Below are 144179 nucleotides of genomic sequence, written 5' to 3'. Positions count from 1 at the left end.
CTAGCAGTTCGAAAGCACATCAAAGTGCAAGTAGATAAATAGGGACCGCTCCGGCGGGAAGGTAAACGGCATTTCCATGCGCTGCTCTGGTTCGCCAGAAGCAGCTTTGTCATGCTGGCTACATGACCCGGGAGCTGTCTGCGGACAAACGCTAGCTCCCTCGGCCTATAGTGCGATATGAGCGCCGCAACCCCAGAGTCAGACACGACTGGACCTGATGGTCAGGGGCCCCTTTACCTTTAAATATGCATAGGCAAACTAAGCATGTCTAAGATTGCAGTTATACACATCTATATATAAAATGTAGAAGCTTTGTCAGAGATCAAAGTGGCCTCCTCCAGTGGGGATTTTACAAGTGAAGTTCTGAAGTTGGGTCAACCTGTGTTCAAAGTGCTTCATGTACTTTATTTCAGTAATCCTTCCAGCAGTTCTACAAGGTCACTATTGATATACTCATATTGCAGACTGGGGGAAGGGGTGAGGAAATAATGGTTTGATTGTTTACAATACTGCACCAGCTGTTTCCCATTCCAGTTAAATATATTTTTGCCTTCTTAATAACGTGGTATCCTTTGACTGTGCAACAGCAAGTTGTTGTTTAAGAGCAACTGTCTGCCTCCTCCAATTTCATCATTTAGAAGCAAGACAATGAATCAATTAAGACTTCAATCTTAAGCAAATTTATGAGTATGTCCCATTTAACTGAGATACTTCTGAGAAAACATACATTATTTTCTGCCTTGTTAACATTATAAATGCACTTACCTGGGAAAAAGAACCAATGAAGTCTGTAGGCATACATTGGACTGGTATGTATAAATGCTGCTGTGCAGCCAATCATTTGTATGTATACTCAGATATAAATCCTGATGTGTTCAGTGTGGACTTACTTTTGAGTAGATGTGCAGAGGGTTCTGATGATGCAGATTATAGTCCAGGAAAGCTTATGCCACAATAAATTTATTATTGTTAAACACACCAGGAAGAGTCCTGTACAGGCTCTGTACATGATGCACAGATATGAAAGGTTCCAGGTTCAACCCCGCCCATCTTCAAGTAGGGCTGAAGAGCTGCTGCCAGTCAGTGTATAGTCAACCCCAAGACAGGAGACTAAACTAATGAGGAAGACATTTCTGATGGTAAAGAGCTGTTTGAAAGTGGAACAGTCTCCCTCGGGAGGTGGTGGACTATCCTTCCTTGCAAGGTTTTTAAGGAGAGGTTGGATGGCCATCTGCCATGTATGATCTAGTAGAGATTCCTGCATTGAAGGGGGGGATTTGGCTAATTATCCCTTGTAGTCCCTTCCAATGCTACGCAGACCCTCCAAGGATACCTATTTTCCAGGAACAGTCCCAGATTTACAGCAGCCACCTCTGTTTCTTATTTGATACCGGAATGTCCCGCTTTTTCTTAGGATGTCCCTATTTTCATCAGAGAAATGTTGGAGGGTATGGAGTTTTGAGAGCCCCGAGCCAAGGAGTAACTATACAGCCTTTAGGAGACATCTGAAGGGAGCCCTTTATAGGGAAGTTTTTATTATGTTTTTATTTATGCTGGAAGCTGCCCAGACTGACTCCCTGCCGCTTCCCCATGTTAACAGTACAATCCCCAATGGCCAGGCATAGGCAACTCCGGCCCTGCAGATGTTTGGGACTACAATTCCAATAATAATAATAACAATATATTATTTGTACCCCGCCCATCCGGCTGGCTTCCCCAGCCACTCTGGGCATCTTCCCTAGCTAACAAGGTCAGGGATGATGGGAAATGCAGCCCCAAACATCTGGAGGGCCAGAGTTTGCCTGTTGTTGTTGTTGTTGTTTAGTCGTTTAGTCGTGTCCGACTCTTCGTGACCCCATGGACCATAGCACGCCAGGCACTCCTGTCTTGCACTGCCTCCCGCAGTTTGGTCAAACTCATGTTCGTAGCTTCGAGAACACTGTCCAACCATCTTGTCCTCTGACGTCCCCTTCTCCTAGTGCCCTCAATCTTTCCCAACATCAGGGTCTTTTCCAAGGATTCTTCTCTTCTCATGAGGTGGCCAAAGTATTGGAGCCTCAGCTTCACGATCTGTCCTTCCAGGGAGCACTCAGGGCTGATTTCCTTAAGAATGGATAGGTTTGATCTTCTTGCAGTCCATGGGACTCTCAGGAGTCTCCTCCAGCACCAGAATTCAAAAGCATCAATTCTTCGGCGATCAGCCTTCTTTATGGTCCAGCTCTCACTTCCATACATCACTACTGGGAAAACCATAGCTTTAACTATACGGACCTTTGTCGGCAAGGTGATGTCTCTGCTTTTTAAGATGCTGTCTAGGTTTGTCATTGCTTTCCTCCCAAGAAGCAGGCGTCTTTTAATTTCGTGACTGCTGTCACCATCTGCAGTGATCAAGGAGCCCAAGAAGGTAAAATCTCTCACTGCCTCCATTTCTTCCCCTTCTATTTGCCAGGAGGTGATGGGACCAGTGGCCATGATCTTGGTTTTTTTGATGTTGAGCTTCAGACCATATTTTGCGCTCTCCTCTTTCACCCTCATTAAAAGGTTCTTTAATTCCTCCTCACTTTCTGCCATCAAGGTTGTGTCATCTGCATATCTGAGGTTGTTGATATTTGCCTATGTCTGCCCAATGGCGTTTAGGGAAACTCAGCAAGATGCATAAATAGTAAAATATAATAATAATAATAATAATAATAATAATAATAATAATAATAATAATAGTAACTCAGAAGTGAGTCCAGCTAAACTTAACGGTGGTTCCCCTCTGGTAAACTCAAATGGAGGACAACGGGGCGAGGGGATGGAAGGAGCGAATCAGACGAATCGTACACAGAACCGAGGCGGCTGATATTAACAGCGCTTCTCCCGACGCCGCTCAGGCTTCCTCCCCTCAGCGTGCAGAAGGCCCACTAGCGCCACGCCGTCGGGGCCTGGCCAAAACGCCCGCCTCTCGTAGGGGGCGGAGCCCCTTCAGGCCCGCCTCGCTTCCTTTGTGTTCGCGGCTTCCACACAGCAGCGGCAGTCGGCGGGGCTCGGAGCTGCGCTGTTTGCACGGCGGCTTCTACCTCGCCACCACCCGCCAGCTTTTGCCGGGCGCCTTCGGTTCTTCCGTGGCTGGAGCGCCGCCGCCGCCGCCGCCGCCAACATGTCGCTGGGATCCGGACCGGAGGCGGGTTTCTCCAGCGAGGAGCTGCTGACCCTGCGCTTCCCTCTGCACCGCGCCTGCCGCGACGGGGACCTGCCGGCTTTGTGCTCCCTCTTGCAGAGCGCGCCCCGAGAGAACCTGGCAGCCGAGGACTCCTTCTACGGGTGGACGCCCATCCACTGGGCCGCGCATTTTGGAAAGGTATGGCGGGGAAGAAACACAGAGAGAGAGAGACCAGAGACAGGGGGACCGTTTCCTCAGGCGGCGCCAGGCCGTCGCGCGCGCGGGGCTGGAGTTCTACGGCTCGAGCTGCTGGCGAGGAGCAACGGCCGGTGGGCGCGCGCCGGCGCCATCTTAGAGCGCTTCTCCCGCCTTGTTCGCACCGGAGGGCGGGGAAGAGGAGGCGGTTGCCGCCATTCCGCCCGCGCGCGTGTCTTTGTTTAAGAATAATAAAATTATAATAAATTTAAACAAAAATCCTCGCATGCCGTTAACTTCCTCTCGGGGTGGTATTGCAGAGGAATAAGAAGGTGCCTTGGAAACGTTGGGAAGGGGGGAGTGGCGCGCGGCACTTGCTCGCGTTCAGTCAGCGCAGGCGAGGCGGCGCCGTTAGCCGGCCTGTGTGGGTTCCTCCCCCTTTTTTATTTTTAAATAATGAGCCGAGAGCGATGAATTAGCAGATCCCGGCGGCGAGCAGCATTAGCCCCGTTACTCGGCGACCTCTGAGCGGCCTCGCACAAACTTCGTAGGCGGCAGCCTCGGCAGTGTGAAGCGTTATCCCCGGCCTTTTGCCTCAGCCGGCGCTTTGCGAAACTGGCTCTCCAGCCGTATATTTAACTTTGGGGGGGGGGGGGTCCGTAGGATCGTGGAGTTGGAAGAGAACCCCCCCCCCAAACACGGTCATCTAGTCCAACCCCCTCCCTGCAATGCAGGAGCCTCAGCTGTGGCTTCGAATACAGTACTTATTATTTATTGAATGTATATACCGCCCTACACTCGGAGGTGGGCGGTTCACAGAACAAAATCAAAATATAAAACCACAACATACATATAGTCAAAATAAAAATAACAAACCAATAACCCCGCCCCCCCAAACCCCCACATTTTAAAAGAGAATATGAAGCATTGAGAGATTTAGTAAGGCATGAACTCTCTAAGAACAACACTCTTAAGCCCATTGCTACATAATGGACTTCACCTTATCTTGCTGTCAAGGGGACACATTCCCATCGGCATTGTAAGTTACTAATGAAAACCTACAACGGCTCAGGAGTATTCCTGTTTAGGATGGTCTCTCTGTGAATCTTGCATCTTCACATTTGGTTGCTTCAGCCACTTTCCTCCCATCTTGATTCCGATAATGTAAGTAAGCCAGGAAAGCATAAAAGTATTTGTGGTTCTTTGATTATTGATATACAACTTCCGGTTTTTATTGTCGCAAGTCTTCCCTTGATGCTGCTGTACTACAGTTCCCATCATTTCTAACCTTGGCCTTGCTGGCTGAAGCTGATAGGAGTTGGAATCCAGCATCATCTGAAGGGCCACAGGTGGTTCCCCACCTATATGTCATACTTGTCCAGTATTTATTTGTGCATGGTCTTTGGCTGCTATGCAGAGCTGTGGTGTTTGCCCTACTACAACAGAGTAGTAGTGGCAACCTTCTTTCCATATTCTTCCCCTTTCCATCAAATGTTGGGTTGCAAATTCCTCCCCTGTTGAATCAAATTCAGAAGAGGAGAGGGCTCCTGCGTCTTGGGATAATTGTGTAGAAGAGATCTCAGCAAGTTCTACATAACTATTAAAGGAGCACTGCCATCATCCACATCTGGCCACCTGAATTCTGAATCACAGTTGACCTCCTTCCTCTCTTAGCTACCCTGTTTCTCCTATTTTAAGACGTAGTCATAAAATAAGCCATAGCAGGATTTTTAAGCATTCAATAATATAATAATAATAATAATAATAATAATAATAATAATAATAATTTATTATTTATACCCCGCCCATCTGGCCGGGTTCCCCCAGCCACTCTGGGTGGCTCCATATAAGCCATACCCCGAAAATAAGACATAGTGATAGGCACAGCAGCAATGCCGGCCACGGCAGGAGGAGGAGGAAAAATATAAGACATCCCCTGAAAATAAGCCATAGTGTGTTTTGTTGAGGAAAAATAAATATAAGACGGTGTCTTATTTTCGGAGAAACACAGTAGAGAAAACAGAACTACACCCACTGCTAGATTCCACTTCTGCCTGCTTTCCATTGGTTATCCTTTGTGCTACACATGGGATTGGGTAGATGTGTTCTTGAGTTCATTGTAAAAACCTAATCTCACCTTTCCGCTTTGGTTTGCCACTTGTTATTAAAAACTCTGTCAGCCACCTGTTTGTGATGTTCAAGCTCTTGAACACCTACGCAGTTTGCTCTGACACTGATGTATTTGTTATAGCATCAAAGTTGTTCAGTCCTAGAAGAAAGGGAGTGTTCTGACTGCAACCAGTCCTCTGCCTATGTTTGGCAACAATAAATCTTACAGAGAAATGATCCTCTGATAGTGGACGAAGATTAAAGTAATCAGGACTCTTTGATATGTTGTACACTGGTTTTCTTAGCAGTATCAGCTTTTTCTATGGTTCTGATACATTTTTCTGTAGATCCCTACTGTTAGTAGAATTTAGTTGGATGCAACCAGAAGAATAGGCAATGGTTAAAAATAAAATTCCTTTGTGAGTGTAAGCAAGTACAAACAACTTTATAAACTGACACAGCATGCCAAGTTCCTGCTCCTAAATTATTGCAGCTTCTGTTTCCTTTCTCCCACTCTTGTAATGTTTCTTTTTCCTCATCTCTCATTTTGTCATCCTCTAGTGTTTGCCAAGAAGATGAAACCCTAGGATATTATTAGGCGCCAGGCAAAAACATTCATCTTCTCCTAGGCCATATTGAAATAATGTATGGTCTTTTAAACTGGGGTGGGGGAGAGAGAGAGAGAGAGAGTTTTTGTTTGTTGCTGTTATATATTTTTGTGTTTTTGTATTGTAAACTGCCCTATCATCCTCAGATAAGGATGGTATAAGAAGTAATAGCAAATAAATAAATAAGAGGAAATAAACAGTATGTGGTGCTTTTAGCCTAATTACTCCCTGTGTAAGACATTTCTTTGTGATCTTATTTGGAAACATGTTAACAGCACTAACTGGCAACAATTATCAGTTTGTGTTCCAAAGCAAAGTATGTGTTTACTAAATTACTTTCTCCCAAAGTAGGGTGGGTGAAAATAGATTTTAATAGGGCTTATTATAATACTGCAATTGAAACCCCTTCTGCACCAGGCAGGGATGGGTTGGACTGGGTAGTGGAGTCCCTCAGCCAGGCCTTCCAGCCTCTGCCTGTGAAGTGACACTGCCATCATTCTAGTGGCATGGAGTTCCCATTTCTGCCTGCAGAACACGAAGGCAGGTGGAAGTGCCACCAGTGGAATATCCAATATCTGTTGGATCTGAAGCCAGCCCCCACTACCATCACATTATAGCATGGGTCAGCAAATTAAGGCCCAGGGGCCGGATCCGGCCTACGGACAGTCTGGGAATCGCCGTGGGAATTCTGATCATTCGGACTGTGCCATCCCCCCCACACACACCGTGGCAGTGCCTCCTCCCTCCCTCCTCCTGGCTTCTCCCCGCCCTGCCTAGAGGAAGAAGGGGGTTGGCCTTTGTTGAGCCGCGATTGGCTGAGCGCCACTTTAGGGCCAGCCTTTTCACGTCACTCATCGTCCCAGCCCCTGCCGCTCGCAAGGCACAGGTAAGCAGCCACCAGGGCTCGTCTGGTGCTGTGGAGAAGGGAGGGGAGAGTCAGTGGGGGATATAGTCAGGCCCCCTGCAAGGTCTGAGGGACAGTGGACCGGCCCCCTGCCGAAAAAGTTTGCTGACTCCTGCATTATAGCATTGAGCCCAATGCAGGCCCAATTGCTGTGTCAGCTGTAGGCTATCGGGAGGTGCAGTGGCATTTTGTTGCAGGTTCTACTTCTAAATACTGTATATTTATATATATATAAATGAAAACTAGTGGCCATGTCTGTTAGTATCCACATTTCACTGAAACCGCTTGACCGATTGTGTACCGGTATATTTTGTACCAGAGACTCAGTGGCGGAGCTTCATGCTCCGTCACCGGGGACGGAGAGCAAGCGGGGGCAGTGCTGGCACACGTTCTGGGGGAGTGGCGTGTGTTCGGGGGTGAAGCGCCCAGCGCGGGCGGTGGTCAGCTGCAATGGCGCCCTCGGGATCGCGCTGCCCGGGACGGGGCGCCCCCATCGCCCCTCCCTTCCTAGAATTGGCCAGCTCAAATTATTGTTTAGAATGTCTTTTATTACCCCATAACACACCTGATGTCATATGTGGTGTTGGATGAGGGGTAGGTGCAAATGTGGCTCCCAGTGCACAAGTGAGAGACTTAAAGTGTGTTCCTGATTGGCAGTGACAGCAAGGCTCCCTTGCCAAAGTGTAGCCACCTCATTGGCAGTGAGAGCAACCCAGCTGGAATCAGCTGTGCTATTGAGTCTCTCACCTAAGCACATACCAGCTGGCAGATGCTCACTTCTAGCTTCCTGGAATCTGCTGCACTGCTAACTTCCACATGATGAATTCAATAATACAGCCAAGTGGAGCTGGAACTGAGCACTGCCAGTTGGTAGGTGCTCAGTTCAAGTTCAATTTTTCTGCAGAAGTCAGCTGCAGATAGCCCTGCTCAGCTCTTTGAAGTGCTGCCATCACCTGATGATGTGCTGTTCAGTGTGTCGCCCCCCCCCCAAAAAAAACCCTGTCACATTTGGCCCACAAGGGGTATGGGGAATAAGGATCTGTCTTACCAGACAGATCTAGCTCCCCACCCCTGGCCCTAGGGGAATTTCAACAGCATTAAAACTAACATACAAATCATAATCAAACACACAAACAATATATGGTAAATTTCATAAATATGTACAATAGTCTGATTTCACATGCAAAGTTATAGTAAGTTATATATTTTGTTATGTTCTTGTAATGACAAACCATGGCTTATTTTTATATCTGAGAAGCTTTATGGTGAACAGGAATTGGCCACAGATTCTTTTAACTGTTTGTGTGATATCAGGTTAATACAATGAGCTGTTTATATGACACAAGGTTAATAAAGTGATGTGTATAATTAAACGTGCTTTTTCTGTTCTTTGTTTCTTTCTAAAGCTGGACTGTTTAATGCAGTTAGTGAGAGCGGGAGCTACTGTTAATGCCTGTACAACGCGTTTTGCCCAAACACCAGCCCATATTGCTGCTTTTGGAGGACATCCTCAGTGCCTCATCTGGTTAATTCAATCAGGAGCCAACATAAACAAACAGGTATCGATTTGGGGGGTTTTCTCTAATCTTATGCTGTAATTGTCAAACTACTGTACACTCATAAGATTTTCTGGTTTGTGACTCATGTTATTTGAATATATCCTTGAGAGTGGTACAGTGGAACCTTGGTTTATGAACACCTTGGTTTATGAATTTTTGGTTTACGAACGCTGCGAACCCATCTGGAACAAATTAATTCACTTTCCATTACTTTCAATGGGAAAGTTTGCTTCAGTTTATGAACAGACTTCCGGAACCAATTACACCCATGCTTCGGGTTAAGTACGCTTCAGGTTGAGTACTCTGCGGACCCGTCTGGAACGGATTAATCCACTTTCCATTATTTTCAATGGGAAAATTCGCTTCAGTTTATGAACGCTTCAGTTTAAGTACTCCGCGGACCGTCTGGAACAGATTAATCCACTTTCCATTACTTTCAGTGGGAAAGTTCGCTTCAGTTTATGAACAGACTTCCGGAACCAATTACACTCATAAACCGAGGTACCACTGTATTTCAGTATTCTGGATAGGCTGTCTCTGTAGATTTGCTCCTGCTTGAATGACCTTTTCAGAAGGTGATGCTGGGGATCATTGCGGCACTGGCCCATGGTTGTCATTTCCTGTGCCATTCAGTACCGGCATCAAATGGTTAGGACATGTTATCTGGTGAGGGCTGAGGTTTCATCAATCTGCAGATGACACCAAGCTATACACACCCTTTTACATCATATCCATGTGACACAGTGGTGTTGTAAACTACTATAGTCCATGGTTATGGACTGGATGAGGGCTGAAATGGAGACTCCGTTTAGACAAGATAACAATATTGTGAATGGGCAATATTCACATGATCTTCAACTTGTTTCGGATGGGGTTTCACTTCCTCTAAAGCAGTGATGGCCAAACTTGGCCCTCCAGCTGTTTTGGGATACAACTCCCACCATCCCACCCAGTGGTCAGGGATGATGGGAATTGTAGTCCCAAAACAGCTGGTGGGCCAAGTTTGGCCATCACTGCTCTAAAGGATCAGGTTTGTAGCTTGGGGGTGCTCCAGCTTCCTCACTTTTGAGGTACAAGGTATAGGTGACCCCAGTGAGTTGAAGTGTTTTTTATCCTCTTCATTTGACGTGCCAACTGTGGTGCTGTCAAGACAAGAGATAGATGGAAATTTTAGCTTGTCCAAAATAAGTGGTCAGAAGTTGATGCTTCAAGACACCTGGAACTCTTTGAGCAGTAGTTTTATTTATTGTTTCAAATATATACTGCTTTTCAGGTATAAAAAATAGTCACCATAGGCTGTATCAGCTGTGGTATGATGATACGTAGCTGGAAGTCTACATGACTCATGTTCTACCTGCCTCTGGTCAAATATTTGCACATCTGTCCTATAGTACAGTCCAAGTTGCTTTGCTAATCTGTCATTACCCATTTTTTGTCTTCGGTCCAAGAATTCTTATTTTAGCCTATACATATTTGGTATTAATCTGCTATATATTTTCCCCCAGGATTATGTTGGTGAAACTCCTATTCACAAAGCAGCCCGGTCTGGTAGTATGGAGTCCATAAGTGCCCTTGTGGCTCACGGAGCTCAAATAGAGTAAGTAAGGTTTGGAGATATTTTGAGTAGTTGTGTGTCTAGTTAACTAACATAGAGCAGTAAACTCAGGTATTAACTGAGAAAAGCAGAACAACAGGCAACTAATCGAGATGATTTCAATTAGACATGTTGAATTATGCTAAGTATTGTACCTTTAACATGTCTTGTAACTTTATACATTTTACAGTGCAATCCTATACACATTTACTCAGAAGTAAGTTCCACTGTGTTCAGTGGCCTTTTACTCCCATGCAGGTGTGCATAGCATTGCAGCCAAAAATGAAATCAATGTCTGTCATCTATGAAAGAGTGCATTTTTAAGTTAACACTATTAATTGCACTTTGTAGAATAAGCTATTAAGTATTTAAGAGTCTATAGCTATATTTAAAAATGACAGACCAATTAGTTATTTGTTAGAATAGAATTTTAGGTACTGTATGCACATTAGTAGGATTGGTAGTGTTTCGTAGTAAGTTCTGTTCTTGCACTTTTAACTTTTTCTTTAAAGGTACTGTGTTCTTCAAAACATTCAGAAAATCTCACAAACAATGGCAACATACCGCATGGACAAATTGGATGCACTATTCCCTAGAACTGTTGAGTATAAGCTGTATGGCTTATAATATAAATGACATTAGCTTTTTCTCTTACAGCTAGTTTTAGTATTTAAATAGTACTTTGTATCTTAATCTGAAGTATAAACTTTCCTTTGAGTTTAGTGCAATAAAAGTTCACTGCTTGTTTAACCCTTTGGTTTCCATTTAATAAATCGGCTAATACTGAAACTCAGTAGAGAGATACCTTAAATCCTCTTACACATTTTATAAAGTTATTCAACACAATGGTCTTGCTCAAAAAGTGTATATATCTCATAGGTCTTCCATTGAATTATTCTAATAAAATCTTTAGACCTGTCCAAAATCTTTGGTCTTACCTGAAACTTGGTAAGTTTTCTCTCCCCACCCCCCCACCCTGTGTATACCCTTTATAAAGACATGAAATATTATACTGAAGTTTTCAAATGCGGATGCCTGAATAGAGCCACATCTCAATTGGAGGACAAAATTTTATCTTAAATAGCAAACCTGACAATAAAAAAATGGAAATATCAGAAAGATATAGAACTTGCTGTGCAAGATAAGTTGTTTGAAGTAATGATTGGGGAAAGTAAAATAAGACTTTGTGTCCTATATAAAGCAAAATTATTGTATTTTGTAAGAACTGTGTTTCAGAATATAGTTGCTGTTAAATAGTTATATTTGCTGTACTTTCAGACATTACATATCAAGCAGAGCACTTACTAGCACTCATTGTTCATGCCAACTTAATACGTTTAGCTTTTCTCTGGCTTTTTCCTGTTAGTTTCTCCATTAGGCCCACAATCTTGACCCCATAGAATTATAGAATTGTAGAGGTGGAAGGTACCCCAAGGGTCACCTAGTCCAACCCTCTGCAATGCAGGAATTTCAACACTCGGTCCCCAGTCATCAAATCATCAGTGATTTGTGATAAAGTGCAATAGGCAAGTAACTTTTGAGTATGCACAAAGTGTCTGTTCTTACCAATGATTGATTTAAAAAGTAGATTTCTAACACAAGCTTAGTTTCCCTTCTTCCTTTCTGTGCTATTTTAGTTTCGGAACACGATAAATCCTCAACAGATAAGTCATCAGACTCAACTGCTGTAAGGTTACTCAGATTAATTTTAAAAAATTATTCCAGGCTCCATAATTCTATCCCCTTTTGTCACAAAATAGATGTTAATTTTGTCTGGGTTTTGACCATTAGAAAACCCTTAATACAAAGCACCTTGAGTTTCCTACATGCTGGGTTATATATGTATACACCTGCTCATCTCAGGGAACAGTTCTTTAGAACAATGGTGTTTGGTAACAACCAGTTTTGTGTTAGGCAAGCATGGAAACAGATGGAATTAAATTGTTTCAATAATGTGATATCTGAAAGTACTAAAACTTCCAAATATGCAAAGCAACCATTTTTTAATCAAACATTTATTTCATGCCTACTGTCATAATAATAAATTTACTGATCTACCCGCGAACATTTCAATTTGCTTTTGTTGTTGCAGTAGTAATGCAAACTATTTGTATAGTATCATAAATATGCCAGGCATTACGTAACCAAGGCATATAGGGGGCTATACATAGGCGGGTGGTTGGAAAACTGATGAGCACTACTAGAACGATATGAGAGTTTCAGTTCTCGGTTCTAGTTTTCAGATCTTGATGTTGAAAATAAAGATGTTCTCATTAGTTACTGCAAGGTAATTGGCAATATAGGTATCCGCTTTGAAAACTGAAGTTTAAGAGGTGGTCACATTGCACAGGATAATAAGTGAGTTTTTTAAAAATATAAATATAACACTTTAAATGTGTTAAGATTTAATCTCCATACTTTTCTGTCTTGCCTAACTTTGTTCTGATCACAAATATTCAGTAATGCTATTGAAAATAGCTTTTGCAATGTGTAAATCGTATTATGATACTGTATATCAGTAGAATCCCTCCACTGAATTTGACCTTGGTTTTCTCTGGAGCTTAGTTTTAACCATATCTAAAATATTGACATTTTAAGAAAAGATTGGACAAAATGCATTTCTAGTATTTTCATATAACTTAGTTTGCATAGGCAGATATATTAATCTGTCATTTTGGAAACATGGATTAAAAAAATAGAATACAGTAATGCACATCCACCCTTAGGTGTGAAATGAACACATACCCAAGGCTTCATTGTGTTTTTCATAGTGAGAAATCTTGTAATGTTAAATTCACATTACAGTAACATTTCATCATTGAAATACTGTTTTAAAGCATGAATATTTTGCTTGCTTTAGCATTTTTATGTTTTACTAATAACATTTTTGCCAGTTTAATTGGGAATGGAAAGCTCTTAGTCTGAAATTTTTAATCAATTCCTATTTTTTAAAAAATAAAAACCGCCTAGCAATTCTGAAATAAGGGGATTAAAATAAGAAAGTGTTGCTTTCCATAATGCTGAAGTTAGATCCCTTGAGTTGTGTATATTTAATAGACAGCAATGTTAAATGTACCCCAGTGGAAAATATTTTGATGTGTTTGTTGGATTTTACCTTCTCATTTTAGCTGGAGCATATTCTGTGCACTCTATACCCAACAGATATAAACATGGTTGCTCCTTTAACTTTGGTTCAGTGTGCAGGGACACGAGAAGAAGGGACGCAGGTGGTCCTAATGTCCTCATATCAGTAAAAGGTTTGAGGTGTAACTTTTTAATGTGGATACATAATAGTGACTTGATTTGAGAACTGCATAATGACAAATATTTGTGCATTTTACATATTTAATCTTGTACCAGCACATGTACAATTTTGGTGCCATGTTTTCTTTTGCCTTTCTAGTGTAACATTCAGTGAAAGTCAATAAAAATAGTTTTTTAAATCTACATTTTTATAAGATAGCTGAAGTATGTATCTAGGTAAATGAGTGTGTGTAGTATTAAACAGAAGAACTCTTATCACTTTCCTGCAGTCTCTGTCAAGGTTCTTACATCTTGTATTTCTTCTAGAAATGAAAGATGGTATATAAATTCTTTTAGTTATAACTACAATATATCTTCTGTTCATCACATCTTCAAGTACTTCAAGGTAATTGAATGATTGCTTCATCTATATAGACTACTTCAGAGCTGCAACAGTTCAGTTGAGCTGGATTATAAATTTCTGATGAAGGACTATTGGAATTACAAGTTTTCCTTTGTGAACAGCTCTTTAGGTTTTAGCACAAAGATGCTAGAGATGAGACAGGATGAATTGGCTCGACTCTTGGGTATCCCAGGGAGGAAGAAGAAGCACCCTAACCTGCGTGCATATATATATGACAACAGGTTCCCATAGTCTCACAGGGGAATCCAAAGGGGTCTCGCAGAACAGGAATCCAAGGGGAGAGTACCCCAACCCACAATTTCTACCTAATGCCAAAGCACACCTGTACTCATGAAAAGCAACCAACTTGCATCTATATATAAAACCTGCAGATACGTAATTGTAACAGTATAAATTGTGTTATACAAATAAGATTTAAGATTTTTTTTTCTACACAGAATTCTAGAGTCATGAATGTAGTACCTTTCATTGAAAAGTTCATGTGTTCACAACTAGTTGGAGTGGGCTTTGCCAACCACAAGATTGAGTCCAAGACTAAATAGGAATCGCTGTGGTCTGCAAAATACTGCTGGCTCATTACAGTTCTTTTGCTATAAAGCTGACTAACAAGTTTCATTTATATAGAGCTATTAAATAGAAGGCAGAAATGTGCACTATTTTTCCATTACAAGTGAAGATTTAGGACCATAAATAGATTCAGGGTCCCCAAAAGAGGAGAGGTAATGGAATATGTTTGCACAAGGTAGACATACCCAAAATAATTTTTGGGCATTCTGTTCTACTAGCTTACCTGATTTGCTTCTATGACCTTAGCAGGATTAAACCAGCTTCAATTTACATCTTTTTAATCTACATTTATAAACTGAACTCAGTTTTTGTGACAAATTCAAGAAACATTGTTAGGCCTAGTGTTAGCAAAGTAATTAGCACAAAAGTTACACTTCCCCTTTTTGGTGGATGTGAATTACATCAGCTGTCAGGAGTGAGCCCGAAACAAGGTCTACTCAGAGGAGCCATGCCTAATGAGCACAGCAGCTCTTCTCAGTAGGTGAAGCAGTTGTGCCCCCCCCTTCCCAAACTGTCTAAGGCTCCTCTACCAGGTCCATCCCAAACAATCTGAGACTGCGGGCACACTCTTTTCTTCTTCATACCTTTCCTGATCTTGGGAGACCGGGGGAAGGGCTGGCACAGCAGGAGGGAGAGGCACTCTGGCTTCTTCACCAGCCCAACTCATCTATGGTTCTTGGCTTCCCTCCTCCCCTGCTTCTGATTCTGAGCTTCTCTGCAACAAACTTTCTCTGGTCACTAAACCCTGTTAGCTTTTCAGCTTCTGACACCACCACCTCCCAGTCTTCTCCCTCTGAACACTCATCATCATCCCACCACCAATCCCTGGACTTAAGTCTTCTTCACTTGGGGGTTCCCTAGCTGGTGCATTCCACCATTCCTCTGTGTTCACCCATAGAATCCATGATTTCAATTCTCTTCCTCAATGTATCAGCTTTTGTATTGGTTTGTAGGGAAGATAAGCATATGCAGCCAGTTTTCATCATTCTGCTTATCAGAGGCTGGTTCTGTAAGCACCCACAATATATATTTTCTTGGGGCTTCTGTGGAATCCAAGCCATTCTTTATTTTCCCAATTATATCTTCACTTTACATATGATTTTATGAAGTCTCAAGGTTGTCTTCTGTCTCTACATGCAAAGCACGAATACACTATACCTGCAAGTTGTAATAATATTTTGGTAGGAAGATTAGAAATGTTTGTAATTTTTCCTCTTGTTTGGTATGTAAAAGTAGACGTGAGCAGTGTTGTTACTTAACCTCCAGTTCCATAGACAACATTTAATGCAGAAAGGCAGTGTCTTATTAATTTTTTTTTCAAAGTACACATTCCAGCGCAGTGTAAAAGGCAACCTGTTAAATTTTTGCCTGGATATTAGGGTTTTTTTTAATAGAAATTGCATTTTAGCTACTACAGAGCCTAGGGCTTGCCGATCAGAAGGTCGCCGGTTCAAATCCCCATGAGGGGGTGAGCTCCCATTGCTTGGTCCCTGCTCCTGCCAACCTAGCAGTTCGAAAGCACGTCAAACTGCAAGTAGATAAATAGGTACCTCTCCGGCGGGAAGGTAAACGGCGTTTCTGTGTGCTGCTCTGGTTTGCCAGAAGTGGCTTTGTCATGCTGGCCACATGACCTGGAAGCTGTACACCGGCTCCCTCAGCCAATAAAGCGAGATGAGCGCCGCAACCCCAGAGTCGTCCATGACTGGACCCTAATGGTCAGGGGTACCTTTACCTTTACCTAACTTGGTTATTTAAAGCTTGCTAGCTAGTAAGAGAAGGATAGCTCTTGGATCCAAAATGCACAGTAGCTTTTAAAAAGAGTAAATGCAACATTCAGGGTCATCTTCCGTATTTTCATTTCAGACTATTTGTAAATGACGTTTTACAAATCCAGAATGCTTCAAAATAATTCCAAATTAAGGGGACTGGATTGAACAGCATCTTGCTTTACATAATGTAAGGCTTCTTGTTTCTGTAGTCACTTTGTCAAGATTTAACAGTGCTTGTGTTTTGGCTATGTTTGATATTGCCACCTGAAAAAACTATTGATTTGTCTCATTTAATACACTCCTTGGATGTTTCTTCATCATATCGAAGTACTGTAAGTACTTGTAAAATCCCACAAGAAAGGGTAACACTTAGGTTACACAGAAAGTGCAAACTTGCAAAATATTAAATTATAGCTGATTCAGGGTAACATACCAGTGGGCCAAAAGGCCATCTTTTTTACTTTGTGGGAACCTGAGCATGTCAATTCTTGTCAGCTCCGTGATTTCCGTTATATTATAGGAGAGTGGCAGACTAAAAGAATTGGGAATCTCTTTCCCCTTTTGTACAGGAGTAGTTAAAAACACATATACAACGGGTTCAGGAATATTGGAATTGGAGGAAAATACATTTATTAGGACTAGTCAATGTTACTTTACACAGCTTTGTGCTCCCTTTCTCACTGAATGTTTTTTTAAAGTGGGGAAATGCCTTTCTTAAGAAAACAGTTTAAAATTCTGCCTGCAGTCTTATTTCAGCTTTATGGCGACAGTGTAGGAAACTTCTGAAGGCTCTTAGACTACGATATGTTAGAAGAAGGAAGCAGGGAGAATATAGTGGTGAGCAGTTCACCATATCTGCGTATTCGATATCAAAACTTGAAGATCTTTGTAAAGCAAAGTACGGAAGCAAAGAAGAAATATAATAATCCTCATGCTGACAAAATGTAGATAAGTTTTTTAATGTGAAATGAAAGCATGGCACCATAATTATGTATGTATGCAGTACATTTCTGCAGCAACTCTTTAGTGAAGTTTTCCCCAATTGGTCTCATGTTATCCGTTCGCCACAATTTCAAGATCATTTTGTTGTACTTTCTATTTTTGGATGCCAAAGGGTTAAAACTTTCAGTTTAGCTTCTTTATCTTATTATTATTATTATTTATTTAATGCTTTAACGGTCTTAGGCTGGGGTCTGAGGAGCCTGTGGAAAAAAAAAACTTGTTCACTTCTGCAGTGCTGTAGCAAGAGTTTTATTCTTTAATCCCATGTATTAGCTACCTTTTTTGTGTAGGCATAGTTGGTAATTCTCTTTACATGCAATTTACCAAAATTTAAAGTAACGGAAGCCATGAATTGACAATTTGTTTCTAGTACATATCATGTTTACATTTCAGAGAACTGACAGAATTACAATGGGCTTCAGGATGAAAATCCGTGCTTGAGAGTCCGTGCTTGAGTCAGGCGCACTGTCTCATTGTTAAGGTGGTCACATGATGATGGCTTAATAATTATGTGCTACTGCACTTTATGTATGTTAATATAACTTTTAATCTTAATGTTGCCTGCAAATATGTGATCCCTTATGATGTAAGTTTCCTGTTTTATGCACCATTGCCCGTTTTTTTTTAAATCAAAGAGAAGATTCTGAAACTATAAAAACTACACATGTCAATGTTTTACAGCTACGTAATTCGAATTGAATTGATTTTTTCAAGTAATCCTAGAAAGGGGGAGCATTCCATATAGAAACTGCTGAAACTGCCACAGGTGCTTCTCCGAAAACCTTACAGTTGTGGCATTGAATGTTCAGTATCGCTTCCTTTCTGCACACAAGGCATACTGTTGAGGTATTTGTTGCGGTGATTGGTTTTAATGCTAATCTAGGAATTCAGATATAGCATATATAGATTTGCATGCTTTTGCTTACCCTAATTACAGTTTTATATATAAAAAAATGCAAACTAACAATATATTAAGTTTGACTATTTTTAAATGGGCATATTACATTAAGAATTGAGGTTTTATTTTCTTAAGATTGTCTCATGGCATTAATGAAGAAACATTTTAAGCTACAGATAAAGTGGCAATCACCTCAACTTAGGGTTTTTTAAATTTAGACCTTTTTAACCCCCCTTTTTAGAGTTTTAAGTAGACCTATGTTTTGTTCAAAGTATGTGACATTATAAGTGGATGATACATTCAGGATGCGAGCGGTATTCAACTCCCCTTTCCCTCCCCTCCACCCAATCGGCCAGATGCAAAATTGCAAGGAAGAAAAGACTAGGGGCAAGTTTCCTTTTGTCAACTCAGAAAATTAACTCAGTAGACCCCCTATCACATTTGTATGTTTATAAGCCTCCTAGGGATACTTTTTGGAAATTTGAATCATCCCTCAATTATTGTAATTAGCAAGGTGATTAAAAAATTTAGGTTGATGCTCTTAAGTGTTTGCTCTCTGTATTCCCCCCCCCATTAAATCAGTTCATCCTGTTGGAATTATCTTGAAAAATCGATTATCTGACCACATGTATAGGATGGACTACCCTTTTCCTTAGGTCACATTATTGAAAAGAAGCAGTAGTTATATATATCTGACAGAGAGCAATCTCCTGGCACTTTAGATTCCTGCAGTGAAAGTTAACTTTGCATTTAGGATAAGGTTGAAATTCCTATTGTAGTCAATGAATATCTACTTGATGACTGATCAATTGGAGTCTGATATGCCCATGAATCTTTATGGCAAGATTGCAATATATTTATACTAAAAGATTGTATGCTGCATCACTGCCATCCTTTAATAGTTGGTTTATAATATTACAACAGTCTCAAATGAATCATGGCCCTAGAATGGATGTCATGGTGACATAGCTAAATGGAAACTCAAAACAAGAAGAGTGAAATCCACAGATGAGAAGACTCCTTGTCAAGACTAATCAGTAGTAATGAAGATTCTGGAAGCAGCACATTGCCCAAGAGGAAAATGGATGAGACAAAGGGGGAGAAATCTACTATGAATGTTACCCTTAGTACTACAAACAAAGGTATACATGTACATCACTGTTAAAGGTCAGAAGATAAAGAATTTAACTCAGATGAAGTTTAATCATGTATGATATAAATGTACATTCAGATACTTCACGCCAAAAGCATTTGGATTACTAATTTTGTTCACACTGACCCTTTGCATTTGGAAGGACACAGTTCTTGCCCCTCCCCCCCACCTCTGAACTTTAGTATTGCTGTTTTTATCTCAGTAAACTCTGAAATATGTCCTATGCAGCCCTAGATTAAAGAGATCTTCTATTCCCACCATCTAAGATTATAGGTTACAGGTCTGGTGGTGGTGTTTTTTGTTTTTGTTTTTTTAAAGCATATAACCATCTCTGATTGCAGCAGCAGCAACGGAAGTTAACATCAGCAGGACAAGTCTTAACTTCTGTGCTTGTTTGCAATCTAACTTGTCACTCTTTGTATATTGTCTTTGCAGACTTGCACTATTTCATGAGGGGTAGAAGGGCCATCTAGGTGCAACATTTCAATAGGGCTTGATTTCTGTTTTTCTGACTTCAATTCTATTTCACGAATTATTCTTGATGAATAAAACCTTTGTGCTCTTGCTCAAGTATCTTCCTTTCCGGTTTAAAGCTCAAATTAGTTCCAGAGTTATGTATTACTACCAGTTACGATTTGTTTCACGTAAAAAAACATATTGAGGGAAGCTAACCAGGTGTATCATAGCATTGAAATGAGGATGATAGCAAAAAGGGAATCATTTTGCAGGACCATTTTTCAAAAATGAACAGGAAGACTCTGGACCTTGACTTTTTTTCTGTAACACAAAGTTATGTATTTTAGTAGGTCTCAAGGCCTGCTACAAGTTAATGAATGATCTAGATTTTTTGCACTAGCAGGCTAATCTGTATACTAGTGATCAAGTTCACAATACAGTGTGGGCGTCTTTGCTTTTTTGTTAAGGGCCAAGATTTTAGATCAAACCAATCACTCTTTTAACATGCAGAATTCCCTTATATTCATATTCCTATTTTCTTTGGGTAGGTTTGAAATAATAAAAACTGCCTTAATTCTTGGTAGAGGGGCAAATAAACTTCTGTGCTATTCTGTTCTTGAATATCCTCTTGCTGATTCTTGCAGCTGCCTTTCTCAGAATTCCCAAATACCAGTACTATTAAGCTTATTGCTTTCATCAGATACCGTACTACTTCCTTAATAGAAAACATGAAAGTCTCTAGGTGTTTATAAGAAAAGGAAGCTTTGAGAAAGTCTTAATTAGATCTCACACATATCCCCCTTTAAATTTAGTGGCTTTGGTGAATAGAAAAATAGAACAGCTTTCTTTTGAAAAACATACGCAATTCTCTTCTTTTTCCTTTGTTCCTGTTATTCCAAGCTTTAGCATGTGCTAGTGCGGGCCCTGGGTTAGCTTTTATTTGCCACTCTGAATGGGTGACATTTTGCTTTATAAAATGTCCTTCACAAAATTGTACACTCCTCTTCTTTTTTTGCAGGGAAATTCCCTAAGGTTGAATCATTAAGATTTAATATCCTTATTAATCTTCTCTCTTAAAAACTATGAGTTTCCACTTTATTGATTCTATCTTCCCGCCATTTATTTGCTTCATATTTGGAGCTTTTAATACAGCTTTAAAAGATGCATGGAGGCTTGGGGACTGAAGTAGAAAGTCAGACCCAAGGCTATGTCTTGTTGCCATTTTGGCAGTTTGCTGCCTCCTGGTTATCCGTAATGTGGTGACAATAATCTAACACTGCCCCTCCATTCACAGTTTTGTGTGTAATAGGTGATTGGGACTCTGAGCCCTCTTTCTTCCACCCAGTGGCCCAAGTAACTCTCAGGCCTAGGAAGGAGTGGAGCTGCCAAGTGCTTTTAGGGGAGGTGTGCCCAAGCAGTTCCATTGGAAGTCAGGACTGGAGAGAGCAAGTGGAGTGAGGAAAGTAGATTCTATTGAACCCTATGCCAACCCTCATCTATGTTCAGATAGCTTGCCCCATTTGTTAAAAAAACTTTTTTGTTATTCAGTCGCACACTAGATTGTTTAGCGTCGAAATACATGCTATATGCTGAATTAACTTCATCTAGCAGATAAGCTACATTCTTACACTGAAATCTTGTTTCATTGGTCCATCTACCTATTCACAGATAATTAGCTACATAGCTAAAAAGAAGCTCATGCATCATTACAATTATTCTTCCAGGACTTCCTAGTGAATATTTCATTGCTAGTCTTTTGTGCTATTTTGTACGTTACTACTTGATTGTCCTTTAGAGTATGTGTGTGACAGACAGAAACTATGTAAATATTTTTATCGTCAAGGCAAATCATGAATTCCTCAACTTAAACTGCATCTGTCTTACCATCTTTCAGTTTTAGAAGTTCAAATAAAACTCTTCTGTTCCCATGATCATGGGCTAAAATAGTGAATAATACATTACTACTTATGATGTCACAAATTTTGAAATAAGCTGTGAGCTTAATAAAAAACACAATAGCAAAATAAAGCAATATATGTGGATATATATGTAAAAGAATTTATTGCACATGCATACCTAGTTTTTATGATTAGAAAGAACGGCGATGTATTTTTGTGGTGTTAGATTTTAGAATGCCATGGACAACTATTCTATAACAATTTTCTTGAGTTTATTTTGTTCAGATAATTCATTTTATCAAATTAATTAGTATAAGACGAATTAAGTCTGAAGTTTGTGTAAGTGTTCAGATACTTCAGACCATAGGCAAGAAATTTTAGCCTTTTCAGACATTTAAATAGGAAGCTTTTACTTTGTGTCACATGATACTTAATTGTACTGCTTCCCAAACTTTGTTTAGAATACAGATATGTACTAAGGGATTAGTTACATAATATACCATTTGATAATTTAAAACCCTTAATGGGAATTTGCAAAATTTTCATCACCTTAGTAGAATCAGCAGCAACCACCAGGTTATATTTATTATGGGGTATAATTCAATATATTTGTATTGTGCAGCTTGAGAAATGCCAGTGGCCTGACAGCAGCAGATCTTGCACATACCCAGGGCTTCCAGGAATGTGCTCAGTTGCTCTTGAACCTCCAGAACTGCCCGCTGAACCATTTCTATAGCAATGGCACTTTAAACGGGGCCCATCAGAATACTAGCCCCAGTCTCTTCGGTAGAGGCATAAGTCGAAAACGATCCTTTGAAGATATGAACAGTGTTGGAATGAAGAAAGCGAGGACTGAAGGTGAGCCATTGGGTTTCTGTCACTGGCTGGAAAGTGGTTTGAATGCAGAGGCCCAATTCAGCCCTAATGGAAAACCAGGGTAGTTCTTTGCGGTCTCTGTGCACTCACACATCTTTTTCAACTACTCAGTACATACTGCTCTTGGCTTAAAAAAAAAGTTTGGAGGTGGCAGCTCTACAGTCACAAGAGATTGCTGTATGAACAATGGAACCTCCTGGTTTCCTCCAGTTCCCCCATTTGCCCTCAAATCTAGTTGGGGAACCTCAAGCAGATGGGGCATATGGGGGAAGGAGAGGAAACAAGCCCCTTTTACCAGTGCAACCCCAGTGTTGCAGCAACAGACACAACCCCAAATCTCCTCTGTCTACAGAAGAACTCTTATTTTCCCGCATCCTTCTCTCCTACCTTAAAAACATAAAACCAAATGCTGTGCATGCCCCATGATACAGTTGCTGTAGACCGCAGTCTCCTGTGCCATGTGGTCCACTGTTGTGTAAAGAAACTTGTATGAACTTGGAACTATTTTCAACCATGCCAATGAAACTGTCTCAAAATGTTCCTGTCCAGTTTACTTTTCCCTTTGAGTTATATGCTATCTACAGTTGTTAAAGATACGGTTTCGTCCAGTAGACTTGCTGAAGTCAGTGGGGTGTTCATTAATTTGAAGGGGCTGGTCTGAGTAGGCCTAGCATTAAATACCACCCATAAAATGTTACTGTAGTTAAATTAAGAAATATTCACCAGTTTAAATCATTTTTTTCCTAAACAGGTCAGAGTTTTGGTGGTCTGATATCTGTGATAAATGGAGGAACTGAAGATGATGCTGACAATATGCATGTTGATAGAGAATTTCCTGCTATATCAGGTGGGAGTGGACAGTTTCCTGTTAACCACAACAGCATTCAAATGGTTGAAGATACCATGCAGAAGAGTGGTTCTGTTGGACCCAAAGAGATTGACATATACACAGTTTCTGCAATGCAGACTCCTTGTCGTTGCAAGAATCAGTATGCATATTATCTCTAACTTAATCTTACTGCACATGTCCCAAAGCCTTAAAACTTATTTGCGTTGCTAAAATACCTTTATAAGATTTTTTAAAAATAGCAAAATTATCAGTTTTGTAGAAGATGTAAGATATGAGGGAAGATGTTGATGACAGATCCAGATAGATGATCCCATGATTGTTCCTGTGTAGAGATCTGCATGCCTTGGGCCTTGATCAGAGGTGATCCTACTTGCTTCTTGGAAGAATATTCAGCATTTGATTAATGCAGCAATTATTTATTGTAATTAAAAAGGTAAAGCTGCACTGCCTTAGTAATCATCTGATCAGTGTATAGGATTGTAAATTTAACTTGGCAAATGCTACTAGTTTTGCTTCGTAGGTAGCCTGAGTGCATTAAAACAATGGGATGGGTCCTGGGGCAAGCATGTTTCATGAGTCCTGCTCATGACAGTACCCTGAAAGTGTCCCACTGAGTGTCGGGGGGCCCTCCTGAATGTGGTGCAGAGGGGAGTGGAATCCCAAAACGTAGTCCCTCTATCTGGTTTTCAGATTTTACTTGGAGGGGCATACCACAGCCTGTCACATTTAGCAGGGTCCCCTATCCCTTGGAACATAGGGGGGGGGGCTATTAAAGCTGCCAGAGTGGACTGAGGGATCCAACCTGATATCTATGTCTTGGTTGTATTGTTAGTATTCAACTAAATTGATAGTCAATGGATGCTTCGGGACTTTAGTTACTATTTGCAACCCATGAAGAATATCCTATTCATACTCCTTTGTTGGAAGTCCAGTCATTAGTCACTCTTCCAATTTCAAGGGCTGCTGGAAATGCATGAAAGTGCATCTCTTCTCCTAAGGGCTTCCTCAGTCACTTCAGTGGAGAAAGCTGCCGAATGCATGCAAAGAGCATACAATGTGCAGAGCTGCTTCAGCTTCCACTGAGATGAATGGAGATGACTGCGCACACTGTTCTCTAAATCGAGTATGTTTTTCATGCTCCACACAGCTTTCTGGATCAGCCCAAATCTGTTAAACCTCAGACTGGTGGTAGTTCTACATTTTAAATGACTTATTGATGCACTTTTGCATGTGTTAACGTGCACATTTGTTCTGGAGAGAATATTTCTCATCTCTGGTGTATAGGAACATAAAGTGGATTGGGTTATAGTCATTGCTGTATAAAATGGAAGGGGGCAGAATCTAATGACCCTTGATACTACTTTTTAAATAGAAAACTAATTGTAACTCTTCACATTGTGTTGTCCCAGTAAATTCAACACAAGTGTTTATATTGTCATTAGAAACATGCCTACATGAACCTTACACAAACTTTAATGAGGCAGTTTTTGTTGAGTAAGGCGGTTAAGTAACAACTTGAGTTGTTTCCATTATAATTGAATTAATGGATGGTGCTCAGTGTTGCGTGAACAGATTTCCCCTTGCTGTCCTCTCCATCCCACAAACTGTTTGAGTGTCCCCCAACTCTAAAGCAAATTTGGATGGCTGCAGGGAAAGGAGAGGAAGGGAAAGTTCATTGTATGAGCATTTCTGCTAGCTGAGTCACAACTGGATAGTGCCCAACGATTTTGCACGGTATCTAATACAGTCCCCCCACATCTGCTGTAGAGAACTGGAGAATCACAAAAAAATCTTCCTCCATTCTGCTAACAGATGGTGCCCTCTTTTAAACTTACTGATACAAAATACTGGTATGCCAAATTATTTCCCCTTTGGGGAATGATTTTTTTGGGGGGGGGGTTAATATTGTTAAAACATGGCATTTTGCCAAAACAAGGCTGAAATTGAGCTATGAGGCAAAAACACCTTCATTTTTTCGTGAACTTCTGCATGTACCCAAAGATCATCCCTCGAATCCATGTAAAATACTGACTTGTCAAACATAGAAATGCCTTTTTTTTTTACATGTAAGGGAATATTTTACCTTGGTGATTTAATTTATTTTTTCCAAATTGATATTTTTATGTCCTGCTGCTTCTAGTCCCATTATATAGAAACTTCTACTTTAAAAAATATATAAATATATATAACTAATGAGATAATAATGTTTACAGAAAACTATTATTTTGCACTAACGAGTAATGAGAAAAGAGACCATTGGCTTGTTGCGAAAAATTTTTAAAACACCAGATCTCTACATTTTGTGGTGGCCATTCATGGCGTTTTTGCAGCTAGATTGTACCGACTCTTGAAATTCCACTCTAAGGAAGAACATAGATTCATTCTGTGTCCAATATTAAATATAAAATTGATATAAAATAAGTTCTGATCTTATGACATGTTGCATAATCATTCTTGCATTTGCATAAGGCTTTTTATATGCCTGCTTTACTGTGTGCTCATCTGAAATTTAATAAAGCAGAGTTAATTAATATTGGCGTAACCTTTAATGCTTTGAAATTCCAGTCTCCTCACACGTTTGGTTTGTATTTCATTGTAGGGAGTTTTATATTCTAGTTAAGAAGTACATCTGACCATTTCTTTCTCCGATTGTCCAAAATATTGCTTGCAGTTTTGTATGACCCCTTTCATAACTGTTAGAAATGCACTTATATACAACCTCTATGCATCTTCACTTAAAAATAAATTCTATTGTCTTCAATGGAGCTTCTTTCAAATAAGTGCATGTGTAGGATTGTGATCTTAACCGATTAACATTTTGAGCATAGTTTACCTGGAGCAGCAGTATGTAAACTTTAATTACACCTTGTACAGAAATTTTGTTTATAAAATGTTTTACCAGACACCTCTGTTTCTAAGGTGTATTAGTAAAAAATAATTGCCTAAAGCATGAGACTACTGGGTTTGGTTTGACCTTAATTTGGAAATCTTTTAATAAAACTTCAGTAAAATGGGAGATAACTTTTATTTTGATCAAGTCAACTTGTGGTGACTGGTCTATTTCTTGATGCAGATATGAATTGCAGTAACTCCATATTGAAAGCATTGACAAATGGACATATCGTCAATGAACATTTGGACTTCACTTCCCCAGCCCAGCTCAATGGAATGAGTGCCAGGCACGAAGAATGCCTAACATTGATAGCATCTAATGCACTAGCCTCTGCTAATAAACATACAGTCAATGTGGGCAATAGTGTTGAGGAACCAGAGAAGGTTGTAAACGGCTCTTCAGAAATGTGTGGCTCTTTGCATCTGAATGGAAGCCCAAGTAGCCTTGTGTCAAGCAGGCCATCATGGGTGGATGATCTCGGAGATACATTGCACTACGGACATTACCATGGTTTTGGGGACACTGCTGAAAGTATTCCTGAACTTAACAGCGTTGTTGAACATTCCAATTCTGTTAAAGTTGCACAGAAATATGATAATACTGTCTTGGGTACAATGTATCTCTATCACGGTTCCTAAAGTTGTCAATACCACATTTTGTGGGTGTCGGAACATATTTTGGAAAAAATACTACTAAGCAATGTAATTTGCCTGGTGGGGGCAGTATAATCTGAAGGATGCAGCAAGTAACAGTTTTTACACATTGTTTAAGAGAATTTGACACTTGATAGCCTTATGCTTCTGGTTTTGCATGCACAGAATCCATTAGTTATACGAATAGGTGCTTTTTCAATGGAATGTTTGGTCTTTTTTATGACGAGTTCTAGTTTTGTACTTTTTTTCCTACGCTTATAAACACTGTACTTTAGAACTTTTGTTTTTCTCTTTAATTAAGCTCTTTTAAAACAAAATTTTGTGGCAAGAATCTCATTTTTGATATTAGGAAAGTAAAAATTCTCTGATTTAAGATATTTCTGTTGAGACTATGGTAAGCAATATCAGTGCCAGCTAAGACTATGCAAGGAGAGGGTGGTGACAGTAAAAGCATTTGACGCAATCTATTTCCGCGCTTCTCAAAAGGAGTGGCTTTTCTTTTAATAAGTTAATAAATGAACTACTAATAAATGCAGTAAGTAGTGGTTGTATAGTTCTTGATACGTTTTGTTTCATAGTTATATTTGGGTTGCTGCTTTTTAAAAAAAATGGGTTAGGTTTTTGTATTATAAAGTTCACAAAACTGTTTCCTAGTATACAACTGAAAGCAGAAATGGGGCACTTTTTGCTTTTGCTTTGCTGCAGATATGCATGCTATTTTACCATAGCTCACAGAATTGCATGATGGCACCTTTTTACTATGTATGTGAATTATTAAAAAAAAACTGTTACTCGTTGAAATGTTGTCTGGTCAATATATTTCAGCTTCATGTTTTGTTACTCGTCTAACATGAATATATTTTCTTTTTTTAAGAGGAAAAACACATTGCTTTAAAATGTTACATATTTCCAGCCTGATGTAGGGGCTGTGTTGTTGTTTTTTAAGCCAAATTCAATGGAAATGCATTGTTTGAAGAGTGAATAGATGTATATGCAGAATATGTAAACGTGCACTGCGAAAGCTTTGTAATATTACTTTTGTGATTTTGGGTAAAATTGATGGATGAAGAAGGTGTTGAACTAAAAGCAAACTCTGTGCTTAACTTGTGTTTGTATTTTTTCGTTTCTAAAGGGACCTTTACAAATTGGAATTTAAAATAAACAAGCAAACTCCATCTTGCATTTTAGTTTAGTGTTTTTGTGCAGCAGTATCTGTCTTACGCCTGTCATTTGGCTGCCAGAGCGTTTCAATATGCAGTGACATTAAGTGAACAGTATACCGTGTTTCTCCGAAAATAAGCCATATCCCGAAAATAAGCCATAGTGATAGGCAGTTTAACCTTGTAGGTTAAACTGTACCATACTTAATTTTAAAAAATTAGACATCCCCTGAAAATAAGCCACTGTGTGTTTTTTTGAGGAAAAATAAATATAAGACGGTGTCTTTGGAGAAACACGGTATTAGAATTTTGCCAGATGTTGCTAGAGGGCATTACTAATACGGGTGTAGCCTCCTATTGGAAGGATGAGGCAGATAGCAGTTTTGGGGTTTTTTTTAGTCCTGGCTAAAACGTAGTTCAACCTCTGATTTTGCTATTTCTCACAATTCAGGAGCACGATGGGTGCATTTATCGAGGGGAGAAAAAGGAAAAACCACAGAAGCCCCCATTATGAGGTGAAATACTATACAGCATAGTAAGGGACAAAACTGAAATAAAACGTAGTCTGACAATGTTAAGGCACACGGGCTTCAATGTGGTTCACTAGCAAAAAGTCATCCTGTATACTTAGGACTTAAAACATGTATAAACATATACACACTCAATCTGAGAATCTATTTGGATAATTAAAGTTTCCCATACTAATTTAATACTGAAATCCCATTAGCATGCCACACCTGTAAGATACTTCTTCTTGCAATAGTTGTACCTGCTCAAATATACAGGCATTACACATTTAGGACATTGTTTCACAGTTATCTGATTCACAGGAGCCTCTGCATATGAAGAGGTGCTCATGCATTGGAATTTCTCTGCAGATAGCCACATGCAAGCTCTTTGCTGTTGCAGAAAGAAATGACAGCAGCAGGGCTAAAAGGTCCTAATTGCCCATCAACATGGCTTGCACATGTGTAGTGCATAAGTTAAAAAAAGATAGTGTGTTCTGTCACTCTTTTTTGGTCCTTCGCATCAGTCTTGAAACAACCTAAATAGCTATCTAGTGTATCGCTAATGGAATGCTGATCGGAATCATTTCATACTGTTTATCCAAGTGTAGATCCTTACATAACCAAAACAGCACCATTCGTGCACGTAGCAAGCCAGAGAGGGGTGCGGGAGGACTAAATGGTTTGCAGTGGGGACCTTGTGTGATCAATGAGCATGGAATCCTGGTTAACTACTAGAGGCGAGGCAGAAAACCGGATAGGTGGAGTAAATGGAATGGAAGACTAGAGGGTATGGCTGGCCCCTAATAACCCTGCACACCTTTTTGTTGGTCCTGGGATGGGCAGGCGGGACTTCCATCTGAGAAGTGGCAAAGAGACTTGCAAAACAGTTTGACCCACCTCTCACTCATGTGACATAATGGTGCCATGTGATTTAACAGTTGGGAAGCCCCAACTACCTGTCAGATTTGGCCCGCAAGGCCGATCCCAATAAGGAACTGGCCTGTGGAGCCAAAAACATTACCAACCCCTGTGATAAAGGTGTTGCATCTAACAGGCATGAGTTGTGCTTTTGTTAAAGCGTGCTTATTTAGAAGTAAGTGTTGTGTCAATTTCAATGGAACATCTCTAGACTGGTATCAACCCACAATTTTCTGAAGAAAAAACTACCTTTGTGCCAAATTTCCTGCTCCCATCTGCGTGAACATATTGAGGAAAGTACTAGAGCATCACACTATAACATAGAAAATTTATTATGATCACCGACCAATGAAAATTAACACGGGGTAATTAAGATTCAATGGGGTACCAGCAGCAGAAGAAAAAATACCTGCTTCCTAATTTCCTATTGATAATTTCCTATTGATAAAAGAAAATCAACTGCTACCTGTTCAATAACATAAGAACCATTATGTTCAATAACATAAGAACCATAAGAACCATTAATCACTCGAACAGTAAGAGACCAGAGTCTTGCGGGTACAGTTGTTAAAGAAGAAAATTCAGCCTTTCTCTGGATTCCTGACTCCATTGCAATATTTAAAAAGCATAGCCCACAGAAACTCCCAATTCCACAGGGACAAGTTCCTTAAGTGGAATTGTGTTAAATTGGACAGGTTGCAAATCTCAAGGCAGAACATTCAAACTAGTGTTACAGTACTGTTATCCTGTATCTGTAGACAGCTAATGTCTGCAAGTATAAAGCTCTAGCAACTCCCATTATTTAGTAAAATTGTGGTGAGCAAGACATGTCGGATTAAATTCACATATGGTGCAAATCTAGGTTTATTTGCCCTGAATACAAAAGAACCAAACCTTTAGATTCTAATTACCCAAAGGAGATGCTCAGCATAATTGTGACCTGCCGCCAGCTGCAAATTCAACAATCATTTCAAGGCATTTTTTTTAAAATAAAAAAACCATAGTCACTTCAAGATACACAGCCGCATTCCACACATAGGACAGTAAACCTAAAGTCTTTGTAATGAAACTCTTGAACCCTTTTCCAGTTGGAAGTTGAAGCTGGTATTCCACGTGGAAATGTCAAAAGTGCCTTCAGCCAAACACTACTTTGTATTAAAGCTTGAATAGCTAATAGAATAGAATGGCCACCCCTAGAGGTGGCTTGTCACCACAGAACGTTAATTATGCTTTGCTCTGGGCTAACAAAGCACTTTTGGAAGTGTGTTTTAGTTGCTTCTTGTATATTTGTTTGGAAAGGCCTGGATTAATTAGAATTGTAGAGTTGGAAGGGACACTGAAATACTATTTTATTAATTTTTTTGCACATTAGACAGCAAATACTTGGCCGATGGTTTCAAATCATGCGATTTTCTTCTGAAGTGTCTGGCTATTGCCAATGTTTTCCTTCTCTCACACTCCTTCATTTGTGCTTTTCATTCCACTGAGCCACACCCTCTCCAGCACCAAACCTTGTAGCTCTTGGTGTGCAGTCTTCAATTGCTTGGGAGAAACCCTGGCGAAGAGGGGACTTAGACGGCTGCGGGGAGGCAGGGATTTTCCATCTTGGCAACTGATCCATGTAGCAAGACCTCCTGGGGGTGAGCTGCTGAACTCATTAGGCCTGACACTCCTGGACAGAAGGTGTTTTTACTAATAAAGAGTTGACTCCAACTTGCATGGTGTGATTAATAATAATAATAATAATAATAATAATAATAATAATAATAATAATAATTTTTTATTTGTACCCCGCCCATCTGGCTGAGTCTCCCCAGCCACTCTGGGCGGCTTCCAGTCGAATATCACAACAATACAGCAATAGCACAATTACAAAAGTCACAAACAATACATAAACCACATCAAAAAATACACAACCGAATAGAAAACAATTTCGACATAAATCAGTATCTAAAACTAAGAATACATCCTTAATACAGTTTAAATAACATAGGTAAAAAATAACAGGAATTTAAACAAAACAAAACAAAATGGAGCCCTCTCTGCCCAGCAGCAGCGGCGGCAACAGTCCTTTATAAAGCCCATCAGGCCCTGGCTGGTAGCAGCAGCAGTTCTTATAGGCCTCAGGCCCCGCCCAGGCCAGGTGGTGAGTGGCAGGACTGGGGCCTTCAGGCGCTGAGCAGGGGTTCTGGCTTCTGACATTTATTACAGCAGGGGTGGGCATCCTGTGGTCATTGCTGATTGGCTGAAACTCTTGTCAGCCCCAGTTTTCAGTAGGCTCTCCCACAGTTTGTTTCCAAAGATCAAAGTGGCAGCTGTGTGCAACCAAATCATACTGGAGAAAGAAAGGTACGTGTGTCAACCCCAATTAAAAATTCCCTGTCCACCAGTTTGTTCTGTGAAGGAACACATACTGCTTGCTCTGTGGTTCTTGCATGTTCACCACAGATGGGGAAAATAACTCTTGTTGAAGAGCTAAAAGAAGAGGTACCCCTGACCATTAGGTCAGTCCCTGACAACTCTGGGGTTGCGTGCTTATCTCGCTCTATAGGCTGAGGGAGCCGGCCTTTGTCCGCAGACAGCTTCTGGGTCATGTGGCCAGCATGACTAAGCTGCTTCTGGCAAACCAGAGCAGTGCACGGAAACGCCGTTTTCCTTCCCGCCGGAGCAGTACCTATCTACTTGCACTTTTTGGCATGCTTTTGAACTGCTAGGTGGGCAGGAGCTGGGACCGAGCAATGGGAACTTACCCCATGCACGGGGATTCGAACCACCGACCTTCTGTTCAGCAAGCCCTAGGCTCTGTGATTTAGACCACAGCGCCACCTGCGTCCCATTGAAGAGGAGGCCATTTTAATTGGGAAAACAGCATAGGAAAGGGTTCTTGCCACCTTCCCTTGGTATTATGGCAGCCGTTGGATTTGGTGATCAAATCAGCTTCTATGGAATGCAAGATGATGTACATAGGGTTCCCAGGAAATACTGCATCTGTGTATTGACTGGACCTCGACTTGCTTAGCTGAAGCAGTGTTTTCCTTGGGCTGTTTCTAAAAAAAGAATTCAGAGATCCTAGTCATATATCTGATGTCCCATGTGACAGCTACTTTGGCCTAAAGTCTCTCAATTCTCAGCTGGCAGTACACAACCCGAGTGTTCACAAAGACAATAAGTGTGTGCTTATTCATAATTGTTCTTTGTTATAAGTTAATGCTGTTATGCTGCATATTAGCTATCTATCATCTATCTATCTATCTATCTATCTATCTATCTATCTATCTATCTATCTATCTATCTATCTATCTACTATCATCTATTTATCCAAACTATCAAGTACTTAGCCATCTCATTAATGGCTGCGTTTTAGCCTGTACTTTCATCTTGTGAACCGCCCTGACATCTTCGGATAAAGGGCTGTGTGCAAACATGATAATACGGTAATACTAAATAGATCTCAACCCATCTTGATTGGATGCTCTGTAGCTGGGCTCTCACATCAACTTTCACTCCTTGCGTCTGCTGATCAAATACTTCTTCAAGGTTGATTTAAGTTCCTTGGCAAATCACTAATTTAATTTCACTATTCTTTCTTACACAGTCATACCTCATGTTGTGTCAGCTGCGGGTTGCATTTTTCCAGGTTACGAACGTGGCGGACCCGGAAGTGTTTACTTCTGGGTTTCGCCGCGCATGCATGCGCAGAAGCGTTCTGTGCTTCACGCATGCGCAGAAGCGCTCTATTGCGCTTTCGCTCATGCACAAAAGCACCACTCGGGTTGCGGACTTTTCGGTGTGCGAACGGCACCCCGCAATGGATCGGGTCCGCAACCTGAGGTTCCACTGTAATGGCTTCTATCTTCTCCTGGTAAAATTGTCTGATTGCTGTTAGCTCTGTTTACTTTATCTTGGCATGTGCTCCAGATCAGTTTTTCACTGCAGTGAGACTTCTGCCTAAGTTGGCTACTCCTCACTTCTCTGAAAGATGAAGCACGCTGGAGTAGTCACTATCTGGATAGATAGGGTGTGTGTGTGAGAGAGAGAGAGAATATGAGAGAGCACATTCAGTGTAATATCAACTTTATTTACAAATACACAGAGGTACCTAATGGAAGCAGAACTACAGCAAAACTCCTAATACGGCATCAGTTTCCCAAAGCAACAGTCTAGAAAGATCTGCACACATGCCACATGTACACGGGCTGCTTCCACCCTAGCTAAATTTAGAGCTCAGAATTATCAAAACTTTGCTTCTGTTCAATTTCAAAACTGGGACCAAAGTTCCTCTGCCCCCTTCCCACTGGCAAAAGAGTGTCACAGGCCAAGGGTGTGTGTGTGACATTTCCATCAAGGGCCATTCAAGGTGAGAGGCCCAATTACATTAATCAAGACAGTCAGATTCCTGCCACTATGTTTCCTTTATTACATTCTTTGTGTTCTTATCAGGCTTACCAATTTGTAGATAGGAGCCTTCAGAGCTATTGTTCTTGCCTTCAGCGTTTCTGATGGCTTAAATTCCTTCACGTAGAGGAAGTTGACCTATGAGCTAGTGTAGCCACATGGTCCAGCTTCAGCACAGATGAACATATTTCAGTTGCCAAGAACTATAGCCTGTCAATATGGTTGTGTTTAACAACTTCTACGTGGCTGGGATAGGGTGCCTCTTCATAGAGTTTGCAAACTAGGCATTCAAATGCTATCGTTCAAAGCCCAGAAAATGAAAACTCTAGTGAGAAGTTTGCATAAGCAACCTTAAAATTTAATCTATTGCAAAAGATGGTGAAATGAAGAAAGTATTATAACTCCCAATGTAATTTCAAGGGTTGATTTGCTGTAGTCATGCAACCAAAACAGCTGTTCCTAACTCTGCACCCCCGCCTAGTGGAAATAAAAGGGAAACCATGCTCCATCCAGTTTTCATCCTAATTCCGGTACTATAGTATATTTTAGCAGTGTTTTTCAAAGCTTTTTCTCTGGGCCACACAGAATAAAAATTCGCTTGTGGCACACTGAATATTTTATTGGTACATTGTAAAACACAACTAGGATTGTCCTCCGTATCACTTGATGCTCTTGCTCTCATTTTGAAAAGATATCTATTCTGCAAACAAACAAACAAACATTTTGATACTATACTACACTGAAATGTTTACATGTTTCTTTGATTGTCCTTGAATCTTCCTGCCACACCCTTTCAGAACCACTGCTTTAAAGTATTCCCCCATTACCAGAACAAATGTGCCTTAAGCAATGTTATATTTAGCAGGATATTTCTGCTTCTGCTGTTCTAGTGACAGCAATCCTTCATAGTCTTAGAGCAGGCATCCCCAACTTCGGCCCTCCAGATGTTTTGGACTACAATTCCCATCTTCCCCGACCACTGGTCCTGTTAGCTAGGGATCATGGGAATTGTAGGCCAAAACTTCTGGAGATTCCTGTCTTAGAGCCAGGGTAACAGTGCTGCTTTCTGCAACTTTCCCGTGTTATGAAACTACAAATTATTTTTTTAGCATTTTTCTGGTTTTTAATTTTAAGTTCTTTTTGTTTCATTGCAATATGGTGATTTCATTGGATATATATTTGCATTTGTTCTTAATCTGTTACTATCACCTCACTTTGACTTAAGGTTTTGTTCAGTTATCATTCAATCTATTTCTGATGGTTGGTCAAGTAGGCCACATATTTAGATCCTGCACAGCCCCACCCCTGGATCCAGCAACGGGATCTGTAGAGGAGATACCACAGCATTTCCGGCCTGCAGAATGGCATGCTCAGAGGGCAAGTGAAATCATCTGGCAGGAAAGGCGTACTCTATGGTAAAGTGGCGTCAAGAGAGGCAAGGAGAATTTCCCAGCGGGATACTCTGGTGAAGTGCATCCAGGAAGTCTTTCTGGATTTGCCAATCCCTGTACCAATGTACTACAAACTATGTAGGAGCTTCCAGACTATTGTGATTTTTGTGTGGAATCCAGTCATATCCTAGCCATTTCAGGTTGCACAGTTATAGTGAAATTACGAGTGAAAACAATTGTGACTACAAAGGTGCTTCTCCAAAAGACAGGACTGTTTGCAATAAGGAAAGTTCTGAGGAAATGCACTGGAGCTTGTGGGGTAACACATGCTTGGATGCAAAGAAACCTCTCCACGAAGAAATAAGAATGAAGGCTCATTAAATAGGCATGCCTGATGTCACCTCAAACAAATCTGCTCTGCTCTGGTCAGACCTCACAGTACTCACCTGGAGTACTTTGGCCAGTTCTGGGCACCACAGTTCAAGAAGGATACTGAAAAGCTGGAATGTGTCCAGAGAAGGGCAACCAAAATAGTCAAAGGCCTGGAAATGATGCCTTATGAGGAACGGCTTAAGGAGCTGGTATGTTTAGCCTGGAGAAGAGAAGGTTAAGGGGTGATATGATAGCCATGTTCAAATATATAAAAGGATGTCATATAGAGGAGGGAGAAAGGTTGTTTTCTGCTGCTCTAGAGAAGCGGACACGGAGCAACGGATTCAAACTACAAGAAAGAAGATTCCACCTAAACATTAGGAAGAACTTCCTGACAGTAAGAGCTGTTCGACAGTGGAACTTGCTGCCAAGGAGTGTGGTGGAGTCTCCTTCTTTGGAGGTCTTTAAGCGGAGGCTTGACAGCCATCTGTCAGGAATGCTTTGATGGTGTTTCCTGCTTGGCAGGGGGTTGGACTAGATGGCCCTTGTGGTCTCTTCCAACTCTATGATTCTGTGAAAGCAGGACTAATGCTCAATAAATAGATTGTCTGAAAGCACCTGTTGTGTATAGACCACCAAGAAAGAACACAGAATGTGTGATACTGGGCAAAGTTCTCTGAGATGCCCAGCTTTAATTTGAAGACACCCAGATTTCTAGCCCTTAAAACTCTGCACACAGTTATAGGTTTATAGCCAGTTTGTGGGGAGGAAGCAGAACAAGTTTTGCAGAGGGATGGAAGAACAGAGCTTCAGTACACTGCACCACTCATTACCTCTCCCCGTCACTAGCAAATCCGGAACAAATCTGACAAAATAATAAAAATCACAGAACGAACTGTGCAAAATAAGAGAAACTATGTTTGTCTGTCCAACTTGTTCTGGGACAAAATTGCCACACTTCTGTAGGCTTTTGAGAATAGGTAGGGATTCTTCCATTCTTTAGGTGTGTACATGTTATAGGTTTTGCTGCCTGCTTAAATTGTAATTTTGATGTCTGAAACAGCATTTATATATTTCGCCACCTTCATTTTGTATAATAAACCAAGCTTTCTTTATTCCTTTTGTGTGGGAACTTCTTGTGGGCATAAGGTTAAGGGTAAAACACATATTCATAACGGACACTCTAGCAAAGGATCCTAAACATTAGTGTGTATATTACAATACGTGGGTGCTGAACATGCATGTGAGTTCAAACACGTGTGAGTGGTGCTGTTTAGGCTATACAAGCAATGTCACTCACAGCCCAAGCATAATAAATAGATTGAATGATAACTGAACAAAACCTTAAGTCAAAGTGAGGTGATGGAAACAAAACCTGCTTGGATGCTAGATGAAAGAGGATCCACAATTCCTATTACCTAATTGTATATGCTTCTCAGAGCAAAGGTTTGAAGGGAATCACATACTTTATACAAAACACACTGTATGAAAGAGAGCTTTAATTACAAAGAAGAGGGTTGTCTGCACTTCCAATAAATATATTTGCAACCTGGCGGGAACCGTAACAGAAAAGAGGAGAAATTCGTTGAAGGAAATATTTGAAATTGACTTCTGTGAGAGCTAAAGCTGTGAGAGCACGGGGTCTGTGGGGAATACATTTCCTGGCTGTTTCCTAGAGCTGAGCTTTTGAAGCATCTATATACCAATGAATTTGGAAGGGGAACCAGGGGTATTTCCTTGGCTGGTGTGCCAAGCCTCCCTCTGCCTTTGCAGTGCCTTCTTTTTCAGTTAAAGCTCAGAAATGGTGCATATGGTGAATCCATGCCTGCCGTCTTTCAAGTCTGAGGTTCAAGGCCCACTCTGGTTCTGTTTCTGACACTGTTTTCATATACTGAATGGAACTTTTGGCTTGGTGGGCATCCCTTAGCGCCTCCTCAGTGCCTAGAAACTTTGCTCAGTTTGGAAGTAAAGGGTGGGTCTGCCAGGTTTGGTAACTAAAATAAATAAGCGGCCTCTCAACAAATGAAACATTTGTAAAAGTGTTACGAAGACATTGCACATAGTTTTGCAAATCAAGAAAATCTTAAATAAATAAATGAGCAAGCAACAATTTGCTGCTTTTGAATTGTACCCAAGTTTGCTTGAAGCGGCCCCTTGCCTGTCCCTATCCACTGGCATACAGGCTCATATACTGTACAGTAATGAGCTTTTTTGGCTAGTGCCATTATATAGTTCAATCACTAGGTGGTGCTGGACTTTTTTGTATAGAGGTGGAGTTAGGTGCTTTCCTTGTTCAAGAGAGACAATACATGTAAATGTATTTACTAGCTTTCCTGTTTGTTGTGTTAGCTTCTAAGTTTTCCATGAAGATGCTCCTTGCCAGGAGATGGTCTGTTCCACTCTGTATCCGTTATAAAAACCGGCTCAGGGTGAAAATCACGGTGTGTGTGGCATTTTTAGGCCTCGTTCCCTCATGGACAAACTTTTGGGTGCTTACCAGTGGTGGATGGAGCAAGATGCAAAAGTGGGCAGGGGCTGCAGCTCAGTGGCAGAGCAGGTGTTTTCCACGCAGAGGAGGTCCCAAGTTCAAAATCTGGCCTCTCGAGGGAGGGTTGGGAGAGACTGGCTGAAAGCCTGGAGTGCTGCTGCCGGTCAGAGTAAACAATACTGAAATAGGTGGACCAATGGTTTTGCTTGGTATAAGGCAGCTTCCTATGTTCCTAGGTTTCTACATCAGCGTTTCTCAACCGGTGTTCCGCGGCACACTACTGTGCCGCGAGACGCTGGCTGGTGTGCCGCAACGAGAAGGGCGATTTGCATTGTCACGTCGCTGACCCGCTGGAAAGGAAGCCGGCCGGGTCACGACGCGAGGCGAGCGCCCGCGTCGTGACCCAGCCGGCTTCCTTTCCGGCGGGTAAGTGTTGTTTATTGGCGGCCGCCAGGCACGTGACAATGCAAATCGCCCTTCTCGTCGCCGCACGCCGCGGCAAAATTTAAAGTCGGCATCCAGCCGGAGGCCAGAGAGGGCGCCGCCGCCGCCGCCTGGGGAGGAGGAGGCAGGCGGGGAAGGCTGCGCAGGGCTTCCCTTCGCCGGGCCAGAGCGGCGGCGGCTGCCTGGGGCGGCTGGGAGGGAGGCGGCGGCAGCTGCGCGCCCGTGTCTGCCCGCCTGGGGTCTGTGCGTGCCGTCTAACGTCACCCCGCTCGCTCCACAGGCTCTGCGCCTGGTGGGTCCGCCTGGCTACCGTGCAGCAGTTCTTCAGTGGCATGCTTTACGTCTCCCCTCCAAACTAAACTAAATATAGGGCGGCACAGAGTTGGTGTGCCGCGAGATTTTTTTTAGAGAACAAGTGTGCCGTGGCCCAAAAAAGGGCATGAGTCAGTAAATAGTATTTTAGAAAATATCTGCTTAATTAAATCTTCAATCCTACCTCTCAGTACAGTGGGGTGGGGAGATCATGTTGCACTAATATAGTCCCTCTGGAAGAAATGCATTCCTATGGAGACCCTAGCCCAATTTTTTTTTTAATGACAGTACACTTTTTATTCAAGGTGCATTTCAACAATTTGAGCAACTGCATGCTTGATTTAAGGCTAACACATTGAGAAACATGTGGATATTAAAATGTATTTGATGCCTCGTTTGGCACAAGAAATAGCACTTACAGTATTGTGCAATGACCAATCTGATTTTTTCTTGCACACTGCCAACAAAAGTAAATTACGATAATAATAATAATTATTATTATTATCATACTCGATCATAACTGAAATTATAGCCATCAGAGGAAAATGAAGAAAAAGCAATGCACTTGGCCTCAAAAGAATTTGCATGGAATATAAATGCAACAACAAAGTCACAATGGTTGCAAGTCAACACAAAGAAGTGAGGGCACAACTTAAATTCCGAAGCAGTGTTGAAAAAATCATGCTCGGTTTTAGTTAAATTTCTGTCTGAACCTTGGAGGTGCGAACGGCAGACACAATCAAAACTAGGACATTGGAGTAGGATGAACTTTTGTTCAAATGTCAACATATTTTGGGGGACAGAAGAGGGACAACAGCTAGGCTAGGCTTACACCAGGGTTCAGCAAACATTTTCAGCAGGGGGCCAGTCCACTGTCCCTCAGGCCTTGGGGGGGGGGCGGACTATATTATTTTTTTTGGGGGGGGTGAACGAATTCCTATGCCCCACAAATAACCTAGAGATGCATTTTAAATAAAAGGACACATTCCACTCATGTAAAAACATGCTGATTCCTGGACCGTCCACAGACCTGATTTAGAAGGTGATTGGGCCGGATCCGACCCCTGGGCCTTAGTTTGCCTACCCATGGCTTACATCGTTACAGTTCACATGTCCCCCCCCCTTCTTAATGTTCTTTATTGAGTTTTGCATTGATTAAATATATACACTTTCCATTCGTTCTACAAAATATGTTAACTTATACACAAAGGTAAACCAAAATAAATCAATACTTCTTCGCAAGTGACTTCCCTCCACCTTATTGCGGATTCTTCCTTCTTCCTTATCTTTTTAACTGTTTTCCTTATTTCACTTCTCTTACGTAATATATGTTGTCTATCTGTTATTTACTTTGCAAACTTTAGTCAAAACACATCAAATATTTTGTCTGAGAACAATGGTTCTCCAGCTCATCTTTAAAGCAACCCCACTCTTTTTTAAACCCTGTAGGGAATTAATGTGGGGCAAATGGCAGGTGGCTGGGCTGAGAAGGGGTTCAGCCCCAAGCAGTTTACTAAGAATTTACTAATTCAAGTGCCTTCTATAATATCACATCATGAACAGTTTAATCACCAACAGTTTTCATATCCCTTTAACATTTTTCTGCAGTTTTAAGTTGTTTGCCTTTTATCATTTATGTTTTTCTGCTGCCTTGACATTTCAGTGGGCAATTACTTGCGTCTCTTAAGAGAAATAGAACTTCAAGCATGACAGTGCTTGATAAATTGCTAAGCGCCTATGCCTAACACTCTTAAAGAAAGGCATGACAGTTTTAAAATTAACTTTGAACCAAATTTCTATGCTACCCAATGGAAGTCAGATTGCAAGTCAGATTGTCTGATTTTGTTTATGGAGCCATGCAGTCTGCCTAGAGATTGAATTCTTCCAAGCTTTATGAAGGTTGATCACCAAGGACAAGACTGTGGCCCAGGTGATTGCAAAATCATTTTGAAATGTGTGTAACTTTCTCTCTTTCCCTTTATTTTTATATTTTCAAAGGAGTCACTGGCATTTAATGCCATAGGTGTATCTGTTCAGTAATAGCATGCCCATGTCCCAATCTTTGGAACATGTGTGCTAAGCCTAGTATGGCATTAGTTTCCTCTAGTGATCATTGTGCTTTAGCAGGTAACTTCCCGAGAGAAGTGGAGTGGAGAGACAGGAGGAAAGAGGCATGGGGGTAGGGGCCAACAATAAACTTTCTCTCTTTTTGGTAATATATGAGCCGAGCTTTTGCGTCAGCATCGTGTGGGTAGGTATCTTGATTTTGTTGGCATAGCAAGAAATCAGAGGGCCCAGGGCATGGTTGGTTGCAACTGATTGGTTGCATTGCGTTTTGTTGGGGGCAGGGCCTGCTGCTAGGTTAACTTAACCAAATTGAGTTGATGTTGTCTGCTGGAGGGGTTATTGCATTTGTTCCACAAAAAACAACTACTAGAGAAAGTGGATGAGAAGATATACAGCAGTCTTTAGGCAAGGAGAGTTGCTTAAATCAGAACAGCAATATCTTCCCCAATGAAAAGAAGGAAAGATGGCTGCATATATTTTAATTTCTTATTGGGAGATCCCGCAGACATCTATTTCAAGTGTCTTTTTTACAGCTGTTGTTCTGCTGCTACTAGATCTTTCAACTCAACAGGGACCTCTCCTGAAGTTTCAAGTGGGAAATATATGAGCAGACCCTCAGATCTTTTCCAGTCTGTTAATTTCCCAGAGGTACGAAGTGTCATGTAAAAGTATCAGCTCAGCTCTGCCAGATTTTTGGGGAGCACCCCTTGGCATATAAACCAGCAAGAAGTAACTATGAAGTTCATATATCAGTTTAATTTCCTAGATGATATTTACACAGCAGTAATGTTATTTTAGCACACTATACACCCAAACAGCATTCTGAGATAAGACTTTGTGGACACTGTACACGATAACCCTGGTGAAAACCACTCCAAGCTCCATCACAGTAACATATCTAGAAGGCACAAATCTTGTATCAGTTTCTACTTCCAAAGTCTCAAAACAGGCATTACGGAAACTAGTGTTTAACTTCAGCAGATATGAAACTGAGCTACTGGCTGCAGATTGAAGCTACAATGAGTGGTGACTTAACCCATGACTCTTTAACAGAATAAAAATAAGCCATAAATGGTACAGAGACATGATTTTTTTTTTGTACGAGTTTTAAATATACATAGAATAAACAAAGATACTGATCTTACTCAGTTCCATACCCTGGCTGTAATAGAGCCTTGACATGGTGGTGGCAGTAATACTGCACTTTTTGGCAATTACAGGTTGTTTTGGATGAGGAAAAGGACGGACTGCATTCTGGCCAATACAATTAGGCCAGGAGGGATTGAGAAGAGATGGATAAAGGCGCTGTGAATAGGTAATCAAAGTGGTACTTGTTAGGCATTTGGGAAAGAGAACTGCAGCAGCAGTTTGTGTGCACAACTCCCACAATGAAAAGTGTTGGAGTGGAAATATATACTGACCCTGAAAGGGATCGAATTGTGGCAACCACTAGCACAACCGTCACGCCACTAGTGGGAGCCCTGTCCTTAATGTATTGCAACAGTCAAATCCAACAGGCTGCTTGTGCTGGTGGAAGCATTGTGCCGGGTTAATATACAACATTTTTGCATTGTCACGCCGCTATCACTTGTGCAACAAGATTAGCTTGTGCAATGCCAACTCTCTCACCTTTTGCACGAATGTTGCTTTGGATCTTTACGTACCTGTGTATCACGTACCTGGAATTAATTTCCTAGGTCAGTTTTATATTGAATTCCATCCAGGCTAGTGATCTTCTTTCGGTGATAGCTTGTTTTGGTTTCCACGCTGGTCATGGATGATGTGAAATTCTTTTCTTTCCCAGCCGCCACAGAAATGTAGTGGACAAACCAAGAGGTAGGGACTGATGACTCTGTTCCTCCTCTTGCCGGCCTACTGTGTTTCCATGTTGGCTGCAAAAGAAAGGCAAACCCCATCTTTCGCAACCAGCACAGAAAGCTACCGGTAATGTGCTGGCAAAAGTGATCCATCCCTCCTCTGCCAGCCTGCTTGGTAGAAGGCATTCCCCCTCCCCAAGCCTCTTAGCAGACTTGTTAAAAAATGTTCATGATAATAACTATTCTTGCATACAAGGCTGTTCTAAGCCCTGTCTGTAAATAAAAAGATAAGACAGTCCCTTCCCTGCAGGCTCACAATCGAGCAGACACAACACAAGAAATGGGGAGGAAAACGGAAAGCAAGTGAACAAGCCTATCCAACTTGTTTAATTTATTCCTTAATATCACAGCTGTACAATTTTCATACATACAGAGAGAAATGCATATTGGCTACACCATGTCATGTGGATGCATTTCCAATTATAATACAGTTAAGTGCAACTCCACTTGAAAAATGTACATTTTTACAACTTATACAAAGTAAAGACTGCTACACTATTATCTGTGACAGTATAAAGCTTTGATTTATGTTAAGTTTCATTACTAAACCACTTCCTGGTTAAATACAAAATATACTAAATCATTTTTAAAAAGGCCCTTGTGGTATTTGGCCAGTATATAAAATACGTTGTGTAAAATTTAACCTTTTGCACATTTTTTTAAAAAATAAGCTTGTAACTTGTAAGTTAAACATTTGTTATTGAGTTGCTAGAGTCTGACATGTAACAGGACCCATGCTGTAACTTTTTCTTTGCTATTGCATTGATCGTCACCAGAAGAAATGAGCACCCTGATCCTAAACACATCCCTTAGAAGCAAGTCCCATTGAAAGAAATGGTCCTCAATTCCCAGCAAGTTGTTTAAAATTGGGTGTAAGGCTGCAATCCTAAACCACTTTATTAGGAGTAGTTATGACCGAAAAAAATTGGAACTTATTTCCATGTAAACGGCCATAATCCAACTCAAGAGTTAAGTGCACTTAAACCCAGTGAAATCAATGAGCATAAATATACTACACTCTTATAATGGATTTGATTGATGTGTTTAGGACAAGTCTGCAATGCACTGCTAGTTTATTTAACAGACTATAGAACAATTTTCTGGAAAGAGCAACAGCATTCCCGTTTAAAGGGAAAAAAAGGAATGCTATCCAAAACATGTTTACTATCTACATTTTCATGGGGAGTTTAACCAACTTGTGGAAGTATGTTTTTAATAAAGATGAACCCAGACTTTACGTGCCAACTCCTTATCATCTCACTGTATGTTTGGGCCCAAAGAACCGTTTTGTTGTTGACAGCTGTATCAAAGGAAAAAACAAACATTTCCTCAGTCGCCATCCCTATTACAAGAATGCTTTGATTTGTAACCTCCTTAAAAAATATACATTTTACAATCCTGGCACCTCCACAAAAGGTGAGACAAAGAGAATAAATATTTGTTTTCACTCCGTTAATTATCCTCTGATTTGGAAACTACCTGTTGTAGGCTCTTTCTTTTTTAGATTTCTCCAGTGCTTTGTCCATAGTTTTCTCATTTTCTCCTCTGCATTTGGGACAGTACCACTTGCCCTTTGGTTTATGATTGAGTCCCACACACGAAAAGTGAAACCATTCAATTGGGCACTCATCATTATCACAGCCTATCATTTCTCCATAGGAGACCTGATTACACAGGCAATAGGTTGGCTCATTAGGGTCAATGGGGAGGTCGGCTGGAGAAGCCTCCCTCTCTGCTTTGGCCTTGGAACGCTTCTTTTTATTGGACTTTTTTGCTTTCTTCTCCTTAGGAGTTCCTGAGGTGATATCGTCGTGGTCGTGATTATTAGACGCATTCTCTCGGTTCTCATTATTTCTTTGCCGCCGGGACCGTTTGTTGTTGGGCTTCTCGGCCTGAGTGATTGTCTCGCTCTTTGACTTATCTTGGTTAGTTTTGCCACTGTTTCCAGTAGTGTCATTGGTCTCCTGGCAGGTCTCAAACAGTTCTACGTGGCTGTCAACTTGCCTGGTTCTGTTCTCAACAAGTTCTACCATCTGGCTGACAATCTGAATCTTCTCGTCTCCCAGTTCTTGACTCCGGATCAGGGCTCTCTGTATTAAGTGCAACAGCCTCCTCTTTTGTACTGCATCGGTCTCTCGTTTGAATTTTTCGTAATAATCATCCAGCTCCTTTAGGATCTCTGTGAAGAAAGAATAGGATTATATTATTTCCCAACCTCATGCATAATACAGCAGAAGCACTTGAGCTTTGTCACAGATATGTCATCAATAATAATAATAATAATATAATTATTATAATAATAATTAATAATTAATAATTAATAATAATTAATAATAATAATAATAATTTATTTATACCCCACCCATCTGGCCGGGTTCCCCCAGCCACTCTGGACGGCTTCCAACAAAACAGAAATTCTAAAATACAGAAATCCATCAAACATTAAAATACAGAAATCCATCAAACATTAAAAGCTTCCCTAAACAGGGCTGCCTTGAGATGCCTTCTAAAGGTCTGGTAGTTGTTGTTCTCTTTGACCTCTAGTGGGAGGGCATTCCACAGGGTGGGTGCCACTACCGAGAAGGCCCTCTGCCTGGTTCCCTGTAACTTGGCTTCTCGTAGTGAGGGAACCGCCAGAAGGCCCTCGGAGCTGGACCTCAGTGTCCGGGCAGAACGATGGGGGTGGAGACGCTCCTTCAGGTATACCGGACCGAGGCCGTTTAGGGCTTTAAAGGTCAACACCAACACTTTGAATTGTGCCCGGAAACGTACTGGGAGCCAATGTAGGTCTTTCAGGACCGGTGTTATGTGGTCTCGGCGGCCGCTCCCAGTCACCAGTCTAGCTGCCGGTTTTGGGGTTTTTTTTGGGGGGGGGGAAACACCTAAAACTTTCCACACTTTAAAGTGTGGATTCTAAACACAGGTACTCTGAGGTGAGTTGCATTGAAATATGTCCCATATAGAACAAAATAATGGAACTCCTTTCCTAGGGAGGCTTGCTCCACCCTATGTTTACTATCTTTGGCAGTAGTCTTATAGCAAGACCTTCTGGGGTGAGCAGGGCTAGGATCTAACACAGGCACCCCCAAACTGCGGCCCTCCAGATGTTTTGGCCTACAACTCCCATGATCCCCAGCTAACAGGGCCAGTGGTCGGGGAAGATGGGAATTGTAGTCCAAAACATCTGGAGGGCCGAAGTTTGGGGATGCCTGATCTAACACATCTCTGCCTGAGCAGGGAGGTTCCTGGTGCAGTCCCATTCCCATCCCCTACTCAGCACAGATAGGCCTGCATATCTCTCTAGCTCAGCCTGGGCCCATTAGGTGGGTGTCAAGCTGGTATTAAGTCATCAAAAAGGGGCATTGCTTGGGATAAGACAGGTGGGAGGATTTAGGCTGCACCCTAAGCCCATTCAGCATGCTCACTGTGAATTGGAAGCCCAGCACTAAGTCAGGGGGAAAGTGGCATAGCTCAAGCTCTGTTTAAAGGCTTCTTTCCTCTCTGCTAGGGTTAGGCCAGCTCAACCAATGGTGGACTGGACTGGGGCGAATTTTTTTTTGCCAACCCTTGCTTTACACCCAACTTAACACCAGGTTCTTTGTGTACAGGCTTGCCCTGCCTAGCAAGCAAAAGCTGTGCTTTTCCAGTGGGCTGACAAGACAGTTTGTGGGAATGCTTTGATGACATTCTGCTTGTTTTCTATCTGGAGCTTAACAACTGCATTCTTGCCTCTGTTTTGCTTATGGTGTTTTGTTTTGTGTTTTGTGAGGTGCCTTGGAGAACTCTTTTTCCTTTTTTAAAAAGGTCAATTACCTAAAACACTTAATCAACATTTAAAACGTTTGAATACGCACAGGAATGCACTTTATTTTAAAAGCATGCTGCATACTAAGTAAACAAGCCCTCTTTCTGGGCAAATTGCAAGGTGCAGCTCAACCTCACTGACATCAGCTTGGGTCTTACTCCCAGGTAAGTGCTGGGCACAGGGTTGCAAGCCCAAGTCCACTTTACCCAGTCAGAGAAAAGGGTGGAGTAGAAGTAGATATATAAAATATAAGAGAATTGGTAGTTTAATAGGTTTGAATTCATGTTTACAATGGGCAAAACATAAGTAATGTAATATAGCAGCTCTATATAGTAAGAAAAGAACACCATGGAAGCTTGGGTGGGAAGTCAATGGATATGAGAGATTGGTGGTAAATGTTGTTTAAAAGAATTTGCAAAATCTGAAAAATTAATTAAAAAGCTTGTGGTTAAAAAAATGAATATATAACAACTTCCGTTGCTTCGCATTTTAAAAGACGTGTGCGTAGCAGGTGTCTCGCGTGTACCAAAACACGTAACGTGTGAAAGGAACGAAGCAACAAAAAGGGGGGAAGTTGTTTTTTTACAACAAGAGTGTCGGTTTAGGTTACCTCCCGGTGCCAGAGCGCGCACACGGTGAAAAACCTGAAGAAATAAAATAAAACAAAATTGCTAATGGTAAATGCCGGCGAGCATAAATGCTGGAGGAGCAAAGCAACAGGGCGAAGAGCCGGAAAGGGTTAAAAGAAGTAACTACATGCCCCGCCCCTTCACAAAAAAGGGTCTCCGCGCCCACTGAGCCATTGGATGAGGGTCCTGTTTATCACACCCACCTACCCGGGCCCTCAGCCAACCAGAGAACCCCTGCCGCCCTTGCCCCGCCTCCTCCTTTTCGGGAGTGAGGCCACACCCTCCCCACGGGATGCGTCTTCATGGTCCATTGTTCTTAGAAGGGAAGTGGCCGTGTTAAGAGCCGTTTCTCTCCTCCCACCCCCGCCGCCTTTTTACGGCTTCTTCAGCCGAACGTACGCGAGCAGAAGAATCAGCTCGGCCGGCCAATCACCACCCGGCAACTCCAAGCAGTGCCCGCCTCAGACTGAAGCAAGCCATACGGAGTAAAGATTCAGGTCCAATAGCCCGCCCTCTGCCTTAAGAGCGTCTCCTCCAATCGAAAGGGAAAGCCCCAAGCGAATCTCCACCCGCTTTAAGCCAGCGTTCCAATCAGATGTTTGAAGGCGGAGCGACTGCGACCCTCATATTTCTACATCCACCCGTCAGTCACTATTAGCGTTCGACGCTTCCTGCAACTAGAGGAGCCAATCAGAGACTGAGAAGCGGACGGGGCAGTTCGAACTATTACAACAAACCTCCCACTGCTCTCTCTCTCTCCTTCGCTCCCCCTCCCTCCCTCACCCGGTTTCCACCGTTCGCTTTCGTCAGCGCCACTAGGAGGGGCTTCGTAGAGAATTCAGCGGGACCAATAACCGGGCAACAGGGCGGGGCCACGGCTGTTTCATGAGGGAAGTTCTGGCCAATAATGGAAAAATGGAGGCGGGGCGGGCACAACAGGGTAATGACGGTGAATATAAAAGCCGCTGTGACGGCGCTTCTCACTCTTTCTAGAGCTGAAGCGCGAAGGTGCCTCCCTTTAGCGCAGTACGGAGTGCTTGTAGCTGGTTGAAATGCCCGCCCTTGTCCTTTAAAACAACAGCCCCCCCCCCTCATCCCCTAACCACGCAGCCAAGCCCTCAAGTTTTGATGTTTCCTCACTTTCTTTATCTGGCGCTTCTCCTCTCTCCCTGTTTACGACACATTAAAAACTCGTCCACGAAAGGTCTCGAATGGATACTTGCTGCGTTCTCCCTCCTCACCCCCCACTCGCTTCATAAGCACAGCAATAGCCTGCCAGGTTTCCAACCCCACTTCCTCGCCCCTGGAGAAAAAAGGGGGAGCTGAATGTGTAACGGGCACCCTTGTGTCACCTCTACCACCGGCAACAGTGGCACTCTTTCCACCCCCCCCCCGCATTTTACCTCTCTCAGCTCCAAGTGACAAAGGACCTTTCGAGCCCCCTCAATAACTAAAAAATAAAATAAAAACCCCACCATTTCCCTGGCTGCAGACTTGAGTGCGGGAGAAGACAGCCTCCCCTCCCCTCACCGCCAAAAAAGGGCTAGAAAATACTGTATGAGTTTCAGCACAGGGAGGAAAAGAAAAAGAGAGAGGGAGGGAAGGAAGGAGGGGGGGGTCACTCAGCAAAGCAGTACATCCCCAACCCACACAGTATTTATATAATCTTTTTCTCTTTCCATAGTCTCTCCTTCTCTCCCCCCTCCTCGGCTCCCCGGTTTACAGATACTTGACAGGAGAGGACTGTTTTAAAAGCAAATGCCCATTGAAAAAAAGAAGAAGCGAAGGCAACAAGCCCTGCCCACCCCCCATTCCACTCTCTATCTAATCCTCCCTCCCCTCCCTTACTAGCACCCTCTCTCCTACTACAGCCATTGCGAAGGCTAGAAATTCCTCAATGTTGTAACTGTGATCGCTGCCCCCCTTCTTTTTACCCTCTTTCTTCCAACACCCCCCTACACACACACCGCTGTCCCGCTGTCCCCACAAAACATACTCTCTCAACCCAGAAAAGAGAAACAGCCGCCTCAGTGCCCCATGCGTCCTGATCCTCCAGCCCCTCCTCTGCCCTTTCTGCTGCCGCCGCCTTTTTTGTCAAGCAATTTTTTAAAAAAACCTTAAAAGCAAAGTCCTTGTTTTAATAACAGGAGCCCCAAAGAAGACCTTTTGTTCCGCCCCAAGGAAGGGAAGGGGAGGGAAGCACACACACACACACACACAACCCACCCCTCCATCTATCTCTGCAGAGCAGCCCCCTTCTCCTCCTCGAATCTTTTCGCCCCCCTTTCCTTTTGCCTTCTCACAAAATAAATAAATAAGATTTTCAAAGCTTTGCCATCCGCTTCGGGATGAGACCGGGGAGAGGGGGTGGTGGTGGTGGAGAGAGAGAGAGAGAGATCAACCCTGCAGAAAAGGCAAAATAATAAAAATAACCACCATCTATGTTGCTTCTACGTACTCTCCCGCACACGAACACATAAAGGAGAAAAGCACTTACCTTGATATTTGGCGTCAATTTCCCTCATCAGGGAGACATTTCTCTGCAGATCGAAGGGCAGAGATTCGATGGAGTCCAGGTAATCCTCCACATAGTTCGCTAAATGAAGCTGCTCTCCGTTTGCAGGGTTCAACATTTTCATCCGGCCGAAAATTGTGAGTATAGATATATCTATATCTATCTCTCTCTCCTTCTCCTCCTCCTCTCCTCTCACCCCTAAATGGGCGAGAGTTTTCCTTTCAAACACAGCAGCCCCCAATGGCAGAGTCTCCGTCCTCGCCGCTCCTCTTTTCCGTCCTCCTGTTCCTTCGGATCTCACAAAAAAGGAGAAAAGAACCCACTCCAAAAAGAGGGGGGGAAAAGAAAAAGAGCGAGCGAGCTACATCTGAGTCCTTTTCTTCCCAGAGTAGAAAGGCAGGCAGGCAAGGCAAGGCAGGCGCGCGCACACACACACACACACAGCCCGAGAGTCCCTACAGCCTCAGAGCAGCCGAAGCAGCTGATTGAATGGCTGTCGTTGTCGGTAACTCACCAAGGAGGTGGTACGAACAATCGGAGAGGGATTTGTGTGTGTGTGTGTGTACAAGAGACGGGAGGGGAAAGGAGAGGAAGATTATTATTTTTTTAAAAAGACAAATACGATCTGTTCTGTTCTGCCTACAGATAGGCAGAAGGGGCGGAGAAGCTCCTCTCGGCGAATGCAGCTGCTGCTCCTGTTCCGCCGGTGGGTATGAATGCCGCCTTCTCCCCTACGCGCCGCACTTGATCCAACGTGGAAAACCCAAATACCAGTTTCAAACACTTGGGAAACATTCAGCCCCGCCGCCTAGGGCGCATGCGCACCACTCCCATCTACAGTACCTTGAACACCACCACCATCAACCCCCCCCCGCTCCCTCCCTCCCCGCCGCGACACTAAACAGCGGAGGCGCTCGATGTGCTTCTCTATCTGTATAATCGTTGCATTTCCCTCCCTCGCTACTGGCGGAGAAGGAAGTGAGGAGACACGGGTGGGGGGGTGGAGGAAGCAGCAGCAGGCAGCTCGCTCGCTGCTGAGATGCGCGGATCCTGGGTGTCGTGTGCATGCGAGAGCAAAACAACTCTTCCTCCCCCACCGATGCAGACGTGCCTCACGCATGGAGGGGCCGGGAGTTGGAACTGTGTGCTTGCTTGCGGCTTCCGTGAATGCACACGCATGCCAAAGGATCCACCGCGCCGGCTGCATCGCAGGGTGGCAGCAACTTAAGGCAGCAGCGGAGGCCTTCCGTGTCTTCATTATTTGTTGCTGTTTGACTTAAAGCAAAGCAGGAGAGCGAGTTAGCGAGGGGTGTTCTCCTCCGCTTAAGTGCGCGGGGGTAGGTTAACCCTGGCGCTTTTGCACACATGCTTGGAAACACGCGTGAAACTCCCGAGGATGGCCAGGATTGCTGCGAGCGAGCGAGCCCCGGTTTCTGACAACGAAAGGACCGAGGGAGGCGTGTTGTGTTGTGTGGGGAGGGTGCGCTGTGAAAGGCACGATGCTCTCTACACACATGCACACACACATCCCTTCCCCTTAGTTTGCAGGACTCCCCCCCCCGGCTTAAAACAGGCAGCCTTCCCCCCCCCCTTCCCTCCTTGAAAACTAACAACCGGAGCAACCGCATCGAGAACTATAATCCAAGTTAAAGGCAGCGCCTCTGGCCAATCGCGGCTCAGCCTCGCGCTCCACCCCTCCGCTTCGGCCGCCCAATGGGAGGTCGCGGGTTTATGGTGGTGGAGGAGGTAGGGTGGTCCGGAAGAGAGCGAGCGACGAGCAAGGTAGCGGCGCGTGCGCACACCGTCATCCATGGAACGAGAAAATGGAGGGTGCGAAGCGGGAGGAGGAGGGGTGCAAGGGGACTACATTTCCCAGCAGCCTTTTCTTTCTTTTCTCTCCCGCACCGCAGGCCGCATGCGCATGGGTTGTGGCCATTGCAGTCCTGACATAGGGGTACCCCCACTGCTTTTTAAGGTTGCCTGATCTGAAAATCAAGGCACACTCGGCTGCAGAAAACAAAAGGAGGGGGACGCGTGAGGAACAAGGTTACTTAGTGCCCGGCAGTTATTTGCCGGTGTTAATTCATTTAGATGTATTCCTCACCCACTCCCCGTAGCCTGGGAATGGAAGTAGCTGGTGCAAGCATTCCTAAATAGGCGTGCTGCTGCTGGTTCGAAAGAGGCGTTGCGATTTAGGGCACATGGGTGAAGGGAAGGAGATTTGGGGACTTGGGATCGCTGGAAAAATGTGGCCGGGAGCGGGGGGTGGAATAAAAAAAAGGCCTCTGCAGCTGGAAAGTGGTAGCAAATGCCATACTTCTCAAAAGGTTCCTGCTACCGGCTGCTCTCGCCCGCTATGGATCTCGAACGGAAAAGGCAAAATGTTTTCACAACTGGGTTTGTGTGAGCACTTTCCACAACCCAACCTCACTGGGTTGTCGGCAGGATAAACTTAGGGTTTTAATGCACGCTGTAGCCTGGGATGCTGTATAAAAAATAAACAAGAAAGACGATTTGTTTTTAAAAGCAAAGCAAGAAAGCAAACTTATCGCGATTTCCTGCAAACGGCTTCTCTTAAAAGTATACGGACGATGCGCAGCAGCCGCTGTCTTGGATTTAACATTTTTTTAAGCGCGATATTTCTGAATGGCACTACGGGGATGCCTGCATACTCTGCGCAAGCGGGGTGGCGGCAGCAATGCCCACTTGGGGCGGGGGTGGGGGGGGGAAAGAGTACTAATCCGGCAGGCGAGGAACAGGATCACCAGGGACCATTACGATCCGCAGCAAACTCTTCGCCCACCATAAAGAAGAGTCAGGAAGACGCATCAGCCACCTTCGCTGCTCATTACTTAGCTCAGCTTCTGGAAATAGCATTGCCAAAACCGCGGGGGTGGTGGGAGAGATGCCTTCCTTTAAAAGCATTGGACCTGTATCCATTCCAAACGGCTCGGTATTTCCCTCTCCAAAGCGCGATTAGGGGGTGGGGTAGATTTCCAAAGGAAGCAGCTTCTTTTATTCTATCCTGTCCTTCACACCCCGTTTCCAAGAACAGGGATCTGGATTTGCCCAAATAAGCTCGTTTAAGAGTTTCCCTGATCCGCCGCCACCGCCGCGCCGCTTAAGCCATGATAAAATAGTGGTGGATCTCGCTGGTAGCAGAAGGGGAGGAGCTCTCCCAAAAGACACGGTGCTTTGTTGTCTTCCACGTCTCCACCGGCTAGCAGGAAGGTTCAATTTTCCTTTCTGCATTTTCTGCACCAGGCAACAATGGCTATTACATGTAAGAAGCAAGAAACACCCACACATCAGCCCCCTAAAAAAACCTTGAAGCCCATTGGCTAAGTCATGAAAGACACACTCCTCTCCTCCCCCCCAATCTCTCCCGCCTTTCGCTTCCCGGAATCTGCAGCCTGTAATTTGTTAATTTTTCCTTTACTCTTTCTCTCCCTCCTGCATTTTTAGTTCTGTCTGGTAGAAAGCGAAACAAAGTAGGATTTCCTAAAAACGATGCTCAGTGCTTTACAGTCTTCTGGAACTCAAGAGAAACTATGGCTCCAAATCTAGACACACTTACCTGAGAGTAAGCTCCATTGAACTCAGTGGAGTTTACTTTGAAGTTCCGGTATAGGTTTGCAGGGTTAGTATTTGTATGGTCAGTCTATTGGACAGCACAGTACAGTTTGGGGCAGGAAGATTTTTCTCAACTTGGGTGGCCTCAACCCCCCCCCAACCTAGAAATTAGATCTGTTGATTAGCCCCTTAATTTAGCCTCATTTACTCCAGTTGAACGAAAATAATGCTGTTGACTTAGACAAAACATAAATCAGGTGTTTTTTATTGTGTTCTCTTAAGCTGCTGCATGCATTACAGTAAAGTTAAACGTTATTTTTTGCGCACATAGTTGTGGATGCAATGAAACAGAACACGTTATACAAAGATACAAGCATTGGATCCAGATTAAGGCTGCAAATCTGTACACATTTACCTGGGAGCATATCCCATTGAACTCAAATGTAATTTGATAAATTTTCCTGCAGTCACATCAGTTTTTGGTGGGTAGGTGGGGTGACCTGACTGCAGGAAAATTTATCAGGTTACATTCAGGAATCCTGAAGAAAATGATAGGATACCTGTGGGCCCATTTCCTTGTCTGGTTGTAGAACAGTGGGTGCTTCTTGACTTGGGGTGTGTGTGTGTGTGAGAGAGAGAGAGATTCAAACACATACTGGAAAATTCACCTTGTGCAGAAGACTCTTGTGATGACTTAAATGCACTTTTTAAAGTACATGTGATTTTGGACTACCACTGAATTTAATCGAAGATAAAAATGCTTACCTTCATCTGGATTGTGCCCTTTTAAAAAAAACCTGCATTGCTACTGGGAGATGCTGATTTCAATAGCGTATTGGATGCTGTAGTAGTGTAAAACCCCATCTTGGGGAAGAACACCTACCGGTAGTTGGTGTTACCAAGAACACCTATTTGGGACCCCACTTGTTTGGCACACTGAAGGCAAATACCTGCTGCCAACTCGTCATGGACAAGACCAAGGACAAATGGACTTTCAGAGGCGTGATCCATTTCTGTACTCCAAAGTATGTCACATTGTGTTCTGTGGAGCTTCCTCCCTAGTCTTGAACTGCAGCCTTAATTAGACTCATCTAAATGACTCAACAATTAAAAAAATGAGCGGGTGTAGAGGCCCAAGTGCTGCAAAATGATGTAAATGAGCCATTGGCAAGAATATATTCTGGACTGGCCACCTCAATAAAAGCTATCAACCTTTTCTGTGGATCTTCTCCCTAGGAACAAGTGGACTGGTGCAAAATACCAATAATCAGGAAATGTTTAGGCATTTATAGGAATCCTGGCTAATTTTTCTCCTATAATTACCGGTACTACAAGGCAATACAGTAATAAGTACCGCAGTAATCAAATAACACATTTTCTTTTAAATTTATCCCCCTCCCCAATACCTTGCACTCTGTAAAAAACAACAACAACCTGATTCCAAAAATTAAGATCCTGCTTCCCCTTAATAACTTTGCTATGCGATGCTCATTCAGATTTGAAACTTTGCTCTTTGTAGACGTGGAGCGAGGCTATTGCTAAAACCAACTGCCGCCGTCTCCCGCACTCGGAGCTCTCCGGGTTTTTTTTTACATTTTACGGTGCTGACCAGATCCGTTCCACCGACTTAAAAAAAAAAGGATGTCGCGGGGCGAGGGAGAGGAAGGAAGCCTACGCGCCTAAGGCGCCCTTTCCCAGCAATTCAGTCTCCTCGAAGGACTTCACGCGCGCATTGCGTCGGAAGCTATACTTTTATCTGCTAAGGACGGTCGCGCTATTTCCAAGGTCGGTGGGAACCGGGAGAGAAGGGGATTTGGAAGAAGAGAAGAGGGGAGGGAATGCGAAAGCCATTGCAGCCGAGGCGCTGTTCTACCAGCTCGGCAAGCAAACAAACGCCTCCTCCTTCCCTCCGCTTTCCCCTTCCAGCTTCAGGCAGAGAAGGCTCCTCCTTTTCCTGCTGGGTTTTCTGGCTGTAGCCGCACAGGCGGCGCCGTCTGTTGCTACAGGCGCGGAAGGCTGTGCGCGTCTCCCTTTCCTCTTCCGAGTGGTTCCGGCGTCGCGTAGCGCCGCCCTGGTTACGCCAAGGAGGAGGCCCTCGCCGGGGCGCGCTGTCTCCTCGTTGCATTTCTGCAGCCCGATCATGCTGGCTCTGCAGCTCGTGGCTTTGCTGGCTTGCGCGCAAAGCGGCTGATTTGTAAAGAGGAGCCGGGAAACCAAACCAAAAGCGCCCCCAAAACAGGCTTGGGTGCCGCCGTCGAGGAGCATGTTTCGCGCTTGGTTCCTTCCTTGGCGCGCCAGCGGCGGCGGCTGCTCCTCCTCCTGCTCGCACTGTCTGGGTTTCAGGCGGTATGGGAGACTGGCCCTCCTCCGCCTTTCAGCGGGCGAAGGTGCTTCAGCTGCTGAAGGCAAGCATCTGCTGGGCGTCGCTTCCCGAAGAGCAAGGTGCAGCGGCGGTCCGGAACGCGGGACCAAGTGGATCAAGCCCGCGGGCCGGGACAGCGGCATCCAGGCGTACAACAGCCTGAGCAGAAGGAAAGAGCCTCTCATCCTGCGAAACGCGGATGTGGTGACTTGGTTAGAATACTTAGAAAATTGTGCTCCTATACTTTTTAATTTATTTTCCCCCCCTTGCCGGGACACCTTCATGGCTAGCAATAAAATGGATAGGTGGGATTCCTCTCCGCCCCCCACCCCCAGCAGTGAAGAGGGAAAAGTCTCACCTGTTGAGATGTTGCAGAGTTTGTTAGAAACACAGGTACTAAGCTCCTAGGGGAGCTAGTAATTAGTAATGCAGTACATTTGGGTCTAGCTAAATATTAAAAACCAGCAAGAGTTGTGGCACAATCCTTGGGTGCTTTATGTGGAAGTAAGTTGGATTGAACTTACCATTAGGTGTGCGCAGGATTTATTTGTGGGGTTTTGCTCAGTAATCTTACCCATAGCTATATGTGTCCTGCGCTTTTAAAAAATTGAAACCAGAATTGCACCATGGCATAATGGACACAGATTTTGAGAGAGGTAGGGAAGCAATTTCTCAGAAGATGTGCAAGTAGGGAGAAGGCTGAGACACGGTTGAGAACAGGGACACTGAATAGAACAGGTGTGAGTTCAAAAATGGGGAACTCTAGGTGTTGGGTACCTCTAGGAAACAAGGGACAGAATGACAGAAAGCTTTAGGCAGCTGTAAGGATGCTGGGCAAGGACCAAGCCCAGAAAAATCATATTGTTTGCTTAACAAAGACTTACTTTTTCGGTGTCGGGGAAATTCGTTTCCCCTACTGTGCCTAAAGTGAGCTCCAAGTTCAGAGGTCATGTGCTTCACCCTCCTTATTCAGCTGTGTAAGTGGCTGATTTGAATTTTGAAACTAATCATTATGTAACACCTTCTGGTGTTTTTCTTAGTAGATCTTAATTTTATTCACAGGTATAGCTGTGGACCTACTGTCTATGACCATGCACACCTTGGGCATGCTTGGTAAGCCTTCACATGCTAAAATTTCATTTATTTTTGTCGGAATTAGTTCTGCACCAGCCGGCTTCAATATAGTCTCTTGCTTTGTGTAGATTCTCTTCTTATGAGTACATTAGCATCAAGCTGTTTTCCAGCAGAGAGCAGGAATCCTAGAATTGTAAAGCTGGAAGGGACCTTGAGGAGTTAGCCAAGTGCAAGCTATCAGCATCCTGCAGAATAAGAAGTCTAGTTAAATGCACCCAAGTGAGGCATGGAGGAAAAGATAGGAGAAATGTCAGCTTGGTGTGGAGAAAAATTCACTTCGGAGATCTGAAATATGATGGGTCACTGTGCCTTAACAAGGTGTTAGCCTTTCTGCTTAGACTTCTGAAGCAAAAAACAAAATAAAATCCTAGCTTTAGTATGTCTACTTAACATAAAACCAACCTGTTTCATATCTAGCTGAGGCCCATAATACATGTGCCTTTCCCCCTCTCTTTCAGCTCCTATGTTAAATTTGATATAATTCGAAGAATACTGACAAAAATATTTGGAAAGGATGTCGTCATGGTGATGGGGATTACAGATATAGATGACAAAATAATTAAAAGAGCCAGTGAGGTAAGTGTATATAGTTCAGCTTGCTTTTTGGTTCACAATCCAGTGGATTTTACAAATGTGCTCTATTATACTGTTTGCATTACAGCCGGTCTAGGTAGGCAATGAAATGAAACAGATATTGCGTGGCAGGATCAAAATTTGGGAGATTTGCAGACTCTTTTATCCTTTTGTAGGTGAAAAGTTTTGCTAGGCCTCGGCCAAACGAGAGAGGTTTCTCTCAATTGCAGTTAGGAGATGTGTCCGTTAGCCTGTCCCTCTTTAAGTAAATTTTCATCTCCTACCTTAACCTCTGTTAAGTAATGCAGCTGTGGTAGTGTTAGCTGTGATAAAGGAATGAAGGCACTGGCTAGGAAAGCCTCTGAAGGAGGAAGTGTGTCTTTTGGGATTTCTTTGTGATCCATCTGTGGTTTTGAACACACATTGCCAATTTTGACTGGTGCAACCATTCCTGGAGAGGGATAGCCTTGCTAGAGTAGTTTATGCATGGATAGCCTCACAATTGGACTACTGTGATGTGCTATTTGTGGGGCTGCCCTTGTACCTACCTGGTTTGGAATCTGCAGTGTGCACCAAATGCAGCTACCATAGTGCTTGGTGGGTCACCAAGCTTTACACATGTTACACCTGTGTTGAAAGATGTGCACTGGCTATTAGCTACTGAGCCATGTTCAGAAGGGTTTGGTTGTTGTTATTCAAAGCTTTGGGAACCAGAATATTTTGCAGACTGCTTCCCCTGGTACAGACCAAGTCAATCTTTCAAGATCTTCAAAGGAGAGCCTGCCAGATCTTCTGTGACCACCTGATTGTTAGGTACTTGTTGATAATGCTTACCAAGTGAGTCTTCTTGGTGATAGCACTCATCTTTGGGTTATTTGTGAGGCAGAAACAGCAATTCCTTTGAATGCTTCTTTAAAATTACATTCACCTAAACTTTCCTGGACTTCTTAATGTTTATTTTGTTTTGCACAATGCTTGTTTTTTTCTTTGTGCTCTACAGTTTTGTGTTCTTACCACATTTTTAGGAACTTTTATTGGTGGTGCTGGTGGTGGTTGTCATTTTTTTAATAGCTTTTGTGTAATCCACCTAGAGATTTATATATATGTATAGAGTGTGTGTGGCCAGGGTTTCCACTTAACAAGGACTGGAAATCATTATCACATTTTAAAGCTTCTCTTCCAGTTATCTGTCACAATTCTACCAGGATGTCCCAGTGCCATCAAATCAGGGCCGGCCCTACGGCCAGGCTGGGTGGCGCAGGGCACCAGGGCGCCCGCCCACCCGCCGCGGAGCTGCACGCCCAGCAGCCGCGCTGTGCATTGCGCCCACCCGCCGGCCCGGCCGCGCATCTCCGCCCGGGAAACGGGGCGGGGGCACCGGAGGATCCGTCACGCCAGGGTGCCAAATATACTTAAGACGGCCCTGCATCAAATGCTAACCTACCTAAATGCAGTCAAACCAGTTCTATCCTTGTGATTCAGTGCATTTTTCTGTTTCCTCCTCTGCCCAATTTTCTGTCCTAACATTTGGCATAATATATTGGCATTGAACAGCTCAGTTTTTGTATGCCAAGAATTTCTGAAACATTTAAATGTAGCAACTCGAGTTGTTGACGTACAGTGCCTCTTGTACCATATGGGAGTCCACCAAGCTCTCGTCCATACAGTGTTTAACATTTTTACTTGTCGCTCATAGTTCCTTCTTTCCCACCAGCTCTGAAGGGGAAGATCCAAAGTACTGAAAAATACTTTTTAAAACAAGCAAAAAATAATAATCCCAGGCTGCTTCCCGGGTGATCCCAGATCAGCCTTCTCCAACCCAGTGTTTGTGCTGGCTGGAGTTGATGGGGAGTTGTTGTCCAAAACATGTAGAGAGCACCAGACTGGGAAAGACTGTTCCAAACAATCTGGGATCCTGTGGACAGCATAATGATGTCACATAGACAATAGAATTTTGGTTTTGTGGTGGTTCCCCCTCTGAGTGGACTTTCTGGTGGTGCTAGGGAGCTAAAACCAAGGGAATTCCTTCAAAATGATAAACACTTGATTTTGTAGGCCTCAGCCCCAAACAGTAATCAAAACAAGTGGGTGCGCTGCGGGGCATATCTCTCCATTACCAGTCTAGTTTGGCCCATTTTGAACTGTATCTTCCTTTATCTCAGTGAAATGAGTAATAGTATTAAGTGTTTCAAAAAACGTTGGGTTTTTTTTGTTGTTGTCAGGGCTCCGGAGAGCTGTCACCTGTCATTCCTGTTTGACTATGAATGAGGGTATTTTTAATTCCGTGTTTGAAATTGAAGCAACCTTTGGGTTAAGGATACCCCCCCCCCTCCAAAAAAAGATCAGTTCCCTTCTCCCTTGATATGTAAGATTTTTGTGCTCCTCAGGCATAAGTTAATGTGGCTTATTAGTTTTATCTTGGATTTCTTTTCTCTCCTTCAGTTTGCTATTAACTAACTGATCAAACAAATTTACCTGTGCGTTCCTTTTTTACAGATGGGCATATCACCTGTGTCTCTTGCTCGTTTTTATGAGGAGGACTTCAAGCAAGACTTGGATGCTTTAAAGGTACAGATATTTCCTCTAATATGGAAGACATATTTTATTTGTTGAAAAAGATGCCTGGGCAGTGGTGGACCTCTTCCTTGGTCTGTTGAGCTAATTGCCTATGCATATTTAGGTGTCTCCACAACTTCATTGGTGCTTCCTGTGAAGTTGGTGTTCTTGTTATTCTATTGACCAGGTAACACGTAAACCCGCTGCTGATAGTCCACATTTTTTAATCAAAGCCGATGACTTCTTTTAAATTTTCAGGTTCTACCCCCTACAATATATATGAGAGTGACTGAGAATATTCCTCAGATCATTTCTTTTATACAGCAGATCGTTGCTAGCGGGCACGGTTATGCAACGTCGAAAGGTAAATCTTCTGAACAATGCAATTGCATGTTAATTAGCGTAGAAGACATTTTTTGGTGTCTGTTTTTTTCATGTTGCCTTGAATATGTCTCGTACAGCTGTTAAATAGCAAATGCAGAGTTAATGTAACTATTAACTTCGAGCCGTTGTGGCCTAGTAGTTAAGAGTGGCAGATGAGGACCTGTGAGAGCAGGGTTCAACCCAGCCAGGAAACTCATTGAGTGACCTTGGGCCAGTCCACTTTGGCAGATGATTCCACATGCAGCCTGCTTGGTTTATGTGGTCAGCATAGGGGTACCATCTCCCCATGGTTGCTGGCACTGTGTGGTGGTGTGGTGGGTGCATAAATATAGAGGAATGCGTAGATCAGGGTTTCCCAAACTTGGGTTTCCAGCTGCTTTTGGACCACAACTCCCATCATCCCTAGCTAGCAGGATCATTGGTCAGGGATATGGGGATTGTAGTCGAAAAACGGCTGGAGACCCAAGTTTGGGAAACCCAGGTGTAGATTTCCCCCTTAATCCAAGGGTAGTCCTTCATATATTGTTGCAACTCCCATAGGCTCCAGCCAGCATGACCAACCTTCAGGGATGCTGAGAGAGCTGTGGTCCAACAATTTCTGTAGAGCACTACATTGGCTACCCCTGCCTTAAATCAGTAGGCCTAATCGCTTCCATCTTTGTAATAAGACCAAACTGTTTATTTCCGACAGGTAATGTTTATTTTGATGTCCGTTCTAGGGGAGACAGATACGGAAAGCTAAGGCAGGTTTACCCTGACACCCAAGAGGAACCAGGTAAGTTAACAAAAGCTGTATTGGCTTCTGCATGAATTACAGAGGCTTTGTATGTACTTATGCAAAAAGTATATAATACATAGAAAGGAGGCTAGTAGCCCTGTTTTAACTCGGTTCTGTGTGAGCCAGGGGTGCAAAGCTGTAGCACATGGGCTGCATCTGGCTCCCAAAGGGTCTTTTGTGGGGGGGACCCACCCCCATTTGAAATTTAATTTGTACAGGTTATTTCTAACTGCTCCCATAAGTACATCACTGAGGTGCTCTGGACAACCCCTGCACCCATGTTTGTCCATTTTTTAAAACAAAAACTGACAACTCCCACAGAGATGCCCTCCTAGTGGTGCAGCCATAAAACTTCTAGCACATTTGCAAAGTTGAGCAGGGTCCAGTATGGTTTCAAATTGGATGGAGGACCATGCGTTGAGATTCCTTGCGTTGCAGGGGGTTGAACTCGGCGACCCTCAAGTTCTCTTCAAACTCCTACGATTCTATGATTCTGATTCCCCTCCTGTAAATTTGTGATGTTCCCCTCAGGTGACCCCGCTCCTGAAATATTTGGCCTTTAAAATTGCACTGAAAGTGGCCTAAGGCCTAGTGGCAGGTCTTGAGACACGCTGGTGAGACATATGAAGCTGTCCAGATTACTTACGGAATACAGCAGAGATCTCTTTTACACACTTAACTTGTTCTGAGCATCTTTGTTAATGCGTTGCCCCTTGTTGTTGGCAGTTGACAGCGATAAGCGCAATGTGAAGGATTTTGCTCTTTGGAAGGCAGCCCAACCTCAAGAGACGTGCTGGGATTCTCCCTGGGGAAACGGAAGGCCTGGCTGGCACATTGAGTGTTCAACGATATCAAGGTCAGCCGGTCTGGACTTCTTGGTCTTTGTTTCTTTATGAGCGTGCATTAGAAAGCGATTGATACAGTGCAACCCCCGCCCTGCGTGAATCTCAGAGGGTTTCTGTTGAAAACAGTTTTATTAATGGCAGTTGCAGTCTGGGGGAGAAAACAAACAATGAAATCACATTTTAAGGACAGCTCTTCTGAGTGGAAGGGCTGCAAACTAAAGGCAGTGACACCTGTTGCCTTTGTTGCCCATATCTTGCTCTTGCTTTGATGCGCCATGGCAAGTCAGGAGGGCACACCGATAAGAGAGATGCAATGATCATACAGGGGAGTCAAGCCGGTGATTCCTAAACTGCGGTTTACAGTGTTGTTTTAGGCAGTCTGCAAAGCCCAGAGTAGAAACAGAGAGAAGCTGGCAGACTTTAGGCTTCCTGCAAGCATCTGGTTAGCCCCTGTGAGAGCAGGATTCTGAACTATCCTGAGCTATTGGCCTGATCCAGCAGGTTCTTCTTACTTTGACTTACCTGGCGTTTATGGCGGTGAACGTTGAACAAAATACCAGCTCCTACGTTGTGTGCATCTGTACTTGGAACACACAAGGTGACATCATTTTTAGGTGACAGGTAGGCAAATGTCTTAGGGATCTAGGACAAGTCTTTGTAAACCTGGCAGCGCTTCCCTCTTCTCCACTTCATGCTGTCTGTTCAGTTCAGCTGGATTGAGGGCCCCAAAGCACTTCAACTCAGAAGCCATTTCAAAAAACAGCCTCTAATGTAGTTCATGGAAAACAAGAGACCAGAACAAGTACTGTAGTCCTCAACACGCAAAGTTTTAAGAAGCATTTGGCTAAATTTTTTTTATTGAGAACAAATTGTAAACCCCTTAGTCAATAAAATATCTATAAGCAATATAAAATAATGATCAGTGTCGACGTCGTTGGCCTCAGTCTGCCTTGAGAGACAATGGAGGTAGGTAGTCTTTGACAATCTGGAAGCTGGACTAAGGCTGCAGTTCCTCTGCTGACTCAGTTAAACTCTTTGGGGCTGAGATTAGAGTGTTTAATAAGGGTAAGGCCACTTCCATCTAGAGGTAAATGGCAGTACTGCAGCATTCAAGTAAGTGGCTCAATTTAATGCCATCCCTTTATATGTGTGCAAGGGAGCAGAGAACAGGCACCTCATACTGTATTGAACTCCAAACACTTCGTTAACAGAGCTCAGCTTGCTGGTTAATTTGGCAATAACGAACGGCACCCAGAACTATCGTGCTGCAGTTGCATCTGCTTCTGCCTTATTGAAACGCTTGTGCATAATTGCTGCTGGTTGCAACTGTGGTTGCCTTGTTCAAACATTAGATTTGCTGATGCATACCCAGGGATGCTTGGGGCTTCTTGCATAGGAGGAAAAACTTGCTACACAGACTGTCGCTCTGTTGCTCTTATTCTGCAATAAACACCACCACCAATTGAATCAATCTTAGAATGCTGGAAAAACACACTTTGCAAGGTGCTCCTCTTAAACTGGCTTTGCCTTGTAATGTTTTAAAAAATCTTTCTGCTTGTTTGGAGTGAGATCGGAACAGATTGGTAAAGTGCCATTGTTGATCTACTCCTGTGGATCTCTCTCTCTCTCACTCACTCACTCACACACACACACTTCATTTGGATAATAGAAAACCTATATATAGATCATTCCTTATATGATAAACTTAAGCTGATGCAGTGATTTGAATAAATTCCAGAGTTGGCTCCCAATTCTTCTCTTTACTGATCTGTAACAGGAGAGTATTTCTCTCTCTTTACTCTCCCCCCCCAAACTCCCACTCATTGATTGTTTTTTGTTGTAGTCTTGTGTTTGGAGGACATTTGGATATCCACACTGGTGGAATCGATCTTGCATTTCCTCATCACGAAAACGAAATTGCCCAATGTGAAGTTTATCATCAGTGTGAACAATGGGGAAATTATTTTCTACACTCTGGTAAGTGCTTAAGTAAACCCTTTTTTTTGCTTTTGACACCCTAGCATTCCATTTCATTCAGTTATGCCATTCCAGACAAAATCAAGTTTTTAAAGGTAACATTTAATGAACATAATTACCGCATGTCGTAACTTAATTTTGATGCTCTTTATCTGTTCTTCTGTTACCTCTCAGTGCCTGACAAACACAGTTTGCTTATTGAGACTGCAGAAGTTGCTTGTGTATTGCACTACTCTGCAATATGGGGTGTGTGTAAGTTTATGCTGGGCTTTTCTGAATGAGTCAGCGCAATATTTTGGAGCCTCTCCAAGCCATCTTCCTACTAGGGATCAGCTGTGGCCGCGTAGAAGTGGCCTGTGCAATTGGATTGACTCACAGACCGAGCTCAGTACAAACATGGACTTGGATCCTGTGATCTGTGAATAAGGATATTAATTCCGTTTATTAGTTGCAACATAAGGAGTCTCGAAGCAACTTCCAAAATTTTAAGATCATAAAGCAAATCAGAAGAACAATTTGTGTATGTTACATTTAAAGGCATGGAATAACCCATAGAACAGACCCAATAAAACAGCAGGAGACCTTCAGCAGCAAAGTAATATCAAGAAATAGCAAAATCAACATCAGCCACCAGCTGCCTGGGAAAAGAGAAGTTAACAATGGCACCATGTGGACCTCACTGGGGAGAAGATTCCGCTCTCGGGGGCTGCAGCAAAAGACCCTCTCATTGGTACCCTTGAACCTCCCTCTATAGCCCCATTAATGCCTCTTTGGAGTTGGGGGACCCAAGTGAACAGTGTGGGATAGGACGTGAGCTGTTGGTGGTTGTGGGAACTTAATCCAAAATCTTGAAGAAGCACCTGTATGAATGGAGCTACAATTTCCTCTGCCTGATTTTGGGTCACCTTTTCAGTGCTGCCCCCCCCAAATGCTCTTTCCCACATTGCTCAGGAAAGTTCCCCAACCCTCTGGATAGCCCTTTTGGGAGCTGTGAGTGGTGGGGAGAAGAAAGAGGACAAGTCCTCTTAGGAGGACTTCTTTCCATTCGTGGTTTTCAAGATGGAGCCCATTGTGCCCTCCTGTGTGAAGCTCTCCTTCTAGAAGTGTTCTTCAGCAGCCTTCAGGTGGGGCACATGACATTTGATTTGGCCCTCTGAGGGGAGTGGAGGGGAGAGAGGAACATGTTGTCTTTCGTAAGGGGAATTACATATCCCTATCCTTGTTTATGTGGATGTTACCAGATCAGGGCCCAAGGTGCCTTTGTCCTACCACAAATGTTAGGAAGGAGCATTCTGGGATATTTTCACATCACATCTCTTCTTGGAGTGGGAAAAGTAAGGAGAATAGCTGTGCTCATAAAATGTGCGCATGAATTGACGAGAGTAAGGCAAGCCCTTCTGAAAAAGAGTTGCCTCACGTGTGTCTTTTTATTTGGGAATTTGTCTTAGGCATTGGTTTATTTTAAGCCTCTTGATGCAAGGGCAGATTTAGCTGGTTTTAAATATCTCAGTACTACCTTTTCTCTTAACAGTATGAAACAAATAAATACCCGAATGGTGAAATTTCAACAAGCAGTCAGCCTGGTTCAAACCATTTTTACTCTTTGCAGAGTTGAGTGATTATTTCTGATTAATGGTTTTCCCTGTTCCTATAATACAGTATATACACAGTGGTACCTCGAGTTACAAACACTTCAGGTTACAAACTCCACTAAGCTGGAAGAGTTACCTCGAGTTGAGAACTTTGCCCCAGGATGAGAACGGAAATCGTGTTCCGGCGGCACAGCGGCAGCAAGAGGCCCCATTAGCGAAAGCACGCCTCTAGTTAAGAACAGTTTCAGGTTAAGAACGGACCTCCGGAATGTAACTAGAGGTACCACTGTATATATATTTAGGATGCAACAGCCTACTTAATATTGTAAAACAGAATGCTGAAAGATTCAGAATTTTCCTATTAGAGATATTCACTCCATTATGTTTAAGACTTTGCTCTTAAAAATTACTTTCTTACACATGCATGCTTTGAATGATGTAGAGTGCTATTTCAGTGTTCAGATTACCTGTATCTGATTAATTTACTTATCTTTACCTTTCAGTGGCACTATTGTGAAAGCCGGCATGTTGCATTCATTAACTGATTTCTTCTTCCCATAACTTAATGTGAATTATTCATAGGCAATTATTATTGAGTTTCAGAAAATAACTTGTCAGTGTTCCTTAACAGATTGTAGAGTTTGTGCAAGCTCATTAATGGGACTCTATTCAAGACTGCTCGCCTCTCTTGAAATATTTGTAGAAGGAGCTGATGGAGAAAAGGCACAATCTCTCTCACTTTTATGTGTGTGTGTATGTGTGTGTGTTACAGTACAATGGTGCACAGCAAAATCTAAGAATCATTTCACACAATACATGTTTCTAGCATACTTCTATGTAGAAATTGTGTGAAAGCCGTGTGCAGATTGTCACACACGATGCCTGCACATATGCTGTGGTCATTCGTGACGTCCCACCACATACAGGTCCCCGTGGAGTCATGCTGTGCGGTTGTTGCAAAGTACTGTCCATGGATAGGGTCTCCTTCTGTTTCTGCCTTTTCTCAGAAAAGAATGAGGTAAAATGGTCCTTGGAAGCCATCTTGGGCTCGAAAGTGGCACTTTGCTTAATATTATATTATTGATTTGTTTAAACAGCTTATATACCACTTGGTTACAATAGTCCCTACGTGGTATACAGAAAATACAATGCAGAAAAGGTGAAAATTGGTTAAAACTATTATTAAATCAAGCTTAAGTGAAAATGCCTGCTGGAATAAAAGTCTTCGGTAGGTTTCTTCGGGTAGGCATTTTACCTCAACTGGAAGGAGGTTCCATAAAATTGGGCCCAGTTTTATAAATGCTCCATGCATGGCAAATGAAACTGGAGCCCATTTGCTCCAGTTGGAAAAGGGCCCTGGGATGATTCCTTAAAATTTTAGTTGAAGAATTTCCTGGGGGGTGGGGGATTTTGATCTGTGGTGCTGCAAATTAAAGGGCTAGTTGTGTTTGAGAATATTTTAGTTATTGTAATAGGGAACGAAAAAGAAAATATTGGCCTTTCCTCCTAGGACTGGGTAATAGTAATAGGCTTACTTAGTTGAAATTTACATCCTGTTTGCTTCAATATCTGGAAAACCCTACATTAATATGGAAACTGTTTAAACCTAAAGCAGTTAAAAGGCACAAGACCAAATCAGTTACAGAAATAGCAGCACTGTTTTTATATTTTAAAAATTCTTGTTCCTTTCTATTCCTTAATACAGAACAACAAACTGAGTGAAATAGACTCTGATCTACTGTTTTCTAGCTCCTGCTATTCTGAAAAATAATTTAACCTTGTCTTTGTCTTTATATATATATATATATATATATATATATATATATATATATAAACTGCTCAGAAAATAAAGCAAAGTCATTTTGCTTTTGTCATTCCAGGACACCTGCATGTTAAAGGAAGTGAGAAAATGTCAAAATCACTGAAAAACTACATTACCATTAAGGTATTGTGAACTAGCGCGCGCTTCCATTTACCGGTAACTTAAATCCTCTGGACAGTTGCCACCACCAGAAAAGTGGGTTTTTTTATTTAAAAAAATCAAGCTCCTCTCAGTGGATTTGGCCTGTGCAGGAAGAAGCTTGAATGAGCTTTTAAGATCAGAGGGTGGGATGCAGGAATGCTTGAGGCCTGGCCCAGCTCATATTGGAGATTACCTGTGCCACCCTGTGCCACCATGTCTACTCAGGCACAAGTCCTATAGCATTCAAGAGGACAAATGTATTCAGGATTGCAGGTTCAGTGCAGAAGAGCACTGCTATCTTCTAACTAGGGCTGGGCCATATCTGATTTCCATCATCATCATATATCACCAGCTAAGCATTGTCATATTAGGATTGTGAATTTTGCATAGTGTGTGCGTGTGTGCTCTCTCTCTCTCTCTCTCACACACACACACATTATATTGCTATCAAAAATTATGAAAACAGTATGGCAATATGAAATACAAACCAGCTTTGGACAATATATCAATATATCACCCAGCTCTACTTCTGACTCTGCACTTGCTTTAGCTTCATTGGTTCATGAGAGGGCTCTGTGGTCTAAACCACTAAGCCTCTTGGGCTTGCCAATCAGAAGGTCGGTGGTTCGAATCCTAGTGATGGAGTGAGCTCCCGTTGCTCTGTCCCAGATCCTGCCAACCTAGCAGTTTGAAAGCACGGGAAGGTAAACGGTGTTTCCATGCGCTCTGGTTTCCGTCACGGTGTTCCATTGCACCAGAAGTGGTTTAGTCATGCTGGCCACATGATCTGGAAAGCTGTCTATGGCAGCTCCCTCGGCCTAAAAGCAAGATGAGCACCGCAACCCCATTGTCGCCTTTGACTGGACTTAACTGTCCAGGGGTCCTTTACCTTTACCATTGGTTCATGAATTTATGTCTTAAGCAGAGATGACGCAGGATTAAACAGGTATCAAAGAGAACATGGCTCTGTATATCTATTGTAGTTGTATTGCACTCATCCTCTAAGGAGTCCGTGGGGACCTCCTTGAGGTTATTCTACAGCAGGGTTCAGCAACCTTTTTCATCCGTGGGCCAGCCTACTGTCCCTCAGACCATGTGGGGGGCCGGACTATATTTTGGGGGGGGGGGAAATGAACGAATTCCTATGCCCCACAAATAACCTAGAGATGCATTTTAAATAAAAGCACACATTCTACTCATGTAAAAACACCAGGCAGGCCCCTCAAATAACCCAGAGATGCATTTTAAATAAAAGGACACATTCTACTCATGTAAAAACACGCTGATTCCCGGACCATCCGCGGCCCGGATTGAGAAGGCGATTGGGCCGCATCCGGTCCTCGGGCCTTAGGTTGCCTTGTCCTGTTCTACAGTATCCATGATTCTTCACACCACATCAAAATGTTCGGTTGAACAGGCTTCTTAAAATGTAGTGTTACTTGTTACAGGGTTGGGTGAGGATCATTGGGCTCTAGTTGTTGGACTAGAACATCATTTCTGACCATGGGATTCTGGGCTTGGTGGGAGTTGAGTCTAACAACATTTATATCCAGCTCTTGCTCAGAGGAGGCCATCATTTTCCTTATTTTGTCCTCGCAACAACTTTGAGGTACAGTGTAGCGCCATCCAGTCCAGTTATAGTCTGCAGTGAGTCCAACTGTGTTCAGGATAGCAGCCCAAGCCTGCAAGCTTACCTGGCAGTAAGCCTTATTAAACTTAACAGGCCTGCTGTCAGAGTAAACAAGCGGTAGGAAGTGTTAAGCAGAGGTGGGGAAATGAAAATGCATAGTTAGACTTCAGCTCCTTCAGTCTCAGCCAGCATGGCCCAAAGCTAGCCTCTTGTCCACCATGCTAGCTTTAAAAATGCCTGCATGTGTTGGGAAGAGGACATCGTGATAAATGCTTTGGAACGCAAAGGCGACATTTTGTTTGTGGACTTTTTTTGCATTTCCTTAGCAAATATTGTGACTGGGGGAATCTTTTGGATGGGCTAGTTGGCATAGAAATTGATGGGTAATTTTTCTTCACTCATCTTAAAGAAAACATGAACTCCTGAAGGTGAGTTTCAGTCCACTGACCCAGACTTCCTCTTGTTTAGTCATGAGAAAACTCTCGTGTGGAACATCCCCACTAAAAATCTGCTTTCCTTTTGTCTTCCTTCACATTTAGAAATGAGCAGATTCCAAAGGACTAGTCAGGCGTCGTTTCCCCCTCTTTCTGGGCTCAAGTTGAATAGTGTCTGTCAAGCTGTGCTTGTTCTTTTGAGTCTTCCTTCCTGATACTCTCACCCCGAGTTTAGTTTGTTGCTAACAGTTAACAGTATAATACCCTGTTCTGTGTCCTGCTCAGAAGACAGGACATAAAAATAGTGCTTCTAATACTGAGCGGAGAGAGTATCTGCGTTTCTGTACCTAGGAAGCCAAACTCAGATATTTCACTCAGGCTGTAAAATTATGCAGATACATGCCATGTGTTTAGATACACACACAATATTCCCTTTATTCTGAACCTGCTATTTTGATTTTTTTGCAAAATTTGGGTTACATTTTTAATTTTGTGAAATACTAATGGGTACTAGGAGGAAGTTTAGCAGGCAGTAACTAGGAGGTACATAGCCAGAAGCAAATGACTGTAGTTCATGCAGGTGCCCAAATTCCATCCCTGGACATGGGGCCCATTTGCAGCCACATGTTTCTGTGCATTCTGACATTTCTGCAGTATTGAGAACTAATAACGACATTTCTGCAGCAATGAGAACTAGAAGCTTGTCCCCCCCCCACTTTAAATGAAAACTAGAAGCTTGTCCCCCGTCCGTCCCCCACTTTAAATGAAAACTCAAAATTCCTTGTCAGATTCTGCCGCAATATGTGCTCATGGAAACAGACATCGATATATGCCTTGGTATAATCCTCTTTATGAGGTATATAATATCAGAGGGTCGGGAGCTTTGAGGTGTGTGGAAGGACTTGGGGTTGTGTTTGTTAACAAAGGTCTTCCTGTTGTAAATTGGAAGGTCTGTCCCAAACTTGCAATCTCAGCCCTGTACGCAAAAAAATTAATTCATGTGAGTATTGAAGGCTGAATGGTGATGATGATGATTTCCTTCTATCACACCTTTCCTCAAAGTTGCTCAAAGTGGGATGCCTAGTTCTCTGCCTCCTCCCCATTTTATTCTCACAACCCTGCAAGGTAGGTCAGCCTGAGACACTCTGGTAGGCCTGAGGTCTTCTAAGTCCTAGCCCAACACTCTGACCACTACATGCAATATGGGATTTTGCAGCGAGTCGGATTCTGTCATGGAGACCATTTTCCACGACTAGCAATGTCCTGTATGACCTACTTGTAACTGTTAGTTATAAGGAGAGCTGGAGCTTAATTTGTATTTATTTTTCACTTGTCTTTAGGATTTCCTGAAGAAGTTCTCACCTGATCAGTTTAGGATGTTTTGCTTACGGAGTGGATACAGATCATGTAAGGAAAACTCCTTTGAGTAGAGATGGACTATCCATAAAGTCATAATTAGGTGTATGCTTTGTGTACATATTTGTAAGGCAGATCTTTTGGGTTGGGGATTTTTTTGAGAGTGCTATGATTTTTTGGGTGTGTGTGTGTGTGAGGGTTTTTATTCTTTGTCTGTACTCTTGAACGTCAAATCAATTTTCAGATGTAGCCTTGTGTTGGCTGGTGGTAGGAAGAGTGAGGGGGCAGTTAAATCCATTCGCCCACATGAGCCCCATCAGATTACAGTGGTACCTCGACATACGAATGCTTCGACCTCCGAAGGTTTCGACTTACGAAGTCAACAACCCCGGAAGTCTTTTCGGCGCGTGCACGTTCTGCACCTGCGCAGAAGCGCAAAATCGCGCTTCGCTCATGTGCAAAACGGGCACTTCAACAACCAAAGACCTCGACTTACGAAGAGCGCCGCGGAACGGATCGCCTTCGTAAGTCGAGGCACCACTGAAATAGTTTTTAATAGTAGCATAACCATTGTTCTCTGTTTATATAATAATGCTGATGCTTTGACAATGCAACATAAAGCTGAAATTATTTTCCTAGCTGTTGAATATAGTGATGACAGCATGAATGATGCAAAGAACATTCTTCAGACAATCTGTTCTTTTGTGAGCAGTACACATGCCTACATGAAAGGACAACTTTTGTGTGAAGCCGTTAGAGAAGATCTACTGTGGGAGAGGTGAGTGCGAAGGCCTGTTGTGTTGTGTGTTTTTGGCCTGGTATGTGATAAAATTTTGAGAAGTTACCACTTCAGCTGGCACGCAACAAGTGCCTTTATATGCTTTCCTTATAAACAAGGTAAGAAAATAATCCCTGCAAGTAAAAATAACAAGCAGGTCAGAGAAAGAGGTTTTAACTCATCCTGTTCCCGGCAGAGTATTGTTTTCCCCTCCCGGGTATGTGTGCATCGCAGCAATATTTTGACCCCTTCTATTTTGTAGTTTAGCCTTCCTTGAGTTGTCTTTGCTTTGATTAATTAGCATACCCTGTTCACTATTTTCTTTTAATAGTTTTAAAGAAGGTCCAGGCACAACGCAAGGCTGTCACATATTTTTTCTATTGATTGATTATATGGTCATGAATCAAAATCTATTCAGTCGTATTAGTGAAAAGAGCCATATTCTCTGAACACCAGCTTCTGACGCTTCCGTAATTTCTTTTCCAACAACACATAAATCTTTCCTGTTCCTCAAGAAACAGATTTATAGATCTTCCTTCCCCGAGTTTAATACCGTATATTATCTTCAATAATGCTAATGTCTTCCAAATTTTAATGAATTGGACGCTAGGAATTGTATTTCTACTCCAGCCACTTGCAGTAGCCATGTTTGTGGAGATTAGGAATATCAACCAATCTTCATTCTCAGTTTTGGTGGGATCCAATGATACAGCTGCAGGTATGGGTGTCTTTATAGAGAGGGGGGGAGAAAGAGAGAGAGTTTTCTTTTTTTACATATCAAATTTTTTAAAAAAACAACTTTGAAACATCCAATGACTTCCCTTCTTCTCCTTCCATTGAATTTATTTTAATGCCGCCAGCGTTTTGAGCTGTGTACAATTATTTTCCATATATTCAATAAATATTTTCCACTCTTCTCTAAATATACGTTTTTCTTGCTCTCTTATTCTGTGGGTTAAACCTGCAAGTTCTGCATATTCTAACATATTAAGTTGCCAATCCTCTTTACAAGGGACCTCGCTCACTTTCCATTTCTGGGCCAACAAAACACGGGCCGCTGTTGTTGCATACATAAATAAACTTTTCTGGGACCTGGGAATTTGTGTCTGGGTTATTCCCAACAAAATGGGCTCTGGTTTTTTTGGGGAAGGTAAATTTAAACATCTTTTTTCAGCTCATTATAATTCATTTCCCAAAATTATTTCACCTTTCTGCATGTCCACCACATATGGAAAAATGTTCCTTTCACTTCTTTACATTTCCAACGCAAAGCTGATTCTGCTTTATACATCTTAGCCAACCTACTGGGAGTTAGGTACTATCTAACTACCTTAAACGTACCATATATCTGGTGGTATCGTAACCAATCCATAACATGGCTTCTTAGGTTCTCCATAGGTTTCAGTCTGGGTTCTGCAAAGTCCAGGAATTCCCTGTAGGTTGCCCATTGTCTATCCATATTAACACTCTTAATTGTAATTGCTTCGATGGGTGATTACCGTTAAGGTGTGTTTTTTCTTTCTAGCAGATTTTTATATTTCTCCCAGACTCTATACAAATTCTTCCTGAGAATGTGGTTCATAAAACTCTTACAGATTTTAGCTTCCCCATACTAAAGACATGCATGCCGGCCAAATTCCTGAGAGGAAGAATGAGGCAGCCTGCTGCTGGAGTGCGTTAGAGCCCAGTGACCGCGGCTCGACCGCCAGGATGGCCTGGCTCCTATCGGAACTGAGTGCGCCTGTTGGGAGCTTGCTCTGGTCACTGCTGGACCCCACAACATCCTGGTCATCCACAGGACCTCCTTCAGGGTGCTTATTGCCTCCGAGCTACCCCAAAATTCCCAAAAGCAGCAGCCCGGGTTGCTGTGATAGCGGCGCTGCCTTCCTTCTCCCCTTGCGGCAAACCGGAAGTCCAGGAATGGCTGTCTTAAAACGACTAGAATGTTAGTTTACGTAGAAACCTATACATTCACAAAGATCATCTGGAACTCGCAACACCCACATATTAATGCCAACGTTCTCCACTCTAAGAATGCAGTGAAAACGTAATGATGATTAGCACAAGGGAGTTTGTCCAAGGGGGCTTGCCCAGTCTTTTCACAGAGCATCAGTTACGTGGCAGAATTTTGCCCAGTAAGCCCCTGCCATTGGTTGGTGACAGCTATAGCCATTTGGATTTTTCTTCCCTGTTGATGCACACCTTTGGTAGAGAAATGGCAGATTTCAAGGCCACCACTAGACGTGATGGCTGCCGAAACGTTTTCAGAACCTTTATCTGTCCTAAGCACACATACAGTGTGCCTGGAAGATGGGCTGCAGAGAGGTAACAGGCAGCAGGAAGTCTTGTGATCTCCCATTTGTTTGTCCCTTTTGTTGTAAGAGAAGTATCCGTCCTCCTTTAATAGTGATTTACCAAATGGCACTTGATCCAGCTTGTGTGAAGCACTTTTGCTCCCCATTGGAAAGTTGGAACAGGAACTTAGTGGTCAAATTACTTAACCTGGGATACATCCTGCCAAAAGTGCATTTTAACTAGCCGGTCGGTTTATGTATGGGGCTTTTCTAAAAAAACAACAACACTACTGTTGTCTTAATTTTTTTCCTCCTTCTCCAAGGCTAGCCAACACCAAAGCAGTGGTAAAGTCTGCATGTGCCGATGACTTTGACACCCCCAGGGCTGTCGGTGCAATTATGGACCTCATTCACCATGGCAACAGGCAGCTGAAGGCCATCACTAAGGTAACCCGTTAGGAGATGAAGATCAGAAACCGACCATTGTCTAAACAGTTCTGTACTGACAGGTTGGTTTTATTATATTCCTAGGCGGAACCTATAAGGAAAAATAAAAGACAAATGATTCTCTCCCTCACCCTCTGCCACATCGCAAGACAGGCATTTATACAAACTGCATTTCTAGAATCCGAAACCCCTCTTGCTGTGTTTCAGAGCACCAAAAGTTTTATTTCCTTCTTGCTACTTGGTATGCTTAGGCAGCTGAAGAACTTTTACACGAGCCTTTTTTCTTCACTAGTCACACCGTTCTGGCACCTCTTTTTCTAGAGAAATAGCACAGGTGGCAGCATCACGGACCAAGCATCCAGGTGGGGCAGAGTGATCCTGAACTTGGAAGTCAGAGTTGTCCCCACCCCCAGGCTTACCTTCCAAGTCCCGGACTGCAGAATCCGGGACCGGCAGCCGTGTGACACCGGAAGTTGTGTCGACGTAACTTCCGGTGTCGCTTTGCCCTTCTTTGGGCACAAAAAATGGCCGCCGGCAGCTTCGAAAGTCGCTTGTATGCATGTCAGGAAGTGCGTCGATGCAACTTCCGGTGTCACTCCGCCCATCTATGGGCACCAAAAATGGCCGCCGCTGACACCGGAAGTCGCGTCTATGCACTTCCGGACATGCATAGATGCGACTTTTGAAGCCGGCGGTGGCCATTTTTTGTGCCCATAGAAGGGCAAATCGGAAAGAAAAAAAATGGCCGCCGGCAGGAGAAAATAACGGAGAAAAACGGGAGACGAAGTGATACGGGGGAACACCGGGAAAAGGTAAGTAAAATCGGGGTTTTCCCGGAGAAAACGGGGTACTTGGCAGCTATGCCCCCAGGGGGATCACTAGTGGTGGGCTTTGCTGCAGGAGAACCAGGAGGAGTCTGGCTCCAAGCCACCATAGACAGCTCATCCCTGTTGGTTTGCTTACAGACAGAGCAGCACGTTGCTGGTATGGGGCAAGATGGTGATGCACAGTGACCACTGTTAGTATGGCACTAGGATATATTTACCAAAAAAAAGTTTTCCCCCAGAATGGCATGTAATTACCACAGAGGCCATAGGAGGATCGAGGATTTATGTATTGTATTGGGAAGGCAACCCTGTACAGGCAGAGTGCTGCCCTGCTTGTGCAGAGCAGTTTGGAGCCTGATTGCGGAAGAAATTACAGTGGTGCCTCGAATTACAAATTTAATCTGTTCCGAAGGCACCTTCGTAGGTCGAAAAATTCGTAAGTCAAAAAACGCCATTGGAAACGCGATTTCCCATAGGAATGCATTGGAAATGGAAAAATTTGTAAGTCGAAGCAACCCTATCTAAAAATGCGTAAGTTGAAAAATCCCTATCTAAAACCGCCGCAGTTTCACTTCGGATGTTGAGACATTTGTAAGCGTGCGGCTATTAGCCCCCTTCATAAGTCGAAAAATTCGGTTGTCGAGTTGTTCATAAGTCGAGGTACCACTGTACTAGCAAATGATTTTTTGGTCGGTCCACTTTTAAGCCTATCTTCATGCCCATTAATGTCTAGAATTGGTGAGTTAGTTATTAAAGGGCACCAGATATTCACGGAGTGTTGAATACTCTGCCCAAGTCAAAATGTTGAAATCCATGTGTGTGTGTGTGTGTGTGTGTGTGTGTGTGTGTGTGTGTGTGTTTTGGGAGAAACCGCCTGCTTCCTACTTGCTTGATACCCTTCTCATTTTGAGTCTAATGGGTAAAGTCCCAAATGGCCAATAGTTCTGGAGCACTGAACTCTTTAGTTCCATGCTTACTGTTTTTAAAGTGCCTTTTCTGTAAGCCACTTTAGTGAGCCATCTGATTGTATTAGTAAAGTTTTATGTACGTATAGCACACAAACACACACACGGTTAACTGTTGACAAAAGAACACAGTGTTTTGGTGTTGTTTTTTTAAAAGTATTGAATCTTGGCATTATAGATTCTAGCTCAGTGAATATCTGCATGCAATCCATAATCTGTGACATTATTATTATTTCCTAATGTTTTGCCTCCTGTTAAATTGATTTCTTGGAATTATGATCTTCACTAAGGCAAAGTTGCTTCCCTCCAAATCTTGACTTGCCCGAGATCTGTTATGTAACCAAGGCTATATTGTAAAACTCTACAGATACTTTATCCTCCCTACACAAGCATTGAAAATATGAAAATCATTCACTATGGTTAGCCAGGCTCCGCAATGAGAAAAACTGGCCTTTGTAACCTGTATAAATTGTACAAATGTATACAAACTAGTGTTTTGACTGCTCAAGATGAGGGACTAGTAAAGGTGTGAAGCCCTGTTTGCCTGCTGAATGAAACAGGAGTCTTCAAATGCTCTTGAATTTCTGTAGTTTCAATAGGTATGGTTTTCACACTGTTTTGTGCTTGGCCTTTGCAACAGTAAAAGCTAGAAATGTGTGTGGAGCACTTAAATGGAGACCTGAGTTTGGCAATGCCTGGATGTTGAACTCAGTGTTAGTGCTGTTGCACAGAACTGCAGAATCAGTAATATGGTGGTGGGAAACATTTTCTGGGATGGGTCAGAGCCTACATTTCCTTAAGTATAGTTAGTTAGAGGAGCAAAGGTCAGTGATGAGGGACACAATTTTTTTTCTGTCTTCCCACTTGTTATCTTGCCGTCCAGTGTGCCAGACAAGAGAAAGAACGGATCACTTTTGCTAAATCTCTGCACTGATCACTTTCAGGGGGCTTTCTCCCTTGGTTCTTCCATGTGCTGGCTCCCCTCACCCCCCACATTTATCCCTCTGGGCTCCCCATGCCTCCATTGCAGAATAATGGAATGCAGTCAGCCCTATTTATAATACACACACGAGCACACACAGTCTGATAATGTAGCTTTCTTTGTTAGTGACAACCATGATGACCTCTGAATCTGGCAAAAGCTGTAGATGTAAAATACTGGATGGAATCACAGAAATGTAGAGTTGGAAGGGGCTACCAGGGTCATTTAGTCCAACCTGCTACAATGCAGGAATCTTTCTCCCAACTTGGGCCTCGGATCCACAACCCTGAGATTAAGAGTCTCATGCTCTGAGCTTATCCTTTCACCTTAGCCTTGGAAGGTACAGTATTTATTTCGGAGCTTTTCCTAGATAATGTAGATTTTAAAAATCTCATAGCAAGAGTTGCAAGAGGGAGAGTGGGCTTGCTGTCCCAAACTCTGCCCCTCGGCCTTACAAGTGCGGCCCAGCTTACATATGAGCGGCATTTTGTTTTCCTAAAATATTCTTCTACTGCTGCTCTATGGCTAGTTACTGTGGTTAAGAAGTCTTCACTCTTGGGAAAGGGAAGGTTTAGGCAATCTAGCAGATAAATAGATTCCCGCAGAGTATTGTTCACTTTCATCTTTTGTCCGCGTGCAGACAAAATGTATCGTTACATCAGCTCTTTTGTGTGTTTTGAAATCAGGAAAGTGGATCGCCTAGGAGCGCTGTTGTGTTTGGAGCCATGCTCTCCTATATCATGGAATTCCTTCACACAACTGGGATCACCCTTGCAGAAAGACAGGTAGGAAACCACCCCATTTACCCGAGAGTAAGCCCAATCAAATTCAAGAGGACTCTGAGGAGCCTGGTCCTTTGTCCTTCCGAAAAAAAAACATGTTTCCAGGTGATTCCATCTTTATGTGCATGTACATTTTTTATATGTTACTCACCCTAACAGAGGGCAGTCTCTAGGTGATTTAGAGTCAATTTTTTTAAATAAAAAAAGTTAAAAACAACAGCAATCAAAATTGTCCTCCTACCTGATCCTCAGAAATCGATCTAGATTGATACAGTTCCAAAGCACTGAGGCTTAGAAACCAAAAACAATTAAGGCTGAAAATGAGAAACACTAAATAGGAGGTATTTTCCTTTTCTGAAAGTCCTGATAACGATCTCTTAATGTACAGTATTCATTTTAGTTGTGACGCAAGAGTCTGTTGACGAGCACCTGCGGTCCATTTGGCTTTAGTTACTGCAAGCTTTGTTTTATATTACTTTACTTAGGTGGGGTTTTTTGGTGGGGTGGGGTAGTAAAAACATTTATTTAAATAAACTCAAACCAGTAAAAACATTCATTTTAATAAAATCATCCCTACCTATCAGGACCAGTGGTCAGAGATTATGGGAATTATAGTCAAGGAGCAGCTGGAAACCAGAGTTGGGGAAACCCTGGTCTATAGGGTGAAATACACACCTGTACAAGTCACCTGTCATCCTGGCTTAGATGCAAGTTCTGGACTAGGTGCTTTCCTTGTAGGTCAGGCGTCTCAAACTCGCCCCTCCAGATGTTTTGAGAGTACAATTTCCATCATCCCTGACCACTGGTCCTGCTAGCTAGGGATCATGGGAGTTGTAGGCCAAAAAACATCTGGAGGGCCAAGGTTGAGGAAGCCTGTTGTAGGATTTTTTGTTACATTTGAAGAGGGCCTTCACTGTTTCGTTTTACTTTTTAACAAGATTTATATACCCCTTAATCGAGAATAATATATTTGTTTAGAAATGGCAATAAAAACAAGCATAATACAAGCCCGCTTTGTTTCTTATTTAAAAATTATTTTAAATACAAATGTATGCAGTTAAATTACACGTCTGGGTACTCCTGGTGCGGTTCTGGACATGCCGCGCATAGCTGGCTTCCTGTGTAAGTGTGTTGCATGTTGGGATTGAATTTGGGTTTTTGTTTTATAGGGAGCTCCAGAAAGCGAACATTCAGCCGTGCTCTCCAACGTGATAGAGGAACTGGTGAGCTTCCGAACCAAGGTGCGCAATTTTGCCCTTGCAGCACCCGAGGCTGTGGGGGGCGTGTCCACGGGCAGTGCCCCTCTGTCGAAGGAAGCCCGGCTGCAAAAGAAAACCGAAAGGCAGCAACTGTTGAAGGACCGAGTGCCCCTCTTGCAAGCGTGTGACAGCCTGCGTCGAGATCTAGCCATATACGGCATTGACATAAAGGTTCGCCTCTTTCTCTGCCCAAATCCTCCTTGCTGAACATTTGTGGCATATCTCCTCTGCGGGTTGTTTTAGGAATAGGGAATTATTATTATTATTATTATTATTATTATTATTATTAGAGTGGCTAACACCAAATATATAATACATTAAAAACACAAAATCAAACAATTAGTTTAAAATACAATTCGAATCACGTTTAAAATAAAAATAAAATTAAGTGGGAACTCATGAATCATAACCGTAGGGGTAAGGAATTAAAAGTTCACCATGCCCGGCCACCCATGCTGGTGCCATATGGGCCGATAGAAAGAGCCAAGGAGGCCACTTGCAAACAGGGTCCCATAGAAAGAAGGGGGTCAGACTGGGCCCGGAAAGAACAGCTGTCTTGCAGGCCCTACGGAAAGATGTCAAATCCTGCAGGGCCTTGGTCTCTTGCGACAGAGCGTTCCACCAGACTGGGGCCAGCGCTGAAAAGGCTCTGGCCCTGGTTGAGGCCAGTCTAACCTCCTTGAGGCCCAGGACCTCCAAATTATTATTGTTTGTGGACCACAAGGTCCTCCGCGGGGCGTACTGATTATTGTGATATTTTCTCCTGCCTCCCCTCCCGGAACAGGCAGCTTTCGCCCTTGCATCCTGGATGGTTAAAATACAGTAGGAGCAACAGTAGAATTAAACTTGAATGGTCGTCACGTTTGGTTGAAGCCAGCAAGTCCTTATTACTGCCCTGTGTAGCTGCCTTTGTGGTTCCCAGTGGAAACAACTGTTGAGCGTTCTTTTCTTCTGAAGAGCCCTTATATTCAAGCAGTCCTGTAGTTGCATCGTGAAGGCAGAGGAGTGGTGCTGGCTTTGGGGGAAAGTGCTCCACAAAGTTTACTTGCCCCATAGGTACTAGCTGTGTTTTTCTTACCTGCCATGCAGGGGGTATGTGTGTGTGTGTGGGGGGGGGGTATGTGTGTGTAGATTTTAGAAGAGCAAATAAATGTGCAAAAGTGCTCTGTTCTTATGCATACCATTTGGATCCGAGAAGCCCTTTTTATTATGAGTAAGTTGGGTTTCTGCAAGGGAGCTGCGATGATGGCAAAAGCAACCTGGGTCGCTATCCAGCGAAAGCAGATTGGGGGCCAAAAGTCCCCTTGAAAACTTTGTGTACTCGGTCCACACTTACGTGTGGGCTTGCTCATGCCGCGGGTACAAACAGGGCGTAAAACAGGAAGGCGATTGTTGTAGCAAGGTCCTCCTGGTTTCACAACCAAGAAGGAGGACCCAAAAACCGAATGCTGGTTTAGCTTTATTCTTGTTAGTCGGCGTTGTGGCAGCAGGTGCCTCATATCACCACCGCCTCAGAAAAGCTTCAGCCATCTCAATAAAATAATCTTGGCCCTGTATACCTGAAGGAGCGTATCCACCCCCATTGTTCAGCCTGGACACTGAGATCCAGCACGAGGGCCTTCTGGCAGTTACCTCACTGTGAGAAGTGAAGCTACAAGCAATCAGGCAGAGGGCCTTCTTGGTAGTGGCACCCTCCCTATGGAATGCCCTCCCATCAGATGTCAAGGAGATGAGTAACTATATAACCTTTAGAAGACATCTGAAAGCAGCCCTGTTTAGGGAAGCTTTTTAAGGTTTAATGTTCTGTTACATTTTTATATAGTAGGGACCCAGGTGGCGCTGTGGTTAAACCACTGAGCCTAGGGCTTGCTGATCAGAAGGTCGGCGGTTCGAATCCCTGTGACGGGGTGAGCTCCCGTTGCTTGGTCCCAGCTCCTGCCAACCTAGCAGTTCGAAAGCACGTCAAAATGCAAGTAGATAAATAGGAACCGCTACAGCGGGAAGGTAAACGGCGTTTCCATGTGCTGCTCTGGTTTGCCAGAAGCGGCTTTGTCATGCTGGCCACATGACCTGGAAGCTATACGCCGGCTCCCTTGGCCAATAATGCGAGATGAGCGTGCAACCCCAGAGTCGGTCACGACTGGACCTAATGGTCAGGGGTCCCTTTACCTTTACCTTTTACATTTTTATTTAGGTTGGAAGCTGCCCAGAGTGGCTGGGGCAACCCAGTCAGATGGGCGGGGTACTACTGCTACCAGCAATTCAACATTCTGCTGATTTATGGCACAATCCTATGTATTATTTATTACTCATGAGTAAGTCCCATGGTGTTCACTGGGACTTACTCCCAGGAAAGTGTACATAGGATTGCAGCCGTCATCAGGGAAGCATCTTAGAAACATGAATTCTGACTGCTATTCCAATATCGCAGATGAAGTGAGCCTGTGAAAAGATGGCGATGAGTCTAGGGTAGGGTGCGGGAACCTGTGGCTCTGCAGATGTTTGCTGGACTGCAACTCCCATCACCCTGACCCATTTGCCACGGTGGTTGGAGCTAGAACATCTGGAAGCCCCACAGGTTCTCTGCCATTGGTCTAGGGCAGAGAGCTTTCAAAACCTTTCATGTTGGTGACACGCTTTTTAGACACACATCATTTTACAACACAGTAATTCAGTTCTACTAGCAAACTGGAGGTTAAACTAACCCCCTTCCAGTCCTGGGAGGAGCGTGGGGAGCATTTGTGCGACACACCTGTACACTGCAACCAACACACGAATGTGTTGTGACACAGTTTTGAATGCTCTGGTCTAGGGCAAGCCAGTATGCCCACATTTGAAGTCCTGTGGGGCCTTCTTTGGAAGTCAGGCCTACTGAACAATATAGCATTACTTTGCAGCATGAAAAGGACTAAGTAGAGGCTTTTCCAATTCATATTTGAGTTCTAGAAGTAGTTTGTGTTAAAGGAAATGTGAGCACTTAACACACACTCTTTTTTGTATTTATGCAGGATAGAAGTACCACTTCTACATGGGAACTTGGAGAGCCCAGTAAAGAATGGGAAAAGAGCTGATAAAAATAAGAAGTACAGACTGAATGACTTGATACTGTGGTGATATAATGGATTTTAAATTACCCTGGCTGAGAGAATCCTCCTCCTTGAATTACTAGGTGGCAGAAATAATTCTTAAAACTATCTACTTCAAATTTAAAAGCAAGACGCTTCGTCTGTTTCCTGAAAAGATTTGTGTTTTCTTTTTGGGGTGTGGTGGGGAGGAACAATTGCAAATCTGTCATTTATCACAGCAGCTCGCCTGTATTCTCACTTACGGAATCCTATGACTCTACTCCAGCACCTCAAGAGTTTAAACACTGCTTCAACTGCGCTATCTAGAAAATAGAATTAAGTGAAAATACCATTGTCTCCTGTAGTGGCACAAGAGGCGAGTTGACTTAAATGTGCTTTTACTAATAAGTAGTTGGTATCCTTCGGCACGGGGAGATAGAAGGCCTCTGCCTCAAAAACAACACAGCCTTCGAGAATAACTTAAAGCTTAAAAAGGCACTAGGATTTAGATCAAAAACTCCAGGGTTTGGAGGGAGGGTGTTTTGTTAGCAAGATGCTGAATCGTACATAAACCCTTTTCTATTGTAAGAACTTCAGTTTGATGTTGCAGTTAAATGCTAATCCATGCTACAATTTTTCTATATATCCACTTTCTTCCACATTGGTGGAAAAGTGTTCCAGACCAGATTCAGACTTGTTTCAAAGTAGCTGGCACCAAACAAGCCTACAGTATTTATGAATTACGGATCAGGCAGAGAGCAATCTCTGCAGAATTCAAACCCCCAGAAGTACCTAGAAGGTCAGAAACATGGAAGGGTTCCTTATGCCAAGTCAAAGCATTGGCTTATATAGCGCAGTAGAGTTAGCATTGATCTTCAGCCTCCTGCTAACCAGCCTTAACTTGAAACATGAGTGGCAGATATTTTTCACTGCATCAAAGCATTGTTCAGAAGTAGAAGGCTTCTTTTTAGCAATGTTGGTTAACAAAATGCCATTTCAGAGATTTTTTTATTTTTATTTTTGGAGCTGGACTTTGTTCGAATGAAGATTTACAGATACAGACTTGAAATTTACAGATACAGACTTCAGGCCAGAAACACACATCAGTCTTTGTTGGTAAATAATATATAAAATACTAATCCAGAATATCTTGCAGTAAAATATCTCTTTTCTGCTGGGTTTCTCCTAAACATTCAGCATGGCCTTTTATTTGCTGCACCAGCTGTTCAGAGGAGAAGGGATTGACGAAGACCAGGGCATTTAAGGTAGCGGAGATGTGGATTCAGAAACAAGCTTTTTGCATACCCTCTACTGAGATGAGGCATGGCCTCCATGCATTTCAGTGACTATGCTGTAGGGACTATGCTGGCTGACCTGTAAATCTTTAAAGAGATGGCAGGGACTGGTGCCATCTTTAGAAGGCAGTTTCTAATTTCAGGTTTCGTGCAAGAGTGTATCAAGATTTTCTCAATATCGGTGCACAAGAACACTTGGACATTAGAAGGGAAACAGGACCTGGGGGTTAATGCAAAGCAGCGCTGGAACATAAAAGAAAATGAACTTGCTTCTCTACTTGAGGTAACTTACAAACTATACAAGTCTCCTACTTTTCTTCCAAACATAAACTCCAGGCAGGGCCTTGGAATTTGGAAACCAGCCATTTTATACTAGCCTGTTATGAACCCCAACAATATGAAAGGCATTTTCAAAACCGATACCTGTATGTAAATGATGTATTAATAACTACTGGGATCTGGTTTATTTCATGCCTTGATTGTCCCCTCTGTTATAATCTAAGGCAATTCTCTCTGTCCCTCACTGCGCAAGCATTATTCAAAGCTTGGCTATTAAATATTTTTATGATATAAGATGTATGGATTTTAGCTAGTAATGCAAAAATGTTAATAAGAAAGTGGAGAAAAAGACCTAACACATTTTTCGCCCCCAAGAAGCAAGCATCCTGTAGAGTCTACTAGTTAAAATGTAAATGAAACTGTGTCCAGAGAGTTTGAAAGAACTGCAGTATGATAGTAATGTTTCTTCAGTGTCACCTTATTAAGATTGCAGTCCTGGGCACACAGACCTGGGAGTAGACTCTATTGAACTCTGCGGGACTTAAGCGAACTGCAGCTGAAATGCAGTTTGCATTTCAAAATGCACTATTATCAAAGGCTCTTGTGGCAGCTGAAATGCAAACTTTGCTTTTCTGATACCAAGCTAAATGCCATTTCAAAATACTTGATCTAAGATTTAGGCTGCCAGTTTAGAGCTGGGAGTTTAAGACATCCCTGTGCTGCTTTATTCTTTACCTGCAAGCCAGTCCGTTTGTTGTGGCTGATCAAACACACTCACTTTGCAGATTAGGAACCTGAAGTTGTGACTAGAAAAATGAAACCTCATCTGCTTTAGCTTGGAATGTGTTGGTTCTGACTAACAAAGATAAGCTCCCCTTCCCAAACATTCCTTGAGAGTGACTTGCTCAGGGTCCTGCATCTGCACAATTTTGAGGATTTGTGCTAATGATCTAAACCACCCTTTCAACAATGGTGCCCTCTAGATGCTTTGTCCTCCCCAACCTTTGGCTGTGGCCAGTGGAAATAACTGTAGTCCAAAACATCAGGAGGATATCAGGTTAGAGAAGACCCTGGAAAACAATAGTTGCAGGCTTGCCTTATGTTCATCCGTGGATGGAAGGGATTGTTATCAGAGCTGGGAAGTTATAATATTCATGGTATGTGCATTGGTGGATTCCTGCCACAAAAAATGTTAGGTGTGCTAACTACTGGTATTCGTATTTCATTTAAACAGCGTCAGAGAGAAAAAACATTGAACTGAAAATAGGGCCTACAGCTAAGAATGTGTAACACAGTAAGGGAGACAGGGACTTGCACTCATCACCCCCTACCTTTCATGAACACTTAAGGCATTGACTGGAGAAATGTCCTCTTACAACTTAGAAGGATCTGCAGGTGGTTGCCTTCATTTTTGTTCTCCTGGAGAGATGGAAATAAATCTACATCCTTCAACCTGACAGTGCTGCTACGCAGAGTATAATAAGCTGTTCAACAAAATATTATTCCAGATTACTGAACAAGAACCCTCATGTTCCCTTTGTCAGTGGAAAGATTGGCACTCGTTGCTTTATATCTGCCAGGTTAGGAATACAAATTGAACAAAATGGAGAAGTCAGCTTGTCAGCACATTGCAGCTCAGTTATAAAAAGCCACTGAATAAATACACATAGCAGTTGTTTTAAGCCGTCATTTTTATTTCATCAAGAAATCAACTGCTACATCTTCAGATTGCTTCAGTTGTAAAATCTTTATACACTAGTGGACAACATTATTTGCAACTTCTGTAATACAATATAAAAAAACAACAAGCAATTCAACTCGATAGTGACTGTTCCGATCAGTTTGAAAATCCTAGTTCCTATTTGGCTTCCCTACAAATAATAGCTTTGAAAATTCTGCTGCCTATTTTGTTCAGCATTTGTACCTCAATTCTAAATGACGGTAACTATTTAATAGTGTGTTCTGGAGAATGGATATAGGTTAGTTCAGTTGACAGCACCAATCTGTCTCCCTCACTGCACCAAGACAATGCTGTGATTTAAACCATTGGGCATACGAGTCAATTGCCCCATGAGTGCAGGGCGCACATGTGGAAGATCCCAAAAGGGTTCAGAGCTTTGGTCATGCTGGCTCCTACCCACTGCCTATAGCAGAGGGGTGAAACCTGTGGCCTTCCCACTGTGGCTGAACTACAGCTTCCATCAGGCCCAGCAAGCATGGCCAAGGATGATGGGAATTGAAGTTCAGCAACTTCAAGAGCACCGCAGATTCCCCACACCTGCCCTGTAGGACAGGGACATTTGCAAGTACAGTCCAGTTTCACCTCTCCTGTCCCCATCTTGCAAGCACAAGAAAATCAGGATGGATAATTTAACACAAACGAGCCTATGTGAAGTAATGTTTTTAATTCAGAAATTTTACTGTTCCCCAAGACTCAGGGTAATATTAAATCCGAATATAAGCAGGCTTGCCTTGCAGTTGAATCAATACCTCTAGCAGATGCATGAAGCCAAAGGAGGCTTTTCTAGGTAACTCCAGTGATGAACCAATTCAACCATTATTTACATTCTCAAGCACAGGCATTTTGCCTTCACCCAATGAAAGCAAACTACTCTGGGTCTGCCAGTTACTATCCAGGTTTTTAATTAATCATTCATTGACCCTTGTTTGCTACCTTGCTTTTGAGAGGGTGGGGGATGAGCCAAGGCACAGTGAAGCGGAAATGACTAATGCTAGAAAGTCCAGGAGTGGTGACCTTAGGGTTGGGCAAACAAGGCAACCGCCCAGGGCCCCAAAATCTTGGAACAAAATGCTGCCTGCCTCCTTTATAGTCTGTCTCAGTCTGCCTTGTCTTTAACCCAGCAGCATTGCAAACAGGCATTGTGAAACCTGCATCATTGCATTGAAGGCAAGGAGAACAGGGTGCTAGAGCCATATTGGGATCTTCCAAGTGCCAGGTTATATAATGTAGGATTCAGCCCAGTACAAGTGAATCATGCCTTGATAATACATTTTGCTTAAACCTTTTCTTAGAGCCAATTTCAATAGAAAGAAAAAGTACATCATACTAGCCATGGTCTACATAATTGGAAGCAAAGGGAAAGCGCATACACTTTTCCTGGTTTAGAAAACATGAGAAGCTATCCCCAACTTGTGTTCTGAAGCAGTAGGGACTGAACAAAGTCTTTTAAAAGTTTGAATTGGTGCTCTGAACTTTGCTAGAACTAAATAATGGAATATATTTAAAAAACAAACAAAAAAAGGAAACATGTATTTTTCTGAGGTAGTAGTCACAGTGCATCCAAATGTTACTGTAGTTAAAAGCACGTTGCATTTATACAGAGCAATATCCTGGTTGCAGGTAGACCGTGTATGCTAAGCAACGACCGACTACTATATACTGTAGCAAACCCTAACAGCAGTCTGTCCCTACACAAATGGGAATGTTCGTTTAACAGCTAGATAAACTCTGGCTGCAGGTTTCCATATACTAACTTCAGAGTAAGTCCCAATGAATTTGGTGGGGCTTACTTCCAAGTAAATATACAATGCCATCAGGCGGCAAGCGCTTCAAGTAAAAACAAAGGTATTCTGCCATAATCTTTCCTCCTTAAAACCATTATGGGGTGGGATTTCTAGAGTGGAAATGCTACGTGCATAGATCCTACCAAAAAGTGAGTTTGCATCTAGTAAAGCAGCATAACTAAGCAGGATACGCATAGAGCAGCTGACATACATCCTCTGGAATACCCCCCTCTATTACAAAGAAGCTCAACATTATGGTAGGGACAACTCGCTACTGTGAACAACCTATTCTCTACCCTGTAGTCTGCTGGGCACTGCCAGTTCTTTAATGCTGTGCAGTTTTAAAAGGGCAGCCCTTCCCCTTTCACTCTTCAATTACTACATGCCGGTGATTCTTTTAAGTGTGTCCACACATTAGTGTCCCACTGTAGCTTTTGAAAGTTAAAACAAAAGCATGAAGGGCGCTTTCTACTGAAAACCAGGTCTTATGACAGGAGCTGCTCTTTGATTAGTTGTTTCCCTAAAGCCTTCATCTTTTTGATCCCCCCCCCCAAAAAACCGTTCCATCACAAGTTTAATCTGGTTTCTCTGCAAATATTTTATGATCTAAACTAGCCCAGCTCAGTAGATGAAACTTCAATACATTCAGCTAAATAAATTCTATTTTTCGCATGCCATGTTCTACAGCTTCTTTGTAGTGGTTTTTTTTTAAATAGACCAGTGATACCCACCCCTCCCTCATCGAAAAAGCAAGGAACGAAAAACAGTGTCTCTGTACCTAGGACTCGAGGGAAATTTCATGCAGTGCCTCCTTGAAGATGGCATGTCTCAAAATCAGCACAGACTTGTGCAGAATTGAAACCCTGCAGTAGTTCTCAGGCCAAAACAGTGATGAAGTTGGTGCAAACCAAGGAACTAAGTTAAGCTGGTGGAAGAATATTACGACACAATCCAGCCAAAGTTAAGAGTTTTCAAATCCTATTTATTTCAGTGGGAGACAGAAATGTCTACTTCTTCCACTGAAATGGAGACTTGAGCTGCAATCTCAAATGCACTTCCTAGGGACGAAGTCCCACTGAATTAATTAGGACTAAATAGGCCTTAGCTTAACTTTGGTTGGACCATGTCCTTATTTTTATTTGTCTCTTAAGTGCATCTTTTGCTACTAGCACACTCTTAGTTATTGCTCAATAACTGTGAGATAGAACAGAGGAAATACTTTCAGTTTAGTTTTATTATATTATAACATCTGCAACTACAGCTTATTCAGCCAAAAAAATTGTATTCCAAACTCTTTTAAAAATATCTACATTTTTTCTATTTTAAAAAATAAAAGCTACCTAGTATACCAAGACCGCTAACAGCACTTGAAAAAGGGTGCATTACGCATGGATATCCTACTGTAATTTCCGTTGCTGTCCATGTTGTGTATTTCTCCTTCCTCTGCTGCTTTGGTCTTAGGTTTCAAAGAGTTTATTAAAGGCTGCTCCAATTTCTAAAACCATGTCAGAGGCTGTCATAGACCGTCCACACTTTTGAAAGGCTTGGTTGTTGCACTGCCTCGTAAGTGAACATGCTCCAAATGCAGCCACTAGGAAGGGGTTTTGACTAAAAAGGAAACAATAATCTTCATTAAAACTGGAATGTGACTGAATTTTTCAAGAAGCTTCAGAAATCTTAACCCACTCTAGGTATTCAGCGTGGAAAGATATTTCAATTTATTGGGAGAGATTTGCATTTAAGTATACTGCCTTACCTAACAGACAAGAATCTCATATTAATTTTTCTGCTGCCCGAATGTACGTTTTATTGTTTATCTACCCCTTCCTCCCCAGTAGTTTCCCTCCTGCTCCCAGTGTAACTCCAGTGAAGAACTAGGCTGCTGAAAATGCTCAAGTATGACCAGCACCTTACCCATTTGTTTTTTCTGGTCCAGCAAGAAAGGCCCAGTGTGCTAGGACTCCAAGAGAACCTGAGAGGAGATCACCTTGTCCACCACACCTTCTGCTGCTTCCTTCATGACTGCATACAAGCACTACAAAAGGGGAAAATACCAGGCTTAGGCTGGCCCAGCCAGAGGCAGCCCCACTCCTGAACAGAGTTTGAATCTGGCGTAAATTTTAACACCAACTTGCTTTACGCCAGCTTCCTTTATAGGATTTGCTCGCTAATTCATCAAAGTTTTCCAACTGTATTTTAAAGGAGAGAGGCTGGAGATGTAATGAGCAGTACCAAGTGGGCAGGCTTCCTAGGGCTCCCCCCAGAATTAAGAAGTGGCAAGGTTTATCTGTTACATGACTGCAGTGCCATCTATTAGCTGCAAGGGCTAGAACAGAATTTCTGCCATATCCCTGAAGGGCCCGTTATTTGTGCACACATATGAATATTCTAGATTATTATTATTATTATTATTATCATTATTATTATTTGCATTTATTAGTCGCTTAACTTATGGAAATGACTCAAAGCAACTTACAGGCACAATGCACAGTGTATACAGTTGTACCATGGATCTCAAACGCCTTGGCTCCCAAATGATTGAAACCGCAGCTTCTGATTCCAATCGGAAACCACACTTTGGTTTCCTAACATTTTGGAAGTCGAACGGACTTCCAGAACAGATTCTGTTCAACTTCCAAGGTACGACTTTATTTAGTTGTCAAAGCCCAACTCCTGAAGTTTGCCAGTTCTTGGCCTCTTTTTTTGCAACTGACTATGAGGAACTTTGTGCAGAGGGGCTCTAGCCTCATGCTTTGTTAGCGTAAGTGAGGAACAACACAAACTCTCTTTTTAAAAGGACATGCAGAGGGAACCACTGATTTGTTCTGCCATAAGGATTTGTAGGCAACAGCTTACATCAGCTGCATATGAAAGCACCCTGTGTGTTTGCTGCTGCATGTTATGTAATTATCTTCTGTAATTACTCACTAATTTCTGTATAATTCTGCAGGACTAATTACTTAGGAAAAATAAATAAATACACAAAATAATCCCCTTTGTGGCGAGATGAACATTCTTATTAGCATGTAATTTTATCACACATTTGATGTGCCCTACAGCCCCAGTAACTAACATTAACATCTTAAATCATAATGTTTGCTGCCATTGAGTATAATATTCATATTTAATACTGACACTTTTACTATAAATTCATTAGTCAACAATTTTTATCCATCTAATAAAACATTATCCTCCTAATGCTGACAAGCATCTATTCAATATTGAATAGATGCTTGTCAGCATTAGTTTTTGTTTTTCAGGATTATCTATCTATAATAGGACCAAGCAACTGTATTTTTCATTCTGTTTGCTGTGTTTATTCTTCACTTACCTTTTTCTCCATCTGAAATAAGATCACGTTCTCCTTTCTGAACAATTGTCAAATTCCCCAAGGCTTGGCTGAGCCTTAGCAGACATCCATGATGATCATTGCTATCGACAGGGTCCCTAAGCTAAGACAGAGGGCGGTGGGGAATCATACAGAATCAAAATATGTCTTTCAGTGATGTAAAATAATGCATGTTACCATCATTTTATGCACACATTTTATCAGAAAAAATACCCAGCCATTAATTAAGGAATGGGCAACCTGTGGCCTCATTTCTGGTCATCTGTGGTGGCTCCCTGATTGTGGAATGCTCTTTCCAGAAAGGCTCACCTGGCACCATCATTACATGTCTTTAGACGCCAGGCAAAAACATTCCACTTTACACAGGCCTTTGGCTATTAAATAATCTATGGCCTGTGAAAGTGTGTGAGAGAGGATTGTCATTTATTACGGTTATTTTACTACTATAGGCTGTGTCTGTCAGTATGCTTTTTTATTATGTTTTTTATCATTGGTGTTTTGCAATTTGTTTCTAATACTGTAGCAGCAGCATATGCAGGGGTGGGGTGGGGAGAAAGGGAGTGGAAAAGAGGTAATAGAAAATCCACTTTTGGTCAGTAATTGGCCAACATTATCAAGCGGCCCCAGAGACCCCCAGCAAGTGACCTCTCACAGATTACCCTTAAAGGAATAAGACCCTTGCCAGAAAAAAGGTCCTCCACCTCCGCACTAAACAGTTATTACAGGCGGATGCTGTCTCATGCAGTTTTTACTTAAACATAGATATTAGTGTTAAGGCTGCAACCCTGAACATCATAATTAGGGAGTAGGCCCCACCGAACCCAGTGCTGTTCATAGGATTGAGCTATAAATGTAATTTGGTCTTGGATTTAATTTGCTTTCCTTAAGTATCACTGAAAACATAGTATGAACTCACCATAGCTTCATACAGTCTGCTGAACTCCATGGCATTTGGAGTAAGAATCGCTCGAGGGTAACCCTGAATGAGAGATGGCTGCTGGGCAATTAGCCATAAACCATCCTGCATCGGGTAGCAAGAGAGAAACATTTACTGGCAAGAACAACATCATGCAAATAAGCTAATGAAAACATAATACTTACAGCATCAATTATGATAGGAATTCCTTTGATCTTCGATTTTTCTATGATACCCTGTGTTTTTTTAAAAAAAGAGCAGACTTTTAAGAACTGAAAATGAAACCTCTTCCCATTGTTCAATTAACTCTTGCAGTTTCAAAGTAAAAACTCGAAAAACAGCTGTCTACTCCAAATAGTTCTTAGTGGAATACAACCCCATGCTTACAAAATTGTTTCTCTTCCGGGTTACTCTAATTGTGGCTGAAACACAAAACACATACTGCTGGATCTTTAAAACCACCAATGCAGGGAGGGGTGGTCAACCTTTTCCAACCTATAGGCCACATTTGCTGTTAGCCAGACCTCGGAGGGCTGCAGGCCAGCAGAGGATGTGGCCAAAGCTTGCACATGCATAAGCGTTCAGGCGGCAGGGAGGGTTTTTCTCTTTATCACAGTGCTGAGCTGGGAGGAAAGCAACCTCTCCTCTGAGAAATGCAATGAGATGGGGAGATCTCTCCTTGCTTTTCAGAGATCATTCCGAAGAACAGATAAGAGTGGGAGGAATAGCATTCTCTCTGTTCTTCAGAGATCACTGAAGAATGGAGACAATGACTATCCCCCATAGCATTGCTGGGCTGATAGAAGGAACCTCTCCTCATCGTACAACAATGGGAAGAACAGCACTTACCTGGGAAAGGTGCCTCTCGTTCTGGTGCACCACTACTGTTAAGAGGCACGGGAAGTAGCACCCCTTCCTGTTTCCTGAGTGCTAATACCTCTTAGCAATGGTGGTGTACTAGAGAAGTGACTCTGCAAAAGGAAAAGGCACCACCCAATATGCCAGGCGCTAGCAGCACGTGCTAAGTGGCTTGGTGGGCCTGACTGGATGCACAGCCTTGCCACCCCTGCAGTAATGAAGCACTGCCGTTATAGAATATTTGTTTTCTGACCACTGACCTGAGAGGTCAGTCTCTACTGCTACACAGCATTTCAAGCCCTAACCTCCCACAACCATACTTTTCTACCCGGCACAATAACGTAAGGCACAATCTGTTATGTCATGATTTATGTCACCTGTGCACCCTAATCTGGAACCAGATTTCATAGAAACCGCAGTTTGGGATCAGGGCATCAGAAGAACAACAGAGGTGATCACTGGGCCATGTGGTTCGTCTGTGTATAGTATATATACATTAAGGGATTTGGGAAGGTTTACAAACATGTAATTGTTCCTTTTTTTTAAAGTGAGATGGCCAGAAGATATTGATAGTTTACCCAGAAGAAGGAGGCTATAAAGTGGTGCTAATCATATGATGTCATTATTATGGGACTTCTGCACTTTCATTTCAATTTCTCAGTTTTTTATAATGCAGATTGGTCCTACTCAAAAGTACAATCAAGACAGTTCTCTAGATAACAATAAATGCTTCTTCACTTGCTCACCTTTTAGTGTAAGTGGGGGGAAATACTGTGACCTATTTCCATTGGTCACTTTTATCACTGCCAGGACTAGGTAAGCAATAAAACCAGTGCCCTTGTTGCTGAGCTCTATCAAACACCAGCAAGCAAAGGATGGCTTGGATATTATGATCCATCCTGAAACCACATTTACTGATATTTTGTTTTGTTAGAGTGGCTCAACTGTGCCTCTATGTCTATTCCAAAGGGAGGTGGAGCTCTCCCACACACAAAAAATCACAGGAGCATTGCGGATCTTGGTGATTGTTAAGTTATCTGTAAGAGTTTCACATAAAGGCAACTTTCATCAACTTTAGCTGCTAATCCTGCCATTTTATAATTGCCCTCAATTTCCAACATCAAGAATATCAACAACAGCGATGAATTCAAAACAGAAATTTAGTTTCATGAAAAAGGGTACATTAAAGAATCATTACTATGCAAGGTACTGTCTGTCCAATTTACCTTGGCATTCTCAAGCAGTACATCATCTCTACCCAATCCAGGTCCGATAACAACCGAGTGTAGACGTGGGAGCCACTTTTCCACTTCATGAACAGCATCAGGGCTGTCACTAGACAGAGTAGAGCACAGATTGGCATGTTTCCCAAAATCTGATTTCTTGCGTTTGCAAGGAAGTGCATTTTTCAGCTTAAGGGTACTGGGTGCCAGCTCCCCAAGCTGCCTTCTGTAAACAACCACAACCAATTTCTCAAAGTAATTGCTAAACCATTTTCCTCCTGAATAAAAGCAGGCCATACCATACATTTATATAGATAATGTATCATTTCGGCAAAAGTCCCTCGGGGATTTACAGAAATTACAATTTTTCCTTTTCTACAGGAGATGGCATTATGTAAATGTATGTGGGGAACACGGGGAACCTTCCATCTGCCTGGAAAGCTGACAAATGAAAGCAGGAAAGGGAGATGAAATTCCCACATGGCTGGCTGCCATGTTTCCTTTTTGGTTTTAGAAGAAGAAAGGAGGAATTCCCATGGGTAGCATACACTTCCTGTCCCCTCAACTTCCAATCCCTATATGCCATGTGACTTGTTTCATATTTTATTTTCTGGCAATGTCTTGATTTTATTCTGCCCCCCCCCCATCTCAAATTCCTGACCATCTCTTTCAAACAGCAGTTGTAGCAACCAAACTTTTAAGATTTACAGTGGGGTGTAATACCTATCTACACACATAGGCTTGTTTTAGCATATGACATCATTCAACTGGCTGCTGTGGAAGAGTCCCTTCTGCATCTCTACTGGTGCTTTATTGAGGCTTTAATGTGTCACTTAAAAAAGAACTGTAGTTAAGAGACTAAACAAATGGTTTGGAAGCTGCTTGGGTAGATAGCAAAGTTAATGCTGCAGTTGGGACATTCAGCACCACCACTTTTGGAAGGCAGAAGTTGACACTATGTATTTGCAAGTTTGGCGAATACAATTAAAACATCATTAAAATGTTGTCTTGAAGTTTAGAGAAGTATTGGCATCTGGATTGGTTTTAGTTACAGCAGAACAGAAGCTGGCTACTGTGAGTCAAAGCATGGCAAGTGTGGCAGACATGCGGGATTGCCCCATATACCATTTTTTTAAAAAAAAAACATATTTGAAATTCCAGCCATTAAGACAGATCCAGAGACAACGTCCTCTGGACAGGATGTGAGCATCCATCACAGCATGAAATGATTGAGTATAGGATACAAAGGCCCAGGTTCAAAGCCAGTAGGTTCACAAAAGGATGGGTGCCCTTCACCTGATCCTGGGAACCTAGCTCTGAGCTGCTACCCTAATACAACTACTACATGATCCATTAAGTCAAGTGAGAAAAATATAGGAGGAAGTGCAAGAGACAAAAACGGAAAGGATACTTACAGAACAGGATGAACTATCAGCTCTGGGCTGTAAGACTTTATTACAGTTGCTGCGTCTTTGGTACAAAATACATGGGATATGTCTGCACCCTACGAAAGTTAACACATAGTTAGTTATCCATTGATACTAATACAACATCATCATGCAATGGCTAGTCATTAAAACCCAAACAAGCCAGTTCCATGCTTCCTAGCTTTAGTCTGCCCCGTGACATTCTTACTTAGTGACTTACAGAACAAAGTGATTTTTAGGTCCATTTCTCATACTAGTCCTAAATATATATACTTGAGCATGTCTCATGGACATCAATGGAACAAATTTGTTTAGGATCCAATGTAAGTACTCTCGCTACATATAAAAGCCTGTTTCCAACATTCCTTATCTAGATGAAAAGCGCTTTCATATCTCTTTTCTCAAACACTGATAACTTGGCTTTAGCAATACCTTGAACAGTAGAACATTTTGTTGATATGTGCATGGGTAGCTTCCTCCCCACTGGGATTCCGTTGTTGAGATCACAGTAGCGAAATACATTACAGACAAAATTCTATGCTGTGTACGATGGCTAGCTACACTTTATTATTAAGATGACAAATAGTATTTATTAAAGCAGCCTTCTAAGGGCACAATCAGTTACTATCCACATACTCAAGTTGGTCCGATTCCAAAGCATTTTAAGTACACTTGAAGTTCAGAGATACAACCCTCAGAAAGCTATGATTCAACAGCACACACGATAGGCTGTTTTCACTGGGTTTAAGTACCCTTAACTGTTGAATAATGGGACATAGGTGGCACTGTGGTTTAAACCACTGAGCCTCTTGGGCTTGCCAATCAGGTCGGTGGTTCGAATCCCCGTGACAGGGTGAGCTCCCGTTGCTCGGTCCCAGCTCCTGCCAACCTAGCAGTTCGAAAGCACGCCCAAAGTGCAAGTAGATAAATAGGTACTGCTCCGGCGGGAAGGTAAACGGTGTTTCCGTGTGCTGCTCTGGTTTCAGTGTTCCACTGCGCCAGAAGCGGCTTAGTCATGCTGGCCACATGACCTAGAAAAACTGTCTGTGGACAAACGCCGGCTCCCTCAGCCTGTAAAGCGAGATGAGCGCCGCAACCCCAGAGTCATCTGCGACTGGACTTAACTGTCAAGGGTCCTTTGCCTTTTTTTAACTGTTGGATAATTACCAGTGCCTTTGAAATAGGGGTGAGGAACATGTGGACCTCCAGGTGTTGCTGGACTACAACTCCCATCAACCCTGAACTAGCCATGCGATGTTCCTTACCGAACATTTTAATGAAAAGATAAGAGAGCACATACCACTTTGAGAGCTGAAATTGCAGCAAAATATGGTGCCCCTGTATACCTGGCAAAAAAAAAAAATTTTTTTAGGAGGCATCTTTATTTTGCTAACAAGTTTGGTTGCTGAATTGGGATAAAGACAGCTAACTAAAAATTATCATATTTCTCCCCACCTAATTATGCATATATTTTGAAGTCTTAAATATGAGTTATGACACTATCACAACCGAGCACCAGCAGAGAGACTCTTGCCTACTAACAGTTAAGGGCGTTTATGTTCAGTTAATGTAGTACCTGCAAAGTAACAGGTCTCTTCCAAGGCTCATACTTCATAGCTGTGATGAACAGACTTTATTCTATGATAACAACTCTAAGTCAGCCTTTTCACAAATAACCAGACTCTCATTGCAGTTGAGACAAACGTGATTGTACAACTGCTTCTGTGGAACCTGAACATAACCAGGAGGAAACTACTCTGGGAACTGAATATCAGATGCTCAAATTAAGACAGACGTGTACTTTTGTTGTTGTTTGTTTGTTAGCAAGCAGAAGCACTTTTAGATTAGGCATTCTTAAATATAAAATCTAATGTTAAAGTAATAGTTTCTTCTTAGCATTATGAAACATTTGTCATTTTCATGCTGGGTCCTGCATTGCAGGGGGTTGGACTAGATGACTCTCGGGGTTCCTTCCAACTCTACAATTCTGTGAGTCTATGAAAATACACAAACAGGTCTCCAGATTTCAAATCCTTGTGCTATGCTGGGCTGTATTGGGACTGGGAAGCATCTTTGGCACTGAAGTTATGGGAAAATGCTACCACCATACATTCTAGTGTATTACACTCTAGCAGAATATTAGGAATTTATTTTTCAAGGGGGAATGAAGACCCAGAGGCCGTGAGGAAGAGCCTGAGGTTATAACTTCCCTACCCTTAAATCAAGGAGATGCAGGATTTTGTTTATTTTGCATCCAAATTCAGCATCAGAAAAAAGTTTGTTTTTTACTAACCATATTTATCGTTCCAAAGGACGCACTTTTCCCTCCCCAAAAGGAAGGCAAAAGGTCTGTGCGTGTTATGGAGTGAAGGCTCCACCACCACCCGCACGCTCTGCTCGCAAAAGCGGAGTGTGCTGGCGGCGGCTTCGGCGGCGGTGGGGGGGGGGAGAGAGGAAGAGCAGCCCAGGGGGAAGGAGATGTTTGACAGGGAGCAGGGAAGGAGGGGTGGGTGGCAGCCGCCCACCCCTCCTTCCCCGCTCCATGAAGCATCTCTTCCGCTATCCCGCGCCTCCGCCGCATTCAACAAGAAGCGGGGGACAGCGGAGGGATGCTGCTTGTTCTTCCGTGCCAACCCTGTTTGCAAAAACAAGCCTGCTTTCCCGAACAGGGTTGGTGGGGAGCAACCAGCAGCATCTCTTCTGCCCGCCCCCCCCCCCGCCGTTTAGCGAGAAAGCTGGTGTGAAAAGGGGGCGGGGGAGGCAGGGGAAGCCAGACTGGTCCCTCCACCGCCGCTGCCTCCTTCACTCCCCCTCCACCCCCCCCCCCAGCCTTTTAGAGGAGGAAAACCAGGAAAAATTTTTTCCTGGTTTTCCTCCACTAAAAATGAGGTGCGCCCTATGGAGCGAAAAATACGGCCTAAGGGAAAGCAACTTAACTTAGTGGAAGCCGAGATTCCTGGAAAGTTGAATTCTATACCTAACAGCACATTCTGCCCCTTTTCTACGCTCACGGAATTGTACCACACATGCGCACACACAAACGAATTCATTTCCTTAACAGTCAGCCCAAATAACACTTATCGTTAAAGCCAAACATCTGCACAATGATGGGATCTCAAAAGGAATGTCAATTATGGCTGAAGATGCAGTTAAGAGCTAAACTCTCAAGGTCAAATGGTACACCTTTCTTCTTTCCCTAGGAGCTATGGTCACATGACATATGTACACATTTGGCCTCAAAGTTAAAAAAAGAAAGGATTAAAATGACTATTAAGACATCTTTGGGTGTTCGATTTAAATGTGCAAGAAAGAATGTGGGAATGTGAGAAATGCTCTAGACAACCAGGCAGGAAACCATGCCTAATAAAAGTAAGAAAATGATTAAAATATATTTTTTGCAAGTTGGTAAAATGCCAAATGGAACTTTTTAAAAAAGGCATGCTCAAGGAGGGCTAGTAAAATGTGTTGCAATCAAGTAATACTTGAAAACTTGCTTGCAAGGATGTTATGCATTTTCTTTTAACTTACTCTTGGCATCCTCCAATAATTCCTATTCGTCCATCTTGGCCTTTATGCTTTTTGGCAGTTAGAGGAGGAATAACATTCCGCACCAGTTGAAATATATTCTCCATTTCCTTTACAGAATGTGTTTTGTGCACTGAGAAAGATCTTTCTATAACTGAAAAAGAAATAAAGACATTTAAATAATTACTTTAAATCCAAACTTTTCACAGCATTCACTGATAACATGACTATTTCCAAGAAATTAGAGTATTAAATATTCTTGTTTGCATCTTCAATTAACCAGACCTATTCAAATAATAACACTTCCATGTTCCTCAACAAGGGAGAAGGAACACACCAAAGAGCCCTCCCCGCTAGCCTTCACATGATGAACAAAATCACAATCTACACCTCTGTGAAATCTGGGTTCCAGGTCTACTTTATAGGTAGAGCTGTGCACACAAAGGCTCAATTGATACAACTGGCTACATTGTTTGCGTAATGTTGCATGGCAGGGGCAAACCAGCATGCCTGGTGAAGATATCTGATCAGAAAACTATAAGAACAGTATTAGCGCCAACTTGGGTTTTTGCATCTGTGTCGCACTGCACACCCAAAGTAACCATGGTATCAAACCATCATACAGATGCTTATCTCTCTTGTGTGGCCAACTGGCAATGTCAAAGGGACAATGTGTGTGTGCATGAGGGGTAGGAATACAAGTGAGAGGAAGGTGGTGGTGCCTGAGCTCCAACCCTACTGACGTTCATGTGATGATCTCCAAGATTTCCCAATCATCCAGTTTTATTTGTTGCAAGCCAACTTTCATATAAGGATGTAATTAACTCCTACACCTGGAAGAACAGCACTGAGCAAGAAAAACTTGTGCTGGCAAGAATTATGAACTTGGGCCTAAGCCACTTATATCTCAAATTGCAAATTAGAAAAAAGACTAAAATGGTCTTAGTTAACACTCACATTTTTTGTAACAAAAAGCACATAATTAATAGATACCGAGTCAATGATTACGAGTTAAATAAAATGCTGGTCTGAAAAGACCCAAAATTAATTCAAAATAAGCAACAAAATATCCTTCCATGTTTCTGCAGCTTAAAAAAACCCTACCGTACTTTGACAATTACGCTTCCAATTGACAATCGCATCACATAATTAGTAACTACCAATCAGACTGCTGCTCTTCATTTGAACAGAGATATCGGATTTTTATCTCATTATACATGATAAGCGATCTTCAGCCATCTCAACCCTTGCTTTTTCATGCAAAACCATTTGCAGTCGTTTGCGGTCATCAACAGCTATCAGTCAGTCAATCACCCATTTCCACCACCCTTCTGAGTGATCCCCCCTCCCCATCCCCACCCCTCCCCACCCCTTCTCTACATAAGTGCCTGGAAACTTCCATTTCACTGTATCTGAAGAAGTGTGCATGCACACGAAAGCTCATACCAAAATAAAAACTTAGTTGGTCTTTAAGGTGCTACTGAAGGAATTTTTTTATTTTACTTCGATCCAGACCAACACGGCTACCTACCTGTAACCTGCTCTTCATTAGTGTTTCTGCTGAAGTGATGCCTACTTTTTAAACTGCCAGTTCAAATTATGCTTAGTTATCACAGTCAGAGAAATCTAACAAAGAGCTCAAAGTATCCAAGTATCCACAGGGCGAAAAACCTATCTGAAAAAGTCAGCATCAAACAAGAAAACTCCCAGTGGTTGCAAAATCTCTTCATTCTCAATATAACCCCTTCCACAATCAAACTTACTTTTTTCCAGTAAACATTAAGTCCTTTCAGGTCAATATTCTGATCTCATCCTTTACAATGGAAACAGTTCTTTAATTAATGCGCTCCGCTTCCACTGATGTTATTTACACAACATGTTGACACATCTGTAACATATCTCGAACTGCATTAGAGACCCCAGCATGGATCATTCTAGGTGTAACTGTTTTATTTTGGTCGTAAATCCAAACAAGGAAGTCTGTAGTCACGGTAAACAGTTGCAGAGAATAGAGAACCATGCTGAATGCTAAAACCCCTCCTCCTTTCCTTTGGGACTTCTATCAATGGCAGAAACTCCCCACATATATTTATACATTTCTGCACTATCACAAGAACGAAAAGCTTGCTCACTTAAAACAGCAATAGTGTATCCTACGATATTCAGACCAAAGTACAAATCATGACAAAATTTAAAAAATCCATACTTGTAGACAGAAGGGTGAGAGCCACCGAAGGAATATGAGCACAGAGAAAGAAATGGAACAGCTGCATTGCTGCTACTGCCTTCGCAGTACAATTTATGTACTGTGTCCTCTCTCTCTCTCTCTCCTCTCTCTCTCTCTCTCTCTTTCTCTCTCTCTCTCTCACACACACACACACACACACACTCACACACACACTTTTCTAAAGATTTATAACTTTTCTAGCAGTTTTCCTTGTGTTTTTTAAATGGCATATTCTTAGACAATTGGATAAAACGTCCAGAATTCACAAAATAGGTTATATAAAGTGATAGTGAAAGCAGATTAATGTCAACTATTGAAAGCCTGAAAGGAAACTCCAGTTTACCCAGAATATGATTAAGGGTGAGCGAACACTATCACTTAAAATAGATCAGTTACCTATTAACACCCTGTTATGCTCATGAAGGGGGTTAAACATTGGAGTATAATTTTATTCAGAAGTAGTATTGTAGAGGCAAAGATCTCCTCCAAATTACCTACACGATCCTACGCATGCCTACTTGGAAGTAAGTCTCCATGCATCAAAGGGGTCCTAAGCCACTAGCGATTGAGGTCCCAGAATACAACAACATGATTTTGTGAATAGAACCTACATTTAAACACAAGTTGGTACCTAACAAATACATAGTTCTCCTGCATCTTGGCTACCTCTAGTCCTGAAGAACACCAAAACAATCTGCAAGTAGGTAGCATTAGAAGACTCACTGCAACCAGTTTTCAAACTGTGTTCCTTGTGAATACCAAGATGACAAGAAAATATAGCATGCACTATTACTCATCTTTCAATGTGAAGTTGGATGGGAGTATTAAACATATTTAAACCAAGGGCCTATCTGGTTCCTGATCTGTGGTATGCACTCCAGTTGAGCTTCTGATAATGTGCTTGTAAAGCATTTTGGAGTGACCCTTCTGACTTGGGTAAAAAGTTGAAAGCCAATCTCCTCATTTTTTGGACGTTTCCTCTTTCAAAGTCAAACGTGCCCATGTTGCATTTTTAAGGCAACAGCTATACTGACATTTGAACTCACTTGCCTTGCAAATTAAAACTAAGGCTACCCTAATACTATAGAAATGAGGTAGGAAAATCTATTGCAGAAGACAGCCTTAGGACCATCTTTCAGTTGTGGTGAAGTTATTACTAATGAAAATATTTTGCTGACCAGGATGCGATTTTACGCTGATTGCCAGCCCAGAAGTAGAATATACAAAACTAATTCTATTCCCTAGTAAGATGGAAGTAGACTTGGATACAAAAAATATAAAAACTGCTCTAAAACCAGCCACCTTCTAAAAGTATCTACTATAAGTACTTATATGCTTTTAGACCATCCCTGGCAATTACCGATGCTGTTTCAAGTGCAAAAACTATTACTTCCAGAATTTCTATGAAACACTAAAGATCAAACAATATGAATTTTATTTCAAAGATGAACAAAATTCCCTTTTTAATCCACTAAATTCACAACTGGTTGCTCTACATTTTTAAAAAGAGCTATGTAAACTACATCAATGATCATGATCTGTTCCATTAACAACTCTGCAAAAGAGCACAACATTAAATGAACACCATTATCTATGTAGACTTTTATCAACCAAGCCCAGTGTTTTGATTCATTTTTCACATATACCCATGAACCACCACCCCACCCCCCGGGGACCATTTCACTGACTTTAGAAAATGTACACAAAAATCTTAGCTACTGGGTCCAAACATCATTTATACAATAGAATGTAGTACCTATGGGTGGCGAAAGTGACGTGGACATAGAATTAAAGTTAAAATTATCTCCGTATGATTGGTGATTTGATCTCTGTGAAGGATTGCTAGGTATATACTGGGACCTTTGTGAAACTGTGGAAGAAATCCCTGCTAACATCTGTCCCAACATCTGCAACATCTGGAGCTCTCTGGCGTGTTCAGCTTCACGCCGTTTGTCTTCGATTTTAAGCCTCTGCTCTTCATATTTGTAAAATTTCTCTTCGGTATCCATACTTTGTTGCAGAAACTTCTCCATCATTTTGTCCAGTGTTAAGTTTGCATGGCGTTTTTTTGATCTTTTAGCCTGAGATAATAAGGGTGGTGCATTGGTGTGAGCATTAATTTGTTTAAAACCTAAAACAAAAGTAGACAAGTTAGTCATATTTTGACCAAACTTAAGAGAAAATTAAATTGTGAAGACCATCACTTTAAGTTACACAAATATTTCCAGTAATCAGGTAGTTTTCATATTGACATAATTTATATGTTTCTATAACATTTATTTATGTTCGTATGGAACTTGAACAACCAAAATTTTAAAACAAGTATTTGTGTATTGGAGATAATTGCTCATTTCAACTTTTTACAGTACAAGCCTATGCTATGCATGTTTACTTGGAAGACCCATTATATTCTATGGAATTTACTTCCAGATTAAGTGTGCACAGGACTGCAGCCTTAATGCCCTGCTTCCAGATCTGCATTACAAAAGGTCACAATTGTAAACCTCTCTCCTTTGATGTTATTTATGTGTAAAAGGTTTGTTTCAAGTGGGACTCTATTAGCTTAAGGACACCAACTTGATGCCAGATTTGTATGGATATGCAGATTTATGCATGTGTATTAGCCTTGCCCAATTCAAATAAAACTCAACAGTGAAAAAAGACAAAGGCACAGATTCCAGTTTTTCTGCCTTAGAATTGTTTTCTAAAAATAATACACACACCTACATGTGAAGGAAGTACAGACCTCTCTCTCTATATGGTATCGCTTCAATTTGTTTGTGGAAATTTAAATTTAGTCCAATCTGTGTATGTGAACAATAAATATGAATGTGGAGGGCTTTTGTTTTTAACCCAGATGAAAAGTTGTATATTTACAAGAGAATACTATAGAATATATTGTCAAACAAAGATGCATGGTGGCCTTTAGGCTTGCCAGCCTAACAATCCTCCTGCTTTATAAGCATCATCATGCAAAAGAATTTCAAGTTTGGGGCACTGTACACCTGATTTACACTGCATGCAGTATTCTTGCATTTGATTAGGTGTATGAGCTCGCCATTTGTGTTTAAATAAGAGATATGACCATATGTAAATGACCATAGATTCTCCACAATCGCAGAAGGGAAGAGGGGATGGACAATGATAGCTAAGGACTGGTGTGTTTGGCCCAAGTTGGTGCTTTTAAACTAAAAAAAAGAGGATGCAAAGGTGATAATTGCAGCGCTGTTGAGATGGCAGACACTTTACTGGGTTTGGGGCCCCAGAAGGTGCCCACCCTCACAACAGTGGAATGTGGGATGGTGTAGTGCCTTCAGAACTTTGGACCATCGCTATACACAAAAAGGAAGCCTTGATCTGCCACTGTATTTTTGTCTATTGGATATGCCTTTTATGTAGGTGGTATATCCAAGACAAAGAAGCTCCCTGGTTATATTTTATGGCGCACTCCTAATACGGAGTATCAGGAATTCATTTTAAAACAGAAGTCACCTGACAATACCAAAGGAAGGACCATTTAGGCAACGGGCAGTGCCACAGCTATGGGTTTTCTGTTTTGTTTTTTGCCACTGGGTTAAGTCTCCCAGTCCCCCCCCCCTGTGTGTATAAACACAAATGCCTGGGCTCTTTTCTTCTTTTGCCAAACTGGATCTTTGACCAGGGTGAAACAAAGCCTACTTTCACCCGTCAAATGGAAAGGTTAGGCGGAGAAATCTCCAGAGTTGTTTGGGTGTGTGATTGAAAGTGGGGAGCGGGGCATCGCCCTCCGTTTTAGACAAGAGCAGGGTAAATTAAATATACAGCGCTGCTCTTCCTCTCAGGGTGAAGTCATAATGAGAACACCAGCTTTCCCCCAACTCCTTTGGAGAGATAAATCTGCACAGACTGGGGAGGAACAGGGCAATAAAAAGAGGGCGTGTGTGTTGTGCGCCTGTGAGGGGATGCGATTGTCCTATGGATAACACCCCTCTCCCAAAGCAACATTGTTCAGAAAAGCAGGTCGGGATAACGGGGCTGTTTCTTTGTGGCAGGTGCCATAAGGGGGAACAGAGAGACAGGCACTTTTGCTGTGCCGCCCTCGACTTTCTTTCCTTTCTCTCCACTCACCTTCTGCCGGCGGTAGCGGGATGGCGAAGGGCGGGCACTCCACTTTGATGGCGTGCTCGGCGTAGGAGGAGCACTCCCCGGACTCCTCGTGGTCGTGGAAGTTGTCCCTCGGGGGGGACTCCAGCAGCTCGCCGCCTTCCTCGTCCAGCTCGTCCTCGTCTTCCTCCTCCGCATCCACCTCGCGAAGCAAAGCCCCGCCGGGCCTGGCGGAAGGGGGCGCGGCGGAGGCGGCGGCGGCGAGGATGGCGGAGGCGGCCAGGGCGCCGGGGTGCTGCTGCTGCAGATGGTGCTGCTGCCTCCGCCGGCACCCGGGGTCCCCCCCGGCCGCGGGGCTGAGAGGCCTGTCGTCGAGGCCTGCCGCCCCGGCCCTCCCGCTGAGGATGCGGTCCATCTCGTCGTAGTACTTGCAGATCTTCCTGGCGTGCCCGTTCTTCTTGAGCCCCTCCCGGGCCTGGTAGTACTGGCGCTTGAGGCCCTTGATGCGGATGCGGCACTGCTCCGGGGTGCGCTCGAAGCCCAGCTCGGCCAGGCGGCAAGCCACGTCCCGGTACACATGGCTGTTGCGAAAGTTGCCGTCCAGGGCGCTCTGCACGTCCGCTTCCCCCCAGATCTCCAGCAGAGCCCGAGTCTCCAGGTCCGACCACAGGAAGCCGCGCGTATTTGTGATCATCCTGGCGGAGGCGGCCCGCCCACCCGGGCGGCCGCGATGGCCGCGCTCGGACGGGAAGGGGCGATCAATGGCAGGCAGGCGGGGGCCAGCCGCCCGCCCGCCTCGCCGCAGCCCCTCCTCCCGCAGCTCCCCCCCTCAGCGTCCCCGGCAAGGCGGCAGTTGCGGCGGCCGAGATCCCATCCCTTCTCTCGCCGGCCGCGCCTCACGCGCCCCGCTCTCCGCTTCTAGCCCACCAACCGAAACTTTCCACACGCAACGAACGGGGCCGCCTCCGCCGGCCTGACGGGCCTGGCCTTCCTCAGCCTCGTCTGCGGCTGTCGCTCCCTCGCCTCAGGCGGCGGGAGCTCGGTGGTGGTGGCGGCGGCGGAGGGGGCTGCGCTTCGAGGCCCATCGCCTTGCGGAGGCCGGAGACCACGGGGCTCGGAGAAGAAGCGGCGGCTGCCGAGAAGAAGGCGGGCGCCGAGGCTGAGCAGCACCGGCGCGGCCTCTTTCCCCTCTCCGCTCGCTCCCCGGCGGGCCCAAGCCGGCCCGGCGTCAGCAGCGCGCATTGCGCTCCAGCTGCCCCCTCCCCTTCGTGTGCGCGCACACTCACATCCACACACACACACGGCAGTCGCCAGTCACACACAAAGCAGCGAGGGTGTCTGTCGCACAACTTCAGTGGTGGTGGGAAGAGCGGGGCAGGAAGGCGAGAACAATAGGCAACGGTCTCCTCCCGAGGAAAAGGCGTCGCGTACCTTACCCCCCCCCTTTCTCCCAAAAAACAATGAACAATGGTGCATTCAAACAAAAAACGCATGGTGGAGACGAAGGGGTTTCAGGCAGGAATGCGAAGGAGGGACCTCTCCACGCGTCCGAAGAGATATGGGAAACGGGTTGGAGGGAGCACGCTCACGCCAGCACGAACATTGCTAGACGGCCTCCCCACCTCCCCACCCCCAGTTCCCCAAAAGCGCAGACAGGGATAGACTCCAATCAAGCAGTGGAAAAGAAAAGCGCCTTTCGTTTGCTTTGCTTGACAGCTTGCTGTCGTTTTCGACGAACACTACCACGAATCAGAAGCAACGGGCAGTTTTATCCGCCCGTGCTCCCCACCAGTACCTTTCCTAAAGCGAACGTGAGAATCAGCTGGCACAAGAGGTGCTACTCGTACTTTTTCCCTCCTCCCCACGGTGAAACCACAACAAAGACACGCATATATTTTTTGTACGGGCGTTTTCGTTGGATGTTACGTCGCAAGAAATGCCGCCGCCGCTATATAACTTTTTAAATACTGGGTTAGCGCCAAGAATGTACGACGAGAATACAGAAATTATGGCCCTCTTTATTATGTTGAAAACGCTAAACCGCCATATTTAAAAAAGCAAGAAAGATAAGCAATTTTAGCTCTCGCCTGGAGGATTTTCTCACCATACAAACTACTATGAACTACTGTACTTCGTAATTTGCTGTCTGCAGCGTTGTGATGACTTGCACCAGTGAAATGGGTCATCACAGGTGTAACCGGACAGATTGCTTTCACATCACCTCCTGATGGATTAAGCTACCTACCAATAAATCGTGTAGAGAAGTGAAGAGATGTCCACACATCGTATAATCAGCCCTTTTTGTCAACTGTTCGGAGGCGAGTCACCCTTCACAAAATCTAGACTGGTCGATTTTGTATTCTGTGGTCCAGGGCTTCAGTCTGCGGACATTACATTCTGACCTGATGCGTTTCTTTAAATTATCGGTGACTATAGAGAGATGACTGCAATAGGGTTTAAAAATATAATATGCACACACATACGTTTAGACTCAGGCCCTAAACCACATCTTGCTTATATATTCCGGTATGTCATGCATCCAAACTCATCTGTTTATCTTCCCACTATCTCAGCTGTGGCAATTATATTTTTAAGCAGGCGAGGCAAGCTGCAAGCAGACAATAACTTAACAGAGTCCATTTAAAAATGCTTTTTTAAAAAAACCCAGCAAAAAAGTCTTTCTTTATATCAGGCCTGTGGCTAACTGCAAAGAATCACATCTGGTGCGGTGAGCCACGCTACCCACGAAAGGCTATTTTGGGTACCTTTTCCATACTGCAGCCAGACCACCGCTGCTGCTGAGATCAGTACTGCGATCACACAGGTGTCCCTTCCCCAAATCATCCCTGAGAAAGGATTTACACCAGCTCAACGCGGGGCCCTGCCTCGCCCGAGCGGCTTGGACTCTGCTCTCCCGCCGCTTACCTAGCCGCCAAGCGGGGCTCGAACCAGCTCCTGCCAAGCACGCGCGCAAGCGGCACACAAGATGCATCCGAGCTGCTTCCGGGTCCGACCCGCAGCGAGTGGGACGCTTAGGCCACTTTCGCCCCGCCTCCTACGCCCTCGGGAACGCCCCCTCGTGGGAAGCCAATCTGAGCGGGCTCAGCTCGCTGATTGACAGTAGACACGCAAACGCGCAAAAGGTTAGTAGGCGGGGCAAGTGCTGCTCTAGAGAGCGTGCTTTTTTTTAAACCTGGAGATTGACTCATTTGTAACAGCGGCCGCGTTACTGCTGCTCTCGCTCAAAAAGACTCAAATAATATTTTACTGTCTGAGTCGCAAACACGCCGGTAGAGGGGTGGTGTTTTCTTGGAGTCGCTCTCTCCCATTTATTTCAATGGCATTTCATGCCCCATTAATTATGTTTGGGATTGTAATCTTAACTTCCGAGGCGGAGTTCAGCCCAGGAGCAAGAGGAACTTGTTTTTAATGACAGTCCTAGAAGTAATTTGAGAAGGAGCAGATCAAGTGCCTGCAACGTTAGCAAATAAATAGCCAGGCTCACAAACACACACATGGGCAGGCAGCAGACCCTTCAGGTATTTGATAAGTGCTATCACCTCCCTACTCAGTGTCTAGGCTAAAAATACCCAGTTCCTTCATCCTTTCCACATTGGACTTGTTTTCCATTGTTGTTGTTTAGTCATGTCCAACTCTTCGTGACCCCATGGACCAGAGCAATCTCGTCCTCTGACTGTCTCTGAACCCATGAGGATTCCCTTTATACTGAAAGAGAAAAACAAAGTGAAGAACGAAGACCTATTATTTAATACAGGATATAAAGGAAGACATGAGGTGCAACTAATAGCATACACTTTAGATGAGCTATCTCTGTGTTACAAAAGTAGGACACATGCTCCTCTTATCCCCAGATTATCTATGTCAGCGATGAAGGGTATGAAGCCTTGCTCTTTAGGCAACACATCTGGAACAGCTCTAGAGACATTGCTGCACAGGTGTACTGGGTATGACTCTCCTAAAGGGAAGACAGGCACTTCTTACAGCAGTGTTTACCAAACTTGGGTCTCCAGCCGTTTTTCAGACTACAACTCCCACCATCCCTAGCTCGCAAGACAGGGATGATGGGAATTGTAGTCCAAAAACAGCTGGAGACCCTAGTTTGGGAAACACTGTCTTACAGCATGAGCAAACAATGCAAAAGTAAGACAAACCTTCCAAATAACCTATACAGAATTATCTAACACTGTTCTCTTTAGCAAGCAAATTATATTACAATTTTATAAAATTGCAGTAACTGGGATGAGTAACAGCATGGTGAACATCACTCGTTCTTCTAGGTTCTTCTAGGTTCTACAGTGTCTTTCAAGGTTCTTCCAAAACATCCCACTCTGGAATAGACTGGCTGGTAGGGAGCCCTTTCCCAATTTTAATACAACCAAATTTCCAGCATCTCCTGTTCATGCATCACATGAAACAGGAGAGGGAGGGAAGTGAGTGATATTGTGTATCTTTCAACATGTCAAAAGTGCCAATGAAACGGGTAAACAAGAATTTTATGTTAGATTAAGAAAACCGCAACAGTGATTTGAGCTAATGAAGATAATAGGTGACATACATGGCTTTCATCTCCAGGCTTTTAATTGCTATATGCATAGTTTCAATTCGAATCTTGCCTGGTTAGGTTGTGGGAGTTCTGACATAGCTAGTAATAGCGTAGGTGTTAGAAGTACAAAAATTAGTATACTCCTCTAACCGCTTCTATGTCTGCTGGAAATTATTGGGGCTTGCTTCTGGATTGATGTGGCTAAGACTGTTCTTTAATAATGCACCCTACCTGTGTTTCTTTGGAAGTAAGTTTCACTGAGTTTAATGAAGCTTACTCCGTAATTAAGCGTGTTTAAGATTGTAGCTGTGCAGTGCAAACCTTATTCAGAAGGGAAGATCCGCTGTGTTCATTGTGGTTTACTCTCCACTGAATGAGTCCACAATTGCAGCAGCATAGTAGTGCTTGATATTACTAAGATAAATAAGATTACTAATAGTTGTGGGATCCATAGCCAGTATCAAATCTAGACCCAGATCTGTGTATAGGTATCTGCCCATACACTGACACCTCTTTCAGTGAGAGGTGCTGGTGGTGACCACTGTCCCCCCCCCCCAACTATCATGTTCTTAGACTTGTATTCTGCCTTTCTTCCACCATGGTGCCCAAGGCAGTGTACAGCTTGGTTCTCTGGTGGGATCTCATCCAGGCACTGACCTAGACCCAGATCTGTTTAGTTTCAGCAAGGCAGCTGCATCCTGTACCTTCAGACAGCAACCTTTACATACTGATGCTACCCACCAGAAATAAGAGAGATAGTTTCCTCATCTATGTGCTCTTGCCTATGCTCACCTAAGGGAGAAAGAGACAGGACCAAGATGCTGTTGTTCCTGACACTGTGCTCACAGTTGCTGGTGCCCAAGGAAGAAACAATGACCACTGTGGTCTTACGTTGATGCAGCTCATAAGGAGGAAGAACTGCCCAATGTGTCTTCCCACCAGAATGAGAGAGAGAGAGAGAGAGAGAGAGAGAGAGAGAGAGAGAGAGAGAGAGAGAGAGAAAGGATGGCTTCTGCTATACTAAGTAGTGGTGTAGTGGTAAATTCTCTAATTGCAAGTCCATAGTTTGCCCCCAAGGAGACCTTGCTTCCCAAGGGGCAAGCAACCGTGTAGAGTATTTCTGAAAAACAAAGGAAGACTCCCCCCCTGTTGTCATAAAAGCTCAGCTATTTTGAAGAACAACTTCTGTCCTAGGCTATAGCTTCCTGAGGGTAAGCTCCACTGAACTCTGTGGCACTTGCTTCTCACTTCGCAGGTTAATGTAACCTGGAGCTTTTAATCAGAAATGCAAACAACTCTGCAATGAAGTGCCACAAGGTGAATTGCTAGTGTAAATAGAAACATCATCAAATAAAAGTGCACGAAAGCCTTAGGAGTTCATTCACTTGTCAGAACTGGAGCATCCATCAGTTATCCTGTCACTCTAGCTGAAGATGTTATTGCTCCTGATCTGACAAAAGGCCCAGAACTGGGCTTGCCCACATTCCCCCTCACTGGTGAAAACCACCTTTCATGATAAAGTTGTCCTATGCATCCCAGACCAAATACTATTATTATTATTATTATTATTATTATTATTATTATTATTAATTAAATTGGTATACTATCCTCTACCCGCAGGTCTCAGGGTGGTTACGACATAAAATCACAATATAAAAACCACAAACTACATAATAAAAACAAAAACAGAAATAACCCAATAACACCCCCCTGATCTGACACATTTTAAAAGCTCATTGGATGTTAATCAACCAAAGGCCTGGATAAAGAGGAATGTTTCTGTCTGGCTTCTAAAGGTGTACAGTGAAGGTGCCAGGCAAACCTCCCTAGGGAGAGTATTCCACAGACAGGGAGCCACTGCAGAGAAGGCCTGCTATTGTGTTGCCACCCTCCAGGCCTTTTGAGGAGGAGGCATACAAGGAAAGGCCTCAGAAAATCATCTCAGGGTCTGTGTAAGTTCATATGGAAAGAGGCAGTCTTTGAGGTATTGCGGTCCTGAGTCTTTTAAAGCTTTATAGGTCAAAGCCAGCACTTTGAAATGGGCCTGGAAACTAACTGGTAGCCAGTGCAGTCAGACCAGGATCGGTGTAATATGCTCAAACTGTCTTGCTCTGGTGAGCAAACTGGCTGCTGAATTCGGCACCAGCTGAAGTTTCAGAACTGTCTTCAGAGGTAGCCCTACATATAATGCATTGCAATAATCTAACCTCAAGGTTAATTCCTTTCCTTCCTCTCTCTCCTCATCTCAGATTCAAGTTTCGCCTTTTTGATAGACAGGCAGGCTGGTGGGCATGCACACCCACTAATGCCTGGTGAGCCAGGCATAACACAAAATTAGTACAGTCATGGTGAAGAAAAGGCTGAGACTGTTGAATTTATGCCTGGCACACACCTGTTAAAGGCACAAACCCCTGTTTCCCCCCCCAATGCCAGCCTAGGCTGTAGCCATTCATTAAGCCAGCATTTGGATATCAGGATATCATATGTGGAACTTAGGAGTGCTTTTACACAACTAAGACTTAATGTTGTATACTCTGCTTTTCTGGGTGGCTGTTTTAAGGAATAACCATTGGAACAACACTTTTGTGTGTCCTGAAAAATGGCTGTAGAGGATATGGTTCACTATAATACTCCATGTTCTCTTTATAAAGAACTTCATGAAATATATTTGAACTTAATCGTCTGAGTGCAACCAGAGGAAGAATTTTGTCACCCCAAGTGAGCTTGTAGGCTTTTTGCTAGCTTTCCCCCCCCCCCCTGAGCTCAGCTGCAGTGGGGAAAGGAAGTAGCTATGGAGGAGCACTTTTACAGAATAATTCATTGGCATAATCATATTCTTTCTCACCCCTTGTTTCTGGCCTGCATTAACCAACAGACATATGTTTGAGAAATACATGTTTTCTGGTACAGTGGTACCTTGATTCTCAAACTTAATCCTTTCCGGAAATCCATTCCAAAACCAAAGCGTTCCAAAACCAAGGCATGCTTTCCTATAGAAAGTAATGCGAAATGTATTAATCCGTGCCAGACTTTTAAAAACAATATCTAAAACAGCAATTGAATATGAATTTTACTATCTAACGAGACCATTGATGCATAAAATGAAAGCAATAAACAATGTACTGCAGTCACACAATCAATCAATCAATCAATCAATCAGTAGCTGAACTGGGTCCCACACAATCACACACAAAAAAGAGCCACAAAAACAAAAATGCAAAATAAATAGCAAAAACAGACAGACCTCAGCGCAACACTCAAAACGGAAGTGTGGCACTCAAATTGGAAGTGTAGCACTCAAAACGAAGCACGTTTGGCTTCCGAAAAAAGTTTGCAAACCGGAATTCCGGGTTTGCAGTGTTTGGGTTCCAAGTTGTTTGAGTACCAAGGCGTTTGAGATCCAAGGTACCACTGTATACACTTCCATAATGAAAAAGAATTATGATAAAATAAATAAATTGCTGTCACAAAAATACAAATACATATAGTTTGCATTTATTTAAAACAGCTGAAATTTGATTTCAATGATGGATAGTTGAATAACATTATGTAAGATGCAGGGATGGGAACAAGGCAGAATAAAATTATGGGAGATGATGTAAACAGGGATGAATCAAAGTTTTCTGCATTGAGAGTTATTTCCCAGAAGTAGTTGATCATCTCTCTTCCCACAGCAACGCAAATGTAACATTATTGCACTTTCCTTAGCAAAACTGCACACGGCTTCTGTTTACCAAGCAGTTAATCTTTATAAAAATGATTGCTGCCACCTTGTGGAGATTTAGCTGAAGAAATAAATGCATACAGCAGCAAGTAGCACTTCAGGTTAAAACACAAATTGCTTAAGAGAAAGAAGAAGAGGAAGACACACAGGTCGTCTGAACTGCTCAGATTCCAATGATGGCAATAGAATCTGTATTCCTGTGTGATATGCTAAAAAAAAACCAACCTCAAAACATGCCTCAAAAATAAGGCTCCAAGGTTGTCACATGGAGGCAAGCAAAATGACAGAAGGTTTGTCCTTAAACATGAAAGCCATCAAATGTAAAAACTACTCCCGAGAGCTCCACTGAGTCTAACTGAAGTACACATACAAACAGGTATGCATTTGGGAAATCCCATATTCTGGCAGAGCTCGTCTGTGTTTATCCGCTGCTGAGTAATAAGCAGAACACTGACAGGCTAAGATTTTCACCATTGTCGTTCTGGGGAAAGCTACAGGTGAAACTCGGGAAATTAGAATATCGTCGAAAAGTGCGTTTATTTCAGTAATGCAACTTATTATTATTTTATTTTTCTTTTAATTTTTACAAATGCTTCCTTTTGGAAATTTCACAGTAATAAAACAAATAGTTACAATAATACAAAAATAAACATCGCTATTACATTCCATTAATTACATTCCATTTATAATTGACCCGCCTAACGGCAAATAATTACAATCACAAAAAAATAAAGGCTTGGCATATCTTGCTTTGCATGTCATGCATCTATCTCATATATTGGTTTTACCTTTTAAGTTGCATTACTGAAATAAATGCACTTTTCGACGGTATTCTAATTTTCCGAGTTTCACCTGTACACCTGCTGAGTTTCATGCAATTGCTAAAGTCTGAGGGATCATGCCAGGGAAAAAGTGGTGGCATAATTTTGTGCGCAGCACAGAGCAGATCCAAAAAGGGTGGAGGTGCACGGAAATATACCCAAATTCCTACTGGATATGTCATTTCAGTCTGGGAGCCTTGTTCACATGACCAAACGGGGGGACTCTGTACTTGTGGGGTATGGAAGGTCTAACTGTGACCAGTCCCATCCTTCACCACCTCTTCTGCAGTCTGTGTGCATGCAACTTCTTGGAGGAAAATGCTGCGTCTCGTTATTCGTCGAGATCAGAACCCAACTCAGTGTGTGCCACTTTTCAACAGAAGTAAGATGCTGACTCGTTCAATTAAAATTCCTTTCCTAAGGTATTGTTTACACATTGCAAACCTCTAGAAAAATTATTGGCAGCACGATACCTCTATCTAGGAACTCCAGTGGCTGCAGCCATGCGACAGATGGCAAATTCCATGTTATTTGCCAGATTCTTAGAAGAGTCTCTACTTGCATATAAGAATGGACCTGTTTGCCAGGAAAAAGCTCAGAAAGTTTACATGATTAAAAAGGGGTTTTGGAATGAGGCTTCGGATAAGCAAAGGCAACTTTACTTCAATATCCACCCGTGTAAGTTCCTATCCTCCTCAGCATTATATTAGTACCAAATCTGATATGGTGACACTATCTCAAATAAGCCATGAATGTACAAAACCAAGAAAACTGTCTGAAGACATCGTTTTATTTCTGTAGTTAAACCGGTCTGTCCCTGTGAACTATTTGTTTAAGGATCATGGGCACCTACCAGGTGTGAGGAAGCAAAGGGGGCAGCGGTTCATTCCCCAGATCCCAAGCTTTCATTTTTATTATTTTTAAGTAAGCTTCTGATACTGGTGGAATTTAAGATATGAGGGAAAATGTGCAAGCACATTCCCCCTTGATTGTTTTGTGAGAAACTACCCTGGTCCCAGCTTTTAGTGTTTTTAGCCAACTATGGAATCATATCAGTGGTTGATGTTTAGGAAAGCAGATCTAGCTGAATGAGACAATTCAGGCAGCTGGGACTAGGGAGTAGTGAGTCAACCAAAACACAAAAGGTAGCAGCAAACAGTGCCTCCAGATGGTCATTTTAATCAGCATTCATCCTGATCTGCTTGCACAAAGCTTACCCAATGGCCAGACTATGCATTCTGATTTGTTTGGTGGTTAAATGGCAATAAGCATTCATCCTCATTTGCTTGTGGGGAGGTTACACACAAATTGATTCCTGTTAATCATTCATTCATCCCACACTTTTCAGTGCATTTTCCCTGTCACTTTCCAAACTGCAAAAGGGCCCAGTGCAATTTTTTAAAAGTTAGAGCAATAAAGGTAAAGGCAAAGGGACCCCTGACCATTAGGTCCAGTCGTGACAGACTCTGGGGTTGCGGCGCTCCTGTCGTGTTATTGGCTGAGGGAGCCGGCGTACAGCTTCCAGATCATGTGGCCAGCATGACAAAACTGTTTCTGGTGAACCAGAGCAGCACACGGAAACACCGTTTACCTTCCCGCTGTAGCGGTACCTATTTATCTACTTGCACTTTGAGGTGCTTTCGAACTGCTAAGTTGGCAGGAGCTGGGACCGAGCAACGGGAGCTCACCCCGTCGTGGGGATTTGAACCGCCGACCTTCTGATCGGCAAGCCCTCGGCTCAGTGGTTTAACCCACAGCGCCACCCACATCCCTTATGTACATAATAAAACTCTGTAAATACACAGAAGTGGAGTTGAGAGTCGTCACTTGTGGAAAGCACAACCCTTGTCCTCACACCTAGTTAGCCTTTCACCTTCTGCGTTCCCCCGTCTCCCTGGCTAGGGCCCATGGCACCAATGGGTGGTTGGAGGCATGGAGATTTTTCATATCGCACTGCCATATCTAAAATCTCCAGGCCAAACCTGGAGAGCTGGCAAGACTACCTCTTACAAACTTGGGAATTAATTATAAACATGTTAACAATAGCAGGCTGGAAGTGTGAAATCGAATGCAATCCCCGCAGCCAGGGTGCTGAAGGCTGACAAAAGCAAACTTAAGATGTAATGATTATTTGATAAAACTGCGTTCTTGTTTGACTACTCGGCAAAAATGCTGTCCGTGTATAATCTTTCTGAAATTATTTCCCCTGCAATACGATTTGGGTTCTCCCCTTCTTTATTTGTATTTCTCTCTTTTTATACTTCAATAATTGTATGTCTTGATATATCATATTGGGAAAAGCAAATAAAAATTCACTGTGACTGGCTGCAATGATAATTCCCATCTGTTGCATGCTGGGTTAGGTTAAGTGTTATTGAAGCAGACTTGTTTTATTTGAAGTTGCCTATGGCTTTCTACCCTTTTGTCCATCTTCCAGTGGCCACAAGATGGCCACTGTGTGCTACTTGAGCTTCTGCAACCCTGTGCTTGTTATGCGGAACAACAATGTCTCCATCATTTGTCATCTTGCCCTGCGAAGTAGCAGTTAGAATGAAATACATTGACTGGCCCAAATTCACCTAGTGAGCTTCATTTGAACCAAGGTAGCTCTGTTTCCACAGCCACCACTATTCACTGAACCAATATTAACGGTTGCAGCCCCAAAACTGAGAAGAACGTTAATCAAAGACAGTACGGTGGACTGTAAAGTCTGATTGGCAATCTAATATAGAAACTGGTTATCACAGTATTTTAACAGTGCATCTATGAATATTCAGCACAGCATGCATAGATAGAATATTTTTATTTCATTTTTGGAGGACAGGACCAGGATGGTTACAACAACAAATAAACTTTGACTTAATTCTGCTTGCATTCTGCTCAGCTTCTCTTCTCCCTGCCCTTATTTTTTTCCCTGCGGCTAGATAATTTTCCTCAATTCCCACTTATTTTATCATTACAGACCTTCCCTGCTTTCCTGGATAGCTTTCAATATCACCCTCCCATTGCCCATTCTCCTTTCCTTTGGCTTCCCTGACACCAAGTACCCACTTCACTAATAGAGGGAGTGGTAATTATGAGGATCATTATCATTAAACAGAACCATCATCTTAAACAAATGGGTAGTATAATTATAGGCATAATGAAAGAGAGACTTCATGAATGTGATGTCTTGTCGAGAAAGAAAACAAATCTTGAATCACAGGTATCATTTTCCCAACTCCATTGAACCCAGGACAGCAGATCAATGCTGTTTGTGAAAACAGAGGGCCCAGGGAGGTATGATTAATTATGCTTCCACTTGGAGGATGCCAGAATTGATTAATGGATAGGATAAATGGCAGAACGATTCACCTCCTGCAGGTCGAAGTGGCTGTACAAAGCTGTAATCAACATGTTGGATGCTGGGTTTGACTCAGCAGTTACCCAATTTCAAAAGAAAGTAGACTTGAAGATGTCAGTTACACCGAGTTGTGTAAGGAAATTCTCGCCATCCTTTTCTTCCATTAGTGGACAAATGCCATTTTTGTATACACTCTCAAGTTTCCTTTAAAAGGTAGGCTTCTAGTGCAATCATAAAAAACCCCAACATAGCCAGTTAACTTATGGTTACCAGATTTTTTTCAATGAATCCGGGAACACTTTTTATTTTATTTTGGAAGCTGAGTAGCAACAGGGAGTCAGTAGTGGGGATGGTGAGGCAAAAGACCCTGGGCCCAAGCACACATGCATAAAGGTGCAAAGCCTTTTTCGCACCCCGTGAAACATAAATGCACAGAGTTTTTCAAAATCTGGGCAACGCCCGCTTCCCATGACTCCTGAGCCTCCCCCGATCAGTATAAACAAAGAGGGAAGGGGGCAGGAGATCTGTACTGCCGAACGTCCCCGGTTCTCCTGTGGCAGTGGCAGCGGCTTTTTAAGATGCTGTCTAGGTTTGTCATTGCTTTTCTCCCAAGAAGCAGGAACTGGGGGCGCCTGGTAACCCTATGTTAACTTCAAAATACTATGCCCATAACATACATGTATCTCACAACCTTCTTTCCAAAGCCCTTTCCACCCCTGACAGCTACAGATGAACACAGTGCTGACGTATTAGCACTGAACAAACATTTTCACAATTGCTGCCTTTGCATAGAGTGTTTCCAAAATAAGCAGCCCAGCAGCGCAGAGAGGGACAGACTACAAATGCCAGATACTGCCTTCTCAATGAATGACAATTATGAAAACATTATTTTTCTCAAGCAAGCATTCGTGATGTAATAAACAGATTACGATATATGGTGACTTGAGGACAATGATAACTAAGCTGTCGGTGGGAAGTTCTCCCAAGAACAGGTTTTTTAAAAAATAAATTGATCCCTGCTTTGAAAAAGCCCATTATCTTGCAAGATAATTGTAGGCACTTCACATTTTGATTCCCTTATGGGCCTATTCGCTTGAGTTAGACCATTAAAAAAAAAAGGAAGGAAGGAAAAAGTAACAGTGAAAAAGGAACAGTGCTTGCCTGAGAAACCACTTTAAATGCAGCATCTAGTATTGTCAGCCCCCTGCAGTGAACTCCGTAGAAGACCAGCAGGTTGAGAATCTCAGACAAACGCAGAAATCAAATGGTATTTTTTATCTATTATGCCTCACTCCTATTAAAAGCAGCTTAGCAAGTCAGGGAGGAACAGGGAGTAATGGCAGAAAAGTTGAGAGGGAAAGAGGTGATTAGGACTAGTATTTGCAACCAGTAACATTTAGGACAAACCATGAGTGTTAATTGTGATGGGGAGCTGTTTTGGGAACTCAGGCTGAAAAGCAAAACTCAAACACACTCCTTGGCCGTGGTGGTGGGAGGAAATGCGAAAATATTTTATTCAATTTTCTGGTTCAGTGTTAAGAAGCAGGGAAATGGTTTTCTTTAAATGTAATAACCCTTTCTTCTTTACATTTTACAATACAGTCAAATCAGCAAGGGCTTGGGAAAGAACACAGTAGAGGGCAGGTACGGTAGCAGCGGGGTGCAGTGGGCGAAATGGGGAAGTTCATGTAAACATTTTTCACTAGCTCTCCAGAGCAGATTATTGTATCTCTCTCTCTCTTCTCTCTTCCCCTCTCCCCCCCCCCTGTGTGTATTATTTAAAATGGACAATACTGATGTGGAGTCATCAGCTACATAATGACTGTTCCCAATGAAAAGAGAGGAAAAACGAGATAACTTGCATGCATAAGGATAAGCTTGTTACACAGTCAAGGCTACAACAATACATTCAAAGCTGGAGCTGCTGGAAGCTGTTGAAATAAACAAGGTGGGCACATTAACATTTGTGGACCCCAGTCAGTTCTGGGGTGGAATTTTCATCTATTAAGGCTGCAATATGAAATAATAAAAGTCTTTTGCTTGTGTTCCTGTGCTGCAAAGGCAGCAGGGAAGGGGGGGATATTACAAATTGGGCAGAGCTGGCTCTCAAAATATCCATGTCTGAAAACTCAAGGAGCTTTCAGAGGAAGTACAAATAGTATTTTGGATCCTGGCCCAGACAATGGATGTGAGATAAGTGATCACCAATGAATTACTAAGAAAGAAAGAAAAAACGGTGCTTCTAATATTGTGAACTTGAAGGTAAAATTCAAATAAATATCTTGTAGTGCAGGCATGTCCAACAGGCTCCCCTAAAAAAAGCTCAACGTTTTACCTCCTCCCTGAAAAAACTTTGACCTGAACCCCCCCCCCAAAATGGGCCTTCCTAAAAAAAGGTCAACAATTTTGACCGGAACCCCAAAAAAGGGGGTAGATCACTGCCAGTTTTTAACTCTGTGAGTACCGGTAGATCGCAGTCTCTTGGGAGTTGGCCACCCCTGTTGTAGGGGAACTGTTGGGAATCTGAGGTGAGATAACTCCCAGTTCTAGTCACCACAGAGAGGCAGCTTAAGGTCCAAAATAATTTACTGTTGTAGAAGATTAGGCTTCAGTAATACAGTTCCAGACACTGGTATATACATACGGTACAGTTTGTAGGCTTTGCATATACAGATACAGATATATACAAGTATAAAGTATCTCTGTTGCTCCAGCAATTCAAAATGTAATACAGACTCTGTCACTTCTCAAGACTGACCCTGACACACTTCACAAAGCCCCAGACCCAATGATCTGGCATGCCCTAATCACATATAGAGATGGCACTACGCCATTGCCATAGCAACTGGCTCAGCTGACCTTGCACCGGTTGACTTTGCCCACACCATGCTTCCCTTCCCAGTAACTGATGTCATGTGTGAAAGATGTGGCTGCAAAGGAGCAAAGCCTTGCAGTTAGGATCTGCAGCATTGCTTACATTGACTGGCAGTGAAGAGCATCAGGGAATTCAAACCCCTGCCTCTAGGGATGCCTGGGGACTTGAGGGGGTGGTGTTGTTTATGCTGCTGGGACTGACCAACTTGGGTGCTGTGGAATCATGGTGTGTGTTAGGATAGGTGCAAGAGAGTGTCCTGCTCACTGGACATCCATCAGCTCCTCTGAATAGGGGTGGCATGTGGGCATCATCATTAGCAGCTGGTGGTGGGTTATGGAGGGATTTCCACAGATGTTGGGTCATCTCTGCTGTCTGGGGATTTTCTGGTTCTGTATTTTTTCTTGTCCCTCTTGAGCTGAGCACACAATCTGAAGGCACCCCTGTTTAGGGAAGCTTTTAATGTTTAATAGATCATTGTATTTTAATACTTCTGTTGGAAGCTGCCCAGAGTGGCTGGGGAAACCCAGCCAGATGGGGGGGGTTATAAATAAATTATTATTATTATTATTATTATTATTATTATTATTATTATTAGATACAGAAGCTCTTCTGGCAGCACAGTGGCAGCGAATCTCTGTTGCTGGGGTAACTAAGACATAGGATTGCCCATTTGCAACTATAAAGCTGTCTGTTTTCCAATATCAGTTCCAATTTGCAAATCACAGGGGCATGATCAGATCACACTTGCACCCTGAGGGAGAAATATATCAAATTATCTATGAATTTTTTGGAGATGAAAATGTAATCATATTGCAGAAATGATTTATATATTTCTAAATAGAATGAGAAGTCTTGAGCTGTTGGATGTATCCATTGCTATGCATCTATTAACTCTAATCAATTGATGCTTTTGAATTATGGTGCTGGAGGAGACTCTTGAGAGTCCCATGGACTGCTAGAAGATCAAACCTATCCATTCTGAAGGAAATCAGCCCTGAGTGCTCACTGGAAGGACAGATCGTGAAGCTGAGGCTCCAATACTTTGGCCACCTCATGAGAAGAGAAGAATCCTTGGAAAAGACCTTGATGTTGGGAAAGATGGAGGGCACTAGGAGAAGGGGACGACAGAGGACGAGATGGTTGGACAGTGTTCTCGAAGCTATGAACGTGAGTCTGACCAAACTGCGGGAGGCAGTGGAAGACAGGAGTGCCTGGCGTGCTATGGTCCATGGGGTCACGAAGAGTCGGACACGACTAAACGACTAAACAACAACAACTTACACACTATTAACCACCTCAACATTTCTATTAATAATTTGCTGCCATCCCCCCCCCTTTTGTCTTTTTTTCCAGGTTGCATCACTGTCCTGAATTACCCTTAAGTTACTAATTGTCCCTCTTGGAGTTGCTCCAGTAAGTTGTTTATTTATCTATTTATTTTAAGAGGATTAGCCTGCGAAATGTTGCTTGAATCTCATTTGGAATATATCCAGAACTGAGAGTCCACCCCCCCCACCCCAACTTTGATAATTCCCCTTAATAAAGAGAAATTGGCAGTTATCATCAGTTTTTGTTTCCAAAACAAATAAAAACGCTTTCTGAAAACAGTTAAGTCTCTGCTTTTGTTTTTATCTAGGCCCCATCTACACTATCCATTTAAAACGGTATCATGCCACTTTATACAGCCATGGATTTGTCCAAAGAATCATGGGAGCTGTACTTTTTTAGAGGTGCTGAGTACTCCAGAGACCCCCATTCTCCTCACAGAGCTACAATTCTGAGTGGTTTGGCAGTGAACTCAAGAGGGAATTCTGGAAATTTTAGCTCTGTCCGGGAGCAGGGGTTTCCTAACAACTTGCAGCTCCCTTAGAAAATCTGCTGTCTCTGGGATTCTATGGGGGAACCCCTGGCTGCTAAAAGTGGTATGATACTGTTTTAACTGTATAGTGCAGATTGGGCCCTAAGGGAGATAAAATCTGCAAAATATAAGGTCAGCAAGGCATTAGCAGGGCTTTGGCACAATTGGCAGTTTTGTGGTTGTAAGTTTGAATCTTGAAGCCTCCAGACAACTTGAAACATTATTTTTATTGTTATTAACGTAGCCAGGGGCGTCGGAAGATAGGGGCGGGGGGGGGGCGACGGATCGCCCCAAGCGACGCGATCCCAGGGGTGCCATCGCCACTGCCCGCCCCGCCCCCAAACGCAGGCCACGTCATTGCGCATGGTGCGCCCTGCCCTAAAACGCGTGCCACGTCACTGGGGGCAGCACGCCTGCTCTCCGCCCCCAGTGGCGGAGCATGAAGCTCCGCCGCTGAACATAGCATATGATTACCGTATTATATATTTTAAAGGGTTTAATCGTGGGTCATGTAGCTGAGTCAGTGGCGGAGACTTCAAAGTGCTGTTGGACTTGGATACATTTTTTGGACTTCTGGACACTGGCAGTGAAACACTGCTTTCTAGACAGTGTCCTGGTCAGCCAGTGTAAGATGCAGCCACCCACCTTCTGCCAGCATTTCCTGGGAAGTTTTCCGTTCCTATTATTATAGCCAGTCATTCTGCTGATGAATATATAACCTAGTTTAAATGACTCATGGAGGAACAGACACCATTCTGGCAAGATCATCTCATTTGCATAATAAGTGTCAATACACTCATTATGTGAATGAGACACACAGAAATGAAAGCAAACATGAGGAAAGGTAGTAAAAATGGTTTCAATTTAGCTGCCATCTTTTGTTTTAATGGCTCCTCTCTTGCATGTATTCAATTCCATGGGATTTCACAGCAGAGTGGTCCAAACTGGTGGCTTCAAATTTTCTGGTGTTTAGCATTGCACTTCATATATTTCTAGTACATATACCCTATTTGGCAGGAAATAACAGCCCCTTTTTGTACTTTAAGACTATGATTAAGTCTGGCATAATCACCAACAATAATCAATGTTAATAAAGTAATAATAACTATGAGAACCGGTGTTGCTTAGTTGCTAAGTGATCAAGGTGTGACTCAAAAAGTCATTGGCATGAATCTTCCCTCTGCTATGACTCAGTGCAGGTCAGTTTTGGATCACATCATTTGCAAGCACCCACATCGCGCTATGTCTGAGAGTAATTTAATCCTTGCCACAGCATCATCATTCCTGGTGGAATTGTTAAGAGTTGCTGGGCTAGGACTGGAGAGAGACAGGTTGTCAGGGACTGGCTGGGTGAGGAAGAGTGGTGGGAATCACCCACTCAAGAGCTCCCCAGAAGGCAGCAACGTAGATCCCAGATGCTGCTGGTGGGGACAAGCTAGGAGGTACTAGAAGTAGGAAGCACGGGGGATAAAAATGCAATCAACAAACTAAACAATACATAAATAAAGACACCACTGTCTCAAATGAGCTTCCTTCCAAGGAAACCTAACCCAAGGCATTGAGATCTCTCAATGCTCAGAAACTGGGATCATCCAGTCATACCCAACGTAAAAGTGCAGTAGAATTGGCAACCACTTCGAAGAAGCGGCCTCTTCTGTCATTCGAGGCAATCACATACATTGATTCATGCAGACACATAAGGGGAAGCTTGATGGAGTGTGTATGTGTATGTGTGTGTGTGTGTGGGGGGGTAATTGTTACCGTTGCACACGTTGAAAAGAACCCAATTTCTGGTATAAGAGGGAGGTGTGCCTTAAAATTATTTATTTTTACAAGTGTTCCGCCTATTGGAAATGTGTGTGTGTGTGTGTGTGTGTGTGTGTGTGACAACGATCTTAATACAAAGAGCCTTGATAGGTTCAATGTGTACTTACTTGAGTGATGTGTACTTACTTGAGTGCACTGGAATAAGTGGTACTTGATCTAATGACAAAGACGGCACATTCTGAGGTTTGTTCAAGAGTATGAGCCTGATTACTAACTCTATTAAAAAAATTAATCCATGTGCATGCAGTGAGCCAATCACGATGTGCAAAACAGGGAGGTTTAAACCTCCACTACCTCCCCCAATAAGGGGTGAGGGATGGGGACTTTACCCAGGATGCCAAGTCTTCCTGTTTGGATAGACATTTGGCTTAAATCAGGGATGGGGAACTTGTTCCAGATGTTCTTACATCTCCCATTAGCATCAGGTATCATGGCCAATGGACAAGGATCATGGGAATTTTATTTCAACAAAATCTGCAAGGCCATAAATCCTCTCACCCCTGATTTAAGTTCCTCCATCTAAGTTTTCAGGATTGAGTGCAATCAACATTGAAAACGATCATGTAGATTCCAAAATTATTTAAATGCTCTCGAATGTTTGCCCCCCCCACTCCACTTATACTTTTAGAGCAATCAGAGGGAAGAAATGAACAATCGTAAGGCAATCAAACGGCAACAACCAGAAGAAGATGGGCAATCAAATGTCTCTGATTTACTCATGAAAATGTGCAGGATTATAAGAGGGTTTTGTGGTGTTTGGTTTTTTCTTTTTTTAAAACACACACACACACACACACACACACATGAAATCTTTTATTTTGCCAAGGAAATTAATTTATCAAGTGAAGGAACAGCTTTTAACCTTTCTCACAGAAATGGATTCGTCATTTTAGAATAATAATTGACACACTTAGAGGGCATTGGGATGTGCAGCACATCAAAGGTGAGGTATATCCAAAATGGGCATTAGGTAATATTATTAAAAACTTTGGTATATTTTTTTAACACAGGGTCCTTTCTCACCACAATAGATTCTCTCCCTCCCTCCCTCTCTCTCTCCACATATACACAATTCTGGTGTGCAAATGGGCCTTAGTTTGTTTGTTGCAAAAAGCCCTCTTCAGGATAGACTTGAGGGAAAGTGTAGTAAAAAGGGGCTGCATGTTTTTCCCTGCTTGCTCCCAAAGCCATGAAGGAGTTCCCAGACCCTCCAAGTGTCCCTATTTTCCAGGGACAGCTGTCCCAGTTTCTGATTTCACCCCAGAATGCCCTGCTTTTCCGTAGGACGCCCCTATTTTCATCGGAGAAATGTTGGGGGGTATGGAGTTGTGAGACCCCCCCCCCCCAAGCCAAGTAATTATACAACCATTAGAAGACACCTGAAGGCAGCCCTCTATAGGGAAGTTTCTTTAATGTTTAATGTTTCATTATGTTTTTTTTATATGTTGGAAGCAGCCCAGAGTGGCTGGGGCAACCCAGTCAGATGGGTGCGGTATAAATAATAGAATTCTCCTTCTTCTTTTTATTCTTCTTGAACAGGGTGTCCCTATTTTCATCAGAGAAATGTTGGAGGGTATGTCTTCCTACCTACATCTCTGCTACGTTGGGCAGTATGCTTTCCCTATGAATGGCCCCTCCATGATTTAGAGCAGTGACTGCTCAGGGTGCCAAAGTGTATGGGGAGCTTCCAATGCATACAGTAGACAAGGCTCACTGTAGCAGAACTTATGGACAGACACAGCAAGTGGGATGGGCGGGCAGAAGGCGCCATGAGACATTAAGGCAGGCATCCCCAAACTGCGGCCCTCCAGATGTTTTGGCCTACAACTCCCATGATCCCTAGCTAACAGGACCAGTGGTCGGGGAAGATGGGAATTGTAGTCCAAAACATCTGGAGGGCCGAAGTTTGGGGATGCCTGCATTAAGGGCACGTGCCTTTGAGGCAAGCAATGCCCAAAGGGGACTAAAAATTGAGGGTCAAATTACCCACGATGTTTATCACATGTTTGGACCTTGTGTGCTTTCTTTTTCTTTGCTGAATAGAAGCTGCAGCACACCCCACCCCACCCCAATCTAGATCAGGGCCATGGTGGGGCAAAAGCTTAAAACCCCTCTCTCTACAATCTCAATCGCACCTCCCCATAGAGTCAATTTAATAAAGTGAAGAAAGCATTGGTGGGTTGATCACATGATTAACATCACCTCTAATTTGGCCTTTACTCTTCCACAGAAGAGTATGTTCCACAGAAGAAATGGTTTTTTCCATTTGGGGGTCATACTGACCTCCTCCTCCTCCTCCTCCTCCTCCTCCTCCTCCTCCTCCTCCTCCTCCTCCTCCTCCTCCTCCTCCTCCTCCTCCTCCTCCTCTGTTTTTCTTTCAGAACTAGTTTTCTTGGAAGACTAGACCATATGCCAGATTTATTTATTTTTCTATCAAACTCTGAAATTCGGTTACTGAGCACACAATGTGTACTTCATAAAAACACACACACAACAAACCTAGGAGTTCTCCTGTGAAAGCCCCACTGGAACTATTGGGAACTGCACAAGCTATGCTCACTTGTTCACTGCCCCCCCCCAAATCTCAGTCAACTCAGTAGCAACTACAGTTAAATATTACTGCAGATGGAACACTGGAAAGATTGGGTTTCATTTACTGTATACGCAGGGGTTCAAAACCAAAAACTAGGGAAGGAGGGCAGTTCCCACTTAACCCCTTAGCCAAAACAAAACAAAATAACAATATTTTCCAAAGTAAATACATAATTTATTAAATGACAAGAAGTCAATTGTATACATAGATAACGATAATAATTTAAACCTGCTAGAAGTTCAGCATTCTGTTTCCCGCCGTTAAACGATCATAGGTCTGCCCAGATCTTCGATTCTCTCTTGTGGATTTTTTTTAAAAAAGCTTAACTGCAGCTATTATATTTCTCTCTCTCTCTCTCTCTCTCTCTCTCTCTCTCTCTCTCTCTTCTATATCTATATATTACATTACCCCATGAAATGAATTAAATATGACCACTACTATCTTAGCATCAATCTAAATGTTACTTTTTATCCTCAGGATACTTTTCAAAACAATACACAACGTAATGTGCAATTCATTCATTATAAGCTATTAGCATATTTTTGCACCACCTCATTAGCTTTAACATAGCTATACCGATCGCACGTCAACCAAGAGCATCACCTTTAGTGTCTTATCAAGGTGACCATCACCATTGTGTTTATTTTATAGATGCTTTCTTGCTTATTCATATTAAAAGTGTCTATGTCTAAAAATTACAAACTGCTGGCATCAGCCAAAAAGGACACTTGTTCTTTTCTTTTTAAAAAAATATCCATTGCTTTCATTGGATGGCATTATTAAAAGAAATATAAATAGAAAGCACTGCTCAGCGGTTATGTGAAAGAGGAAAGAAGGTGAAGCCTTGCCCAGTAGCAATGAATGAGAGAAAGAAAGAAAGAAAGAAAGAAAGAAAGAAAGAAAGAAAGAAAGAAAGACCGGAGATTTGCCTAATCAGTTGATCTTCCTTTGTAAATCAGATCACATGCCCTACATCAGATGGCTTAATAGTCACTGAGGATTTCATTTCGCTGTGTGAGCTGCAGGATGGTGCCTTTGAATTTTATGGAATTAATTGCCCCGACAGGGAGACTTTCCATCATAATTCAACTTTCTTCTTAACCTGTTTCCAAAAGAGGCTGGCCATCTTGCCCACGTACATGAAGGATGAGGGATAATTCTGTCTCTAATCCAGGCTCTTCCTCTTTTAGGATTCTCTCCCTGCCCAGTTCCCAAAACCACTAACAGATGCCTCCTTCCTAGCTAGTGCATTTTGTGGCTGTCATACTGGCAAATTCAGGCTGTGCAATGAGAGCTGATTGGGAGGTCTCGTGCAATAAACCCGGCTTCCCCAAAAACTTGGACATCTTTGTGATAAGAGAAGTGCCAGGAAAATGCACCAGGCCGTGTGGAATAACACCTGCTTTGAGGTGACTGTCATCTAACTTCTCCACAAGCAAGTCAGCACAAATGCCCATTGAATAGCCAGCCACCCTGTAAACAAATCAGGATGAATCTTCAATAAACAAGTTGTCTGGAACATGCCCTTTGTTTTGTTTTTTTGTCAGACAAGCTTAATGCCCTCCATGCATCCAGGTAAGGCTGATGAGAAGCTTGCGTTATACAGTGGTACCTCTGGTTGCGAACTTAATTCGTTCCAGAGGTCCGTTCTTAACCTGAAACTGTTTTTAACCTGAGGTACCACTTTAGCTAATGGGGCCTCCCGCTGCCACCATGCGATTTCTGTTCTCATCCTGAAGCCTGCTGCCTGCCCAGTTTCTCTCAATGCAAAGTGGCTCCCTCTTTTGCCTCAAAGGTCTAACAACAGATTTGTATTGTGGAAACCACCAGGAAGTTAAATAAGCTCTTTCAGATGTGTATGCTTCATTTCTACGCAAAACCTCACTTACCACCAGCATCCAAGAAAACTGCACAGATAATGGAGGTAGGGCTTATTTTCCTGAGAATTGTGCATGTCTTACTGCAAACATCACCTCTGTGGACAAATAGCTGGCTTGGGTGATGTTCAGTGGAATAATCAGCATGGATCTGGATCAGTTTCTGACTGGTACCAGCAAATTTAACAAGACCTTTTACAAGGCCTGGACATCCCATCAAAGCATATAGATACCAGGAAACAAGTTTGGCTAAACATCTTCAGGTATGATCTGTGATGTAGCCTTGCTTTACCTCTCAAGGTAATATATTGAAAATGAAGGAGGTTATTCAATTTAATTTCACTCACTGACACTAATGGACCCAACTTAGATTTGCTCATTGATTTCAGTGGGTCTGTCTATCAGTTGGGGTAAAAAGTAGCACTCACAGCCTGGGACACTTAGAGACTAAGTCACACGTTTTTGAATGTTTAGGACTTAAACCTAATGTAAATCAGCTTTAAATACTTAATGTTTATTGATTTGGGAGGTACTTCCCCTCTCTTAGTAGTTAACTTCCTAGCCAAATGCTAACTACGTTATCATTGCATTATTAGGTTTAATACATTTTACCCTCTCTGCTTAATGTGCAGAAACTTCCTTTTAAATTTCAAATCCATATAACCTCAGGTTACATATCTAGGAAAGCATGAAGTTAGCCAGGCAGAGAGTATTAATCACAGCATAACATGTTACTGATGATTTCTAACATATTATTCTGAAATACTTATCAGATTTTAATTTCTTTGTCTCCTGTTTCCATTAGAGAGGGCTGCCTGAGGTGTCTCGAGAAGCCATTTTTGCCTAATGAAATGTTAGCAGCACACACGTAAACTCGCAGCCAAGGTGGTGGTGACTGTTTGTTTTCAATATGAATTACCCTGAGGGTTATTGTTTTGTTTCATTTTTTTGCAAAATGAAATAAAATGACAAGTGCAGTTGCACTATGTGAATCCCAGTAATATTATTCATTCTGAATATAATTCACTCCAGGAGAAAGGTCAGGGTCCCTGTGGATTGACATTAGCTGAAGTGGAAGAACATTGTGAAGGCCTGTTATCAGAACAAGAGGCGAAATTAATATGTGTATTCAAATTTGGACATGAAATTCAATGAATGTATAGTTTGTAAACACTCTTTTTTGTTGTTGTTCCATTTTAAAGAGCAGGAAATAAATAAGGACAGCCTTCTAAGATCCACTTTCAGATTCTGTCAGGGAATAAGTGAGAGAACAATGGTGGGAGGAATTTAATGTAGCACCAAGGAGATTGCTCCATCAAGGCAACAGTTTATGCTTGCCCATTGGAACTATCAGTTCTTTCCCCCTACACATACAGTTCTGGGGTTCTCCTGACTCCCCTGGGGGAGGGAGTGTGCAGGGGGAGAATGAAGGGGGGAAGGTCCATTGCACTAGTGGACGTTCTTGTGTGGACTTTTGTGGAGTTTAGGATGAAAGCTTCTTCCAGATGTTATTGTGCCTCTGAGAAGCACACCAGCTTGAATAATGTAAGGCACCTAATTCCCCAGTGGATAGTTTGCAGCACCTCCAGTTGGTTTTATCTGTGATTTCCTACGGATGTGATTTCCTACTGTTCTGCTTTTCCCTTTGGGTAGAGCACTCAGATGCTTGTGGCCACAGAGAGTGGGAGTCTCCCACTCCCTCTGCTTAACGGAGGTTATGTGCTGAATAGGTGACAGCCGAGCCCCCCAGGCAGAGGGCAAGTAGCCACACTGTAAGCGTGCAGTTTGAGGTGTGTTATGCCAACAAACTCTCAAGTGCAGGGAAGTTCCCGCTGTGCATCAGTGAGAGCAAAGGAAGACACAGCAACAAAAATGGAAAAACAAAAATGCACCCAATATAACAGATTGGCAAATTTTAATGAAGGAATATTCACAGCTAGCCAGAGTTACTGGGAGAATCAGAGGGCAAACAAACAAAAAAATAAAACAGGAATGGAAGATTTTTGATGAATATATAAGAATGAACAAAACAACCAAACACTGAAGGCGGATTGGAATTGAACCATGTTGAAATTTATAAGGAGAGAATAAAGAGGTGAACTTTTTGTGTATAAAAAGATGGAGTTATATAAATTACATAGGATATGATTGGAAGATTGTTTTTATCTTTTGTGCTTTATTTTTTTTCTCTTTCTTTTTTCTTCCCTCTTCTCTTTTCTTTTTTGAGGTGAAAAACCTTGTGTACAATTATGATTTGTTGTTGTTATTTCTTTTTTCTGCTCCTTTGTAAAAGAATGTCTATGTCTTATTTGTATGGTTTTAATGATTGAAATAAATAAAAAACTTTTTTTTAAAAAAGGAAGACACAGCAACCTCTGTAAGTGAACACAACACATTCTTCCTCATCTATTGCCACAGCCAGCCAAGCATTCCCTTCTCCTGCCCCCAGAGTTTTTATTTATTCATCAAAGGAGCTCAAAATGGTGCATATTGTTCTACCCCTCTTCATTTGCCTGGGCAGGCTGCAGGCGGTTGTTGAGTCAGGGCCCCTTCCAACTCTAGAATTCTACGATTTGAAACTCAGTGGGGGAAATGACCTCAGTGCTTTTTAAGTCAACAATGTTCGCACAGGCTTAGACACTTATTATGGGAGGAAAGCCCCAGAAAATCAAAGAGCTAGGTCCACTTATGCCTTCAACAGGCGCAATATGGTTACAATACTGTTACAACTCTGGTTATCTAGATAGTAAAGCAACTCTAGATGGAAAACTAGGTGGAGAGACTTGATGTGGAGAATTCACATGTTCAGAATTGCCACTAGCAAGGGATGTCCCATGGCTGTAGTTTCAAAAGCATAGAAGCTGTATCAAGGCTCTGAGTTGTTGTGAAATAAGCAATGGAGGACACCAAGGAATCCTCTGTTCTCTACAGCTAAATAACAACTAGGTTCATATGTAAGATCTTCCAAGCAGACCTTGGCAGAGATTCTCAGTGTACATGTGCTTGTGGCCTGAATAATAATAAAAAAGGCGGGTCCATATTTTAGCACCAAGGTTTGTAATGGTCAACTACAAATACTCTGGATGTCAATATTTCTAGTGTCAGAATACCTTTTAAACATTTGTCTGCCAAGGGAGCACTATACATCTGTCAGAGAATTCCTGCATATTAGAGAAGAGTGTTATAAACAAAATTGAGTGAAGCCAAAGATGATCAAGATCAGTGTGGCAATGCTCTGAAAGAGCTTATTTAACTATTCCCTTCCTGGCGGTTTCCCCAATACAAATCTGTTATTAGACCTTTGAGGCAAAAGAGGGAGCCACTTTGCATTGAGGGAAACTGGGAGTTATGGATAATGTTATAGAAGGCACTGTTTGTTCATACATTACATTAGGCAAGCGTTATTGGTTGTCTGTTTTCTGGTCCTCCAGAAAACAGGACAGAATTTTCTGCCACTGCTCTGAATTCTATGAGATGGACGGTCAGTAACAGTGGGCAATTGTCTCTCAGGTATTCTCTGCTAGTGATTATCACATTCTACTGAGGCAGTGCTAAGCTTCAGACAGGGGGCAGATTTCTCCCAAGCAGCCCAACAGATGGATTAAAGATGGATTTCTTTAAAAAGCTCAACAACAACTTTGCAGGTGTCAGGAATTTTTGAAATATTGCAACCCTACTTCAGAGGAACCCCCAGGTTTCATAGAACAGTTTGTATAAAGATTGCTCTAGCTAGACAAAAGGAAGGCAATATGCTAAGGGCTCACATACAGCTTGCAAAAGCTGAGAATAGTGAGGCTGCAAGTGTCTTGTTTCATTCCTGCGATATGCTGGGTGGGTTGTAGTACCGTATCTTGAAATAGCTCAGCAACAGATGGCGTTTAGCCACTCCTCCTGAATGGAAGACTCGCTTCCCCTTTTTGGGATAGCTTATTCAAACCATAAGCAGAGTTGCTAATTTGTTTCGGCACCAAACAAATGGTTTCAGGCTATGCTCATAAAATGCAACGGCGGCAGCCTTACTGGATTAGGCACCAAACCATCAGAAACTTCCGTTTTGGAATTAATTCTTCTGTAGTCAGAGGGCATTTCATTCTCTCTTGGATATTTCCAGCTTTCCTATCACATTAAGTTATTTTAGTTAACATTCCGCAGCAAATGAATGCTAACATGTCCCTCTGTGATGCCACAAGCAAGTGCTTCTTCCTCACACAACACATAATTAGCTTATGGGATTCACAACCACAATATGTGGAGAGGTTTAAAGAGCTTAAATTCCCTTTTCTGAAGGATTAGGGAAAATAATAATGATAGAGAAACCATTTCATGGTGGCATGATAGCCACAGTGAACATCCATTCCCAGAAGCACTATACCTCCAGATATCAGATGCTGGAAACAAACAAGGGAAAGTTTTTGCCTTTACCCATTTTAAGCTGTTACAGACCACAAGGGCCAGATTTAGATGAAGAGAGGGCCTAGGCTACTCCACTTATTCAAATTAGGCCCCAGGGTTTTTCTTACAATCCCCTTCTCCATGAATTAATCAATTAATCAATTTTAATCTAACATATAAATTCTCAAAACTTTCTTATTTGTTAATTTGAGCAACTACTGCTCTCTCTTCATTACAAACAGTATTTCTACCTGCAACACACTTGAACAAGCCTGCCCCCTTCTTTTCACAGATATTTTGTTTCCATTTGATACTGTAACTGCCTCTGATGAGGAACGGCTTAGGGAGCTGGATATGTTTAGCCTGGAGAAGAGAAGGTTAAGGGGTGATATTAAAGGATGCCATATAGAGGAGGGAGAAAGGTTGTGTTCTGCTGCTCCAGAGAAGCGGACACGGAGCAATGTATTCAAACTACAAGATTCCACCTAAACATTAGGAAGAACTTCCTGACTGTAAGAGCTGTTCGACAGTGGAATTTGCTGCCAAGGGGTGTGGTGGAGTATCCTTCTTTGGAGGTCTTTAAGCGGAGGCTTGACAGCCAATTGTCAGGAATGCTTTGATTGTGTTTCCTGCTTGGCAGGAGGTTGGACTGGATGGCCCTTGTGGTCACTTCCAACTTTATGATTCTATGATGAGTTATTGTTTAACTCTTGGGGGAAATAATTAGCATCACACGTCATGTGCATGGAAGTTGCCAAATCAATTAACCACCTAGAAGGGTTACTGTTAATAGCACCAGTTTTCCTATACTGTAACTTGATATTGTTGGATAGTTCTGATGAACTGCAAAAGCATTTTTAGTTTGCTTTCTGTTGCCACCCTGGAACTTTTCTTTATTAGTGCCACTCTGTTTTGTACGATTCCTTGCAAATGCAGGAAAATAACTTTTCTGCTTGTATATGTTGATAATATAATTTTGGTTACTGAGAACAAACAAGATTCTACAAAAAGAGAATTGGGTTAGGGCCTGGCCAGGGCATAGGCGTACTGACTGTGACAAAGGTGACCTGTGTGCTTGTTTGTTTGCTTGTTTGCTTAGCAGCTGTTGGGAACTTCAAGGTCCCTGCTCTCCCTTCTTATGGTCTTTGTACTGGACCTGGAGACTCTAATAGAGAGCATTCCATGTCGAGAAGGAGGGCAAGTGGGCACCCTATCAAATGACAGGGCAGGAGTTACACGGAGCAGGGCCTTTTCACTGTTGGTGCCCATTGTATGGCTCGCTCTTCCCAGACCTGCTCTCTTTTGGCCTGTATTTTGGAGCTTTATAATTTAGGAAGACTTTCGAAAAACTGATTGACAAGTCTTATCAGTCTCGTCAATGAGCGGGTTTTATGAGCGGGTTTTATTTGCTGCTATTCTGGGCTCCTGGTGCACCTGGGTTTACACCAGCTTAATAGAGTTGGCCAGGATGCGAGAAGGGATACAATTTATGAGCTTTCTCCATTATCTGCACAGCAGGAGGTGTTTAGTCAACAGTTCAAAGGCTGAGCTGAAGCGTTTCCTGCTGGCTACCTGCTTTCAGCAGTAAGAGTTGCTGTTTGGTAGTACCCGATTGGTTAGCTGTCAGATTATTGAGCTCCCTGTTGGTGGCTCTTAGGTAATTCCAAAAATACAGAGTCCATTCATAAAACACAGTGTTCATTCATAGAGCAATAACATAAATCTCCATTGCTACATATTAGGTGTGTATTTCAGTGGTTTGAACGTACAGGTTTATGGTCATGCTGTAGTGTAGTGCTTATGCGACTGTGAATAAAAGGTGGCTGTGCTCATCGTCCCGGGGTTTGGGGGTGGGGAGAGGTGACACAACTGATTTCCAATAAGTGCTCCCCCTTTATTTCTATAACAAGTCCTTGTGTCTGTACTCTGAATGGTGACACCAGGGACCTAGAAAGTGCAGGGCTTATCAGTCCAATTGGAGCAATTTGGCCAAATTGGGCCCCGCGGGCCGCTCCTAAGGAGGCCCCCACAACAGGGCAATCTAGATGGATTTTATTTATATCTAAAAGATTTTGCAGACTTTGGCTGTGAACTGGGGCCCTACAAAAAAACCCCTAAAGTTTGGCCCCACTTCTTCAAATTGGGCCCCACTGGCTAGCCCTGAGTCTCATAGTTGCTTGGCCTGAGTTGCCCTGCCCTTGCATGAAGTCTTGGATGTGCAATTTTGGGAGAGGGGAGGTTGCCTGCTGGGGAGTAGGCAGGCTGGCGAGGCCCCCTAGATTTAGAGGCCCTAGGCTTCAGCCTACTTAGCCTATACAGAAATCCGGCACTGACCCTGCTCTTCTGGCTGGGTTTCTCCAGTCACCCTGGGCAGCTCCCAATAGAATATTAAAAACATGATAAAACATCAAACATTAAAAACTTCCCTAAACAGATGTCTTCTAAAAGTCAGAGAGTTGTTTATGTCCTTGATATCTGGTGGGAGGGTGTTCCACAGGGTGGGCACCACTACCGAGAAGGCCCTCTGCCTGGTTCCCTGTAACCCAGGGGTCCCCAGACTACGGCCCCTGGGCCGGATGCGGCCCAATTAGCCTCCCAATCTGGCCCGCGACGACCCCCGCCGCCCGCTGCTGCCGCCCGCTCTTACGGCGCGCGGCGCGGCGGCGATCTTCAAAATCGGCAAAAAATCGCCGAAAATCCTTTGTGCGCATGCGTATGGGCCTCTCCCGACCCAGAAGAGGTCATTTTCGATGCACTTCCGGGTCGGGGGAGGCCCATACGCATGCACACAAGCGATTTTCGGCGATTTTTTCCAACCGTGTGCGTGTGCGCATGCGCACGGGCGCGCACTCCCCCGCCCTCCGGCCCGCTGCGCGCGCACTCCCCTGCTCTCCGGCCCGCCGCGCGGTCGGCGCAGCGGGCACCGGCCCGAAGCCCGGTAAGTCTGGGGACCCCTGCTGTAACCTCACTTCTCACAACGAGGGAACTGCCAGAAGGCCCTCAGTGCGTGGACCTCAGTGGGGGTGGTTTCCAACTGTTTTCCTGGGATTCCTATAGGCCTTCTAAACAAACATCCTACTCACCTGTGTGGCAGGTGGTGCTGAGCTCTCTTTTAGACTGCTGTACCTAGCAGTTCGAAAGCAAGCAGTGCAAGTAGATAAATAGGTACCACTCTGGCGGGAAGGTAAACGGCGTTTCCGTGCGCTGCTCTGGTTTGCCAGAAGTGGCCTAGTCATGCTGGCCACATGACCCGGAAGCTGTCTGCGGACAAATGCAGGCTCCCTCGGCCTATAGAGCGAGATGAGCGCTGCAACCCCAGAGTCGTCCGCGACTGGACCTAATGGTCAGGGATCCCTTTACCTTTACTGTATTTGCATGGGGTTGAATGATGTTGAAGAGTGAGTCAGTCAACCATCATCATGCGCTGATCGATGCCTTCCAGGCATGGACCATATGAGTACATCATTAGCAAGTGGCACTCAGATTGGTGGGTGCTAGTGGAATTTTGATGGCTGCTGTGGGGGCGGGGCCCTCGTGTCTCTAACTCGACTTTCTGCCTAAGCACTGTACCTTTGACACTGCTGCTGTAATTGCCTACAATCATGACTATGTTACACCAGCATTAGCTCCATTCTAGCAGCCGGCTCATTAAAAGCCACAAGACTTATGCTGAAGAGACAGCGATTTTACAGTTAACGGAGATAAATTATTTTGCAGCCATGACTGTTTCACATTTTCAACTCATCCCTACCGAGATAAACAAGGGAAATTTATTTCAAATACTGTCTTTCCATTAGGAATGATAGATTACTTAAACAATATATCAGAGAAATAAAAGCAAGCAGCAAGCTTGTCAGTTGTGGTTAGGTTAAAATATTTCAGATGGCCTCCTTCATTTGTACAGAGTAACGGCTGTTTCTATTAACACATGTCTTGCAACTTCAGAATGTGTAGATCCTGACATTTTTATCTTTAAAATAAATAGCATTACATTTCCATAAATATCCCCTAGAAATTCTGGTTTTTTATTTATTTGGAATATTTATATATAAACTCAATGCAAAGTAAGGTGACAAAGAAAGAAAGAAATAAACTGAGTCAAAGCAGCCAACAATAATATAGCCGGAAGTAAAGACACACATCATAAACGAAAACATAGAACAAATAACAAATAAGATTCAGATCAGCCACTTTTCAACAACGGGCTGAATAAGAAAGTATTGCCAGATCTGCTATAACCGAAGATGGGCACAGGTGAATCTCAACAGGGAAAGCAAACTGGAGCCTGGATTGTCATCATAAAAGCTGACAAATAGTTGCTTTAACCCCCCCCATAGAAAAGTCTGTGTTATTAATTGAAAAGGGTTTTGTGTGTGTTAATAACAAAATTATCCCTACGATGTACTCCTCTGTATTTCTTTTCCTTCTGACCTCACTGTTTGCAATATCCGACCCACCTACCATTTGTATATGTGTATCTCTAATGCAAAACAACAATTCATGCATCTGATGAAGTGGACTGTAGTCGATAAATGCTTATGCCATAATAACTTTGTTAGTCTTTGAGGTGCCACAGGACTCTGTTTTTTCTTTCCCCTTCGAAAAAGTGGTCAATGCATCTAGCACATTCATCATTCGCTTGACAGCTGTGGACATTGAAGACAAATGCCCAGAACCAAGCAGGATGTGGAAATAGATTTCCACATCCACAGTATTTGGTGTGCATTTGCATTGTGTAACACTCGTCTTAGCCCCAGCGAACTTTGCTAGATATATATTTTGCTGCTGATATACATCCTCATCTCTTGTGCATGGCTAGTTGCCTGTGACTAGAGTGGATCATTATCTAACCCTGCACTATCACGTATGCTTCCCCAAGGAAGCTCCATTGAATTCAATGGAACTGACTTCTAAGTCATGAAAATAGGCTTGGGTCTTCGCCTCATGCAGGAATAGTAACAAAATGGGCAGCAGGTGCGACTCTCTGTGTATAATATTCCATGGATAGCTCAGTTGGTTAGAGCTTGGCGCTGATAACACCAAGGTTGTAGGCTCGATCCCCCTATGGGACAGCTGCATATTCCTACCTCGCAGGCGGTTGGACTAGATGATCCTTCCAAATCTGTGATTCCATTAGATCTATGATAACTGCAGTGCTACCACCGAGAAGACCTCATTGTTCTCGGATGGTAGAGCACCTATAGAAGACCCACTATTATATTCAGGTTTCAGTCAGGAAGTTAAATATAAAGAGAGAGAAAGACGGATGGTCCTTCAGATATTATGTTCCTAAGCCAAGAAAGGCTTTAAAGGTCAAAACCAGCATTTCGAATTGGGACTGGAAGCCATCAGTGTGTATAGTCGTACCTTGGAAGTCGAATGGAATCCGTTCCGGAAGTCCGTTCGACTTCCAAAACGTTCGAAAACCAAAGTGCGGCTTCTGATTGGCTGCAGGAAGCCAATCAGAAGCCGTGGAAGCCCCGTCAGATGTCTGGCTTCCAAAAGAACATTTGATAACCGGAATACTCACTTCTGGGTTTTGATTGTTCAGGAGCCGATTTGTTCGGGAGCCAAAGCATTCAAGATCCAAGCTATGACTGTACTGTTCCATAAGCAACAGAAATGCCATTGTCTTTTAGGAAATTTAGAATTAAAAATATACCATGTTTGCAAGTACAGGAAACCATATCAGGTTAAGAATTTGGTCATTATTATTCTCCTCAGAGAGACTTGGCTAAACTTTGTATATCATAACCTTGAACCCTTAAAATGCTAAATGCAGCCATTGCCTCCTTTACACCCCTCCCTCCCATCAGTTCCTGGAGATTCCACCCAAGAGGGAAGCCTTTCTCCTCCTCCAACTGCAGAATGTGTTGCTGTGGACACAGAACCAATTTTAGAATGGGGATATTTTCAAAAGCCCTTCCCAATCCTGAGTCTGTTGCTAGTTTCTTCAGTTGCCATGGTGAATTGGGTGTAAGCTACCCTTCTAGTGGGGGGGGGGGCTGCACGAGGTTAATAGTAATATGGGGCAAAATCAGACAGTGCATTGGGGTTGTTGTTCTTTTTTAACCCAATGCTTATTTGCAAATAAAAATTAATGTACCTCAGGCATTAATGAGACAAAGCAAAAAATGTGTTGCTATACAATGGAAGCCACAGAAACAAGGGCATTTCACTTATTTTGTGGAAAACAAGAAGCCGAAATTGAGGGGCCAGATAGGGAACTCGGGGTCTTGTGTCATGGATTATAATTCTGCTTCTAACTTTATCAACAACCTTCAGACAGACGAAAACAGGGCCAAAGCTCTAGGAAGGCAGAGGCACATCAATGGACAAATAGATGGTGTATAGCAGTGTTTCTCAACCAGTGTGCCTCCAGATGTTTTGGGACTACAACTCCCATCATTCCTGACCACTGGTCTTGCTAGCTAGGGATGATGGGAGTTGTAGTCCCAAAACATCTGGAGGCACACTGGTTGAGAAACACTGGTGTATAGGCATTTTATTCCACAGTCAATGTATGCTGAGTACTTGTTTTTTTTCTACATAGTCCACACACAGTCTAGATCTAGTGCATATTTTTTTGTCCTTGAAAAGTGCTTATTGAGAAACTGGTGTCATTCCAAAAATCAAAGCTCACTGCAGATTGATTCTGCCGTGTGCCCAATTGAAAGCAGACAGAATGGTCCCAGTTATGGGGTATAGGTGTATGTTTCCACACCTGCTCAGTGTTTGTTATGCTTGTATTTATGTTATTTCTCCCCCCTCCCCCAATATGGTAAGGTGCCTTGAGCACAGTTTTAACTATGGAAAGGCAGCATACAAATAAAATCAAGCATGTATGTATTCAGTGTGGTGTAGTGGTTAAGAGCGGTAGACTCGTAATCTGGGGAACCGGGTTCGCGTCTCCGCTCCTCCACATGCAGCTGCTGGGTGACCTTGGGCTAGTTACATTTCTCTGAAGTCTCTCAGCCCCACTCACCCCACAGAGTGTTTGTTGTGGGGGAGGAAGGGAAAGGAGATTGTTAGCCGCTTTGAGACTCCTTCGGGTAGTGATAAAGCGGGATATCAAATCCAAACTCTTCTTTTACTTCTTCTTAGGGCATGTGCAGGGAGAAAAAGGAATGACTAACCTAATAAAGGGGAGGATTTTCACATGTTTGGATGGGATATGACCGGGAGCCTTGTGCAAGCTACTCTAGGCTTCCTGAAAAGAGTGTTATATAATAAAGAGTAATGAATATAAACAATGCAAATTGTACTCAGCCAATGTGTTTGCTGTATCCTTTACAGAAATTGTATGCTGAACAGTGAAACCAAAAGAGCAGAAGAATGAGAGCCATAAATTTACTTCTCTACCTTTCCATTTACTTGAACTAGATTAATTCCCTTGGCCTTATTATAAATGCTTTGCTTATTTAAGGAAGGAAAAGAAAATTGCATGGCTTATATGTCTTGCTACAATTCATTTGCATGGCATAAATTCTCAGTGAGGACATTTTTAATATCTAGCAGGATTTTTTTTTAAATCACATTACATTTCTTGCATATCCAATCAATAATTTCATTGTGTTTTCATGCTGAATAAAGCAGTAGACATAGGCAGAAAACATAGAAAGAAGCTAGACTGACTGGAGTCCTGCTTTAATGGCAGCAGTCTCACTGTCCATTGTGCAGCTATTTAAAATGAACTTAACACAATAGTGAATTGGCATAGGGTTGCAGCCCTTTACTTTCCTTCTCTTAAAGTGATATTAATAGAAAAGGGAGAAGAATCCTGGATCAAGTCCTATAGAAAAAAGTTAGGTGAATCAGGGCATCTAGTTTCAAAACAAATTGTACCCTCTGGGCTTTATGTTCTGAGACCTTCTGCTCTCTTCTTGACCTTGAGCTGAGTGGAAGAATGCTGTTCAGAGACTGTGAATCTATTAACCCCGACTCTTCCAGTGTTTATTCTCCTAGCTGTTCCCCACCCAGTATTTCCCAGCTTCTGCCTTCTGAACTATGCCCCTCTGCAAACCACTGTTTCAAATCTATACTGTCCTGCTGCTCCTGGGAAGATTCAGGATCACGCTCCCACCATACCTCCTCAGTGCAACCCTGCTCAGCATGGTCCCTGACATCTGGATTCTGCTCTGCCCCAGCTCTGCTCTGCTCACTAAACCCTGTTGCCTCTTCACCTTCCGATACTTCCTCCTCCCAGTCTTCTCCCTCTGACCAGGCATCATCATCCCTCCACCAATCCTCTGGCCCTGAGCCTTCTTCCCCTGCGGGTTCCCCAGCTGGTGCCTCCCATCACTCCTTGGTATCAACCCAGTCCATAACAACAGATGACTGCCTTGAGGAGTTCTGCAGTCTACAATTGGAAACAACAGAGGAAGGGAAGTGGAGATGAGGTAAACAAGAAAACAACGAGTTGTTTCATTGACATGGGCTGAGGCTTGGTTACAGATTTAGGGAGTGAGGCTAACCCTTGACTATGATCCTGGAGAAGGTTAAGATTGGCCAGAGGCACTAGAAAACTCAGGAACCAAGAGGACAAAAACTTTACAAAAGAATGGGGGAAATTTATAAGTTATTTAAGAGACCACTGTAAGCAGATGATTTCACTTGTAGTGTAACAATTACCATGGAAAATATGGATTGATACCACAGTTAGAGTTTGAATAAGACGTTTAAAATGGGAATCCAGGGAGGGGGTGGGGGAGGGAGAAGTCCTGCGATTCGGAGGAAATTCTGTATATGGATATGCGTCTAAAATAATTTCCTCATAATTTGGTATTGCAAAATCAAATAAAAATGATTTTTTAAAAAAAGATTGGGAAGAGGTGTGCATCTGCTTGGCCCCACCAGCAGAGGGAGCCCCTGCTGCAACTACTGATGCTGTGTAAGAGCTGTTGCTGGCAGCAGTAGCCAACACAGGGACCCCGAATTCAGCGTACTGTAGGGGCAGGACCAGCCAAGGAGCAGTGGCCCTCCAGACAGCAATATTATTAAAACACAGGGCAACCACCAATAAAGTAATGAATTCATAAAGTAATTAATAAACTAAGCAGTGTTGAATTATGGAGCGAATATGAGGGGGAATACAGAATGTAGGTGGGGTATTCAGCACAGATATTACTTGCCATGCACAAAAACAGCTGGTGGGATCACATTCTCTCTTATCGTGTAGGATATCTTTGAAAGTTGAGAATCATCCCCAGTATAGGCACAGATCTACACACCCACTAGTTCCATTGATGTATTTCTTTTCAAACACAACCTATCAAAGGGAAGAGGTGCACAGCCGTTATGCAGTGACTCTGCCATTCACTGGGAATTATCTCTTGTTAGCAGTCCACAGTGTGGTAAAACCAGGGCATTCCAGGACCTTGGGAGAGTATGCGGAACAAATAAGCTTCGTGCCATGCACTGCTGATACTCCTTGGGTTTTGAGGACTCTGCCTTGTTATGATTAGTACAAGCAATCAAGAACATGAGAAAATATCCAAAGCGTTTGGCTGCCAAGTGCTGGCACACACTCACACCCATCCTTTTGCAAAGGCATCTGTTGTGAGAAAACAAAGCAGCGGCATTATCTTTCGAATTCAGGAGATGATGAGGGTACAGAATAGGCAGCAGGATTGCTGTGGAGTCAATGGATTGCATCATTATATTGCTGTTCATGGGGGATTTCTCAGCAGTTGTATTTGGGTCTTGTTCTTCATTAACGGACTGCAAATGGAAAGAACACTGTATTCCTTAAAAAGAAAAAGCATAGAAAGAGGATAAAATTCAGCATTATTATGTTCTTAGCTCTGACGGAATTAGATATTGGTTAACAGGACTTCATTATGGGCATGTCCTCAATGAATAGAGTGGTAGACCTGTGGAAATGCAAACTGCACAGATAGCTTAGTTCAGGCATCCCCAAACTTCGGCCCTCCAGATGTTTTGGACTACAATTCCCATCTTCCCCAACCACTAGTCCTCTTAGCTAGGGATCATGGGAGTTGTAGGCCAAAACATCTGGAGGGCCGCAGTTTGGGGATGCCTGGCTTAGTTGGTGAGATTGTGGTGTTGCCAAAAACATATGAGGTGACACCGGAGCAATGTGGGAAATAATCTGATTAATGCAGAACCCTGGGAATGAGTTATTTAGGAGTACATATAGCCAAAGCTTTTGTAACTCTTTCCTGTTGCTCATATTATAAATCAATTGCAGGAACCTTGTACTCGTGGTTCTAAGGGATTGCCTTTGTGCTCTCAGTTCCGTTCACAAATTTCTAAGCAGGAAGCAAGACATGGGAAAAGTTCCTTCATTCTTTTAGATTTTCTGCATAATGGTGGGTATTAAAGAAAGGGCTGCATTTGGATGGCTGAACTTGAAACTGCACCCAGTTAAATGATTTGCCCATGTTTCGTGTATCTAGCGACTGTACAGATCTTTCAGAATAAGATGAGGGCAGACACACCATTGAACTAAGGTGCTATGCACATTTCATCCTGTTAGCTTTTGCACTAAGACAAAGTGTTCAATAAATCAACCATATTGTGCACGGTGAGCCACAGAATTAAATGCACAGCAGCTTTTTAATTGCCTGGTTCTCCGCTGAAAACACTGCGTGTCAGAGTTATCTTACAATGAAGAAGGCCACTGGCATCAGACTGTGGAACATCTGTTGACCCTGCCTGCTATAGAGGGAAGACTTGCGGGAGTCCCTTAGTCTTGCCAAGATTCGTCTAGCAAAGAGTAATAAAATACATCTAATAAGGAACATCATATTGCAATAGCAGAAAAAAGCAACAATATCTGAAACAGAAAAGCGGTGTTGATAACTGACCTTGCCAACATTATTTAAATTAGAAAAATAGGAACCTCTGGAATTTTGATGGCCAAATGTAAAAGGGAATAGGAAAAACTCCTGAAAGGTCAAAAAGTCACCACCTGTTGGATCAGTCTTCCTTGGCTTGGTGCCCTCCAAGTGTTTTGCACAATAATATTGGTGATTATGGTGAGCCATTTTGTGGTCAACATTTGTTGTTGGAAAACCAGAATGCAGATATTAAATCAAATCAAAGCATCAGCCAGCATTGGAGGCGTGGTTCTAAACATCTGGAAGGCACCAGGTTGGAGATGGCTGTCAAATAATACATAGTACTGTAGCATATCCTTTTCATGCTACAGCAGTCATTGCACATACCACAGTCATTGTACATTTACAGAGCAGTCCGATCTACCAAGGGGGAGAACTTGGCACAACCGCTATCTGCTGCCTCAAAGCAGTTCATACAGAAAATGGAACAACTGATGGCTGCTTTGTTCCTCTGCTTCTTCCCCTTTCCATTGCAACCATTGGAAGGAAATTAACTATGCCA

The 144179-nt window shown here is 42.9% G+C and overlaps 4 protein-coding genes across 10 annotated transcripts; 2 read left to right on the top strand and 2 right to left on the bottom strand.

The window, feature by feature from the left end:
• The first annotated feature begins 2990 nt into the window (after window positions 1-2990).
• On the top strand, window positions 2991-27976 carry ANKRD10 (ankyrin repeat domain 10). 2 transcript variants are annotated; one of them, XM_035115070.2, is made up of 6 exons: window positions 2991-3343; window positions 8368-8520; window positions 10026-10117; window positions 22147-22382; window positions 23152-23247; window positions 26324-27976. In XM_035115070.2, the coding sequence occupies exons 1-6, from the start codon at window positions 3143-3145 to the stop codon at window positions 26779-26781; spliced, it is 1236 nt and encodes a 411-aa protein (XP_034970961.1). In that variant the 5' UTR covers window positions 2991-3142; the 3' UTR covers window positions 26782-27976. The 2 variants fall into 2 exon arrangements, with proteins under 2 accessions (XP_034970961.1, XP_034970962.1); XM_035115071.2 differs by lacking the exon at window positions 23152-23247.
• A 13127-nt stretch (window positions 27977-41103) lies between these two features.
• ING1 (inhibitor of growth family member 1) lies at window positions 41104-50526 on the bottom strand. The gene is made up of 2 exons (XM_035114480.2): window positions 49661-50526; window positions 41104-44908 (listed from the first exon to the last, which is right to left on the bottom strand). The coding sequence occupies exons 1-2, from the start codon at window positions 49800-49802 to the stop codon at window positions 44205-44207; spliced, it is 846 nt and encodes a 281-aa protein (XP_034970371.1). The 5' UTR covers window positions 49803-50526; the 3' UTR covers window positions 41104-44204.
• A 4779-nt stretch (window positions 50527-55305) lies between these two features.
• CARS2 (cysteinyl-tRNA synthetase 2, mitochondrial) lies at window positions 55306-88595 on the top strand. Of its 2 annotated transcripts, none has more exons than XM_035114489.2 (15): window positions 55306-55825; window positions 56676-56726; window positions 57206-57323; window positions 59817-59888; window positions 60135-60240; window positions 60952-61035; window positions 61765-61894; window positions 63727-63860; window positions 67333-67397; window positions 70820-70886; window positions 71475-71613; window positions 74231-74354; window positions 77815-78015; window positions 79080-79340; window positions 82178-88595. In XM_035114489.2, exons 1-15 carry the CDS (start codon window positions 55515-55517, stop codon window positions 82238-82240), a joined length of 1926 nt encoding a protein of 641 aa, XP_034970380.2. In that variant the 5' UTR covers window positions 55306-55514; the 3' UTR covers window positions 82241-88595. The 2 variants fall into 2 exon arrangements, with proteins under 2 accessions (XP_034970380.2, XP_034970381.2); XM_035114490.2 differs by having other exon boundaries at window positions 55307-55825; window positions 77815-77913.
• On the bottom strand, window positions 88550-107980 carry NAXD (NAD(P)HX dehydratase). Of its 5 annotated transcripts, none has more exons than XM_035114487.1 (11): window positions 107867-107962; window positions 107187-107385; window positions 98635-98785; window positions 96407-96452; window positions 95095-95183; window positions 93683-93791; window positions 91784-91834; window positions 91599-91703; window positions 90665-90785; window positions 89248-89368; window positions 88550-88941 (listed from the first exon to the last, which is right to left on the bottom strand). In XM_035114487.1, exons 3-11 carry the CDS (start codon window positions 98736-98738, stop codon window positions 88791-88793), a joined length of 897 nt encoding a protein of 298 aa, XP_034970378.1. In that variant the 5' UTR covers window positions 98739-98785; window positions 107187-107385; window positions 107867-107962; the 3' UTR covers window positions 88550-88790. The 5 variants fall into 5 exon arrangements, with proteins under 5 accessions (XP_034970378.1, XP_034970372.2, XP_034970375.1 ...); XM_035114481.2 differs by lacking the exons at window positions 107187-107385; window positions 107867-107962 and adding exons at window positions 102615-102989; window positions 104966-107176; XM_035114484.2 differs by lacking the exon at window positions 107187-107385 and having other exon boundaries at window positions 107867-107980.
• Window positions 107981-144179: the final 36199 nt, after the last annotated feature.

The sequence above is a fragment of the Zootoca vivipara genome, chromosome 4 (genome assembly GCF_963506605.1).
Source record: "Zootoca vivipara chromosome 4, rZooViv1.1, whole genome shotgun sequence".
Lineage (NCBI taxonomy): Eukaryota > Metazoa > Chordata > Lepidosauria > Squamata > Lacertidae > Zootoca > Zootoca vivipara.
This window is presented reverse-complemented; position numbering and strand designations above follow the sequence as displayed.

Bases quoted from the DNA above. Each gene is read 5' to 3' on its own strand.
- ANKRD10 (XM_035115070.2), top strand. From the start codon at position 3,143: ATGTCGCTGGGATCCGGACCGGAGGCGGGTTTCTCCAGCGAGGAGCTG. The intron at 8,521-10,025 runs GTATCGATTTGG...ATTTTCCCCCAG, and splicing joins GAGCCAACATAAACAAACAG to GATTATGTTGGTGAAACTCC. The intron at 10,118-22,146 runs GTAAGTAAGGTT...TGTATTGTGCAG, and splicing joins GCTCACGGAGCTCAAATAGA to CTTGAGAAATGCCAGTGGCC.
- ING1 (XM_035114480.2), bottom strand. From the start codon at position 49,802: ATGAAAATGTTGAACCCTGCAAACGGAGAGCAGCTTCATTTAGCGAAC. The intron at 44,909-49,660 runs GTAAGTGCTTTT...CTTTCTTCACAG, and splicing joins AATTGACGCCAAATATCAAG to AGATCCTAAAGGAGCTGGAT.
- CARS2 (XM_035114489.2), top strand. From the start codon at position 55,515: ATGTTTCGCGCTTGGTTCCTTCCTTGGCGCGCCAGCGGCGGCGGCTGC. The intron at 71,614-74,230 runs GTGAGTGCGAAG...TCCTTCTCCAAG, and splicing joins GAAGATCTACTGTGGGAGAG to GCTAGCCAACACCAAAGCAG. The intron at 79,341-82,177 runs GTTCGCCTCTTT...GTATTTATGCAG, and splicing joins TATACGGCATTGACATAAAG to GATAGAAGTACCACTTCTAC.
- NAXD (XM_035114481.2), bottom strand. From the start codon at position 105,635: ATGATCACAAATACGCGCGGCTTCCTGTGGTCGGACCTGGAGACTCGG. The intron at 89,369-90,664 runs GTAAGTGAAGAA...CCCCTTTTGTAG, and splicing joins TATTTCAGATGGAGAAAAAG to TGCTTGTATGCAGTCATGAA. The intron at 88,942-89,247 runs GTAAGGTGCTGG...TTTCCTTTTTAG, and splicing joins GGACCAGAAAAAACAAATGG to TCAAAACCCCTTCCTAGTGG.